Raw genomic sequence first — 144,179 nt, 5'->3', positions numbered from 1 at the left:
TGTACAAACAAAACCACGTGCGAAAAGTATACATAGAAATACGCGTATTCTTATGTTATGCTCATCCGCGTGTTTATTTGTGTCGCTATCTCGCGACTATTTCAGAGTTTACTGTTCATAGAAGAACACTGCAATAGTTTGCGTACTGCATTTTATTCAAGAGAACCCTTAATTACACGTAGACCTGCACTGTAAAAATAGCGGACGCTAGACGCGTCTTTACGCGTTCAAAATGTACATGTCGGTGTTCAAATTTGAACGGCTAGTGTTCATATTGTTAACACCAGTGTTCATAATATTAACATTGATGTTCTAAATCTGAACACTATGTGTTAACAACAATCTCCTTCAAGTGTTCAAAAACTCTACATCACAGAAATTTTACAATACTGTGAAACAATTGACAGTCTTTGTGCTTTTTACTTTACAGTGGCTATATGAAATTTACTATTGCTTCACTGTCCGGTAAACGTACACGGATTTTGGTGTAACGAATTTCACACTAAGTGAAAATATTTCCGGCCTACAATTGCTGAAAGCATGTTTTTTTCTAAAAAAGGAAGTATACAAAATAATTTTACACGTTTATTACGGGTTGCAAGTTCAAAAATTAGAAAAGAAAATCAGAAATCCACCATGAACGTTTTAATTTTAACATCGGCGTGCAAGAGGCGTTCTACTTCTAAACACTTGGTGTTGAAGTTTGATGCCTTTTCTTATCCCATGATGCATCAAAACGGAATTTGCGACATTTTTCTTGTAAGCGCACCCTGAAGTCGTGATCGTGCGAAGCAAGACCAGAAAGGGTAAGTTTCCGCTCCAAAATAGTAAAAGGTATTAGATTTTTGAAGCATCTATATTATCGTCCTTTGAAATTAATTGTATTGTACCTTGAAATAGCTTAACTACGTGAGGAAACCTTTTTTTCTTTCATGGCTGCTATACCAACAATTAGCTGTGACTACGCAGTGGTACTTTTGGCCATAGCCTATCGATCGATCTCACTCGGGTCAAGGGTCATCAAAACACATCTGTAGCGATAACCCTTGACCTGAGCGCGATCGATACGCCTTGCATAGTACTGCTGCGTAATCACTGCTAACACATGTCTTTTAGTAGACACAATCGCATGTAAAGATCAGTTGAACATCGTAGAGTATACAATGTATGTTTCAGCATATGGGAGTTTGGCTTTTTATTTTAATCAGTTGATGACAAGAACAGCAAATATTTTGTAACAGTATTGAAGAGAGGCACTGTATATGAAAGTCTCCCCTTTTCCTTAACCTAATCAGCCCCTTGTCTTTCATTTAAAGTTTCATCTCGCCATATTACCTATTGTTGCATTTTTTCAGAATGTAAAAAGTTGGATTTAACTGAAAATCGAAGAGTTGTTATAGAAGCTGGTGGTACAGATAACGAAGAAGATGAGTGTACATGTAGCTGTCTGGAAACAAGCTTGAGAACCTCAGTTCATCTCTAATGGCGATTTAAACTTCCAAGGGTCAGTAACTGAATTTTGATAAATTTCTGTATTTTTGTTCTGAGTTAATACAAGCTTTTGTAGCATGCTATGATCAACTAAATGTTGTCGGAGAATAAGCTTTCACAGACGTGTAGTCTCCCTTATTTAAATTAAAGCTGAAAGCGACAGACCATTCAGAGTAAAAATGTCCACTCTGAATTACTGATTTTTCTGAAATTTTCACTCTGAATTTTCTGTCACTTTCTGCTTCAATTTTTCATCCCCCCTTGCATCTGATGAAGGAGAATTCACGTCTTTGAAAGCTTATGCCCTTGTAACATTTAGTTAATCAAGCGTGCTACCAAACCGTAGATTATTTTGTATTGTAGCTCAACATGTCTCTCAACACTGGTTTTTAGCTTTGCTATCAGCTAAATAGGTGGATGTGCAGCAATGTCCTCAAATTTGTACATCCAAAGGTTTTTCTTCAAAACAGCCTGTACGAATCCTTTAATATTTGGATTACAGGTCCCAAGGGATTACCCTAATCAGATATGTTCAAATTGTGATGAAATATGCAAATTTATATTTTTGAGGCTAATTTTGCTATTCTTTGGCAAAAATCTTCTCCTTCTTTTCTGCCGTCTTCAATATTTGGTAAACATGTCCCTAAAAATGACCTTAGTCAAATTTGTGCTAGTTGTGATGAAATATTCAAATTTTATATTTCATGGCAATTTTTGTCATTTTTTAGTCAAAAATCTTTAAAAAATCTATTTCAAAACTGCTAATCGAATAGTTTTGATATTTAGGACATAGATCTCTACTGATAGTCTTTTTCAGATTGTTCAAATTATGCAGAAATTCGCAGCTTTGTAATTTTAGGACATTAAAGACATTTCAGACATTTTTAAGACATTAGGGATAACCAGAATGTGATATATGCAAGTTATGATAAAATGTACATTTTTTTCATTTTAGGTGTAATTTTTACCATTTTTGGTAAAAAGATTTTATAAAAATTAATAGCAGGGTAGACCAGAATTTGAAAGGTCTTTATGAATATGTTTTAAATTTCTGAGAAGTATATTTTGAATGTCACCCATTTATTTCAGGGTTTATTTAAAGATATTACAAACAAACAAACCTTTTGTTTATGAAGGACTTTGTTGAACAAGGAAATAGGTTTTACCCTTCCAAGGACCCACTTTCCCCACTTTCTGCATGTTGTGCCTTACTGTGACACTTTTACAACTTGACATGTTGTGTTTACTTTAGTGTGGACAACTATATACCATGTGCACCAGAGAAGCCTTGACTAACTTCTTTTTTCTTCAAAATTTACAATTGTCTATACAAGGGGAAATGTCTTTAAGAAATCATCTTACAAAAATGGAGTATGCATTTCATACATATACTTTTCAACACAATAAGTATGCCAAATTTTGAGCTTTTTCAGATTATTTTTGTACATTTTAAACAAGTATGAACATAAAACGTCATCCACAATATGGTGATTTTTATTGCTTATGTTTTTGATAGGAAGGTGTTAACACTGTTGGTTTTTTCCTGTGACAAACTTTACATACAAAGTTGCAATGTTTATTTGCCCATTTTACAGTAAATTATTGTACTTTACTTTAGAAATGTTTCGTGTATTTTTAGAATAAAATAATTTTACTGGATATCAATGGTCTGTAATGTTATTTCAAGGCTTGAACACCCTGTGAACGCCCAAAATTAAAGGTGTTCAACAAGCGCGCATCATGTGTTCTAGCCTTTAACACACTTATCGTTGAACGGCGTCCATGCGTTCAAAAGTGTTACAGCCCTTTGAACGCGTAAAAGCGTTCAATTTTTGGAACACATTTCCTGTGCAACGTGTGTTCAGATATGGAACACCATGGTGTTCAATATAATGTCTGATGAACACGTAGCGTTCAAAATCTGCACACGTGTGTTCAAAAATTGAACGTTCGTTGAACACGTAGTGTTAAATTTCTGAACGTCTAGAGGCGTTCAAAAAGTGTTACAAAAAGGCGTTTAATTGGTGTTCTATCCTTTAACACTTAACTTTACAGTGTGTGCAGGATACATACGTAGTTGCTATGGTTGGTTAATGGTAGTATATTTTGATATATCGCCGATTGCTCAAATAAGAAATTCAAAGGAATCGGTAACACTGTAAAGTTGTGGCCATTTGCTTTGCTGTAGACTAGACATGGACATATAGCTCCATGGACTAGGCAAACTGTAACAAACACACTGTGACTGATACTGGATAGTGTTAATTGGGTCAATCAATAGTCATTAAATTGTCTGTTTACTATTTGGGTGATTTGCAGGTTGCTTCAATCGACGTCATATGCAAAGCAGGCTGTCAAAGATATTGACAGCCAGCTAAAGGCTACCATGAATGCGTAATGAGCCATCGCTACGCAGACATTGTGTTCTGAAGGCCCTCTTATCCGGTCAAAACGTCTTGAGGTAACCTGGTGATATTTTTTTCTTTCAGAAAAGAAAAGTGTCTAGTATTTCGAGTGCATGTTCTAACAAAAAAAAACTTATCAGGTCGAGGAAAAAAAATTGTGTTTCTGGTAACCCAACCTACCCGTACTAACCGTACATTTTTTATACAATGCAATTTCTTTTCTGGCAGAAAAGAAATTCCATTGTGCCTAGTTTTCACTTTTTCTAGGCTCTATATACAGTTGATTAGGTCTTCTATTCACGTCATCAATTACTAAATTGTAGTACGTTAAATATACAGAACCAAGCAAGGGCGAGTTCACCGTTTGGCATGGTCCAGAGTGCAGCATGCAGCGCGGCCACGAGGGGTCCTACGAGACAACCGGCAATTTTCAGTCAACGTTTCGATGGACTGCATCCTGACGCCTTCAGGGTAGGAAACCTCTTCAGTTGGGTAAACAAGAAAAAGCCTCATAGGCTCAAATCATGCTCTAAAATGTCTTCTACAATTAGAAATGTCAACTTAAGCCTTGGGATTAGCCAAATTATCGGCAAATATCAAAACATGGGTTGACGGCCATATTCGATGCGAACATTTGTGTTGGTGTCTGACTAGACTTGCCCCAATAAAATCAATCGACTGTCACGTTTGTGGTAAGGTGACATTGAAGCAATTTACTCTGCTAGGGTCATGTTTCGATCGGAGGGTGTCAACGAGATGGTTTTTGCCACCTGTAACTGGTGCCGCGCACCGACACTAAAAAGCCAAGCGAGCGGGGTCCGCCTGGCATCTCAGGTGTTTTTATTTGCGTACTGCAGGAAAGCACAGGATAAATTCAACAGGCGGTAAGGCCTGATAAAAGTAATATGCTTGTCTAATAACTTTTGCAAAGAACAGGGCAGGTAGATAAAGATTTCTTGTGAAGCTGTGGACTGTTTATGTGGACGTACTCGACGAGCAGCCGGCTGGTCAAGGAAGTCATTCACATTCAGTGAACTGAGGAACAAAATCTACGCTCACAATATTTCCGATGCTATCATTTTCAACAGTAACACTAGACGCTTCATCACTGGCTACCCTCTGAATCAATCATTCCACACAACATTTCGTTGTAGGAATGATTTTCACATTCCAAATTATAGACAGAACTTGAGACAAATGCAAGTTTGCAATTGTGTGTATACCTTCTCCGTTCTACACTCATGAATGCCACTTATGACATCACAGGGATGCGGAGGTATTTTTCATTAAAGGGACATTAGCTGTAACTGTTGATTAATTTTTTAGCCCTCTGTTTCAATGTATCAACTACAGAATTTAACTATAATCCAATCATCATGATCAATGCCCGGTGTCCTGCTTGCAACACAGCCTGTACATGTGAAATGACCATTGTTATTATTGATAAATGTATTCTAGTCTGGTCCTTAATACAAAATTTAAACAATAACAATGCAGATTATACTCTTGTAGTGTTTATTGATGAGCTAAATATTAGGAATTTCTCCATGGTTCAGGGATTCAAACCAGAAACTTCAGATGATACACAAAACAAACACAATGAAAAAAAAATGATTAAAGTTTCAGCTAATGGATCTTTAAATGACGTCGACGTTGGAAACATTGGGCCATGCCAAACCAAGCTGGCACAAACGTTTTAGGTTCATATCTCGCCTAATCCCAAAACGGCGTTGAAAAAACACCATTAGCCGGACAACAGCCAAGGTGAGAACGAGTTGATCAACACAACGAACTTCCCGGAGAAAACTTTTGTCACGTACACCCTAATAACGTAACAAAAGATGGTCACACATGACGATGGCTATGTTATTAACACCTTGTCAACATGTCTTTTTGCTAGAACATTATTTTAGCAAATTTAGCTAGGTGTCTAAATTCGCTAATTTAAGATGCACTCAAATCAAACTTTTCTCTACATTTACCATGCCAGCTGCTTCTGAGAAATTGTGTAACCTCGTACGCAAGATATAAACAACAACCTTACATCGCATCGCAAATCAACTGTATCTTACGAGAGCTGTGCCTTTTCCGAAGTGTGTATATATATATATATATATATATATATATATATATATATATATATATATATATATATATATATATATATATATATATATATATATATATATATATATATATATATATATATATATATATATATATATATATATATATATATATATATATATATATATAATCGAGGTCACAGGTCATGATGCCGGAGTAGACAGCGTGATTGCGTCGTTTGCCAAAGGCTTGTTCCATTTATTGCGTGTAGGACCCTCCTAGATGAGATACTCGTCGTTACGAACTGCTCTTTAAAGTGACCAGCAACCTCTGTTTCGAGGTTTTCACGATTGGTGTGGCAGCGGACATCGTAATAAATCCAAAAAGGTTGGCGCTGACAGCCAGGAAATTTCAACGTACTTTCAAGATTTCGACAGCACACCTTTACCGTTACCTGAGGTGAGCGAAGAGAGCAGCATGTCTCCCGCTTTGCTGAAATCCATAGTGAAAGAATGTCTGCATGATCTATAACAAACGGTTGAGACGATTTCAGAAAGCGTATTGACTATTATATCAGAACAACGACAGCTGTCAATTAGAATGAAGTCGTAGGAGCGAAATATGCTGAGCTCGATAAAGCCATGCGATTTGCCGACGACGACATAGAACAAGTGAAAGTCAAGAACCAAAATTTCTGAAAGAAGTGGATAATTTGCGAGCTGAATTATAAGCTTCCACAAAAAGAATGGAATTGGTCGAGAAATCTGCCTTAAATTTGGAAAGATATTCGCGCAACTATAATCTCCGCATTGGGGGAATACCTGAAGGAAAAGGTGAATATTGCATTGATGTTGTGAAGAAGCTCGCTGCCGTGAAATTCAAAATGGAGGACATATTGATTGACAATGCCCACCGTGCTCCTAGCAAGTACTCGGAGAACGCAGACACCAGCAGGAAACTGCGGCACATAATTGCTAAACTCCCTCTTTGGGTACAAAGAAGTGTTATATTGAGCAACTGGCGTAAATCTCTCGAAGATACGGAGATTTTTATTAAAACAGACCTTTGCCAAGCGGATTACAAAGTCAAGCAGAGTCTTCGGAAGGTAATGGATAAAGCATACAACGAGAAGGAGACCAGTTATATTCATAAATGGTCAGCTCTTCACTAGCATCATTTTGTACAAATCTCCATCGCAAAAATAACAATATAGCTGGCCATAGAGTTCACAGTTTGACGGAATATATTCTGTTTATGTGTTTGAGCTGGTACTTTGGAGATCTTATCTCCTCCTCCACATTCATACGCATCTACTGTCATGTGAGAATTTTTTTCTAGTTCGAGCGTAAGTTAAACGTGTCTCTGTTAGGTAGTATATTGTGTTTCTTAGCATAACCAGTTTTTGGCAACTGACAACTGCCACTGTTTTTACATATGTTTTTTTGTTTGCTTGGTTAGGCCATGACGTCGATACATCTCTGTGTAACATGTGCCTTTAAGCCATGTTTATGCCTCATTTTTTGCCTTCTGCAGTTGTTTTTGTCGTTGCTATTCCTTTTTTGTTCTCGTTTTTCTTGATTTCGTTGTAGAATTCAGGGTTTGTTGTTTCTTTTTCGTTTGTCTTTTTATAAAATTCGGGAGCCATACAAGTTTTGAACAAGTCTTAGAGATTTATGCATTGTAGGGTTACATTTCTAATTAGTTATGATTACTGAGAATTTCAATGTTATTTCCTTAAATGTTCGTGGTATAGCTAATTATAAGAAGAGAAAAGGGTTTTTCAGTGGTTAAGTAAGAAAAATCCCAATATTATTTTTTGCGAGAGACTCAAAGTGTCTAAAAAGACGAGTTGATGTGGCCTAGCTTACTTCCGGGCCACTTCATTTTCTCGCATGGTTCCTCAAATAGCCGAGGCACAACCACTATTCTTAGTAATATGTATTTGATTAAGAAGGTTAATACTGACGATGAGGGCAGAACTATTATTATTTCAGTGTGACATATTTGACAGGCCATTTTTGTTGATCAATTGCTAATGAAAAAAGAGCATCCCTTTTGCACATCAGTGAAATGATTCGTGATATGGATATAGAACAGGAGAGAGAGGTAATATGGGGAGGGGACCACAGTATGGCAATATATGTAAATTTAGATAGACAAAGGGACAATCCCATGATATGGAAAAGGTCAGCTTTGTCCCTGACCGATATCTGTTCCAAGCATGATCTCAACGATATTTGGAGAGTTCGAAATCCATCTATGAAGCGTTTTACTTTGTGGAGACTGCGTCCCGAGTTAATGCAGAGTCGCTTGGATTACTTCCTTGTAAGTAAGTTCTTTTCAACTGGCTGTTATAGACACAGATATCATTTCTTGTAGTTATAGTGATCATTCTGCAATTACACTTTCCATAGGAGATAGTCGTACAAACCTTGGACGTTCTTACTGGAAGTGTTATAATAGTTTCCTTCAGGACAAGAAAATTATAAATCTCATTTAAAGTAATTTTGAAAGGTGGGTTGAAGTGTATCATTCACAAGACCCAATTCAAATATGGGAACTTATAAAATACAAAGTTAAGACTGTTTCCTGTACTTATGACCGAAAAAGGCGAAAGCCAGAAAGGACAATATAGAAGAGCTTGAGTCTAAGCTCACGCATTAGGAGGGTGCGTTAGCTTCAGATTATTCTAACTATTTAAGTTATGAAATTGAAGGCGTTAGAAAAGAATTACGGATGGAATTGGCTCAAAGAATTGAAGGTAATAAAATCCGTTCGAGGTCAAACTGGTACGAGTTGGGAGAAAAGAACACAAAGTACTTTTTAGGTTTCGAAATGGCAAACTCTAGAAAATCACATATTACGCAGATTGTAAACAATTATGGCCGGCAAATTACAAATTTCCCCGACATTTTAGTTGAGCTCAAGCTCTTTTATTCCACAATTTACAGAAACAGACAAAATAAGAATGACCCAAACTCTATTACTCACTCTTTTAACAGAGTCAGTCTTCCCAAATTAAGTGATTTTGAGAAGACAGCGTCTGATGGCCCTATCACTGTCAACGAAGCCCTTCAAGCCCTGAACAGCATGCCCACAAATAAAACACCCTAATGATGGCCTTTCTGTAGAGTTCTATGTTAGATTTTGGCCCCTGATCAGCCCGTACGTTGTCAGTGCTCTAAATATGGCTCCTGAAAAAGGTGACCTTGGCAGTATCCAGAAAAAAGGGAGTAATTACTCTTATTGAAAAGAAAGGAAAAGATAAGCGTTACATTAAAAGTTGGAGGCCCATCACACTTTTAAATGTAGATTACAAGATTGCTGCTGAATGTATTTCAAGACGTATAGACAAGATTCAAAATTATTAATCCCAAGTCAGCCTTCATCAAGGGGCGTCAAATAGGTTCTTGTGTTCGAATTATTGAGGGCATAATGGATTGCACACAGAGGGAGAACTTACTTGGTATTCTAATGGCAATATACTTCGAGAAGGCTTTCGATAGATTAGAGTGGTCCTTTTTGTATAAAGCTCCCGAAGTCTTCAATTTTGGATTCGCACTTTCTATTCACACCCTTCAATTTGCGTCCTTAACCGCGGGCTATCTACAGTTTACTTTGAACTCGAACGGGGTGTTCGCCAAGGGGACCCTCTTTCTGCGCTTTTTATTATTGGAATAAAGGTGCTTTAAGCAACAATTCAAGAAGATGACTCTATTCGAGGAATTGACATTCTTAACAGTGTTATCAAAAACTGCATTTGCAGCTGATTTGACGTGTTTCCTGACAGGTGAAGTGTCAGCTTCAAATATCCTTTCTCTTCTTAACAGTTTTCATTCAGTGTCTGGTCTATCTATAAATTGTAGCAAAACTGAAGCTTTATGGTTGGGGAAGTGGAGGTTCAGAAGGACAAGCCTTTGGGTATTAATTGGGCCAACTTTCCTATTAAGATTGTTGGTGTCTATTTTTTGTATAACTCCGAGTGTGACTACCATTTCATCACTTAACTTTTGAATCAAAACTACAATGGCAAGTTTTGAGCTAATTTTTTCTCTTAACCCATATTGATGGTGATACAACAAAGAAAAGCTATTTAAGTTAAAGGTGATCTGCATATTTATTATTTTCTCAAAAACTTTGCTTAACTGCGGTAATTCAGAAATTGGGCGATAATTTCCAGGGTCTGTGGGCGCCCCCTTTTTATAGGTAGGGGTGACTTTGCAATTTTTAAAGTGGCACTCCCACTTGGTAACATTTTTAAAGCACATTTTTTAATGCCAACGGTCGATATTTGACGTGGCGACTGCGCATGGATCACGAGATATCGATAAAAACAAGTCCTTAAAAAGTAAAAGTTTGAATTCCGGTGGCCCACCAAAATTCAGCTTCCGAACATCGAACGTTCGTCACTGGGGCCATTGTCAACTAAGCTATGGAGTACGAGTCTACGCTTACGCTGCTGTATCGCGTCGGTGATCGGTCATGCCCCCTGGGGGAAAGCCGAATCGTACTGACACTGAGAAAAAACGGAAAACAAAGTTTGATTCCACCAGAATTCGCATAGGTGACTAGCATAGTTACGTGCGGTTGATACATAGCGGCCGCCGAGTGGTATGCAGAGACGCATACCACGCGCGCGGCGTACTGTGTGGCAGACGACAAAATGTAGTCATCGGAGGGGGCTAATATTTGACACGTAAAAACTGATGTTTATGTGGTATTGCTTAAAACATATAGTACAACTGATTAAGAATAATAAAAACGACAAAAACTAAGGAGAAGTTTTACAAAACTTACCCTAGGTAATGGCATAATGCTGCATATAAAGTCTTTGCAGTGGGAAGTAAATTAATTGCGTCGTTCGAACTTATTGTAGACTCCCTAGAATATCGTCAATCAGCACAACAACAAACCTTCGGGGGATTTCGGGTCAAAATCAGAAACTATCGTAAACTTCGGGATGTGAAAAATACGCTCGGGAAATGACATGTTTTTATCGATATCTCGCGATCCGCGTGCAGTCGCCAAGTCAAATATCGACCCTTGATATATGTTTTAAAAATGTTTAAAAATGTTACCAAGTGGGAGTGCCTCTTTAATTGATTTTGAAAAACTCCATAGGAAAAAAGATAAATTAATTAAATAACATAGGGGCCTTGAGATATAGCACACAAACTATTAATTTCGGGCTGATGTCATTGAAGTCAACAGCCTTATATTCATCTAGCCCATTTAACGTATCTAGAAATTCTTCATTAGTTACACCACGAAGAAAAAAGAACTCTTTTGTGCATTCTCTAAGCGTGCACTATTATTACTGATGTCATTAATTTCACGTGCATGGTTTTCACCCACTGAAACAAAAATGTTGTTAAATTCGTTAATTATGGCATGTTTATCAGACTTTCATCAAAAGCCCGCTATTAGGTGATGTAGCCTCAAAGTAATTGGGTAAGCCCATTTGTTTTTTGTGCCTGCCTAATATATCATTAACAATCTCCCATGTTTTATTCATATTTTCACAGTGATGTGAAAATTGATCAAAATAAAACCTTTGCTTGATTGCCATTTTAAGTATATTTGTGAGAATATTACGGTGTCTTCGATATTTTAGCCAAGACCTCAAGATAGTAATTGCTTTTAATGACTTTTGAAAATAATCTATGCTTTCGTCTTATTGATTTTTAAAGTCCGTTTGTTGTCCAAGGGTTTTGTACACTTGTCCTAAGATTATTTAGTTTTAGTAATAAGGGAAGCATGTTTGTTACATACAAGTAGGAATGTTTTGGAGAAATACTCGTACGCAGCATTTACTTCATTACTATTGTAAACTCCAGACCAGTTGTTTCACGAAGTTCGTGTTGAAACTCCTGAACATTCAGCCTTGAATAATCTCTGAATGTAATTTGATCTGTCGACTTTTAATGATTTTCAAGCTGTTCAAAGATTCCAGAAATGGGCAAATGGTCCGAGATATCTACCTCTATGGTCCCAGAAGTAACGAAACATTAGTTTACATTGGTATACAAATGATCCAGAAGTGTTCTAGAAGTGTCTGTTACACGTGTAGGAACAGTGATAAATTGTTTGAAATTGTAACAAGAAAGACTATTTTTAAGATTACTGCTTTCATTATTGTGTTCGATGAAAGCGTTAATGTTAAAGTCGCAAGTGTTTCGCAAGTGTTTCGTCTTGATGACAATATCTCATGGAAGTTTCATAAACTCTTTACAAGAGGTAAAACGTCAAATAGTTACCAGGATCAGACGATTTTTCGTAAATCCTCTTCTGTATTAATGACAATCGATTGTGATCCATGTTGTTTACGTACGTAGATTCGCCCGTTATAAGTCCATAAGAATTTGTACCTGACAGTTTGACGTCTCTCATTTGCTTTGCCCATCAGACTCCGTCGCTTGTTAGTGAGGTTTTCGTTGATGTATATATATACTTTCTTCCCGTGTATCCTAAGTTGTCAGTTGTCATGTTTCTTATCTTCTTATTTTGTCACGTGCCTTCCTGCTGTTAAATTTAATGATAATGGGTCTATCTTCTCTTTCTATTCGCGAATTCTATGCGCGATTTCTATATCCTTCTCATTAATATCAGTGTCAATCACCTTTAGGACTTTTAGGGCGATGTGATAAGTGTTTTCATTTGGCATCAGAGGTATTCCTTGTATTTCTAAGTTCACCAGCCTGCTATATTGATTGTGTTCATCCATTTTCTTTTCCATCTTACTCATTCTTCTCATCAGATCTTCATTTAACTTTTTCAGCTCTCTGTTTTCTTCTTCAATCTCGTTCATTCGATCCCGGGTTTCTGAAAAAGTTGCGTTGACATACCAACCATTTAACACCTGATTAAGTGCACTCTTGTTGTCATTGTAAAGTTACTCTGTTACCCCCCCCCCTGTCCAAGTTTGTAAACACGCTTATTTATTTACGAAAACACAGGGTGTTTATTTTATAGCAAACATTGTCTACACTTCTTTATTGTCATTGTAATGAGTGTCTAGCAACAGAGTTTGGGGTTTTCTCATGCAATAGATTAAATTCACAGACAACTGCATTATTGACTGAAACATGTGAGCATTTTCAGTCCATATCTGTTGATCTATTAATGACGTCAAACATAACAGTGAACGCACTACAATATGCCAATAAGCAACATTTGGATGACTGGTTTTAGTGGTGTTAATTTGATTGCTTATTTTATCGCACACAAAAAAATCAAATGAAAATAACATGTAACCTGCGTGTATAACACTTTCCACGTAAAAATGAAACTATCAGTATTTGGCACGAAAAAGACAAATTTACAAAGCAATGAAAATAATGCGGAGATTCTGATATTGACACGATTGCGAATGCATATAACAGACGTTAATCTCTTAATTAACGAGGTAGTATATGACCGCGAGGCGGCCTAGTCTCGCATGCCAGACCTCGAACCTGCATGTGCAGAGCGAGCAGTGAAGCCGCGAGCTGCGAGTAGCCGCAGGTTACCCTGCGGCTACTCGCACTCCGCACTCGCCGCTCGAACCGCACGCAGGTTCGAGGTCTGGCATGCGAGACCAGAGGCGCCCTTAATATATTGTTTCCTTTTTTCACATCTACAGTAAAATACTTAGACATATGTCGAGACATCACTTACTGTGATCAGCCAGGAGATGATAGTCTTTCCAACAATCTCGTCCGACAGTCCACCTCATTCACGTGGCTACAAAAAGCCATGGGAGAAAGCGCCCTCACATCAACACATTTTTTTACATATCAAATATGGGCAATGAACTACTAGTACATCGATTCTTGTTACTACGCGCGTTGCTATCCGCAAACTTTCCATTCGTACACAACGCCAGCGCGAGATTAGGAAAACGTCTGCTCGCTCAGATCGTAGATGCGCGTGGCGACAGAAGAACCGCGGGGTGACATCGGCTTATATTTCTAAATTCTGGCGAAATCCTGTGTATGCTTAGTGCGTTCCTGTTCAGTACTGTATATTTAATAATAAACATAAATTGACTTCACGCTTTTGTCCTTCTTACACCTCGATTTCAGCCTGGATCTCTGTTGGTCGCGCATTGTACGCATCTTGCTTTGCGCGTTCAAGAATTCTGCAGGTAAACAAATGACGTCAGTATGTATGTCAATCCGCGACGGGAAGCGGCCATCGAAATTCTGAAAAATGACACAAATGGCGATGAAGTTTTGAAAAAAAGTTTTAGAAGTTTAGAAGTTCTAGAAAAAATATTTGAAAACTCTGATAACACACAAATTTAAAGTACCAGTGCGGTGAAAATAGCACCAATAAATTTTCTTTCAAATCACCCTATTCAGCAAGAAACATATTGATATTGTTCTCATTCAAAGCACAAAATAAAACTTTAATTGACATTTCCATTTCGTATTTTTCCCACTCCCATTCGCCATTTTAGATCTCTCAATCTTTTCTGGGATAAACCAGATTTGCAGCTGTACTAATAAATTTTTGACTGCGTAAAGTAATTCATAGATTTATCAGTCAATACTATTCTTGCCCGGCCCTGTGGCCTTTGATGTAAACTTTGGCGCAGAGTTACAAATGACGTAAAATACTACATATGCACAAGAGTTTACTAGCATCGGAAAGTGCGCGTACTACTGGTACTTGCATTACAGTACAAATGTATGCAATAACCCTTATGTTAATTAGCACTATTAACCGGAATCATTTTGTCGGAGAACTATTTGTATTATGTTTAAAAAATGATCGTCTGCAATAAAACCTACCTCGCACAAGAAGTAACATTTCGAAATTAAAGATTTTGCAGACAAGATCCAGAGCTTCAAAAATGTACACTGTAATGGGTTTTGGATGAAAACAAAGACTATTTTGCTCCGTGCTTACTCATGATTTTTAGCGAAAGGCGTGAGCAAAAGGTGTTGCTAATATACATTATAGAAATAATGTGCGTCTCCCCGACTATTAACTTGTACTTGTGGAAAAGGGGCATTAATTTTTGGCTTTCCTCTTGCCCGCGCCCATAAACAAACGTTAACGGTCAGGGTAGAGACTGTTATTTCCATTATATTATCACCAAACTCAAGAAAACCGTCAAATTTTACGAAAATCCCCACCCCATTCGAAAGTCAACGGTGCCCAAGAACTTGAATTACATAATACAAATATTATATTCTCTGAACAGTGACGTGCTGCGCTGAATGCGAGCTAAGGCCAAACCAAAAATTGTGCTGTTCCGGTAGCCCGACCTACCATATTTTTACCTGCCGACCGTAAATTTTTTTAGTGTTACTTAAACAGGGAGGTAAAAAAAGAAAGAAAAAAAAATTGTTAAATCACGCGTTCGTTACTTGGCATTCGATTTATGTTTTGTTTTTCTTTCATATGTATGATACATTTTTGGAAATGTTGTGGACGGTGTTTGACCACCCTGAGCTCCTGAAAAATGCATATTTAAAAATAAAAAAATATTTTGAAAAAAAATTCCTGCCGATCTACCCTATTTTTTAACTCCATGTTATCTGAACAGCACAATTTATTGTTTTGGCCTAAGCGCTTTTTGCCAGTGAGTAGTGCATGCGCCGCATTGTTACGCATGCTGTAAAATGTTTGGGAAAAAGTGTCAAAAATCAGCCAACAAGAGCTCCATTTTATTTTGTGACTGATTATGATCCTTGTGCAAATCACAGTGTACGTTTTAGCCGTAAAGTTACAAGTTTTACGTTACCGTGAACTGCCAATATTGCTATTTATATTCACGGGCATGTAAACAAACCATTACTGTACCATCGCTATGCATTTGTGGTGTCACGTTTTTCAGCTCGACCACTAAAAATGCGATTGACATGGAATGGTAATATAATAGCCTATTATGTAACCAGCACTTTACCCAATCATAATCGAGGATGTGGCGTCATTAGCCAGTAGGAATTCAATAATACAATCTTAAACGAAGCCTGGTTACAAAAATTGTAACTTGATGCACATTATTCCGACAAACTTGAAATGTCGAGACGGATCATACCATGCATGCTTTAGGACACTATGCTATCTAACGTTTGTAACAGTGTAATGACGACAGAGTGCAAGCTCGCCATATTCACTTCATTTGCACGAGTGACAGTATAGCAATATACATAGTACACCGAAGCAGAATGTTGACAGAAATAAATACTTTCTTTGAAAAGAGATATCAAAAGATTTACAAATGTCTATGACATAAGAACGTATGATAATAATCTATCCTACTGTTAGTTTTCTCTATATTCTTAAAATTTGATACTATCATGATATAATTTATGTTCTATTTTTCGGGTTTTTTTTCAGTGAACATTTTTATACTTAAAAAATTATCTATTACAGCAACCCCCATCCCCCCCAAGTGAGATCATTGTCATAATCACCATCGTTATCTTTACTTGACTTTTACAGGGGTTACATCTTGGTCGAGCATAGAATGTATTGGAAGTCCACATGCGACAGCAGGATCTACAACAGAAGGTATAGAAAGTTGGTGGCTTACATGACTTATTGAGAGAGAGAGAGAGAGAGAGAGAGAGAGAGAGAGAGAGAGAGAGAGACAGAGAGAGAGTGTGTTGTAATGGTGTAGTGAGTTGAAATTTTTTACACTTAGGGGGGTTGCCAGATTTGACCATGCAGTGAATGGTTTTCGGTCGAGATTATTCCCAGACTACGTCTAGCTATTTACTGACATGGCCACGCCACTCATCGGGATACCTATTGTGTTCAATCCATCAGTCAATCTGAATCTTTAAAATGTAGTGACAGAGAGGATTGCTCAGATGGTACAGGCTCTTGCTATAACAAGTCAAACAGATATATGTAACAAATCAGACAGCAGCTTTGCCCTGTACCAGAGACTGTCCCATGAAAAAATTCCATTGTTAATTATTCAGATTGTGCTTATATTTTCACACTGCAAGGGCACAATTGATTATTTTTATTACAAATTGTAATATATTTTACAACTGTACATGATTGAGATGTGCACAACTGGACGAACTCAGCTTCAAAAATACAGTACCTGAAATATAGTAAATGTATGGGGCCTTGCCCCTGACACACGCTTGAACAACAACAATCACAGAAGAATAGAGGTACTCTTTCAACTCCAACTTACTCTTGAACCACCTCAATCGGCATATGAGAAATTTCACAGTACTGAAATGGCTCTTGTCATTCAAGGTTCACAACGGTATAACACTATCGCTTGATTCAGGACATGATGTCATCTTAGTTTTACTGGATTTATCTGCTGCTTTCGACACCGTTGACTATAGTATTCTGATCTTACGTCTAACTGATCTGCGCCTACAGGGCACTAGTCTACACGTCTGGTTTTCGTCATATCTATCTACCAGATTCCAATCAGTAGTCATTGAAAGTCATCATTCATCTTCTCACCCACTACGATTTGGTGTACCCAAGGTCCTGGACTTGGACTACTACTTTTAACACTCTACATAGCACCCTTTGGTCAACTTATATGACGTCATAAGTTAAATTCCCATCAATATGCGAACGACAACCAACTCTACCTGGCATTCGCTAAAAGAGAAACATCGGATACAAGATTTAGGATTGCCTTGTTGGCATCAAGGGTTGGATGAATTCTATCAACCGAATGAGGACGAGACTGAATTATAACATCGCGTTTTAGCAGCGTCTAGAATTCCATTCAGGCTATTAGTGGAGACAGTACCATACACCCAGTGGAATGCGTTCGGAATACCGGATTCATGTCTGACAGCTCACATAAGTTCAGGCTTCATATCATACTATTCTTCTCAATAATAATATCTATTATATCTAATAACTAATAACTACACTTATCGAACCAAGTAACCCTTCCAGATCTCTCCGTTCAGGAGATGGATTATCTCTCAAAATTCTGCGGACACGACTCAAGTCTTATGGTGATCGTTCATTTTCATATGCTGCTGCCATGTTGTGGAATGGCCAGCCCGATCATATTTATTCTGCATCAAGTACAGAAGTTTCAAATCCCGACTCTACTGCTTTGAGAAAGCTTACCCTTGTGACACTGTGTACTGTGAACATTTTGATATACCAGGCGCTATATGAAAAGTTATTATCGTATCGTATTATATTGTATCTTCCATCCTTTTTTAACCAATCAATCAATCAATCAATCAATCAATCAATCAATCAATCAATCAATCAATCAATCAGTCAGTCAGTCAGTCAGTCAGTCAGTCAGTCTGTCTGTCTGTCCGTCCGTCCGTCCGTCCGTCCGTCCGTCCGTCCGTCCGTCCATCCATCCATCCATCCATCCATCCATCCATCCATCCACCCATCCATCCATCCATCTACCTATCTATCTATCTATCTATCTATCAACATGATGACAATAAAAAGATACAATTGAAAATATGTTTTAAAAATTGAGTTTTTCGTATCAATACCTTAACATATAAATGTTTACTGGCAAACAACATATTCGGGTGACTTTTTGTAGACTTGTTCATGTATACCAAAATAACATTATTATTATACCTGCTAGTAACCTTAATGATGCAAGTTTTACACCTTTTGCATCACCTACTTCTTGAAAGGTTTGTGAAGTAGAAGCTATCACTATAAATAATAAAAATATATTTTCCCTGGTAAATGTATATTTGCTAAGCAACTCAAGGTTCAGAAAATATTTTTTTTTCTCAATGGATAATACTCATGAAATCTGAAGAGAGTTATTTCCCGTGGTATTATGACAGAACCCCATGACCTGTGAGTGTATGCGCACCGTATAAGCGGTATTTACACGGGTGCTGCGGTGTATTCGGCGGCAGTCCTTTCACGAGCGAAGTGAGTGAATGGGCTGCATATGAAGTGCATACTACCTTAAAGAGGAAAATTTTGATATGTTGTATTTCCATACGGATACTGAACCTGAGCCCCACAAGGATGTAGTTTCGGTAGCCTACTCAGAAGTTAGTCATACGTCAGTGGCTATGAAATGCTAAACACAGAAACTAACATAATTTTCAACAAAAAAATGGCTATTCATCTGAAAATGTGAGCTGCCAGAAAATCTACAAGACCTTTGACCAAAACCTGTTCTGTTCCAAAGCAAGACATTTCCTTAAACTCATACACAAATGTTTTACATTTTAAGCCAAAGTACACATGATATTTTGATGTTTTAACCATTGAGCTAGGTTGTTGAACAACATTTTTTGATATTTGGTGATGAAGCCGCAAGTGGTTTTGGCAGTGATGTCTTTGCTAGATGAGCGGGTGTTGTATGTCACTCTCTCAAATTCTTTTAATGTATTAATTGTAAATTTGGCCTTCATAAAACTTATGAATAGTCATTGCAAATCTTATTTGTAAATATCTTACTACATTTAAATTGTTTGTGCTATTACACCGTACCTTTACAAGCAGTATCTTACTTGCCTTAAGTATTTCTGACTTTTCAGTTATCCATAAATCAACAGAAATGAGGAATTAGTTAGTTCTTGTTCCATACTATTAGACATACTTAACCAAATACACCTTCTGCATGCCATCATAGTTTCAGTGTCACCTTTTAAAGCGTCCATGTAAATCGACCTGTAAAAGTGACATGAAAACTATTTCAACAAATTTCTGACTTGAACCCATGTCATAGATCTCCGTAGCTGTGGGTCCATAGCGGTGGCGGAGGCTTTCTTATGGGTTTTCTGTGTTTTACGTGCTTCATTTAGACTTCGACGACTTTTCAAGGTGCCTTCGCAGCTATGGTAGTTTCTATAAATGAGTAACCGAATCTGTGCAAGCAGATAGTTGCGTACAATTTTCGGCCAAGTTGCATACAATTATCATCTATAGCTTTGTTATTGGAGACGTACTATAACCAGGAATTCCGACAGAGTTCAACTAGGGAATTTGCCATAGCTGTGGAGGCGGTGTTGATGACCGGTCAGAAAACCACTACAGCTATGGACCTGCTAAAATCCCTGTAGATCACGTATTGCCAAGCTGCCGCTAATGGTTCTCGACCGTTCATGATGAATCGTTAACTTTAACATATTGACGTTCAAATTTTTGTCCTGTTAGCGATGCTTACATTCGAGACAAATCGATGTAATAATGATGAATTCGAGGTCAAAAGCACTGACACTATTTGTACTACTGAACACATTTTTTTCTTTTTCTCTCAGTTTCAGCCGCCATTTTTCTCGTGAGTCCAGATCATAGGCTGTCATTAGGATATTATCAATATCAATTAAACGAATTACATTGGAATATTATTTTACAAGACTGGGAACCAATTATAGATATTGAAGTAGTGAGAAATAGGTTATTCCTTGCTATTGACCAGACAGGCAAGGTGAAACTTCAGGTGAATGGTCAGTGGTTCGATAGTATACAATCATCCTGTTGTGTGATCGGCATCGCTGTTGGGAAAAACGATGCATTACTGGGATTTGGAAGTGATGGTATGGTACACATCTGGTCGGATAACACTTCATCCTGGAGTGCAGGGCTTCATAACAGTGGTGGTGTTTCGAAAATAACATTTAATGTTGAAAAAACAAAATTGTTCGGCTTGATAAAAGAGGGTCATGAAATTGCTATTGCAACCATGGACGAACAATTCTGGTCTAAACCCGTCGTTTACAGTAAAACGACTGTACTAGACATAATATGCTTGCCTTCAAATACAATAGCTATTCTGAATAATGCTAGATGGATTGCGATGGCGCTTGCTACAGTTTGTGGAGAAATACGGGACTCGCGAGGTATGTATACATCGTATTATAATTTTAACTGCATTTATTTATTTATTTATTTATTCATTACATGCATGCCAATGTGGCATAGATGTAAAACATGACAACTTGTTCATACTTAAGCTATGATAAAGAAATCGGCATGTTCAATAAACTAGGTTCTGAGAAAGTAAAAACGCAGGTCATTCAAAAGTAAAACTTAGGAATAAATCAAAAAACGCAAAATCCCCCTAAAAAACTCAAAAATCCCGAATGATCTTAACGTACAATTACGTTTGCAGCACAAACCTTACAACTATTTCAAGTAATGTTTGACATTATGAAATTGCACTAGCATAGGTTTTGACACTGCACAGCTTTATAGCGAATTCAAGTCGAGTGGTTTTACTTTTGTGCACTGGTTATCACAGGCTCTACGGAAACAGCCATCAACAGGGTGAATTGTAAGTTAGGCCTTAATAAATCTCACAATTGGTTGTTGCAAACATAATTTGAGAATATTATAGTACATTATAATTATCGTACGTTTTACATTTACCAGAAGTATCTGATTTGTCTTAGATCCTGTTTTCCTTCAACCTAAGATCCATCCACGAGATGAAATCTTTAGAAACAATTAGGCGTACTGAACCAGATAATTAGAGGTTATTACTCAATATCGCCTGTTCCTTGTGTCGTATCAGCATGAGTGTCATTTGTGCTGCGTCAGACACTCGACTTCGTCTCGTGTCTGACGCAGCACAAATGACACTCATGCTGATACGACACAAGGAACAGGCGATATTGGGTAATAACCGATTTATCATATACCCATGCCCATAATTTTAGGGAATTTTTACTAATAGAACGAAAAACCTTAAATTTTGAGGCTTTACTTTATTACGACTTGCGCATAAATATCAGAATGTTTATGTGAACAGGCTTCATTCATAAAGTATACGACGAAGATGTCAACATCACGCGCGACATCGCTGCAAGTCCCGGGGGGGGGGGGGTAACTCCGAAAGATGGCTATACGGGGAGGGTCCGCGCGAAAGGGGTCGTTTTTTTGCACTGTTTGGTATCAGAAAGGGTATACTTTTCACGAGGTGTTGGTATGAGAAAGGGTCCGGTTTTAAACACAAACTAACATTTGTTAAAAAATCATGCTGTCAACACTGGAAACCCATGTATCTACATCACAGATCTATCATCAATATTTCCGATCTGTCGGTTTGACTGTTGGTACCCCTGGTACGCAAGGCGAGTGAGTCGTATCTGTATACGTATGGTATTGTATGGTATCAGATAGCTTTGGAAACGCAGCTATCTGTTGGCGGGGCCGGGTAGCGTGAGTTGCTATGCGGGTCAAAGGTCAACCCGCCACTCACATAGCAACTCACGCTACCCCGCCAAGAGATAGCTGCGTTTCCACAACTAGGTATCAGAAGGGTAGGGTTTTTTTTTGCTCAAAACTGTATCACAACAGTTTTGGGTTTCCATGTTCGTGCGGAGCCCCCCCCCCCGTACTATTAGCCTTGGAGTTACCCCCCCCCCCGGGCTGCAAGTCGTCCATATCTGAATGAAACCCAAGAAGAAAGACACCGGGATACAAAAATCGTCATACAGAAGAAACATTTTAATGTGCAATATGCTATTTCAACTGTAACCGATCAAAAACTGCTCAGCTTTAAATCTATCCTGATTTCGATCGTCGTACGGCACAGAGCTTGCGCGGAGAGGACGCCATTTGGTTAGTTTACTTTAGAGTTGCCATGTCAACAGTCGTCGCGCTGTCACGCCACGCGCTCACTACCTGTTCGGTGGAGACCGTGCACAGTGCCGGCGCCATGCTAATGGCAGGATGTTTGCTAGAAGTTGACCCAAAAAATACCATCGGAAAAAAATTTCAAGACTGAACATGATATTTCCGTATTTTGCTACCAGAAATACCCATGTTCCTCGATCGCTTCGCAGGCGGGGAGCGGCAGCCATTTCGTTGTTTACGTTGTTTACCAACAAACTGCTAAGGGATGGACACAAATTACAGGGGGGGTGGGCCGGTGTTTTTGGGGGTGGGTCGCCATTTTTCGCGCAAGCATTTTTGAAGGGTCATAAAATTTTGTGCAAGCCTATGGGGAGGGTCACCTTTTTCATGCATCAAAGCTGAAATTGCATGTGCACGTTATGGAATACTGAAAAAAGAAAAAATACCTCCTGGCACTTTCATTTTCTGCCATTACCATTTTCGGCGCGCCCTTCGTTCGCAAATTTCAGGTATAATAAACAATGTATTAATGATCCAAGCAGCCACATTGATTTAAGTTGTCATGATTTCTACTTATTCAACACTATTGTGCATAACTGTCCCCTATAATAACTCTTTCAATAACATTTGGGAGATTACTTATTTGACATCATTCTCCCATTGACAATACATTGGGTATAGGTCGGTGTCAAACGTTCATGTCGCTGTATGTACATTTTTTAATTTTTTGAGGACATTGACAGAATACAAACTGTTCAGAATAGTGCATAGTGTCATCAATAACAACTGGAAGCTTCAGGTCGAACAACTTTTGAATAACAATTTAGGATCAGATAACCTATGAGTTATTTGTAGTTTCCTCATAGCCTACAATGTATAGTGAATCAACATTTTGGTGAAATTCCAAAATCAAATTTCTTGCACAACCATTGACTTGAAACCACTCTAGTCTAATCATGAATATTAATACTAATAATTAGGTGTACATAAATGCACAGGTTTACCAAGTTTTGTATTGGAAAAAAATTATTCATAGTTTCATCATAGACTGCCATGTATAGTGAATGGACATTTCAGTGAATTCCAAAATCAATTTCTTGCACACCCATTGACTTGAAACTACTCTAGTCTAATCATGAACATTAATACCAATAATCAAGTGTACATAAATGCACAGATTTTCCTATTTTTTTATTGGAAAAAAATTATTCATAGTTTCATCATAGACTGCCATGTATAGTGAATCGACATTTAAGTGATATGCCAAAATCAAATTTCTTGCACAACCATTGACTTGAAACCACTCTAGTCTATCATGAACATTAGTACCAATAATTCAGTGTACATAAATGCACAGATTTACCTATTTTTGTATTGGAAAAAAAAATTATTCATAGGTTTCACCATAGACTGCCATGTATAGTGAATCAACATTTCGGTGAAATTCCAAAATCAAATTTCTTACACACACATGGACTTGTAACCACTCTAGTCTAATCAAGAACATAAATATCAATAATCAAGCATACATAAATACACAGATTTGCCAAGTTTTGTATTTAAAAAAAATTATTCATAGTTTCTTCATAGACTACAATGTATAATGGATCCACATTTCATGCGAAATTCCAAAAACAAAGTTATTGTACACAGATGCACGTGTTACCACCCTCTTCTAATCAAGCACAATTATGTCAATTATTCAGGGTCATATATACACAAATAGTGCATATTTTTAATTCTGAAAATTTTTTTTACAGTTTTGTCATAGACTCCCATGTATAGTGGATCAACATTTTATGCGAAATTCAAAAACAAAGTTATTGTACACAGATGCACATTTACCACCCTCTTCTAATCAAGCACAATTATGTCAATTATTGAGGGTCCATATATGCACAAATAGTGCAAATTTTAATTCTGAAAATTTTTTGACAGTGTTGTCATAGACTCCCATGTATAGTTTTGTCATAGACTCCCATGTATAGTGGATCAACATTTTGACAGAAATTCCAAAATCAAATATCTTGTTCACATGTGCACTTGTAAACAACCCATGCTAATCAAGTATATCTATATCAGTTATTAAACATCTGTATATGAACAGATATAGCTAGTTTTATACTGGAAAATACACGTTCGTAGTTTTCTTATAGTCGACTACATGTATAGTGAATCAACATTATCGATAAAATCTAAAAATTACATTTTTTGTACAGGCATGCACTTTTTACCTGCCACTTCAAGCAAAGTACATTTACATGAATTATCACACACATATGATTTGATATTTCTTGGACAACACGTTATATCGGCCACATTTTGCCTTCCTTTCGGGAGGGCGACTTAAAAAGTATAGCAAGTCAGAAGGGGTCTTTAACACATTGGGGGTTTTTTTTGGGGGGGTATTGAGTAACAGGGGAGGGTCACTTATTTTCATGCACGGATAAGGGGGAGGGTCACTAATTTTTGTGCATGAACTTTTGAAGGGTCACTATTTTTTACGCAGCGGTTTTTTCGAAAAAACACGGCCCACCCCACCCCCCTGTAATTATGTCCAGTCCCTAGTAGTTCGTGAAAACTCTAAAACTGATGAAGTTCATCGTGCATATCTCGACGTTTACCGTGAAATATAACAGCTGATATTTTACGGTGTGGGTATATGATAAACATTTGGTATGTTATCGCATGTTATCACTTTTGAATGCCTCGGTGCAAAGTTACCTGTAAATGCGACACGTTATAAAATGTTTAAAACTGATGATTCTGACGGTACAAAATTTGATGAAACCTGCTACAGATATTGATCTGATATAAATATCTAATTGTGCTATGAAACAATGAGCGGGGTCAAGTTGATTAAGGGTTCATTTGCATAATTAGTGATATAACTCAAGTGCAGTATTAAATTTGAGGAAACGTTCTACAGATGTTGATCTGATAGATATCTAATTGTACTGAGAAGCAATGGGTTTGTCAAGTTAATAATTAGCTCATTTACATATTAAATGAGGTTATGTAATTAGTGATTTAGCTCTGATAGTACTGCGCGGAAGTTGATGAAATCTGTTACATATAATAATATAACAGATATCTGATTGTTCTTTTACACGCCTCACACGGGTGTCGATTATATTGGTATGAATTGTGTTTATTGACAGGAATATTTAAAAATATTATACAATAAATCCTCGTCAGAGATAGTTAATCTGCCAGTACACCGTATACACGTCTAGTCTTTTCAGTAGTCTGTCTTCCACTCCGCGTCGTGTGCTCTGACTGCTGTCAGAATATACAATGTCTGCGTTTGTTCTTGTGTTTTGGTAAGTGATTATCCTTGGTCTGCAAATGTTGCGTAACATCTCCTTGCTCGTTGTTTTGTCACTTTAAAATGAGACAGGTCAAAGGTACAATTGTTTTACACAATTTCGTTAGAGTAAAAAAGTATGCAGTAATTCATGTCATACAGTATTATGTCATGCGTTCAGTATTGTCTGATAAATGTCAATGCATGTCGAATCTTTAGCAGTCAATTTCAGTGCTTGATAACTGAGTTTGTAATTTTGTCAAACTCAAAATCTGTACATGTCATTTGCATATAACACGTCATTTCTTCCATTCAGGGGTCACATTAGCATGTCAAGTTGTTCTGTTGAGTAAATGTTAACATTTTCTATTTACTGGATACCCAGCATTCTGTGAAGCGTACTACTATTAATGAACCTGTTGCACAACACGTGAGCACATTCAGTTCACATCTTGTTCTAATTTCAAGTAGCCCTGGTTTTTGCCGCCCAATCACGGTCATACCAACTGAACTCTCGCGTAGACATATTATTTTACCAGTACATGTAGGTGTATGTATTTGTTCTTTCAACATATAGTAACCATGCATTTAAATTGAAACTACATTTCCCTTGCGTAAATAAACACGATTGGAACTAATTCGGAACAATTGAATCTTCATTTTTTTCAAATTTCGCAAAAATGTTAGGTGCCCTAAAGCTGAATGTTGCATTATTACGAATTACTCATAAAAAAAACAAGTGTATAACTTAAAAAGAAAAGCAGATGAGCTTATATTTGCAGATTAACCCGACATTACTTCACTATCCATTTATCCCAAATTAGTTCAAATCATGTTAATAGAGCACTTTCATCACAATCTAAGTTGATTCTGTACATTAACAATATGCTAAGCCAGTAACTTATGTAAATGACATTAATTCTACGCATCAATGGTGTTGCCCTGCATCACTGTGTCAAATTGGCTCAGTCAGCCCACTAATACCAGGTTAGTGTTTGGCAGTGTAGAACATTTTGCCGAGTATGTACCTAGAGAGGGTGTGCCAGTTGTTAACCAAATTGGCTGGCATTGAAATGTGATAATAAATAAGTGGCACATTTTCCACAAGTTAAAATATTTTTTGCTATACCGTTAATGACTATGCAAAGCACATAGTATCATTTGAAGAGAATTTTATTTATTATGGCGTACATTTTTACCTTAGAAACAGGTGATCATAGAATAGATCCATTGCAATCAAAAACATCAAAATGCTCTAAGAATGATGGAAATGCAACATTTTTTATTATCTTTAATATAAGAAAAAAGTCAGTTTGGTGGCAAAAACACACTTGTCATGCTGCAAATTTAATGAATTATCCAGGTGCCTATATCATGATTGTAAGAAAAGTGTAATTTTTACTGCCAAAACAGCTGCCATGGTAACATTTGCCCTCTAAACAGATGGCGTTTTGGTTTCAGCGCACCCAATATTGCGCTATACTGCAAGCTCATATGTAAATCGGAACTAATATTATTGGCAATAATTTATTTCCCTATAAAAGTTTAATCTATTATTATTGACTATATTATCAACATGATATTTTCTGCAACAGGTCACTCATTTTTAGGGGTGGAAATTGATTTAGCGTCACAAGGAATTGATAGTGGGGATGACCCTTTACCTGGATTTCAAGACCGGGCAACAGGTATATATCTATATCATAAATATTTATTTCCTTATAACGACGAGGATAACAAAAAGAGTTATTAGCGGAAGGGCTTGTTATCGCTTTTGAAAACAGACTAGTTTTTGGCGACTCACAAAGCCAAAGGGAAACAAAGGTTCACGGATACCAATTATGGACAGTCATTTCTTCATCTTCTTCACTTTCACTCCGAAGATCACACATTCACATTACTTATTAAATCTAAGGTTCTATGATATCACACATTTGGTTTGGTATTCACATTTAATAAATTATTTTACAATGGTCATAAATCAAATTATAATGCATTGAATTTCATCTTACCTCTAAGCTGTGTTGGTCATGCGTAGTTTAAGTAGAACTGAAAGTTGATAATTGTTACATATTGATTTTTGCTAATTTGCATATTTTATGAAATATTCTAATTAAGCAAAAGTCTGCAAGCTCTGATGTCGACCACACCTCACTTATTCAACGATCATACTTCGGTCTACTTGTGCTGTAAGGTTGAACAGCACAATGTTATGATTGCTAACCATTCAATCTTTTGTAAATTTGATGAATTACTCCGACCGAGCCATATATTTTTGCTGAATATACAGAAGTTTCCCAAACATGTCATAGCTTTGAGTCATTTATAATACTTAGGTCTACGTATTTAACAAGTGTAATGCGCATTTCATGCTTATTATTGACTATCTATATTTAACGACGTGCTTTAACTAGGCAATGAAATATATCAAAACTGAATATAGTTGATTTGTTATTCTACTATAAACTATATTCTGACAGTTTGGTGAATATTATATCCTATCATTAGCTCATTTGCGTAGTTAATGACTTTCTGTTACTAGGCTAGATATCAAAGTCAATATACTAATCTACACTAGTAATACCTCAATCAAGTCATACTAAAAAGTCTGATACTGTGATATGTCATAATTTGCTCCTTTGCATACTTAATAAATTCATGAATGTAGACCATACATCAACCAATCTTCTGCTATGTCTAGACATGTTACAAATATTTGTTGAGCATATGTCATTGGGAATGTGTTGGGATATCTTCACCGAACCAGTAACTCTGAAACTTACTCACAATATGTCAATTATATTAAGCACCATGTCTAACTAACAAGAGGGCAGTGTATTGATGTTCTAGGTGAAGGTTCTCATTTTACCCTTTTGTCAGGACATACAGCTGTACATAACTTTGTTTTATGATCTAATATCTTAAAGTGGTCTTTCTCTAAATTGTGTCTGCCCAGAGTTATGCCCAGAAATGTTGGTCTGATTTCAATAAAACTTGGTACAAGAGTACAGGGTACAGGTACAGGGCAGTACAAATGTACATCAATAATTTCATTTGATTATCCAATATGGTCACCTAGAGGTAGTCTTGTTTTAATTTTTGTTGGGTTGAAGCCTTTCTCGGATATGCAACGACAAATTACAAATAAATTTTGCAAGACAAGATAAAATGAAATGTGACATAGCAACAACACTATATATGTCCATTCCTGCCGGTCACACATGATTCTGATTTAATTTACACGTACTACAAATCACCAAATCACGGGCGGGGACAGTGTCATGGTCAATGACTTGTTTCTGATGTCATTGTTCCATAGCATATGTCATTAAATTATTAGTAAATTCCTTTTGAAATACTTTTTTCGAAATGGTCTGTTTTCGCAGATAACATCACTGGACAAAATGCCTGATATTCATATATATCTTGACATTCTTTAAACAGCTGGAAACTACCTGCCGTCCTCCCGTCCGCGCGCGTCCCCGTCCCGAGACGGGTAACTTTTCAGTCGGACGGGAGGAAAATTGTACTTCCACGTCCGTGTGTCGGGCTCTCGATAGTAGCCCATACGGCATACCTAGTAATCTCATCGATCAGCTTTCCTTTATATCTTTATATTTATAGCACTGGCTGATATCGCGCAAATCTCGCTTAGTGTGAGATTTACTAGTATGAGCGACTTCCTGTTTACCCGTGTTTACATGTCTCGCTTGCATTACGTTCCGGCGTCACACAGTTGCACAGTTTCAGTAGCATAAGCGCGTCGAAGTCGGACGTATTGGTATACTACATTTCGTTTATTTTACACAACATCTAGAAGCAGCTATAAAGATATAAAGGAAAATGAGGGCAACTCCACACATCGGCTCTACCAAGATTGTTTAGTATTACGATATGGTGAATAAAAGGATCATTGCATTTATTTTGTGCGGAACACATGGCGAGACACCGGTGAATCGATAGTGCTTTGACCCTAGTCATGTGATTTGGGTCCCCGGTAAACCGGTTTGTTGATTGAGTGATTCGTCTTAACGGTGTTGGTTCCTTCATCAGTCGCTCTCCTCTTGTTTTGTATCCCATCCGCTTGGTTGTGTGATGAAGTCATCTTCGTACTCGAGGAAGAGAAGCCAGATTCGTTGTTGAGAGAGTTAGCCACTATTGACTGACTCTATAGTGAGCGATCCGGTGTGTGGTGTCATATTATAATTAAGATGTTAAATAGAATGATGACCTGAGAGTGAGACTTGTTTATTTTTACACAGCTTGCCATGTAGCGCAGCACGTCACTGTTCAGTGAATACAACATTTTTTGTAATTCAAGTTCTGGGTCCCGTTGTCTTTCGTGTGGGAAATTTTCGCAAATTGTGACGATTTTCTTGGATTCGTTGGTAATATAATGGAAATAACAGACTCCGCGCTGACCATTAACATTTATTTGAGGGCGCGGGCTCGAGGAAAGCCAAAATTAACGGGCTCGGAAGCCTCGCCCGTTAATTTTTGGCTTTCCTCTCGCCCTTGCCCACAAATAAACGTTAATGGTCAGCGCGTCGCCCATTATTTATATATTAAACACTTTAACACTGCAAGTTTGATGAATATCCCAGTAACTATATCATCTGAGTTTTTTTTGTAAATTTGCAATTTTAATGCCAACACTGCTGCCATGGTAATATTTTCCCTCTAAATTGATAGCATTTTGATATCAGCTCACTAAAATTACGCTATATTGCAAGTTTAATCTAAATCGGAAGTTATATTATTCGCAAGAATTTATTTCTATATCACTGTTTTTTAAGTATTATTACTTACTATAATAACAACATGATGTTTTTTGAAACAGTGCACTCATTTTTAGGGGTAGAAACGTATTCAGCGTCACAAGGAAGTGGTAGCGGGGATAACCCTATACATGGATTTGAAGACCGAGCTACAGGTATATCTATATCATAAATACACATTTAATGAAGACTAGAATAACAACAAATAGGTATGACCACTAGGGCTGGTTCTCGCTGTTTAAGACAGACAAGTTTAGGCGACTTACAAAGCCAAGAGGCAACAAACGTACACGGTTACCCTTTGTGGACAGACATTCTGTTACTTTACCTCAGCTGTGCCGAAGATCACCCATCTGCGTTACTATATCAAATTCTTAACTAACACGATGACCTTTTCCTGTTTTTTCCACAATGCATTACTGTGGTTGTATCAAACACTGTATACACACTCAAAACAACAACAAAAACCGATTTTTTTGTTGTACAATCGATTGTCAAGCAAGAATGACATGATTTGCAATGCCAAACATTGCCATATTTGTTATGTATCCAACGCTGATGAAAATAAGAGTCAGGAATGTACCTTGCCTTACTGTTCTATGAATAACATATCCGGCGTTTATCTCATGGCATTTAAGCGATGTGCGTAACGTACGTTTTGTATACCCTAGCGTGCAATGCATCATTGAACCGGTAATAAAACGATCGTAGACCTCGGCAATTCGTTTGATTAGTGGCCATAACTGGTATAATTCTACAGTCTACGGCAAGTGTAAAGATGAATAGAAGCAAACTTACTGTTTCGAAGACATTCGGTGTGCAATAGAATTAAAGAGGAAATACATGTTGGCATGTGCAGTGGACTTGCCCGTAATAAGAAGAGTTTGAGAGAAGACATTATAAAACTGCATTTCGAAATTCGACTAAGATCATTATCACCTACTAAAAACCTCTTAGAGAGAAAGTTTCATGGCAGCAAACCATATTTTTGCACCGATTATTGTCGTGTTTTAGTCTTGTCAATGTTCTTAGTCGCCGCCGGGTAATGTTAAACGTGCGTGCTTTTGTAAATCCGAAACTGTTTCTAAATCATGACTGAATCGTTGTGTTGCAAACTGGTATGAGGACATACATATACAAATTGAGTTATTCGGTGATCCATAAAAATATCTTCGCCAGGCCGTCATTTTGTGCGTAAAGCGATACTTTACTGGAAAATTAAAACCCCTGTTCAAATCATCTTGCATAACGGTACAAATATTAACATAATAATGGTCTGAGATTAATCCTATTAGATTGCAGTTGTTTTGCTTTGCATAATAAAGGTCAATTTTATGGTTAAAAATGTACAATTAGCTATATCCCAAAAATGACTTCTAAATATGATGTAATACTGCCGGCAGTCAAACTGTTCTATGGCTCTATGATATCACACATTTCGTTTGCATGGCTTAAAAATTATAAATCCATTTGCATATTTTAACAATCTTTTACAACGGTCATTATAATCATATTCCTCAGCTGTGTTGGTCATGCGTAGTTTAAGTAGAACTTGAACTTGATAATTGTTAGATATTGATTTTTTTAAATTCTCTTATTAAACCTACGTGCTAACAAAACTCTAGCAACATATTTATATAATGATTGCAATTTTAAAAGAAGACAAAAGACAGAAGCGCCTCATAATCTTCGTAACAATGACAATGCTTAGGTCTACCTATTCAGACAGTTTAATTGGCATTTCATTCGTATTGTTAACTAACTGTATATTTAACGACGTGCTTTAACGAGGCCATGAAATATATCAAAACTGAATACAGTTGATGTTGTACTATACTAGAAACTATTATATTCTATCATTAGCTCATTTGCATAGTTAATGACTTTCTGTTATAAGGCTATATATCAAAGTGAATATTCTAATCTACACTAGTAATACCCAAATTAAGGCATACTTAAAAGTTTGATTTGTGTAATGTTTCATATTTTGACCTTTTGCATATTTAATAAATTTATGTACGTAGGCAATAAATCAACCAATCCCCTAACATATCTAGACATTTTTTGAGTCATTTGATGAGAATATATGTTATTGGGAATGTGGGTTGTGATATCAATCTTGAACGAATCAGTAACTCTGAAACTTACTCACACTTTTTCAGTTATATTAAGCACCACATCTCACTAACAAGATGGCAGTGTATTGATGTTCTAGGTGAAGGTTCCCATTTTTAGCTCACGTGTGTAAACACGTGGGCTATTGTCATAGCGATGTCTGTCTGTCTGTCCGTGTGTGTGTGTGTGTGTGTGTGTGTGTCTGTCTGTCTGTCTGTTTACACGATAACTCAAAAACGCCTGAACGAATTCAAGTCACATTTGGTGCACAGGTACCATGTGCTACTTGCAAGAACTGATTAGATTTTGGTCAGTGTTGCTTGCATATTAATGAAGTTATGCAATATCGTTTTTTTCCATACAATGGTTTCCCTATGGAGACGGTAATGACAGTGTAGACATATATCAAGAAATACTGCACAAAATTTCATGAAACTTTTCACAGATGACAATCTAAGAACATTATGATGAAACTGTGAGTGTCATGTCAATTATCTTCTCATTTGCATATTAAATGAACTTTTGTTATTAGTGAGATAACTCTGAAATTCCTGCACCAAACTTGATGATACTTGCAACAAATATTGATCTAATATATATCTAATTATACTTAGAAGCATTAGACAGTGTCAAGTTAATAAATAGCTCATTTGCATATTTTATGAAGGTTTGTAATTAGTCATATAACTCTGATATAACTTCACCAAATGTGATGAAATCTGCTGCAGATACTGATCCGACTGATATCTAACTGTAGTGTAAAGCATTTAGTAGTGTGAAATTAATTAAGGGTCATTTGCATATTTAATGAACTTTGTAATTAGGTATAACTCTGAAATTACAGCACCCAAGTCAGTGAAATTGGGTACAGATATTGTTTTGATAAATATCTAATTGTACTGAGAAGCATTCGGCAGTGTCCAGTTAACAAATAGGTCATTTGCATATTTTATGAAGTTTAGTAATTAGTGATATAACTCCAAAATAACTGCACCAAATGCGCTGAAATCTGCTGCAGATACTGATCCGACAGATATCTAATTGTGGTGTAGAGCGTTTAGTTGTGTGAAGTTAATTAAGGGTTCATTTGCATATTTAATGAACTTTGTAATTAGTGATTTTACTCCAAAATTAAAGCATTAAATTTAATAAACTTGCTACAGATGTTGATCTGATAAATATCCAATTGTACTGAGAAGCATTGAGCAGTGTCAAGTTAATAATTAGCTCATTTGCATATTCCATGAAGTCGTATAATTAGTCATATAACGCCGAAATAACTACATCAAATGTGATGAACACTGCTGCACAAACTGATACGACAGATATCTAACTGTGTTGTAAAGCATTTAGTAGTATAAAGTTAATTAAGGGTTCATTTGCATATCTAATAAACTTTGTAATTAGGTATATAACTCTGAAATTTCGGCACTAAAATTTGGTGAAACGTGCTACAGATATTGACTTGATAAATATTTAATTGTGCTATGAATCATTGAACAGAGTCAAGTTAATGTAGGGTTTATTTGCATATTTAATGAACTTTGTAAAAAGTGACATTACTCTAAAATTACAGCATTAAATTAAATAAAACTTGCTACAAATGTTGATCTGATGGATATCTAATTGTCCCATAAAGCATTGAGCAGTTTCAAGTTAATTGACAGCTCATTCGCATATTAAATAAAGTTTTGTAATTAGTGATTAAACTCTTAGAGTACTGTGCGAAGTTTAAAAAAAACCTGCTACATATAATGATAACATATATCTTATTGTTCTGTGAAGCGTACTACTATTAATGAACCTGTTGTAAAACACGTGAGCATATTCAGTTCATATCTGGTACCCTATTGTCAGAACATACAACTCTACATCTCTTTGTTTTATGATCTAATACGCCAATCTAGTGGTCCTTTTCCATATTTTGTCTGCCCAGAGTTATGCTTAGAAAAGTAGATCTGGTTTCAATAAAACTTGGCACAATGGCATTGTACCGGACAGTACACATGTAAAGCCATACTTCGAAGCATTTGCCCATGCTTGGGACCCTGTTGGTTTTATGTGAGTTTAATATTCTTCTTTCTCTGGAACAAAAACATTGGCTTCTTATTCAGCCAGAACTGAACTACCGTTCGACATAAATGTCTCAAACTTGCAGGACCTAAAGGTGCATATGAGTAGTCGTAGCATATGACCAAGGCATTTCAATTTGTCATATGACCTGGCGGCCATATGGGATTTTCCAAAAACCAAAGATTGCTTAATTGAATTACCTAGTTGTCTAGTCGATTCGAATATTTTGTACAGCAAGTATGACCTATGGTCTTTTGATTTGCAAATAAGATTGCGTGCGTTCACGTGACCTTGGCCGCCATATTGGATTTTCGAAAAATACCAATTTAATCTTCTTCTCACGAACCAACACACCGACTGAAATGAATTTTTTTGTCATATTATCCTTAGTGAAAACGCTTTAAGTTTGTTAAAGGCATTGGTGTCAGTCACATGGTTTGGCCACTATATCGCATGTTACGAAAATCTTAATTTAAGCTTTATAAATCTTCTAATTAACATTCATAAATTTGTCATGTGGTAATTTTAGAAAATATATGTAATTATACTATTAATTTTATTAAACACCATTACAATATTTCAAGCGGTCAACGTGTTCTATGTTCCGTTGGTGATAATGAGAATCATAATCTTCCTGTAAAGTTTTGAAACACACAAAAACGATTAATAAAACAACCATTGACTAATCAGTTAGAACGTGTGTTACATGTACATATTGAACGATGGCTATGACACTGACTTACATGCAATAAAAGGTCCATGTCCGGCATATGCTATAAGTTAGAAATTTTGTCAAAAACGTACAAGAAACAGTCGCATGTCCTCCGATGCATTATTTATCTCCCTGCGCTAGGTAATTGCAATATTGTTTTCAACGACTTCGACCAATTTCGCTAAGACAATACACAACTCTCTTATAAAATATATAAACCCATGGTCATCGGGTGAGCTTAGTTTTCACGTCTGTATCCATCGTACTCTCATATCTTGACATTCTTACAACGACGCTCTATAAATGGGGAGAATAACGATAGCGTTGAATTAAGCCATCAAAATTCAAAATTCAACAGATTCTCTGACGAGAAGTTATTGACGAATAAAAACAGTGGTACATAGATTTAACTTATCGACAAAAGCCAGAAAAAATAATTGCTCCGTCCCTTTGTTGCCGAAAAAGTAGTCACACAAATTGCACAGCATTAATCACGGTAACACCTTAATTTATGCCATGGTGTTAATTTGTTGATTATTCGTTGATTTAATCATTATTTTCTATCCACTTGCAATCATTTATGCATTAGGTACAATCAAAATGGATTTCCCTAAACAAGAGAAGGAAAATCCAGAAGTAAGTGTCACCAAACACTCTTATTTAACCAGCGAAAATGGTCATGACGATATGGATTTGTGGACGCAAATAGATAAAGATAAAACCGACATTGGTGAGTGTTGCTTTGTGCTTTGGATTCAAAGGACACGTCTCTTTTCATACAAACGCTTTTTATAGTTTTATTTTCTGCATAAGAGTACCGCATCTTGCAATAAAACTATAACGCTTTGTTTTAGGTTGTGTTCAAGACAGATTCTATGTGGTAGATGTAGATGGCAACATCGTCTCAGTAAGAATTTTACGGGCCAGTAAGTATACGAAGAGAAAGTTAAAAAAACGAAAGAAAGACGTCGTTAATTTACATTCTTGCCGACGTATACTTAAAAGGCGTTTCTTTTGCTTTGCGATCTTTAAACTAGGTTTTACTGGCTAACAGAAGTCGGGCAAGGCCGCAGACTTTTGATGACGAAGCGACTGAGTCCTCTGTTAACAATAATACCAGACAGGTTTTGCGCTTTTATCATACATGTTTAATGATTTAGTTCAAAATACTTTAATAGAAGTATTCGTTGCAGTATATTTGATGCCATGGCAAATGTTTTACTCAATGGTATTTGTTGCTAATCAGTTACTAAATACAATCATAGAAGACGGCATTACTTTAAAATTAAATGATTGATTGCGATAATGATAAAGTGCCAACTTTCTGTGTATCAGCAAATATGTTTATTAGAAAGGAAAGGTGTTCTTTCAAAGTGGAAAAGCATTTTCGCTCTATTTGATCAAGCTGACATTGCACATCAAGTTCACCACACAAGCTATTTATTTTTCAGATGACGTCATCACAAAGTGATCGGAATAGGTATTACATGTTAAATCTCTTACCCTCGAACAGGGGTAATGAATAATACAAAAAACGTCATTTTATCAATATTATTAGATTATATTAATGTTACTTTTCATAAAGTAGCATTTATCATAGCATATATGGGAAGTGTCTAAAATATGTGATGTATTTGTACAGATAAAGATTCAGTGCAACTAGTTTTCTTAATTAAAATAAATGAAAACCAGATGTGAACTGAATATGCTCACGTGTTTTACAACATTAATAGTAGTACGCTTTACAGAACAATAAGATATCTGTTATATCACTATATGTAGCAGGTTTTCTCAACTTTGCACAGTACTCTCAGAGTTTAATCACTAATTACAGAATTGTATTTAATATGCAAATGAGCTGTTAATTAACTTGACACTACTCAATGCTTCATGGGGCAATTACGTATCCATCAGATCAACATTTGTAGCACGTTTAATTAATATAATGCTGTAATTTTAGAGTAATATCACTAATTACAAAGTTCATTAAATATGCAAATGAGCCCTAAATTAACTTGACACTGTTCAATGTTTCATAGCACGATTAAATATTTATCAAATCAATATCTGTAGCACGTTTCACCAAATTTGGTGCTGTAATTTCAGAGTTATATACCTAATAACAAAATTTATTAATATGCAAATGAACCCTTAATTAACTTCACACTACTAAATGTTTTACAAGTCGGATCAGTATATGCAGTAGTTTTCATCACATTCGATGCACTTATTTCGGAGTTATATGACTAATTACAAAACTTCATGAAATATGCAAATGTGCTATTTATTAACTTGACACTGCTCAATGCTTCTCAGTACAATTGGATATTTATCAGATCAACATCTGTAGCAAGTTCTATCAAATTTAATGCTGTAAATTCGGAGTATTATCACTAATTACAAAGTTCATTAAAATTGCAAATCAACCCATAATTAACTCCACCCAATTAAATGCTTTACACCACAGTTAGTTATCTGTCGGATCAGTATCTGCAGCAGATTTCATCACATTTGTTGCAGTTATTTTGGAGTCATATGACTAATTATAAAACTTCATAAAATATGCAAATGACTTATTTGTTAACTTGACACTGCCAAATGCTTCTCAGTAAATTAGATATTTATCAGAACAATATCTGTACCCGATTTCACTGACTTGGGTGCCGTAATTTCAGAGTTATATACCTAATTACAAAGTTTATTAAATATGCAAATGACCCATAATTAACTTTACACTACTAAATGCTTTACACCACAGTTAGATATCAGTCGGATCAGTATCTGCAGCAGATTTCATCACATTTGGTGCAGTTATATCGGAGGCAGACTATACAGAGCAAGGGAACCGCCGGCGCACTGCGAGCGCTTGTCTACTTGTGAGATGTAATGGATGTGTTGGCGGTCCCTTGGCATTTTTATGCAAACTATTACACGTGTAACACTGTACGTCAAAACGTATAAGTGTGTGACTTTTCCCCAAATCATTGCAAACTGTCTATAGTGTGTGTGTGTTGTCGACTTTTCAATTCTGATTTTCTCTCTGCTTTCACAGTCAAAGCGAATGTAGTTCACATTATACTTTTTGTCGTAGTTTATTCCCTAAGTGGTAGTAGTTTTCTTGTGTAAAATACTTTTCACATATATTGTAAGATAAATGCTATTTTATGAAAATTTATATTAATATAATATGGAGAAAACGCATTTTTCTGTATTACCCATACTCATTTAAGGATTTATTAGAAAATAAACTTAACATTTGTACAGTCGTATAAAGAACATCAACCCTATACCATCTGATTATTGTACTTCACATGCTTGTCTTGTTTAGTTTTTGCATATGTTCACAAAACCCTAGAAATCTTGGTATTTATCTGAACATAGTTGCTACTAAGCTATACAATCCAGATAAATTATAAATTACTGTCCTCACGTCAACCATAGTCATCTTTGCCAGCATTACATTGATTTTGTTCAAAAAGTATCTTCCTTTGTTGTATAAAAATGATCGTGCCAATTGAAAAAATGACCACATCAACGGTATGATTTATTTTATTCTACGTGTTTACTAATTCAATCGTTTACTATATATTTTATTTATTTATTTATTTATTTATTTATTTATTTATTTATTTGTTTATTTATTTATTTATTTATTTTTCGTAGGCAACATTGAGATGACTTCTCCGGAGCAGCAGAATGAAAATCGAGATTTTCATTTGAACACCAAGATTAGTCATGATGACTCACTAACATCAGAAGATAAACCCTACCTCGGTGAGTTTTCCTGACTTAGGTTCAACTGGAACATCTACTGTGTTGCAAATGGTTTTGCGATAAAATAATCAGAACGTTTTATTTTGGACAGCTTTTTAGACGTCATGAACATGTCGCGCTAAAGTTAGATGGTAGTATTTTGCCAGTTAACACAGTTCAGTTCTGCAAATTTATCTTAACAGTCAGAAGAATTTCACAAAGGTATAAAGAATATAGTGACCGTTTGTGTTGCAGTCTTGCTGATGAAACCTGCGTATCTCCTGCTTTGCATTTGTTTACTCGAAGATTGTCTATCTGATAAACAGATACAATCCCATAGAATCGATTACGAAGTGAGTTTGTTCTCTGTAAAGAAAAATGTCAGATAAATTTTGATGCTTTCACTATACTTTGCAAACATTTAAGCTGATCATTATTTCATTATCTCCATAATACCAACAGTTTCTTTGTTGTACATGTTAAAACTATGGTAAAGAATAAGATAAATTTTACAATGCTCAGAAAACGTACTTTGTTTTGTTCGATCCACAAGAATTTCGGTTTCTGAAATGCCAACAAATATGCTCAAAAACTTTTATGTCTATTTGAACACACTGACTGTAATCATTGAATTCAACTAACGAGAAAATAGTTTCGACAGACGCCGTGATCATAAAGCGGTTGTGGATGTAGTCGTTGAACGTTTAACCACTTAACGTCGAACATGCTCTTCTCCGACCTTACAAAAATCTTCCATTGTTTCATTTTCACTTAGTCACCAGGCCTTGTATGAACGTATCGACAATTTTATTTGTAACAAAGTTTTTGTTTCTCACACATTACGATAACATTAGTTACATTTCCTTGCCTCCTTTTATAACTTTTCTGTGCTACAAGAACATTCAAGAACATTATTGCGTGGTGCAGTTCGTTCTGGTTCGATTTTATACAGGAGTAATTTGATGCATTTTAATATAATTTTCTAAACCTCCAAACTTGTAATCATCACTAAGAAGGAAGAATATCTAGGCAATATTCTAAATTCTCATAATTTGAAACAGTATGTACACGTGATAGTTGGAAGTTAAACAATGAAACAAACTTTATTTGTTGCATTTTCTATCGCCTGAAATATTTTTCTTATCATCCAAGCACGTTGTAATTCCAAGCTATTTTGAAATTCACTAAATGTTGCCATAATGGTCACAAAGAACGCACATCGGCCAAGTTGAATCATGGTAGATCAAAGTTTTTGTCCATTCCTGGCCTGTGTTTATCGTACATGTACTTCTGTTTCCCACGGTTATTTTTGCAAATGTGTCGGGCACGTGATCGAGTCAGGATGCTGCTTATATAAAAATGGTTGCCTTTGGCTGCCACCAATTGAATGCCTTTAACCCAGCTCTTTTTCGCGATTGCACTGACGATATTGAGAACATCTGTTCATATTCGGAGGACATTTTGGTGGCATGACAATTTCAACGATATGACTTCAGCGATGATTGGCAAATTGACGTCAAATGAAGTTTATAATGCGCAACGATTTGAACTGGTAATCGAGTAGATACAATCACGGCTTTGTACTGAGATGTGAAGTGGTAATCGCTCTGTCATTTTCGGAAGTTTTATCCGATGTTACTTTCATTATGAAATGAATATTAACACCATTTTATAACAGCTAATGAGGCATTATTTTGCTCACTTCAATGCTCTAATATATGAGCGAGGTTACATTTACAATCCTTTACGAGAGTTCGAGTCCCCCCCCCCCTTTAAAGTCAAAACACAGCACTGTATCTTTTTAACAGGAACGATTGGTTTCGCCACTCATAATTTATTTAAAAAAAACTGCAAATAAATTACCGACAAATATTTTGTCGCTCCTCTGGTCTTATTTCAACAGAAAAGATTAATTTTGCAAGGCCATGTTGGCCTACCAAAAAACTGTTTGGGGTTACCGATGTGCATTACTTATAGCTAGCATTTATACTTAGCCATCGTGCTGCATTCATGGTATCTTTGCGCGATATCATCGATCTATAGCTACAACTGTAGCTCCATGCCATAACCAACCGACCCCAACGCAGTAAATAGTGGCAAAATCTGTAATATAAGGGAAGACATTTGTGTACAAAACGCCGTCCTTATACTAAATGTTTCTGAGCCGCTTTTTGATTTTAGCACAGTGACTGTAATTAAACCATCTACCACTAAAATTATTGTTGATCTTAACATAACACTTCTAGGTCTACGTACTACAGGTAAGTACATAGTACAATTGTCCGTGGCGTAAGTCAATTAAAGAGGCGTCCATACTGCCTATACTTGGTTAGTTCACTGTTGCAAAGGTCTCACTTGTTATGTGAGATAGGTACATCAAGTAAGATTGGCCACGTTACACGTACAGTTTTACAGTCAGCATTAGCACGCACCTTAAAATTATTCTTTTTTTATGTATCAACTATGTCACTGTTGCGATGTTGTAGCTTTTCGGTGACATAGGGACAAACCGTATATAACTCAAGCATGCAAAGGAAAGCTTTTCTTGACAGCCACTATTGTCTACTTCTCTGTCCAGGTTCACAGTTCCGTTGTCGCCTGAATTTGATTTGACCACTGTCGGGGTGTTGTTGAATAGTTGGAATAGCTGAGACAGATTCCTTTTTCCCGTTTTATTTCAAATGTTCGTTCGTTCATCTGTCAATAACAGTGGGCGCTATACTAAACAAGGGCAAAACCGTATGACGCCAATATAAAGCTATGATGACAACCCTCAAATCTATAGAAAATTGTGATGAAATTATCAGATATGAATTACATATTCCCTAGGCCATCGCGGGTCGTTGTTTGCTCGTCTGTCCATGTCCGTTGCAAGGTATTCATAAATCCTACCAAATTTTATAATTAACTTGGTACTGTTGATTACAAAGCTCCATAATAAAGTTCACTAACACTGATTGCTGACTTCAAACTAGTAAGTTCACAAACACTAATTTGAACTCAGCAATCATCTTTAAAAATGAATTTTTGCTCTTTGAAAACTCTCCATATTTATCCACATTTCATGTTTATCCATTTATCGATGACTTCCGGATAAATAACCCGTCTCTCGCATCGTGGACAATAATGATCACGCTTTGTCCATCTCTTTAACCTAACGAACAGCCATTGTACTTGGCTTTACCCTACAGTGTTCATTTATTTATAACACGACGAAAAACATTTTCAAATTTCCGAAAAAGTTAGATTTCATGATATTTTTACAGAAAAATTATAAAAGGGTACTAAATTTCTCTTTAAATTCATAAATTTCTGAGAAAATAACAGCATGAGGCATTTGCAAATCACTTCCTTCTATTTGTACCACAAGAAAAATGACTTACATCATTTTCTGGTTGCAAAATGTAGTAAATTTGTACCATGGAAATAATCGAGATTTTATCTTACTCATTTACACAGCAGTACCTTTCACTTTGAAATTCAGATTATTTTTCTGTCTCTCTAATCCAGGTTATAATTCTACGGAATATTTCAGAATGCGATAAATGATCAAGAATTTACAACTGAAAAAATGAAACTGCCATAGTTGCATTGTCAAACCTTCATTTTTTCAAAGTATTTTCCTTTCTATGTCTTTTTGCCATGTAATGCAGTAATATTTAAAGAAATAATAGCATTCAACCAGTTCAATCCCAAGTCTAGAAAGAAATTGACAAATTGCTTTAGAAATTAATAAATTGTTAAACATTTTGGAATTTTGATGAAGTAGTTGCAGGACATGTCTTGCAACTGAGATGGATGTCAGTTGCAGGACATGTCTTGCAACTGAGGTGGGTGTGTCAGTTGCAGGACATGTCTTGCAACTGAGGTGGGTGTGTGTCAGTTGCAGGACATGTCTTACAACTGAGGTGGGTATGTCAGTTGCAGGACATGTCTTGCAACTGAGGTGGGTGTGTCAGTTGCAGGACATGTCTTGCAACTGAGGTGGGTGTGTCAGTTGCAGGACATGTCTTGCAACTGAGGTGGGTGTGTCAGTTGCAGGACATGTCTTACAACTGAGGTGGGTGTGTCAGTTGCAGGACATGTCTTGCAACTGAGGTGGGTGTGTCAGTTGCAGGACATGTCTTGCAACTGAGGTGGGTGTGTCAGTTGCAGGACATGTCTTGCAACTGAGGTGGGTGTGTCAGTTGCAGGCCATGTCTTGTACCTGAGGTGGGTGTGTCAGTTGCAGGACATGTCTTGCAACTGAGGTGCAAGATTTGGTACAGCAAGTGTTGGTTCAAGCGAGGTGAATGAAAACTCAATGATGTTTACCATTGGAAAATTTACATGAATTAGGAACATTAAAGTTTTTTTCTTTGAAAAAAAGTCATGTTTAATACCTTGTGTTTAATACTTATTATGATTTGGTTTATGGTTTAGCATATGGAAATCCTGTGGCAGACCTCGTAGTGGACAAATTTATTTATGCTACAACAGCGAAAAAGACATACAGGAATTCATGTAATCGAGCAATGAATAGCAAGATTAATGGCTTTTCTCGTTTGCTTAACTCACTGTATACTTGTCGTAGTTTAAGGAAATTTTGGAATTGCATTCGTATGACAAAAATGATACATCTCAAAATAACGATGCCAGTATTAATATTACGAAGTTCTACGATCACTTCACCAGTAAATTTAGTATGACTAGTTGTACTAGTGAGGCTATGTCGACTGCCAAACTTAAGGTTCGAGATAAATGCACCAGCCTAATGGATGTTACCTTTTCTGACTTTGTTATGTCTGAATCTATGCTCGTTACGTACATAAAGAAGCTGAGATCTGGCTGTGCACCCGGAGCAGACGGTATAATGTCTGAACATTTGAAATATTCCATTAACTCTAAGGTTATTTATCATATGAGTGTAATGTATTCTGTCTGTTTTAAATTTGGTATTGTTCCTTTGTCATTTACTAAAGGTTTACTTATCCCTTTGTTAAAGAAATCGACACTTGATCCTGCAGTACCAAAACATTATAGACCTTTGACCTTATCCTGTACATTTTCGAAAATTATTGAACTTTATATTCTCGATGTTTCCGGTCAACATGAATTTAGTGATTTACAGTTTGGTTTTGTTACTGGTAGAGGAACTGCCACTGCTGCAGCCTTAGCAAATGATGTAATTTCATACTGTAACAAACGAGGATCGACAGTTTATACTTGCTCTCTAGATGCAGAGGGAGCCTTTGATGCTGTACCTCATGATGTTTTGTTTTATAAAGCAATGGATGTACTTCCTAATCATTGCTGGAAGATTTTAGTGTATTGGTATAGGCATCTAAGCGTACAAATTAAGTGGGGTTCTAGTTTGAGTGAACCAGTTATTTTGTCTGTAGGTACCCGTCAATTTGTTTTATCAAGATTTAGTGGATGAATTATCGTCATGTATTGGAGGTATCAGGATTAATAATTTGTCTTTTAATGTTTTTTGCTATGCTGACGACTTATTGTTAGCTAGCCTTTATGTTACTGGTCTTCAAAATATGATCGAGATTGCAAACAAATATATTACAAATCATGGCCTATGTTTCAATCCTAAAAAGACAAGCTGTGTAATTTTCGGTAAGTGTACACTTACACCGCATCCATATTGGTCACTGAGTGGTGTAAGACTGGATGAATGTGAAAGTGTGAACTATTTAGGTGTTACACTTTTATCGTCTAATCCTAATGATCACATCAGAAATAGAATAAATGCATGTAGGAAAGCTTTTTATGGACTTCAAGGCGCTGGATTCAGTAATGGCCATATTGACTGTAATGTACTAGCTTATGTATGGAATGTTGCCAAAAGACCAGTTTTATTGTATGGTATTAACTGTGTACACATGTCTAAATCATCAATTAATGAGGCCGAAAAATCCAGTCAAAATTATTAAAAGCTTGGTTTGGCATTCATAAATATTGTAGAAGTACTTCTTTCCTGAAGGCAATTAATGTTATGAAAATTGATACGTCTCTTGAAATCAGTTCTCTTGATTTGATAAAATCCATCTTCAGTAATAAATCTCGTGCACGTTGTTTTTACCTGCATCTTTTGAATATGCATTTATGTGGTAGACTGCATGGTCACACTGATTTAGTATCACGTGTTAATAGAATTTGTGTCAGAAATGGTATTTCACTTTTGCGGTATATTTTTGACAAGCATATTCTCAGTCGATCCTTAAAAATATGAAAACATGTTCAAGGCCAGATGGGCTGACTGACAGCATTCGCCAGTTGTTACTTGCAAAAGATTTACACAGTCGTCATCTTCTTAATATGTTATTAAGACCATTTTAAACTTGGGATTTTTTTTTGTCTTGTACCGAGTGTTTTCATTTAATACCTGATTTTTAAATTGTCATTGTATTAGTTTTTGTATTTCTCTTCTTTTGAAGGCTTTATAATAAAATAATAATAATAATAATAATATAATAATAAATCTTAACTGTATTACAAGTATTGGCTGTGCAAGAACATATTGCACTCATGCAACGTGTCAATGAATAACATTTGTACTTTTCAATGAGAAATTTCAAATAAAAAAGGTTGACAGAGCATTTCCAGAAAACTCCAAGACAGGCTACATTGCAATGGTCATCATGAAAAAAGCTATGTACATACATATATAAACAATATAAAACAATAATGATAGCAGAGAACATTATTGTCAACCTTATCAGTAGTCTACATACCAACATCAATATTCTCGGTTAATCTATTTCAGGTGGCAAGAAAGGCTATTTTTAATAAAAAACATGCATTTTTTAAGCAAGTTACCATGATACAGACTTCAAACTCTCAGTGTAGCTGTGGTACATATTAACTGTCATTAGAAAAATGCATAGGTGTATAATCACTGAAATTTGATACCTTGAAAAATACTCAGCTTTTTTTTCAAATTTAAATTTTTATCTCAGGTTCTTTCCTTGATTTTAAATTAAAATTACCAAAGTATGAGTATAATCCAGACTGTTTATGGCATATTTGTAGTTTGGATGACCCCATTATGATAATATCCATCTGTAAAATATTGATGTTTGTGTAACACAGTTATCAAAAAGTAACAACTGGTTGCATACCAACCACACTCAACAGGAGAAAAACTGCTGTGCATTTATTTAAAATAACCCTTTAAAATGCATTGGAAAAAGATCAGTAGTGTGTGTTGTTTGGTTTGCAAGAAAACTCCAATCTAAAAAAAAAACATAAAAAAGGCCAAAATGTTGAAATTTCTGAATTTAGGCTATTTTCAGGCATGTCTCTAGAGGTCATTAAGCTATATTTTCTCAAAAAACTCAGCTCTTTTGAACTCTCAGCAACATTATGAACTGAAAAAGATTATATTTACATTTCCTTGAAAGGCCCTAAGTAGGTGTTCTTTTTATGTTTCAAGATGTGATTTGACATGACAAAGTTTGGTTGTAATTAGTTATCTTGTTAACAATACAATCATTTCAACAGTGAATAAAAGTCCTGTTTAAACTTATATATCTTCAGCTGGTTTTGTGATTGAAACCTCAGTTACAAGACATGGCCTGCAACTGACACACCCACCTCAGTTACAAGACATGGATTGCAACTGACACACCCACCTCAGGTACAAGACATAGCCTGCAACTGACACACTCACCTCAGTTGCAAGACGTGGCCTGCAACTGACATACCCACCTCAGTTGCAAGACATGTCCTGCAACTGACACACCCACCTCAGTTGCAAGACATGTCCTGCAACTGACACACCCACCTCAGTTGCAAGACATGTCCTGCAACTGACACACCCACCTCAGTTGCAAGACATGTCTTGCAACTGACACACCCACCTCAGTTGCAAGACATGTCTTGATACTGCGGTGGGTGTATCAGTTTCAAGACATGTCCTGCAACTGACACCTCACACCCCCTTCATCAGTACAGTTGCAGTTATTTTAGTCCCAGTTAGAATGTTGGTATTTTTTCAAACTTTTTCCAAGCACAAGCCAAATTTTTATATATTTTTTTTAATCTGCTTCATTTTTTTGGAAATATATGAAATTAACATTTCTGAACTTATACCCCAATTATTTTCCCATCAATTTTGAATTCTGACAGAAGCTGATAGAAATGGTGCACGAATCTAAGGAATTAACTATAAAAATTAAAAAGAATACTGTTTTGAAAAATATAAATACTTATCAAGGAAAAAGAAGAAGAAAAGCTACTTTTCGGAAATTGGAAAATACTTTTCGGGCTGTTTTATCAGTTATCCATTTATTCTTTCGTTCCTTTATGCATCCATCCCTTCATTCAGTCATTCACTATCTTGCTCATCCCTTCATTTGTTCGTTAAGTCATTCTTTCATTCATTCATCCATCAATTTAGGTAAAATGGAGGTGCCTTCTGCTGGGCAAAAGGAGCAAAGGCGAATGTTAAATGTAACCAAAATCGTTCAAGTCGACATACACAAGTGGAGGCGACTACGTAAAGATAAACCTTGCATGGGTGAGAGTCGCGTTGTTCTTTGCTTTTCGTTAATTTGTTGTCTGATATGTTTAAACGTCAGTGTTGTGACTGATATTTACATTGGTCAAGCAAATTTAAACTGAATAATCGCATGAAATTCAACTAATTATAAGACATGATGATTGACTGTGGCACAGTGAACGTTGCAAAATTTACCGAAGGAGAACGTTTGTAATGAATGCAGTCGGCGTCATTGCAAGATTGCAAGAAACGTTTTCCTCATCATCCAAGCATGTTGTAATTCCAAGCTATTTTGAAATTATATGTGAGTTTTGATATGGAGCATAATTAAACGAGATCATAACATATGCAAATGAGTTAATTTTCATAGATCGAACTTATCACACTTTTAGCAAAAGTGGTGTTATACTTAGTCTCCCCACACTTGAGTACACACTGCACTGACACGCAGATTACAACTGTGTCTCGCTGTGGCTAATCAGTTCCATACACAAAACAGCGAAATATAAAATACACAGTTTTACCACCAAATAAAAACAACCAAGATAGGAACGATTTGTGGAGTTGTTTTCCCTTTATTGTAAATGACTCTAGCTTATTCTGTATCGTAGTTACAGTATATATGGCATGGATTATTGACTGTGTTTTAGCTGATAGTGTATATACAGATGTATACAGTCAACAATTCATTGTTTGTATTCGGCGAGCTTGTATTTATGAAGACTCGTGTGAATTTCCTGTACATATTTTATAATAAAGGAAACAGTTAGTGTCAATTTGTCTGTATTATTGACTTCCTTTGATGCAGTGTATATTTCAATCTTGTAAATACAATACGAACACTGCCTTGAACACATACAGTAGAACAGAATTGGACATCCTAGCTTTCCGAGTGAAAGGACAAACTTCAAGAGGAACAACATACAATTTATCAATTATTCAACACAATGTATCCACTGAAGATGAATTTAGACGAGTAATGGAGAAAGTATGGCAGGCTTTCGTAATATAGCATTGAAGGATCGTAATGTTATGCGAAGTCTCTCCACTCTGGAGTATAGACTGCACTAACAATCAGACTGCAGCTGTGTCTCGCCGTGACTGATCAGTTCTATACACAAAACAGCGAAACATAAAATACACTTACAAAATACACCAACGCAAACAACGAAGATATGAATGATGTGTGTAGGCGCTTTCCCTTTCTCGGCTTAGAACAGTCACTCATATCATTCCCATGCTGGTTAAAAATACAAAAGCTGTCTAGGACTCTTATACAGGCCAGAATACGATATGGCAATAGTTTAGCTGCAGATGTATAGGGTAGGTCAGAGGTCATAGACAATTCTGAAAAATGTTTTTTCTTAAACATTCCTCTCAAATCGACATTACCGACGACTTGGAAATTTGACAGATAGGAACTTGGCCCTAAGGTCTAGTCGGCAAGCCTCGCCCCTTAATGTGTGGCTTTCCTCTCGCCTTTGCCTGTAAATAAACTTTAATGGCGTCAGGGCGTCGCACTTTTATCAGATCACTTTATATTTTCTCTGCCACTAAATTTGTAATCATCATCATCATTATCATCAGCAGCATCATCCTCATCATCAGCATCATCATCATCATCATCCTTTTTTTGTTTTCACAGTTACCAAGTTGGAATGGTCCATAATCTTTGGAACATATCTGTCAGTGATTAGTGATTGTTTGTAGTGACCTTCTTCGTACAGAAATGTTGCATCTCGAGAGTTAACGGGGGAATGGGGAAAAGGGCAAGAAATGGAGATGGCCACTAAATTACGGTCGTCCTACCTGTCAATAACCAATTATTTGGATAAAACATGGTCTTGCCATCATGGCAATTTGGAACTGATTTCTTGCAGATGGTCATGTTTATTTAATAACTGTGAAATGTAATTTTCTTGGCCTGGGCTAAGGGCAGAGTTGACATATGTCTCTTAATTTTGATGTTGACACCGCATATTGATCTAAAATATGATTTTCTTATTTTCAATACTTAGAATATCCAATGATAAAGAACATGATTTATATGGTTTCACCGATAGATATTGAGCAATCTTTTGATAGCAAATATTCACTAACAATCTTTTTTCAATAAAAAAACCCCCAAATTTTCTTTGGTTCCTTTGTTCTAAAACGATTGTTATATTTTCATCGTTAAGAATGTTAATGTTCACTACTAAGCAAGCATCAACATTATTTAATTTATTTATAATTGATATAGATATAACTTAAGTAACCGGCGTGCGCCCTATATCAACATGTTTAATCATTAATTAGTCTTTGCAGAGAACTTGAGTGGATAAGTGTTCCCTTATTTTCTAGTGACCTTTAAAATTTACAAAACTTTATTCCTTTGTATTTCAATCTGTTCATATTGTTGAGTAATATAAATCGATGGCATCAAGCCAACCATATTTCACATGGAAATCAAAGGAACAAATGTCAAAATGGTGTTCTATTTAAATTTTCTTACAGCTTTCATAGTTAAAGTTTCAATACAGCCGTGTTGATCTTGACTAAATCTTGTGAATATTGTTGAGGGTAGCACACTGTAGATCAACTTTTATAGTATGACATTAGCTTTCGGAGACAAGAGTCTCCTTCATCAGATGTACTAGTGGAATAGACAAAGAAGCAAAAGGCCAAATGCATAGTGGGTAATGGACAATGCCTAAAGGAGGTGTCAATGTGAAACAAAGCTTTCTGGAGATATAAACCTGGTGTTTAGCGGTATTTTTAAATAAACCACTGTGATTTGTGAACACAATCGAACATTAAAATTACACGGAATCCGCAATACATTTTTGAAGTCAGGTAAAACATCAGTGTACATCACTTTTAAATTGGTTTTGACGATAATGGAACGTCAATATTGCAAATGCGGTATTGCCTTTTGTGCAACTTGTTCTGTATAATATACTCAACAAAATAAAATATTTAAATAATGCGAGCATCCTTTATGACCATATGCTATTTCAATTTTGTTTTTTCCGAGTCTCAAATCTTTTGACAGAGGTTTCTATGTTGGCACGCAAAATAAAACGCGCTAGGAAAAGAAATCATTAATCAGTGCTTGCCTATAGCCTTTCATTATAAATAAATAAATATAAACCTTTTCCCTTAAAAACCCCGTTGAATTATATTGGAACCTCCTATATATTGATCATCAATCTTGACATGTCATAATCTCGTGGTGTGATTTTAATACAGCTTTTCTAGAATTATAGATCGCACATCAACTATTACAGAAAGCCACCCCATTGAACGTCTGTCACTGTTCCACTCCCTGGCAAGGATAAATCCAGTCTGTGACACTCTGATACATACAAAACTCAAAACTCAAAACTGCATGCTATCTTTTCTGATGACCCAGTAATTATATTTGTACACATTTACACAGTATTTATAAAGATAACAACTGCATAACACATCAAGTATTGACATATAATCTCTACGTGCAAGCACATTGAAAAGTGGCCGGTGGTAAAATAGTAGTTGTGTCTGAAGTTCAATTTTTAGAACATGTTTGGAGACTGTGTTGGTTAATATGTTTCAAAACTGCAATTTCATTTTAAGAAAAGCTCTCGTTATATTATAAAATCGGGTCATTGGTATTTTTAACGCTAAATGTCAGTTCAGCATGATTTGGCATTGTGGTATATATAAATAAATACATGAACAAATCTGTGACTCTAGAAACGACTTTTGTTTTATAATTTTCACCAAAGACTTTGAAATTTTAGGAGTCACTTTATATTGTACAGGTAATGTCATGGTTGCCATAACTTCAAGATTACATTTCAGGTTAGTAGTTAACTCAACAATGCAAGTTTGACCCCCTAGTTTAGTGTTATATGCATTCCAAGTAACAGGTAAAAAGGCGGAATGTCGGTTTGAAAGTTGACACATGTGACCATTAGTCTACAAAAAGTTACATTTTCTGAACGTAGAACGGCGCAGAATTCTTGTACGAAGCTCGTGTTTAAGATGCTTTGATGGTCATTAAATTTGTTCTGATTTTCGTTCGCAACGTTGCACTATTCGCTATCCCACGATTTAGCTAGCTCTTAATGACAGGGAAGTCTTTCAGTACAGTCATTGTCGTGACCTTGAGTACGCTTGTACAAAATCACACAAAAATCCACACGCTGGGTACGTTAAGATTTAGAATAAGGCCAACTATTCAAGGGAAGGTTTGGTGTTGCTTCAAGTCAATATTTCAGTCCGTTTGGTTCTTGCAATTGCCTCAGTCTCTAAAGCTGTGACGACGAATCATTTCGAGTCATAAATTTATTTTTTTTGAATACATTTAGTGCTCATGAATATTTTATTCTTTCTTGCCAGCTTACTTTCTCTCTTGTTTTTTCCGTACAATTATGCAAAAATGACTGGCTGTACACGACAATTGTGATTGTACAATTTATGAAAACTGCAGAAAGTGAATTTTCTCCAGTTTTATTATCACGGATAGTTAGCATTAACATTTAGCTCAATCATTCATTGAAATGGTTCTAGTATTCGATTTAATCATTATTTTTACTTTTATTCGTACATGTGGTCGATGACTGTGACACTGAAAAAAACTGCAAACTCAAACAAAACAGAGTTGTTCTATTCTAAAAATTTGTCACTCAACGATGAAGTAGCTTTTCGCTTGCTCTTAATGAATGTAACGAATACCTTACAATTTTGTGGTATTTTAGAGCATGTTGGCCTGATCTTCTGCGATGCCGTTGTAAAATTGCTAGACTACGTTACCACGAATTTTTGCATCAAAGCGTCGTAGCAGTTTGTCACGAATCGAACCGCCGGCGTAACGGACTCAATGTCGGAACGAGTGATTTCCAAAGGCACGGTGCTGTTCAATCGAGCAAGGCACTTTACTCACTGGACAAAATACTTGATGTGCGCTCAGCAAATTTACGTATACTGACGTATATGGAACACAATATTAATTGTATACGCAACGTATATCTTAGTAAGAACATTCCAATACGTTGTTATGCGTACCGTATATCTTTGTAGATCATGAGTATTCGTAATGCAGATCTTTGCACACTAAGTGTACACTGTAGTTTTGCATTTTATTAGTATACGTACGCGTATACGTAATGTATTTGACACAGGTACAGAGTCAGTATATGTGTATATATATTGTTGTATATCAAGCATTTTGCCAAGTGACTTCTTATCATTACACGTTAATCATTTAATAATATAGGCAGTGATTACCATATCCTCGGTGATTGGACGATAGCCGGATCTTTGGTGATGAATTGAATAAAAGAAAATTGAACATACTGAGATTTCCGAAGAAATGCTGAGAAATATAATCTGGGTTTTATCGAAGGCATCAGAAACGCTGTGATGCTTGAATCAGAAAATAGAATCATGGGAGATGAAAAATGTTGGTCCAATTTAGAGTACAATGCGCGGTGACATAATCTTTGATTTTCCCTCAATATATATCTAGTTACACTGTAAAGTTAAGTGTTCAAGGATAGAACGCAAATTAAACGCCTTTTTGTAACACTTTTTGAACGCGTCTAGACGTTTAGAAAGTTAACACTGCGTGTTCAATCAGCGTTCGATTTTTGAACACAAGTGTGCAGATTTTGAACGCTACGTGTTCATCAGACATTATATTGAACACCATGGTGTTCCATATCTGAACACACGTTGCACATGAAATGTGTTCAAAAATTTGAACGCATTTACGCGTTCAAAGGGCTGTAACACTTTTTGAACGCCGTTCAACGATAAGTGTGTTAAAAGCTAGAACACATGATGCGCGATTGTTGAACACCTTTAATTTTGGGCGTTCACAGGGTGTTCAAGCCTTAAAATAACATTACAGACCACTGATATAAGTAAAATTATTTTATTCTAAAAATAAACAAAGCATTTCTAGAGTAATATATAATAATTTACAGTAAAATGGGCAAATAAACATTGCCGCTTTGTATGTAACGTTTGTCATAGGAAAATACCAACGGTGTTAACACCCTCCTATCAAAACATGAGCAATAAAAATCCCCATAAACACTGTAAATCGTTTTAAAATTATGAACACAGTAATGATAAAACAGGTTTTACTTAAATATTGTGGATTACGTTTTATGTTCATACTTGTTTAAAACTTACAAAAAATCATCTGAGAAAACTCAAACTTGGCTTACTTATTGTGTTGAAAACACGTATATGTATGAAATGCATACTCCATTTTTGTAAGGTTGTTTCTTAAAGACATTTCCTCTTGTATAGACAATTGTAAATTTTGAAGAAAAAAAACGTTAGTCAAGGTTTCTCTAGTGCACATGGTACATAGTTGTCCACACTAAAGTAAACACAACATGTCAAGATGTCAAAGTGTCACAGTAAGGCACAACATGCAGAAAGTGGGGAAAGTAGGTCCTTGGTAGGGTAAAACTTATTTCCTTTTCCAATAAAGTCCTTTATAAACAAAAAGGTCTGTTTGTTTGTAATATCTTTAAATAAACTCTGAAATAAATCGGTGACATTTCAAAAATTTACTTCTCAGAAATTAAAAACATTCGTAAAGACCTTCAAATTCTGGTGTAACCTGCTATTAATTTTTATACATTTTTTTTACAAAAAATGGTAAAAATCACCCTTAAAATAAAAAAATGCAGATTTCATTATAACTTTTAATATATCACATTCTGGTCATTCCTAATATCTTTAAAATGTCAGAAATGTCTTTAATGTCTTGAAAATACAAAGTTGCAAATTTCTGCATAATTTAAACAATCTGAAAAAGGCTATCAGTAGAGATCTATGTGAGTAATATCAAAGCTGTTCAATTAGCATTTTTGAAGAAGATTTTTTAAAGATTTTTTGACCCAAAATGACAAAAATTGCCATGAAATATAAAAATTTGAATATTTCATCACAACTAGCACAAATTTGACTATATTTGACTAAGGTCATTCTTAGCCGGGGACATGTTTACCAAATATTGAAGATGTCAGTAAAAGAGAAGAAGATTTATGTCCAAAAATAGCAAAATTACCCTCAAAAATATAAATTTGACCTTTTGCACCATTTTTCGATTGGTATAGTCACAAACTGGTGATGTCAAAATCGCCGTATACAAAACACATACGCCTTGTGATTGCAGCACTAACTTACCAATAAGTTAACAAAATATAAATTTTCACTTTGAATTATTCCAATCACTTTAACGATTTCCGACTTAGATGAAGAACAGTGGGGACAGGAATTGGTGTTAGCTGACCAAATTGTTGGAACTTCTGAAATACTTGTACTAATCTCAGTTTGTCACTGTGCCTCGACCAAACGAAACTTTTCGATCGATTTACAGTTAAGTCAGTCACGGTCATTTAAAATGTGCCCTGACTCAATTGAGTGTCTCTGACGCACTAAATTCACGAAAAAGTCAGGGACATTTCAAAAGTTTCGTCAATTAGAGAATGTTATATATTTTGTCTTGTTTCTTAATATAACATCTACACAAAAATAAACTTTTTTTCATAAAAATGAATGCCATGAAAGAAGTATGCAATAATCGTTGCATTTTCGTTGATTTATTCGATTTAAACAAAATTTCAATTTTTACACTTTTCTATCATTTTGCTACTTTTCTGCTGTAAAAATTTCGATTTCGTTACACTTTCCTAATAATTACTCTCATTCAATTTTCCCAATTTAGTTCCGATTGTTCTAATATCACCTATCTCACATTTCATTCATCAAATAAAATATATACGGTATATATACGGTATATATATATATATATATATATATATATATATATATATATATATATATATATATATATATATATATATATTATATATATATATATATATATATATGTGGTATATGTGTCCCAAGGCTCCAAATCCGTATAAGCCACGCGTCGGCAGACTACTAGCTTTGAGCAGACCTTTTGCGGTTGGTAGCCCAATTTGTCTACAGTTAGTTGAGATTACATACGCTATCGTAACTTAGCTTTTCCTTTGAAGCATGCCATAAAGATAAATGTGTATGTGGTACATTTTGGTAAAAAGTAACAAAACTCCAATTTTCTGACATTACCGTGTATCAAAGATGACGAATGTAAGGAAAACGTTTCACGTAACAAACTGCTGTACGTACCTATGCTGAACATAGTTGCCGATTGCGCAAATGGCGGCCAGGTGATGCGATTCAGCCCTAGGATTGTTACCATAGTACTGAATATTTATTCCTGTCCGAAAATGACTTGTTTTTTTCATAAAAGCTAGTCTAAAGTCAACTTAGAAAAGCTTTTTATATTCCAACTGTGATAGCGGTGGACTCTATACCAGACATGCGGTCAAACATTTCACTCACATTTGCATGAACATGGCGGTAAAGAAAAGACCGGCCTCAATGTCATCGACGATGTTTTCTCTGATCATTCTTGCATATTATGATCTGATTTGTCATATTTTATCTGTTAAATTGGAGATAAAAATAATTTTAAAAAGTTTGGTATATATTCCCATTGAAAGTAACTTTTGGAGAACTTCGTATCATCAGTTGGTGGCGTACTAGCATGGTCAAAATTTCAATGTCACTATCGGCGTACTTTAATCAGCAATATCGCTTGTCTAGCAGTTTCGCCCAAGTGTACAGTCCCCCACACCGTGCCATGTCTTTTTTCATGTATATTTGTTTATTTATCGAGTTTTTATGTAAGGCCGTGCTGTAAATACGTGGATGATTCCAAACTTTCAATAGACGCTCTCACACAATCGGCTAACAGTTGTTTTCCCTGGGCTACCAATCTTCTTAGATTGTGCACGTGGTACCTGAGAAACTTCAGTTACCAGAGAAAAAAAAAGAATTTCTAACCTATGTACGAATGCATTGCGGTAGCTCAAGAAGCACATTTACATGTGAAGGGGGAAAGTTGGTCTTTTGCGGGCCATTACAAGGTCAACGCATAGACAGTAGAGGGGTCTTCCCCTCTTACTGTCGATGGTCAACGTTACAAGCAGCCGCTGGTTTGACCTTTTGTTGACCCGCATAGACGTATACTTCCGTTTCACAAGTAGCTGCGCTTCTACCACTGCAGAGCTAGCTTTGTGTTGTGGTGTTCGCCAGGCTAGGCCGTCTCCAATTCATCGATCGAGCCTTGCTACAGCCGCGAACACTCACGACATAAATAAATGTAGAGCACTCGAGCAGTATGACTGGTACTGCGATATCGCCCTGGTGTTGTGGCGTCTATCGATCGAGCTCGGGTCAAGGATCATCGCAACAGAACCAGTGCTGTGGCGACGACCCTTGACCCGCGCTAGCACCGCTGCGATATCACAGCTATATGATGAGGTACAATACAATAATTGTGAATAAGTGTAATAAGTGTGAATAACGCAAACGCATTGAGACTTGAAGACATGAAGACACCAGGAATTTTACTGGGGTTGCAAACTCGCTAGAAACAACGTCCTCTGCTGACAACTGAACAGCCCAAAGAAACGCATGCTCCTTGCGCCGACTTCACTCTGTAAAGCTGTCACACTAAGAGAAAGGTGCTTCCTTCATTACGCATGTCCAAGCAAAAGCAAAAAAAAAATGTAAAATCATAAATATTTTCAGTGAATAGTACATTTCCAAGGTTCTCTGCTAGATGACTTCAAATCACTAAATTGGTCCTTCAAAGCGCGTCATAAGACGAAAATGGTCGCCCCAGGAGGGTATAAACGAGTGGCCTTGAGTTATCACCCGGTCCGATAAAAAGTCAAAATTATGTGAAATAAAAAAAATTACAGGTAAATGAAAAAAAAAGTGAAATTGAAACTAAAATTACAAATTAAAATGAAAAAGTAAATTCAAAGTAAAACGAAAATAAAAGTAAATTCAAAGTAAAAGGAAAACGAAATGAAATGTATTGCGACAATGGCCGACAGTTGTCATAGTAGACGATTTTTGTTTCCAATTTGTTAAGTTTGATTTTTTTTCTTTTCAAAAAACAAATAAAATATTTTTTCAAATTTAGTTTATCTTATTTGCAAAAGTTTTTCCTTTTTGTGTTTAACACCTATTATTTTGTTAAAAAATCACTTTTAAATAACATCAAACATAAAAAAGTACATTACTAATTTCTACGTATTTTTATCGGTGACAACTCCAGGCAACCATGCTACTCAATAGCACAGCGGTCATCACCGTATATCGGACCACAAAAGACTGTCGTTTGAATTTAGTAAATTGTCGATGGGATTCGAACTCACAACGCAACGTACAGCACCCAGCAGTCACCTAGCGAAAACGTCACAGTCGACAAAGGTCTGTCGGCCAGACCACAAGTCCACAAACCCTGGCTATGATCATGAGCTTGGCTCGAATCGTACGCGTGTGAACCCTGCACACTTCCATAATATTCAGGTAAAGGTGATAATCGGTAGCTCCTGGTGTAACAGATAGTTTATGTTCTCTGATAAGCAACGACTAGGGCAGTGTTTAACCGTCCCAACCCAGTGCCAGGCGGTTTGCCGACGACCAACGTCACTCTGACGTTAACGTTGCCTATTGTGCGCCCATTGCGTTTGGCCTCGATAAGCTTGATCCAGGGTCTCGCCTCATGCTACTCCGACCGAGCGAAGTCGAGTGGACCGGACTTGTTTTCGACATAGGAAAACGTGTCTCTTCGGAAAAATAAAAGTCACTTCGTCGTCTAATGAAGTCAACAGTGGTAAGTGGCAGTTTGATTTTACCACCTTTCGGGTTTCGTTTGATTTGTTCAGTACAGTAAAATATATGCAGGACAGAAACGCGAAGAGGAGAACAGAACAAGGTCCCACAGTACTTGAAAAGACAGAAAAGACTGTGATGAAATGTATCTCGACCATGAAGTTATTAGCTCACGTGTGTAAACACGTGGGCTAATGTCATAGCGATGTCTGTCTGTCTGTCCGTGTGTGTGTGTGCGTGTGTGTGTGTGTGTGTTGTGTGTGTTAGTGTGTGTCTGTCTGTCTGTCTGTCTGTCTGTTTACACGATAACTAAAAACCGCCTGAACGGATTCAAATCAGATTTGGTACACAGGTACCATATGCTACTTGCAAGAACTGATTAGATTCTGGTGTGGCTTGCATATTAATGAAGTCATGCAATATCGTTTTTTTTCCGTACAATGGTTTCCCTATGGAGACGGTAATGACAGTGTAGACATATATCAAGAAATACTGCACAAAATTTCATGAAACTTTTCCACAGATGACAATCTAAGAACATTATGATGATACTGTGAGTGTCATGTCAATTATCTTCTCATTTGCATATTTAATGAACTTTTGTTATTAGTGAGATAACTCTGAAATTCCTGCACCAAACTTGATGATACTTGCAACAAATATTGATCTGATATATATCTAATTATACTTAGAAGCATTAGTCAGTGTCAAGTTAATAAATAGCTCATTTGCATATTTTATGAAGGTTTGTAATTAGTCATATAACTCCGATATAACTTCACCAAATGTGATGAAATCTGCTGCAGATACTGATCCGACAGATATCTAACTGTAGTGTAAAGCATTTAGTTGTGTGAAGTTAATTAAGGGTTCATTTGCATATTTAATGAACTTTGTAATTAGTGATATTACTCCAAAATTACAGCGTTAAATTTGATGAAACTTGCTACAGATAAAATAATCGCAATTAAGGGTTCATTTGAATATTTAATAAACTGTGCAATTAGGTATATAACTCTAAAATTACGGCGCCCAAGTCAGTGAAATTGGGTACGAGATTTTGTTTTGATAAATATCTAATTGTACTGAGAAGCAATAGGCAGTGTCAAATTAACAAATAGGTCATTTGCATAGTTTATGAAGTTTTGTAATTAGTGATATAACTCCAAAATAACTGCACCAAATGTGATGAAATCTGCTGCAAATACTGATCCGACAGATATTTAATTGTGGTGTAGAGCATTTAGTTGTGTGAAGTTAATTAAGGGTTCATTTGCATATTTAATGAACTTTGTAATTAGTGATATTACTCCAAAATTACAGCGTTAAATTTGATGAAACTTGCTACAGAAAAAATAATCGCAATCATACAAATCCATAATCCAATAACACTAGGTCAAAATTTGTAAGACAGTAGTTGTAAACATAGACACAAAACAGCACAGAACAGACAGTAAATAGACGGTACACAAAGTCAAATTCATGAAAGAAAAATATATGGACCTCTGGCCAAAAGACCAATAAGTGATGTCAGGTGTTTCGAAAATAGTAAGCGCATCCTGCCCCACATGTGGCACCCGCCATATATCAATCTGTAAGTCAGATAGGTAGTGGTCACTAACTAAGGCCCCATGTCAACGATGTCATCAGTGATCATTTGTCGAAGAGAGATATTGTATTTATCTACCAGCTTGCGATACCTGCCAAAAAAGCGTTTGAATGTAGAGACAAGTCTTGCTCTGGTGTAACCTTGATTTAACAGTTTGTAAGAGAGATGGCCATGTCTCTCTACAAAATCACCATATGAACTGCATGCTCTTGCATATCGAATAAGCTGGGAAATGTATACCCCGTAAGCAGGTGAGAGTGGAATATTACTGATGAGGTGTGGAAAATTGATTATACTAAAGTTGAAATCATCTCTCTTGTCATATAGCCTAGAAGAAAGGTGACCATTAGAGTCAAATTCAAGTAAAATGTTCAGATATGAAGCAGAAGAGGCCGTTTCTGTAGTTTCTTTAATCTCCAATTCTGGAGGATAAATCATAGCGAGATATTTGCTGAATTCAGAGTTATTCAATGAAATAACATCGTCTATGTATCTAAATGTATGATTGAAAGTACGAGCTGCAGAGACCTGTTTCTGCTTGATAAGGTTCTGGATAAATTCTGCCTCGTATGAGAACAGAAATAAGTCGGCAAGTAAGGGAGCACAGTTAGTGCCCATGGGAATTCCTATACACTGTTGGTAAATGTGTCCTCCAAATTCAACAAATATGTTGTCAATGAGGAAATCAAGCATACTGATAATGTCTTTCTCGGTATAAAACGCTTTAGCGTTAGTAATATTTTTAACAGAATATGTAGAACTATACCCTAATACCTCATATTTGTAACGGCGTGAACCGTTTTTGTAGAAAAATGCTTGGTTGATGAGGTTTTTCAAGCGTTCTTTCAATTTATCATGTGGTATTGTGGTATACAATGTGGAAAAATCGAAAGTTTTAATAGATGTTATTTTTGAAACAGATCTTGATTTCAAATTTTCCATTTGATTTATACCACTCCGAGAAAAGACAACATCACAGTATGCTTGAAGTCCTCGTTTAACAGTACAAAGAACAGAAGTCAGTATCTTCGATAACTCTGTTGTTGAACATTTTGAGGATCCTGCGATAAACCTAGCTTTGTAAGGTGTTTTGTGGAGCTTTGGTATCCAGTATAAGCTAGGCAACTTATTATGGTCATCCTTTGTTGTAATATTAAAATTATCAATGAATCACTTATGGTTTGATCTGATAAATATCCACTTGCACTGAGAAGCATTGAGCAGTGTCAAGTAAATAATTAGCTCATTTGCATATTTAATGAGTCTTATAATTACTCATATAACTCCGAAATAACTGCATCAAATGTGATGAAAACTGCTGCACATACTGATACGACAGATATCTAACTGTGTTGTAAAGCATTTAGTAGTGTAAAGTTAATTCAAGGTTCATTTGCATATTTAAAAACTTTGTAATTGGGTATATAACTCTGAAATTTCGGCACCAAAATTTGTGAAACGTGCTACAGATATTGATTTGATAAATATTTAATTGTGCTATGAATCATAGAACAGTGTCAAGTTAATTTAGGGTTTATTTGCATATTTAATGAACTTGTAATTAGTGACAATACTCTACAATTACAGCATTAACTTAAATAAAACGTGCTACAAATGTTGATCTGATGGATATCTAATTGTCCCATAAAGCATTAAGCAGTATCAAGTTAATGATAAGCTCATTTGCATATTAAATAAAGTTTTGTAATTAGTGATTCAACTCTGAGAATACTGTGCGAAGTTGAAAAAACCTGCTACATATAGTGATAACATATATCTCATTGTTCTGTGAAGCGCACTACTATTAATGAACCTGTTGTAAAACACGTAAGCATATTCAGTTCATATCTGGTTTTAATGATGGTTATTTTGTCCGCCTTTCCGATTTACTGTCAGACATCGGTAGCAGGCAATCGTTCTTCCAGAATTAGATTTGTAGAGAGACAGCAAGTGATAGTTACTTTAAATGTACTAGAATATGGGCTTCGACGAACCATTGGCGTCATCCATGCCCGTGTAGAAGTTCATGTAAGTACTTGTGACTCACGCCCGGTGACTCTCTGAATTGTGAGTGGGGTGCGGGATTGCTGGATAGCTGAATAGCCCCCTAAATAGCTAGGTAGCTAATAACTACGTTAGCCATAAGAATAGCTTATATTTAGGCGTTTGTGGCTAGTTAAGCTATTATTACTTTCCACAGGACACTTTTAGCTGCTAATGAACGTAGTAGCTAGCTTTTTACCTAAAATAAAATGATTGTAGGGCAGGTTATAGAGCTATTCAAGCTATTAGCCGTTTTTAGCCGCTAATAGCCACACTTAGCTTACTATTAGCTGGCTACCAACTACAAATTCCTGATGCCAAAATGGGCTGGCTATTGAGCTATTCAAGCTATTAGCCGTTTTTAGCCGCTATTAGCTGTTATTAGCGAGCTATTAGCTGGCTGCCGGCTAAAACCTCCAGCAGTGGGAATGGGCTGGCTATTGAGCTATTCAAGCTATTAACTGTTTTTAGCCGCTAATAGTCACTCTTATCTAGCTATTAGCTGGCTACCAGCTAAGAACTCCCGAGGTCGGAATGGGCTGGCTCCCCAGGTCGGAATGTGCTGGCTATTGAGCTATTCAAGCTATTAGCTGTTTTTAGCCGTTATTAGCCACTCTTAGCTATAGCTATTAGCTTGCTACCAGCTAAAACCTCCCGCGGACTGAATGGGCTGGCAATTGAGCTACTCAAGCTATTAGCCGTTTTTAGGTGCTATTAGCTGTTATGCCAGCTAAGCAGTGGACACGTCTGAAAAAGCCTGACAACTACTTATTACAAAGGAAGTTACGAGCGTGACTTTCACTTAGGTGTACAAAGAATTAGACATCTCATAAATATATTGAATAAATATTGTAGAACCAAGAACGTAGTACTAGTATTGAGTTCTTTTATGGAAGATATTTTCTTTCATGCCAGTGTAATTTTCTACTAACCACAGCACATGGCATTTTTTCTGTATTGAGCGCTAAAGAAATCACTAATTGTACATATTGAGGATTTTATTCACTGTTATGAAAAATTGTGTTGTAAAGCGAAATGATCGTGGAATCTTTCGATTTGTAGAACCAAGAAAATATATTAAGTCACATGGCTGGTTGAGCGGTAGAGTAGTTATGATCAGTTAGTCTCTGTTTGAAAAGGTTTCGTGTGATTGCTTGTGTCTGAAAAAGTTTCAGGGCACTGATTAATTGTACCGACATTCACGCAGAGGCTAATCAAATACCTGTGACGGGTTTTGCATTGTCTTTTGTTCAAAGACTTGTTAAATATGCATGTCAGTTTGCAGCTGAACACAAAAATTGTTTGTAGAAGACTTCACACAACTGACAATAGGAAGATACACAAGCATTTGGACAATAAGCTGTTGTTTTGGCTTGGCCTCTGTATCAAATGAAAGTTGTGCGAGAATATGGGTAGAACCAAGACAGTAATATCAAATGTCCAGTTACTTTAGAAATATCTAATTGCATTGTGCATTTCTTGTCGAGCGGGGCTCTACGGAGGAAATGGTGAACGTGGCAATTATTTTGTTCATTGTCTTTAAGTTATAAGCGAAGGGTAGAATCACGTCAAAGCTAGAGTCAGTCCTTGGAAGTCGGGTTTGGCCAGAACTGTAAGGTGGTGAAATCTCCGATATATATCGGATATTTACTTGCGATTTGACTGAATCTAGTATCGTCTAGTATCGATATTAGAGTCCCGAAATCACCGAAAAATATCGGGTAAGTATCGGAGATTTCACAGATCCGGCGTGCTGAGACACAAGGCAAGTAATTCTAGTATCGTCTAATATCGATATTAGAGTCCTTAAATCGCCGAATCGAACATATCGGGTAAATATCGGATATTTCATAGATCCGGCGTGCCTAGGCACAGGGCAAGTAATTCTAGTATAGTCTAGTATCGATATTAGAGTCCCCAAATCGCCGAAAAATATAGGGTAAATATCGTCGATTTCACAGACGCGGCTTTCCATGGGACAACTGCAGTTCATTCTATTATCGTCTTGTATCGATACTAGTCCTGAAATCGTCGATACTAGTCTTGAAATCTTCGATACTACATTGTAAATATCCGATATTTAAAAATTGTGCAAAGTCGCGCCTTCATGCCTTTTCCCTATATAGAACGCTAGCGCTCACAAACAGACGAAGTTGGTCAGTTTTTGTTTTATTGTTACGTCCCATTACCTGAAATGTTATGCACCTGTAAATGCCGGACCCTTGTCCATAACAACGGAGAAAACATCAGTTTTGTAGTCATCAAGTCAATTGAACTGGACCATTGATACATGTCACGTCCGTCGTACTGATCGACATGATCGCAAGCGCAGCACTCGTCGCTGACGCATACAATACAATGTCAGCTTAGAGCGTACGGACATAAGCGAGGTGTTCATGTATGGCCGTGGTTTGAGGGACTGTGGGGCTTAAAATACTCGAAATAATCGTGTGTCGCAACTCATTTCTTTTCATTTTCCACCAAAATTGGTGACTTTGGTATTTTACAACATAACATGCACTTTAATAGTTTGCTAGTATCCGTTTCAACTCACATCGTTTCGTGTCACCGTTCTCAACTATCGACAATCAAGTCGTTGTGGACTGACCTGGTGGGAGTGCAGAGAAATACTTAGAAGAGCCAAGAGTAGAATTATTGATAAAGTCGAGATAATTTGTTTGCGTTCCCGCCAGCCTTATCCGAAGCATTCTTTGTAGTTTTATCGCCCTCGTTCACTCTGACCATAGACGTGGGCACTATCCGGTTCTCTTGGCCTCAGTGGACCGGATAGTGCCCATGTCAAAATTTGTATGGCCAAAAGCTGGAATGGTGGAGTTCAATTGAATAAGGATTCTGAAGGAACTTCTCTATTTTTATCTAGTAGGCTAAGGAAACATAAAAGTTATTTTCAGTCTGTCTCCACTAGCGCTGAAGTCTACAAAGTGTGGCAAAATGTATATGTAACATTCCGTCGCAGCTATGCATGTGTTCCCGTTGCCACATACCCTTGATACGTTCTAGTTTTTTGATAGCGTGCCTTGACTCATTAACAATGAGGATAGTGTTCACAACTCGTCCGAAGGTCAAATATTTGTAAACATTATATGTAGTACAGTAAAATCATTCCCCGACCTACACACCCTAATTTTTAAAGGCATGCTACCGGAAACACATATTTTCATTGGCCTTAGTAGTACTTGACTCCGGTCAAATTGTGTTCGTTTTTGACATTGGCCTTGGACTCCCCGTGTGTCAACGTACTAATGTATTTACTTTAACAACAAGAACCTTAACAACAGCTCATTACAGCTTTTGCTCATACAAATTTTGACGTGGTGGCTATCCGATTCAGGCCCGAAGAACCGAATTACCACAACGACTTTGAATATTCAGCGTGAACAAGGGCGATAAAGCTTCAAAGAGTGCATCGGATAAGGCTCCCAGGAACGCAAACAAATTCTCTCCACTTTGCCCCAAATTCTACACTTGGCTATTCTGCACTCCCACCTGGTCAGTCCATAACGACTGGATTTTCGGTAGTTTGAGAACGGCGACACCTAGCGATATGTCAATTGTCCATTGAGTTGAAACGGATACTGACAAACTGGTAAACATGCATGTCATGTTGTAAAATACACAAGTCACCATTTTGGTCGAAAATGAAAAGAAATGCGGTACGACACATTGATAATTTCGAGTATTTAAGTCCCACAGTCCCTCAAACCACGGTCATACGAACGCGCTAGTGTATGTCCATAACCTCTAAAATCCAACATTGTATGGTATGTACTAAACATCAGCGACGAGTGTTAAACTTGAGATTGTGCCGATCGGTATGAAGATACGACATGTATCAATGATCCAGTTCAAGTTACTTGAATGACAACAAAACTGATGTTTTCTCCGTTGTTATGGACAAGGGTCCGGCATTCACAGGTGCAGAACATTTCGGCCAATGGGACATAGCACTAACAAAAAATGACCGACTTCGCCTGTTTGTAAGCGCTAGCGTTTCCGGGGATTCGCTCCGCCCGTACCCCGGCCCGTACCTTGATCCTAGCGGAAATGAGCTAAATATTAGCAAATGCAGCAACGGTTTGGTAGAATGTAAGGCCTATAGTAATAGTTTGACTACTGGAAAGAAGATTAAAGAAACAAAAAATGAAATAAATATAAAGGGCAATGAAGTTCAGCAGGAAATTGATACAATGTGATGTATTGAAAGGTGGAAACTGTAATTCCTACATTAACCAGAAAAAAAAGACATGTACAAGTCTGTGGAACGTGTTGCGTAATACCGTATTGTATGGAATCAACTGTGCACGCGCGCGCTTCTGAAACATTCTTTTCAGAGTTTGTGTTGAGGCTAGACTCCTGAAACCTCGTTCAAACTTCACTCCCAAAATAACAACATTGTCCCCTTGCATTTAACATTAACATATTATAATGAGGTGATAAGCGGTGCACTCGGGTATTAATTTGTTGCGGATATAAAACATCTGAGGTGTAAATTAGCATAATTAGGTGATTATTAAAACTCTCGGTGATTATTTCCCTCCGAATATGCTAATTTTGACCTCAAAGGTCTTATTTCCGCAAGCAAATACCATCGCTTGCCGTTTATAACCTTTATAAATTAAACTTACGTAGCGATCCGTTCAGTTTGAATGTGTAAACCGTTTTCATGGGAATATCATAGCTTGGCAGAACTTGATTTAGTAGTTTGGCTTTTGTAAAATATAACCTTCGACTCGGCGATCTGTAGTAGCGTGAGTTTCGAAAATCAAATGTTGGTCGTCACCTATTTCAATGCTACTATATGTTGGTTTGATGCATGACAAGACTTATTCTTCCAGCATTGGGACTAATATAGTAGGGCAGTCAACCAAGATGTCCGTGTAAAAAGGTGTTTTAGCTTTGGGAAGAGGGGAGATTGGAAGACTAGTGAGAAGGTTAGGGAAGTTTGTCATGTGTTGTTGGGAGGCAAGCTACGGATTTCAAGTTTCTTTGCAATTTCCTAAATTAGTACATGTGTATGTAAAACGCCCTTGGTCGCAATTTTTCAACGTCGGGTGCTTGGCTGCAAAAGATGATAATGTGTTTCTGACGATATTTCTGTGAATGCAAGGGAGCGTTCACTTATTACGGCCGGGGATGGGTCGGCAAATCCAGGGGTGGTCACCTTAAATTTGAAAACTGCAAAGGGGGCGGGGGTCATGTATCTTTCAAACAGCTCAGAGGGGTCACTTAATTTTCATAAGTATCCGTCCCGTCAAAATGCAGTTTCAGTGTTCAGAAATATACTGAGAGATGAAAATGATTCGCTACATGATTTCATTTTCTGAGTCATTTAACTAAATCTGAACAAAAATATAATTATCTGTCACATGAACATCTTGACTTGGCAAATAAGAGGCTTGTCTTGTTGTAAATTGAGCTTACCGAGGGCAATGAACAAACGATGTTGACTGGGGCAAAGTGAACGTCGTATGGGGTTAAATTGTTGCAAACTTTATCGAGCAGACCGTTTGTAATGGATGTAGGTGGCGTCATTTTCTATCATCAGAAACGTTTTCTTGTCGCCCTAGCAAGTTGTAATTCGAAGCTATTTTGAAATTCAATGTACATATTAGAGATATAGCAGGTTTTGTCAGGGAAACTATTTAACAGTTACCTATAGAGTACTAGTACCATGAAAAGTGAAATTATATTTTTAGGTGAAATTACAATATCATAATTGTTGTTAACATCTGAACTTTCAAGTACCCTATTTGAATCAAGTACATCTGTATCAGTTATCAGACACCTATAAGAGCATAAATTAATTTAGTCTTGCATTGTACAAACATTATTCATAATTTTCTCATGACTCCAATGTATAGTGAATCAACATTTTGATGGAATTCCAAAATGCAGTTTCTTGCACACATATCAACCTTTAAACATCTTAGTCTAACTATAGTAAGTACTTTAAAATGAATTATCAAACGTCGATAAATACACAGATTTAGATAGTTTTCAATTGGAAAAAAAATATTCATAGATTCCTCATAGACTACCATGTATGGTGAATCAACATTTCGGTGAAATCCGAAAATCCAATTTCTTGCACACATATCCATATGTAACCACCCTAGTCTAATCAAGTACATTAATACTAATAATCGAGAGTACATAAATACACAGATTTACCTATTTTTGTATTTGAAAAATAATCATTCATAGTTACCTCATAAACTCCCATGTATAGTGGATGGACATTTTCAGTGAAATCCCAAAATCAAATTTCTTGTACACATAATAAGTACCTTTAACAATCATATTCTAATCAAGTACAACTATGATAATTATTCAGCGTCTGTATATGCACACGTATAGCAAGTTTTTCATTGGAAAAAAAATTATTCACAATTTTATCATAGACTCCCATGTATAGTGGATGAACAATTATAGTGAAATTCTTAAGTCAATTTGTTTGTCCACATACCAGTTGTAGCAACCCTATTCCAATTAAGCACTTTTATGTCAATTATCGAATATCTATAAATGCACAGATATAGTTTTGTATTTAAAAAGTATTACATAGTTTTCTCATAGACTACCATGTATAGTAAATCATAGACTACCATGTATAGAGAATCAACATTATCAACAGCTGATTTGTACACACCCGTAATTTCTGTCAAATCGATATCCCTTTGCGGGGTAATTTCAAAATTAAAGCAAGTCAGAAGGGGAAATTTGAACATTAACACCTTGTGAGTTTGTAAGGAGGGTCATTTGAAAAAATCTGAGAATCTGTTTGGGGGATTCTATCGCCTCTCGCCCTCTACAGGTGTATGCGTGTGCAGCTTTACTCAAGCAACGTGAATTGGGGTGGCATGACATTTTTGTCATCTTAAAAGGGGGGTCATCAATTTTTCGGTGCAATGGGTAGGGGGTTCACTTATTTTGACTGATGCGCAGGAATAATTTGCCGGCCCATCCCCGGCCATAATAACTGAACACTCCCTAAGTTCAGCGGGTCTGGTTGTTTCTCCGTCACGGTGGTGTTTAGTTTAAGCCGTTTGCATGGATGTTTCAAAGACTTTTTTGTTTCCTCTATATGCTACATTTGTATTTCAGGTTTGTCCGTAAGTATGGAATATATTTGTCTATTATTTTAATGGCTTTAAGTAAAAAAAGGACAAATGATGTAAAGCGGTCATTGTAAGATTACGTCATACTGACAGAAACCTACTGCGTGGTTTTGTAGAGTTAACGGTACGAAACTCATAACATTTCGTGTAATTCCTAATGAAAATGAATATTCATATTTACAAAGATCCCAATTTACAGTGAATTTCAAAATAGCTTGGAATTACAACGTGCTAGGTGATTAGAAAAACGTTTCTGGCGACAGGAAATAACGCCCACTGCATCAGTTGCAAACGTTCCACTTTGATAGATTTTGCAACAATTAAATTCAATACGGTGTCCGCTGTTCTCACTTACAGAACACGTTCAGGGTAGGAAATACAATCGTTGTACCGACCCGTACACACTGCACCGAGAAAAACCTAACGTTAGCATTCTGTGCAGTTTCATCAACGGGAAATGTGATAAAAGCAATATACGAATGTTCAAATAGTCCGTGTGCGGGTGAGCTTTTCAATTGGAGCGCGGCAACACTGACGGTGTTGACTGTGGTACAGAGAACGTCGTATTTGGTTGAATTGTTGCAAAATTTATCGAAGGGACGTTTGTATATGTATGCAGGTGGTGTCATTTTCTATCGCTAGAACCGTTTTTCTTATCACCCAAGAACGTTGTAATTTCGAGTTATTTTGACACGATTGGAATTAAATCAAAGTTAAATTAAAGTGTAATTGTTAGGAAAGCGTAACGAAATCGAAATTTCTACAGCTAGAATTTTACAAAATGATAGAATAGTGTAAAGTTTGAAATATTGTTCTCATTGAACAAAACAACGAATGCACAGCGATTATTGCGTATCTCTTTCATCGGATTCATTTTTATGAAAAAAAAAAGTTTATTTTTGTTTAAATTTTACAAAGAAACCGTACGAAACATAATGTATCAAATTTCTCTAATTCACGACTTTTGAGTCAGGGCACTCTTGAAATGTCCCTGCCTTTGAGTGAATTTAGGGCTTCATAAACACTAAATTGAGTCAGGGTTCATTGTTAAAGGAAACAAAATCTTTTATTTGACACTGTTTCGGTGCATTCTTTTATCGTTTAGAAACGGACATTTTTCTTCATATGGAAATATATTAATAGAAAAGTACACAATGCATGATCACCCTTGATCCCAAGTGCACATTTAACCAAGGGACAAAACGACAAGATGGAAAGTACGCAAAATAAGATAACTTTTGCTCCGAGAAAAAAATACACGCACTCTATAAAAGGAGTTGAACTCCAGTAACTCAAAGTCCAGTATTTTTTAGCGTTTTAGATCTGCGAGAAACGAATATTTTTCTTCATATTGAAATATATTGACAGAATGGTGCACAATGTCAGGGATAACGACAAGATGATGCTTGCTCTGAAACAAACAAACAAAAAAGCAAACACACAAAAACTTAATTATCGTAAAATACAAAGAATGTTTTGCGACGGATTCGCATCGTTTTATCAAACGAGAATAAGTTTTCTTTGTTTCTTTGGTTTTTTTTTTGTCTCAGAGCAAACGTTGTCGTATTTTGCATACTTCTGACCACACTAATGTTGTCCATCCTTTATTTGATTTAAAATGTTGTTCCCTCATAGCGAATGACAAAATAGCTTGGAATTACAACGTGCTTCGATGATTAGAGAAATACTTTCTAGTGATAGATAATGCCACATGCATTCTTTAGAAACGTTCCCCTTTGATACATTTTTCGACAATTTAACCCAATACGACGTTCACTGTGCCACAGTCAATATCGTCAGTGCCATACATACATACATACATACATACATACATACATACATACATACATACATACATACATACATACATACATACATACATACCGTCGTTGCTCATTCTTCTCAGTAACTCATCTGCTATGGAACTCTCTACCTTTAGGCATAAAACGTTCATCTTTAAGAGAGCATTTTAATTATCACTCAGATGGTTACGAGCGTTGTGGAAATTTTGATACTTGGCGCTATATAAATTTGTTTAAAAGATAGACGATATCGTACACCCTCAATGTAGGCTTAATAATCTACCTGGTGACATTTCCCCCGAACAGTGGATAGGAGTATTAAATATTACATCAAATGTAAAGATTGTTTGACCTTCGGGTTCTTAAGCCTTGAAGATGAAAGTTTGTACGATTCTTATTTAATTGCCGATATTAAGGCAGTGTGGATGAGTAGATACACGTTGAAAGGTTTATAACAATTGAAATTCGATATTTAAGGAAGTGAAAAGTTATGATAAGCAGGTTTCAAAAAAAATGAAGGCGACGGACAGAAAGAAAGGTGATTTGTATCCTAACGTAAAGAAAGCAAAATGCAAAGTATTATTGGTTGTGAAAAACCGATAACCTGGTAAATTTCTGAAACAGTATAATAACCTGCTGTCTGGAGATGGTAGTCAGTCAATGGAAATATCATCCTAAACTAACCTTTATAATTTGTCTATTACTTTCTTTAGCTTGTTTATCACTTGACCAACACTCACTTATTCCCTCATAAAAATATTTTTATTCCTCTTTCAGATAGCACTCACTACTGGGGACATGCGTCGCACCATATCGACCAGATCTTCGACCACATTTTTACTCGTCTTTGTGGGATTTACCAATTGCATTGTTCTTTTTGTGATGGTCGGCATTTATACAGATCATACAGGATATTATGTGGAAGTAAGAAGAACACGTGACAGCAATATGCCTTTGATGATCGCTGAAACTGGCGGTAGAGAAACGTTTCGTGCTAATGCCATCAACGTTGAGCGAACTCAAGGTGTACCTGTGGCAGTGAATGTAACGACATATCGGAAAAAACAATCGCCTATAAAGAATTCTACGAAGTCAATTGATTCTCAGGTTGAAGTTGATGTTAACGAGATAGTTACTTCAAATTTTGGGCAAGATGTGAAGAAGCGCAATAATCAAACTTTCGATAGTTCCGATATTTTGATCGGCAGAAATAAAACCCTGTCATTAAATAACGTGGAAACACCAAAGAACGATGGTGAAAAAGAGGCTTTGCTTATTGATATTTTTCAAAGCATCCGAAAAAATTGGACTTTCAACGAGAAGGAAGCAACAAATCTCAGGTAATCTAAGCTATCTTCACTTATCAATTTTATTAGCTCTCATTTGGTATACGAAAAAGAGCTTATCGTATAAGGTGAATCATTTCATTTGCATCTCGTGTACATATCGTCTGTATGTCTGTATGTCTGTATGTATGTAAACATGCATGCATGCATGCATGCATGCATGAATGTATGTATGTATCACTGCATAAAAACCCTATAATACTTACTGTATTAACATGGATTATTGCCTGTATTTTAGCTGAAGAGTGCATATACAGATGAATACAGTCAAGAATCCATTTTTTGTATTCAGCAAGCCTGTATTCATGTGGATTCATGTGAATTCACGTGTATTATACTATAATACAGGCAACTCATTAATGTGAATTTATCTGAATTATTGGGTTTTCATGCAGTGTATGTATGTATGTATGTATGTATGTATGTATGTATGTATGTATGTATGTATGTATGTATGTATGTATGTATGTATGTATGTATGTATGTATACAAGCACGCACGCACGCACGCACGCACGTACGTATGTATGTATGTATATATGTATGTATCTATATGCCTGTTGGTCCGTCCAGATCAAAACACTCCTAAACCGCACCAGCTACCATCTCAGTATTTGGTGCACAGATGCACAGAGGGATGAAGATGTGAATTAGTTGAAATAAACATGTCAGTGTCAAAATATGCAAATGAAGGGAAAAAGGAAGAATCCTGCAAATTGGTAAAACTCAGTAACAATTGATCAGATTTGGTTGAAACTTGGTATGTATGTTTCTTTAGGTATTCTTAATTAGATGTGTGCAACTATGGATGAAATTTGTATATTTGTATTTTTGCGATAATTTTTTATTAGTTTTTAGTCAAAAAATCTTCTTCTTCAAACGGCTTTCCTGATTTCTTTCAAAGTTGGTATCCACATTCCTGCGGATGATATCAGTCAAGTTTGTAAAAATTTTGGTGAATTTTTTGTATTTGTAATTTTGGGACAATTTTCCCAATTTTCGGTCAAAAAAAATGTTCTCGAAAAAAAAATCATCTGGTGGCTTTGGTATTTGGTATTCAGGTTCATAAGGTTGATCAAAATATAATGTGTTCAAATTCTTATGAAATTTTCAGTTTTGTATTTTTAGGCAATTTTTGTCATTTTCGGTCAAATAATGTACTACTCAAAAACTGCTCGTTTGATAGCTTTGATATTTGGTATACAGGTGTCTAGTGTTTATCTTAGTATGATTGAAATCAGGATGAAATCTTCAATTCTCTATTTTAAAGGCAATTTTTGCCATTTTTGGTCACAAAATTGGTTCACAAAATCTGCTTTTCTTATAGTTTTGATATTGAGTTGAGATATTTCCATGGATGATCTTAATTGAATGTGTTCGAATTATATCTTCTTCAATTACGTATTTTTACAGCTATTTTCGCAATTTTGGTCAGGCTAACCTGAAGTGGACTATCAAAGATTTCTTCTTTCACCAGCACATGTCACAAAAAGTCATTCTCTACATTAGGCAAATGAGCTCTATCAGCTGCCAGGTCGCTTGTTTTAAATTTTGAGAGAAATATCTTCAATTTCCTATTTTTTGAAGCTTCTTTCTTTTGATGGAAAAAATTACAGAAATAGTCAGCTTAATTGATTCTATAACTTATTCATTTTGTATTGATATGAACAAAATTAATGAATATTATTTTGTGAAAACATTTTCTGATTTTTGGCAATTTTATACTCACAGGAACTAAGGATACATAATGTCGTGAATTAGTAAGCATTTCATATGGTAGATTGTATTTGGTGTTGAAATGTGGTAAAAGAATCATAAGAAAGCACTACAAAAGGTAATTTTAGCAGGTTTGGTTTCCAACAAATATATTCCAATGTGTAAGAGTATAAACATTATAAATAGTTCACACACTTTCCATCTGTCATTGTATCCTTTATGTAAACAAATAACATGGTCAATACTAAGGGGTGGACCATTTGGTATCCTGATGGGGGATCTAGAAGATTTTCGAAAAAAAAAGATTCCCAGCAAATGTCAGAATCCGCCAGAAAAAGCTTTACAAAAAGAAAAGGTTGGAGAGTTGAAAAAACTGTACAATGGATCAGGGGAAAAATAATGCTACCTCATCAGTCTTCCAGACCCCGCCTCCCCCAGGATATCAAATGATTCACAGTGAAGAATATCTCACTTGAAGATTCCAAGTCAGGTCAGGATTTGAAAGGAATAGTCAAGTTCACTACTGTTGTGACATGTTGGTTTTGTAAGTTATTCCAAAAGTGAATGCTCCAGTTGCACTGGAAGAAAGCAATGTTTACTTTTCTTGATAGGGTTTGTGTGTTAATGGTTGTATGTTGAAATATATCCACGTATCGAGTGTACAAGCAAAATGTAAACATTGGTTGCATGTTATGCTTTTTAGTCAAGGTCGTCTCTTGTTCATGAAAATCAAGAAAAGGTAGCTGTTTGCCTGCATTTGTCAACACATAACTGCCTTACAAGTTCATTGTCTTAAGAATTATCACATATGCAGAAAGAAAACAAGAAACTAATCAAATTGATGTGTAATATTAACCCTGAGTGACTGTATATATAACTATTTTCTCATTACATCAAACTGTTTGTTATATTTTTATCATTCTCAATGGGCAAAGTCATACTTGGGGCCAATGTCATCACTGCTAGTCTGTGTATGTCAGTCTGTCTGTATGTCCATCTATCTGCCAGGCTTTCTGTAGACCAAGTTTGTGGACCTCATAACTGAATAATTTCGATATTAAATGTGGCCAGCTTCAGAATGCTTAGATGGTTATCTATAACCGAATGGAATCTTGTAAGAGTTGATAAAATAATAAGAAAAAATATGATTTTAATAATCTGCAATTGTTATATTGATAAGAGAGATATTACTTTATTATTTGGCACATATGTTAGGAGGATCAATGTATGCGATATGTTGGTTGAAAAGCATAAAATTGGTATATATGTGTTTTTAGATTTTTCCCGACTTTTGGTCAAAAGTCTTGTTTTTAGGAATCACATGGCAGTTTGGGACTTACAATTATAATGTAGGTGTGGCAGCATCATTAAAAGTGGAGCTCTGAAGAATGCCGATTATTACATCTTACCTTAGTCTTCGATTTTGCAACAATAGACCGTAGAGAGACCAAATATTGGCTAGATTAATTTAATGCATTACAATATTATAAGGTTAACCTTTAGTTTGGTATGGCTGATTTTATCACTAGTTATGATGTACTTGGTTGAATGGTATAGTGTAAGTGTGTGTGATCAACAGTTGCAAGTTGCCAACCATTTCATACTTCAATGGTAAGTGCATCAAAATTTGTTCAAATGCACTTGACTATGAATGTCACAAGCTAAGGTTCATAGAAGCTATTAAATATCATGTATACACTCATTCTGGCTTGTCACATGTAACCAAATGTAAGCAAAGTGTCATTGACGCTATTTTTATTGTTCAATCGTTTTTGTAGACCACTGCCTGCGTAGGTATGTAATATATTTAATTAAATGTTTCATATTCCACTGAAAGGTAATAGTGTTACGTATAGATGTGCCAGTGCATTTATCATTTGATTGGTATCAGTTATATTTAATTAAATAACTAATATACGACCGAAAGGTGATAATTTTATGTATAGATGTGCCAGTGCATTAATCCTTTAGGGACGTCATTGATCTATCTTAAGTGATTAAACATTAAACTCCGACAAAACATCGGAAAAAACATAAATACCATTTGTATACTTATGTGAAAAAGATATCACGATGGGTCAGCCATCGCTGTAAACTTGGAATCGAAGATGGTCAACAAACGTCAAAAGGCTACAAAATCCCACTCTGTTACGACTGAAGTTCATCTTACAATAAAATACATGCCACCTCCTCCTATTAACTGTAATCACTAAGAGAAAGCGTGTACGTGAAGGGGTTACAACACGCATATGCCCCAGACAACGTTGAATGAATGCTCTAAGGGTATAAAATGAAAGTAATTAAATGTGCGTTGTGGAAAAAAAGTGGTATATTTACAGTTTGTGTTGTTCAAGCTCAGTTAGTGACAATGTTGCAGTTTTGCTCGGAGAACCTTCATGGTCTGAAGAAGATCGGCCTAAGGGATGGCATCTTGACCTCTACCACTAGTGGTGCCGTACATTTATGAATGTCAGTAATCAGAAAATATTTATTACTTTGAAATTCTTTCTTTCCTTTGAAGGGAGGGCTGGCGATATGTTGCGAACTGTGCTTTGCAACAGCAAATATACCCTTCTCATGCAGCATTTTCCCACCATGAACAGCAGATCAAGCTAAGTTGTTGTCAAAAAAGCTTTGGACTCTTAGTGTATATTTCATGGCCGATTGAAGCTTTAAGCGTATCATACTATAAACTTTCTTAGTCTTGCCATCAATAAACATACAAAGACCGAACAAATTTGATAGAAGTTTGATAGCATTGCACCCAATAGTAGCATGAGACACCGTCTGTGTTATAAGATTGTCCCCTCAATGCTATACTTCAATCGGAATAATTTAATATAAATAGTAAATTGCTTATTGTCAAATGACCTTGGGTGAACTAGCATCGTTGTAGTTCATTACCTTTTGTCCTTCTATATGGACCGGTCAACCATTTTTTATTATAAATCTAAGTGCTTCATCCACAGCTTCGAATTTATTTAAATTATAATTGAACTTGAACAAATCAAAGGATCTGGCATTTTTCATTGATTCCTCTATACTTAGCTATAAACTATACGCTGAGCTATAGCTGATTTCAGTTGATGTCACTTAATGTAATGGTGCATATGGCATGCGTTTCGTGACTAATTATCATTTTTTGTTAAACTTTCCCTAAAGAAACCTTCAAAACTTATCATACCAAGGCAAAAATAAAATCATAGTTCATCAAGAAAATTTTGGTGCCAAACATATACTGATACTAAGAATTCAAAATGGCAACAACTAATCCGTGCTTTTGTTTTTATCATTTTTAAAAAACTAAGATGGCAAAAACTTAACGTACTCCAATAGCTTAAACATCAGCTCGAACAAGCCGTAAATCAGAAAGGTTTTACAAAAATTTGAGATTCTGATTAAGTATCCCGAGGTGTATTCTACCTTAAGTTGAGTATGAAGAGAAAAATCTACTACATACTCTATTCGAGTAGTTTTTATTATTTTTTTCTTTATTCTTCGGTAATGCATAGCCTGGTTTACTTAGCATAAGTTTAAGTTTTAAGTGATTCATCGTGTGTTGCCCTGTGTAAATGATGCAAACAATAGAACAGATCAAAAAGAGGGCCAATAAACTTTGAACCCAAAGTATACCGGGACGCTACTTAAGCTTTAAATGGGGAAGAAGTTACATGAGGTATAACTTTCTGAAATGACGTACATTTACCTTAAACGTTAACCAGTTCAGACTTTCTCGTTACTTTGTGTATATTTTGACCGAAACACCGATCTTCATTTTTGCCGGGTTTGGACTTCTGGCTGATGAGGTGTAAGCTGATAAAGATACAGCAGTACTATGTTTATGTTGTTTAGGTTTTGTTTCTCTTTCCTACTCGTGCAATAGCAGTTTATATTTCCGTCATTATATTCAAGAAATTGAAGGAGTATGGCCTGTTTTAATTGTCTTTTTTACAAAGGTCAGCCGTGAACTATCTTTCGTTTCACAACGTCTAGCTTAACTTACACCTGTAAGCAAACAGCTGCCGTTGCATTGAATTAAGTACGAGAGAAAAACTCACACTTTCTCAGAGTAACAAACAACAACGCTGAAATTCCTACACGGATGAGGGCGTCTAGTCTTGAATGTCGCCAGCTCATGTTGAACACACAATTAATCACCATTTACGTTTCATGTTTAAAAAATCTATGTATCTTTCTGCAAAGTCAAATGATCTTACATTTACAAAGTCGTTCCTTTACACGTAGCCTTTTACAAACCAGGATCGGTGTTCGTTTTACAGGCAGTCTTGTCTGTCACCCGAGTCTAAATGGTAGTCCACCCAAGCCCTGTGATCGTTTTACCGTGTATTATTTAAGTGAAACAGTATTCTTCGGTCGTAATTGAAAGGAACGTCGAAATGTCTTTTTTCAAGAGATGGCCCCTATCCTATAATTGGTATTGGGGAATAACCAGTCGGGGTAAACATGTTTCTGGGGATCTTACAGTTGAATGCCGGTGTATACTAATAGTGGCAAGTTTTTAATTCGTGATTGAATTATCTGACTGTCTGCGAGAGCGATTTGTCAAGCAAATCCCAAATAGATGTTATAATCATTTACCGTAAAGTCTAATCGTAAATAGCTTCGATCAGTGAACACAACTTTGGTCTAGATTCATCGTCATCGCAGGTCATCAACACTTAAGATAAGCTTATGGGGTAACGGATTCACTATTTTCCTTACAGTCAGTCGTATATTGCGACCATCACTCATTTAATTGCGTGTAGTTTTACTCTCAGTAATTTTTATTACTCTTGACTTCCCACTGTACGTTTTATTGCCACCGTCATAATAATCTTTTATGATGTCTTGTCCACCAAATACTGCAGATCACTTCTGGAGGAAAAATGTCAAACGAAGGAAATGTTCCTCACAACACAACAGAATACACCGCTTAACTCAAGTCTGAAATATGAAGCCGAAAGGACAACTAAAATTGAAGTGACTGCAGCGGTGCACAAACGGTTTCCAAAAGTATGTTCGAGAATGTTTTATAATTCATTAATATATAATATACATCTATGTATTTCTACTGCGAGTCTTATAGTGATCAATCTGCGTTCATCTAAGGGGAATATTGGTCTTATGAAAAGGGCTGTACGAGCTGTACTCGAAATATCGATAAGTAGAAGAAACCTTTTTAAAACAATTCCACACGTGTGTATCTATTGATCTATCTCTCTTCATTTCAATATATCTTTTAAAGGTTTGTGTAGATCTGCGTTCGGCATGCGGTTTCTGTTTGTATTGATCGGTTTAAAGAAAACGAATGATACCATGCCAGAAAGTCCCAAGAGAGTTTGACCGGTTGACCTCGCTGTTAATTTTATGCAGGAAATTACAATAACAATGCTTGGTCGAATGACGCAGTGCCTTGAGGGTGGGATCGCCAGTGGTATAGGGGGAGGAGTACCTTCCCGATGGTGATAAGTGGTGCAGATTACCGTCGCCTAGGTGACTGGCGTATACGCATGCCAAAAGACACCTATGGTTGATTTCCTGTTGACCAGTCGAATGGCAGAGTTGCAAATACCTGGACTGAACCATTTGTTTTTTTGTGGGTGTCGGTGGTATTTTGACAATAAAAGTAAAGATGCACAGATATTGAGTTTATTGTCTTGTTTATGAGCGGCCAGTATTTCCAACAGCATGAATTACGTGCATTTGCCCTAGAAGAAATAAATAATTTCGAATGAAACATCGCGAATCTAACCACATTCCCTAAGCTTGACGTACACTTAAGTGCCCCAAAGAACCATGGAATCACCAGACTTTCGATCGAAGAGATGAGTTTTGCCAAACCGCGTATACAGAAAAAGTGGCAGATGACTTTATTTTTAGAATCATGGACAGTATAGCGAGATGTAAAAAATGTGAAAGAGGCTCTCCACGTAACTATCCTAAATGTTTTTGTGTCGAGTTTGTGTTTGATTCGTTTCGAAAATGTGTTCCTACATTCTTATCCGATTGTGTATGTTAATAAAAAAATGTTTGTTTCGCTTGGGATATTTGTAGAGAAGTTTGGATTAGTGTGTACGGTAATGTTTTGTTTGTGTGGGGAAAGCTTATGGCGAGACACAGCCGGACCTATGTTGTTACAAAAGTTGATAAAGTCGCCCTTTGACGCTCGCGTTTCGAAACCCGAGTGTGGTTTCTCATCAGTCGCAGTGTTGATTCATTCCTTAGTTTGTGTATGTGAAAATTTATTTTAATGCATTTTAGTGGTCTTGGTTTTCGATAAGCGAGGCAAGTATTTGGTCACGTTGTGAGTCCGTTTGGTGGTTCGGTTTGTTTGTTCTATGTTTCTTTACTTCGGTAAATTTTGTTTTGACTGGTGTGTCTTTTAGATTTTTGCGGAGGTTTGTGAATTTTTAGGCAATAAGTACCACTGCGGGGTACGGATTTTATGTTTATTGGATCAAGATACTTACAATTATACTGGTTGATGTGCTTGTTCTCGTACATTTTGATTAAAAGTTCGTTTACTTTGTTTACTGTTTGTTCTGGCTTGTTGTGTATAATACTGAGTGTTGCGTAATTGCCTTTCGCATTCGAGTACGTAATCGTTTGTGTTGACAATGACGAAAACCCGACCCTTGTCGAAGGTTTTTTTTCCGAAATTTGTCTATTGTTTTCAAGCTGGTTTATCGCGATTCTTTTAGCGCGCGACATGTTTTGTTTCCTTGTTTGAAATGGTATCTCTAGAAGTGCGAGTTTAGCAGCTTCAGATAGCTTTCAAGGTTTTGTTTTTTGTTGTTCGTGGAGCCCAATTTGACTTTTCTTTGAATTGGTGTTGTTGCGATTGTTTGTGTCTCACGACGTAGCGTGGTCATATTTTACGACTTTATTTGTTGGAATCCTGAGGGGGTTTTATTCTGTTTGGTTTTGTTGGTGTCCGAATTAATTTTAAGGCTTTTGCCTAGTACTATTTTACGGAGTTTCATAGTTTGAGCGATGATAGGTTGTTGTTGAATTTCATGTTGCTGTCGACTTTTCTTTGGAAATAGCTGATTTTTTTCCACTGCCATTTTTTCTGTTACGTTACGGTGATTGTTTATTTTGTATTGAATGTTGTGTTACAGTTGTTTGTTATGTGTACGATTTTTGTTTGTGTGTTCTATGTAATTTTATTTTTTTTTTTTTTAGTAGTTCTCTTTTTGGAGTATTTGGTGGCCCTGAAAAGGGCCGCATGGTATGGGTTTTTGTTAGCGCTTGGCGCGTTTGTGTTGGCGATAAGCCTAGCTTTTTATGCTTCTTTTCGCCGATTCGATGTGCTTGGTGAGTAGGTGTTTGCCGCCGTCTTGTCACTGTGTGTGCGTACATGGACGGTCTGCATAGCCCTTGAATGTGGTCTCGATTTTACAATCAAACTTACAATTTAGGAGTATATATCAAAACTGATAAATGATTTATGTTTTCACATGGGTTCACAAAATTTTACGGCTCGGACTATGATTTTACAAGTTTCTATAAAAAGTATTATATATTGACTGATTACTGTAGCTATGATAGGCTACATTCAGGACGGGCAGTAATTAGTAGGCAAAACAGGTGGTTTTCACCGTGGGCAGAACTCGGTGCAATGATACTGAGCATTAATAGTAAGCCTGTCACCTTGAAGGTAATGCTGTAGGTGAAACAAGGACTTCAAACGCACGATGGTACAAACAACACCACAAGTGAAACGTACACATAGAAATACAAGCGTTCCTACGTTGTGCCCACCCGGGCCACGCGATTAAAATATGACTGATAATGCTGGATAGTGTTAATTGGGTCGGTAAACAGTTAATTGACTACCTGGGTGATTGGCAGGTCGTGTTTAATGACGCATATGCAAAGCAGGCCAAAAGACAAAAGCCCCCAAAGATATTGACAGCTGGCCAGGGGTCACCATGAATACGTAATGACGCTTCACTACGCAGAAACTGCGTAGTCAAGCCCTTCTTAACCGGTCAAACTCTCTTGGCATTTTCCCTCATGCATTGCTGGCATTTAATATAGTCGAGGTTGTGTTGAAAAGCATTGCAGATAACTTCTGCATTCTACACTTCTGCCTAAAGATGAATTAATCGTCTTTGTTTCCTTAATTTGTACTATCTGGTTTTCTCAGACAATGCCGTATATCAGTGAATCGTTCAATAAATGCAGCTTTGTTGGCAGCAGTGGGATACTTTTGAATTCGACATGTGGCCAGTCAATAGACTCATCAGACTTTGTGGTGAGGTGAGTCTTTATTCTCAAAAGTTCCGCATCTTTAAAAGAAATACCGAGTTTTAAGAATATTCAAATGAATAGGTCTTCATTTGAGACTGAGTATCAAGTTTGCAGACAGCTTTTGTGATTTAGTCACAAATGAAAATCTGATTTGTGTATTTGATTGCAGATTTAATCTTGCTCACGTACAAAAGTTTGCCAAAGACGTCGGCTCCAGGACGGACCTCATCACCTGTAATCCCTGGATATTAAAATCAAAGTAAGTGATCGTCTGTTAAGAGTATCTAGTAATTAAATTTTGTTTTAACAGTTTTAGAGTCACCATTTTTGTCCGCTTGCATTACTTATACAAGTAAATCATGAAAAGATCAAGAACGTTTAATTACGTTCGTAAGCACACCGTGCAAACAGTAGTATAATTCAGGAAAGTAAACACGCTGGTGTTCTTGATCATTTGTAGACAATGTTAGCGCTCTAGCTACTAGTGCATCGAGGTCTCCTATACATTTATTCATTACCAATTAGACAATATCATGCGGCAGCCACCAATGTATCACGCCAATGTTCAAGAATACATAAATACATTTAATAATTCTTTGTAGGTATGGTAGTGTATCAAGGAAAGGAAGTGGACGCTTCACAGCTTTCATGACGAGAGAGTATCCAAACGCAACATTGCTTTTGCCAGCTTTTACGTATCACTTCACCTCGAAACTCTCCTTTCGGGCACAGGACGCTCTGAAAGGCCAACATCTCAACGTCGTCTATTTACATCCCCTTCACCACACGATGGTAAAAAGGTTTTGGAAAAGTCAGAAAGTTAATGAAGTAAGAGTAAGTTCAGGTAAGATTCGCTATTGCAGGACCAAGACGACTCAACGGCGGCATTGTGTCACACGTACGTGCCAGCAGTGCTGGGTGCCGATTATCACTTGACTTGGTGATACTCCTTTGTCACATCTCCAGAAGCAAAACATGACTGCGTTAGTTAACAGTGGACTTTCCTTTGGATACTTGAACATCTCCGAAATAATTACTAAACATTTCTGTTTAATTAAGCAAGTTTATGCCTTTTCCACTGGGGTTCCGAAGAAGTGTCGATACTGTCTCCGTTTTGAAGAAACTGACTGTTGGCTGCTTGCTCATTTTAGATTTCTAGAGATTTACACGACAAAATTTTAAATAAACTGTCCATCTCTCCGTACCACGTACATTCGAGTCTGTTTGCAAAGTCTGGTCATGGTTATGTGCAAGCTGAGGGCCATTCGACATTATATATATATAGCCCCTGAGACAAGTATCAAGAATGATGCAAGCGAAATTAAAAACCCGCTGACATTTTCCAATATTTTTTCCAAAACCATTAGTGTAATTTAATTGACCACACTAATTAAAAAAAAAATTTCGATCTCTTTTTAGGATTGCTACTCTTTACTTCTATGATGAGTTTTTGTAAAGAGGTTCATCTCTATGGTTACTGGCCTTTCGCGGAAGATCCGGACGGCAATCCTCTGCTTTATCATTACTTCGATGAAAATGCGATCATGCTATCAGACAGGAAGTTAAAGAGACGAATGCATAATATGCCTGAAGAGTTCGATAAATACCGTACTTGGCATAACAAAGGCGCCATACGATTGCATGTGGGACAGTGTACCTCGCCGCCTTAAACATAATCAACGAGCTACTGTTCTGCCGTTACACGTTTTAGTAGATAAGTTATTATTTGAAAACTAAAAGGAGACATTTGGAGTCCTTATCCACAAATATTCCCTTTTTCTGAACAATTTTGAAGAGGGTCGTGATTATCAAACACCGGTGTACACAGATAAGTGTCCTTCCACCACCGTGCACGCAAATGTTCAACAATAAAAGTAGGGTACTATTTTACTGCTGAGCGATATATTTTAGCTCATCTGAAAGGAACACAAATGTCGCGCCAGTCGATCTGCTGACACTTTACTAAACATTTGAAAGTTTTAAATTCGTGCAATTGAAATATACGGCAAAATTTTCCATGATAGTTTCCTTGCCGATTAAGTCAATAATTGCATCAAAGTTTCCTAATCAACCTAACACCATTAAGAGATAATACTCATGTTTATACGGTGCACTTTGTCAACAGTAATGTTTATATGACATCACCTTCATTTTCCCAGATTATTGATTTTATTTTAGATATTGAAGTGGCAGACAACCTTTTTAGCATTGTGTAATATTTCCACTACGGCTAAAATAACTTACTAAAATCAACTGTGAACTGATACATTGCACTTCTATGCTCTAGCGTTTCTTTAAGATGGAGTGCGAGTCATTATGATTTGTAAACCACTATCTTCACTACACTCTATCGAACTTGGCATATTTATTTGCTATAGTGACGTTAAATTATTGTGCAGGTTTTTTGAAGTCATGTAGCGATCATATCTGATGAATATTATTTCTGTAATCCTACATGAAAATAACATGCAATAAATTTGTTCTTACGCAGACATACATTGCATATGATGAAGCTTATGTTTGCTAAAGTTCCTTTTTACGGGCGTTGCACACAGATCACGACTTCTCATTCCAAGTACATCACCTATCTCACATTTTATTCATCAAATTTGTTATTATACACAAACTGACCCAGTCGGTAATTGCCATATTGACTCCCTTTTCAATACAGCGAGTGGTGGCCTGGAGTTGCACTGATAAAATACGTCAAAATTATAAGAGTGTGTTTTGCTTTATGATAAATATTATTGTAAAGTGATTTTTTAAACAAACGAATTCGTGTTAAATAAATTAATATCGAAACAAAAACAAAAACAAATATTGCAAATGAGACAAAATAAGTTTGAATAATATTATTTTATAAATGGAAAAAAATATAGACATTGGAGACAAAACGGTCGTTTGATGATTTTATTTTGAGTAAAATGCAGGAATATTTCATTTGAACAATTTTTGAAACAAAAAAATTAAAGCATAATTGAAATTGAAATATAATCAAGTGAAATTAAAATGAAAATCGTTTCAAGTAAAATAAAAATATTAAAGGTAAATGAAAAAAAATAAAAATTTGAAAATAAAAATTCAAAGTAAGGAATGGAAATAAAAGTAAATTCAAAGTGAGAAAAATATTAAAGTAAATTAAAAATAAAATAAAACGAAATGAAATGTATTGCGACTATGACCGACACTTGCCATAGTAGACCAGCATCCTTTTCCGTTCCCATCACAGGGTTACAAGCAATCGAATGACAATCCTCTGTCGGGTCACAAGGAAAAAATATTCCAAAGAAAAAATCACAATTTGGCGAAGGTCGAGAATTGTCATAGTATACCATCATGGTTTTCGGGGAAGGAGATCCAAAATGGGCGGGGTATACGATCGCTTCCCTTACATATCGGAGAAAAGTGGGCTTTGCGTATTATATAAGTTTACAAGCGCAGCTTCGCACATAATGATGTACCTAGGTCTGTGTGCTCGAAAACGAATATCAAAGTAAATTGTGGATTTTGATTTTTTTTTTTTTTAATTTTATTTTTTTAATATACTTGAAATCATTTTCCATTTTAATTTCACTTTATTATTTTTCATTTCAAAATGATTTTTTGTCTCTTGAAAATGTTTCAAACGAAATGTTCCTGCTTTTAAATCAAAATAAAATCATAAACAAACGATTTTTGTTTAATCTCTAAAGTTTGATTTTTCCCTTTTCAAAAAACAAAAAAAATATCTTTTCAAATTTATTTTGTCATATTTGCTATAGTTTTTACGCATAGCCCACTTTCTCTCGATATGCAAGAGAAACGTTAGTCCGCCGCCATTGTGGATCGCCTTCCTCGAAAAGCATGATGGTATACAATGACAATTCTCGGCCATCGCCAAGATTTTTTTCTTTTTGATTTTTTTCCCTTATGACATGGCGGCAGGGCGTTGTCATTCGACTGCTTGTAATTCTTTGGGAACCGAAAAGGATGCTGGTCTACTATGACAACTGTCGGCAATAGTTGAATGCATTTCATTTCGTTTTCATTTAACTTTGACTTTACTTTTATTTTCATTTAAATTTGAATTTTTATTTTCAATTTTATCTTTATTTTTTACATTTAACTTTTTATATTTTATTTCACTTTAAATGATTCTTATATTAGTTTCACTTTATTATATTTTCATTTCGATAGTGATTTTATTTTTTTATTTCTTGAAAAATGTTTCAAATGAAATGGTCCTTGTGTTTTTAAGAAAAATCATGAAACAAACGATTTTTGTTCCCCATCTCTAAAGTTTGTGTTTTTTTTCTTTTCAAACAACAAAAAATTATTATTTCAAATTTATTTTGTCGAACTTGCATCTGTTTTTTAAATTCTGTTTCAATACTACTTTATTTAACCCCAATTCTTTTGTTGTCAATCACTTTTGAAATAACATTTAACATAGAACATGATGCATTGAATTTTCCAATTACAACGTATTTCTATCTGTAACAACTCCAGGCCACTATTGCATACCATAGCGGCCGTTGCCGTGCGTCGAACCACAAAAGACTATGGTTTGAATTCAGTTAATTTTAGACTGGATTCGAACTCACAACGCAACGTACGACACCCAGTCACCTAGGGAAGACATCACAGTCGAGAAAGGTCTGTCAGACAGACCAGACCCCCGAGACCAGTCCATTAACCCTGGTTATGAGCAAGGCTCGAATCGTGTGAAGCCTGTACACGTCCATAATATTCAGGCAAAAGTGATAATCGGTAGCTCCTGATGTAGACTCTCTCACAGCCCCTTCGTTTGCTACGCAGTTATGCTCCCTCAACGGTCTTTCTAACAAGCGACGCTAACCGAACCAAAGGGTCCTCAGGCTCCGATGATGATGATTACACATTAAAAAATGAAGAAAAATAAAAATATATTTGGACTCAGTAAAGTTGTTGTTGTTGTTGTTGTTGTTGTTGTTGTTGTTGATAGTATTTGCAGAAAAGGACAAATTATGCGCTGCAAAATTCAATACAGCCTCACTGTACACATGGAGGTAAGCTACCTCCATGCTATACACATGCGCTGCAAAATTCAATACAGCGATATTGATGATGATGATGATGATGAAATATTTAAAAATGGAGAAAAATAAAAATATATTGGACTCTGTAAATTTGTTGTTGTTGTTGTTGTTTTTATTATTATTGTTGTTGTTGTTGATAGTATTTGCAGAAAAGAACAAAGTATGCGCTGCAAAATTCAATACAGCCTAACTATACATGTGCGTTGCAGCCTAACTATACTATGCGTTGCAAATTCGATACAACTATACATGTGCGTTGCAAATTCAATACAGCCTAACATTACCCAAGGGATGTCACTTCATTGCACATACTCTTTTTTTCAATCGCCAAAAATGCACCTAGCATGCATCGAAATCGGTAAAATTCGACGTAGGGTCAAAGCACTGTAGTCTTTCTCAATAATACTCCAACATTTTTACCCCTTACCGATGAAAAGTCGACAAATCGGCAGGTTTTTCGATGCATCTCGTCGTCTCTTACATTCCAGATTTAAAAAAAACGGCGGCCGATTAAGTCACGTGGGCGCATTTCAAATCTAACCAATAGCAGAGCCCGTACTGAATGAATGGGCCCGACTTGAAACCCGGCAGTAACGTAAGTTTCTCACGTCTTTGGAAAGAACGTTCTCTTGCTATGGGTGAACTGGAACTGTTAAAGTTACCAGAATTTCATACGCAGACGCACGCAGACAGTGTCACCCATAGTCTTCAAACGACGTAAGAAACTTACGTTACTTCCGGTTTTCACGCTGGACCCATCCTGCTCTGCTATTGGTTTGATTTGAAATGCGCCCACGTGACTTAATCGGCCGCTGTTTTTTTTTTAAATCTGGAATGTAAGAGACGACGAGATGCATTGAAAACCTGCCGATTTGTCGACTTTTCATCGGTAAGAGGTAAAAATGTGGAGTATTATTTAGAAATACTAATGTGCTTTGACCCTACGTCGAATTTTACCGATTTCGATGCATGCTAGGTGCAATTTTGGCGATTGAAAAAAGTGTGTGACAATGAAGTAACATCCCTTTAGTTAGGCTGTATTGAAATATCAACACACATGTTTAGTTAGGCTGCAACGCACATGTATAGTTAGGCTGTATTGAATTTCGCAGCGCATACTTTGTTCTTTTCTGCAAATACTATCAACAACAACAACAACAACAACAATAATAAAAACAACAACAAAAACTAATTTACAGAGTCCAATATATTTTCATTTTTCTCCATTTTTAAATATTTAATCATCATCATCATCATCATCAATATCGCTGTATTGAATTTTGCAGCGCATGTGTATAGCATGGAGGTAGCTTACCTCCATGTGTACAGTGAGGCTGTATTGAATTTTGCAGCGCATAATTTGTCCTTTTCTGCAAATACTATCAACTACAACAACAACAACAACAATAACAACAACAAAACAACAACTTTACTGAGTCCAAATATATTTTTATTTTTCTTCATTTTTAAATGTTTAATCATCATCATCATCAGAGCCTGAGGACCCTTTGACCGAACCAGCCGTGCTGTAGAGTAGCGGAACTTGGGGCCCCTCGCAGGCTTCGCCGGCTCGCTGACACAGATGTAACAGATAGTCTAGGTTTCTCTCTTACAAGCCAATGACTAATCATCCCGCCTAGTGTTTGCCAACAACAACATCACTATGACGTTGCCTATTGTGCGGCCACGTCCCTGGAACTTTCTCTTTAAGCCGGATCCCGGGCTCCGCGACTCTACACATGCTACGCCGACTGAACGAAGTCATGAACGAAGTCGAGCGGACTGGACGATGTAGGAGCAACTCTTTCCTTATATTTGACTTGCGTTCGACATAGGAAAACGTGTCTCTTCGAAAAAATTAAGTCACTTCGTCGTGAGATGAAGTTAATAGTGGTAAGTGGTATTTTGATTTGACCATTTGGGGTTTCGTTCGATTTATTTAGTACAGTAAACCTATATGCAAGACAGAAACGCCAAGAGGAGAATAGAACAAGGTCCCACAGTACTTGCAGTATGTGAAACTGAAAGGACTTAGAAATATATCTCAACCATGAAGTTTTTAATAATGAGCATTCTGCCCGCCTTTCCGATTTACTGTCAGACATCAGTAGCAGGCCGTCGTTCTACGAATATTTAAGCTACATCTGTAGAGAGACGGCAAATGATAGTTACTTCAACTGTACGAGAATCGGGCTTCGACGAACCATTGACTTCATCCACACCCTTGCATACTTTTAAGCACACGTAAGTACTTGTGACTCGTGCCAGATGATTCCCAGAACTGTGCCTTGCAAAGGAAGTTCCCTTTAGTCGTCTTGAGTTTCCAAAATCGAAAATATTGTAGAATTAAATTGAAAACGGATCCTGAAGGAACTTTTCTATTTCTATGTGGTTAAACAACTTAAAACTTATTGTCAATCTGTGTCCAAAAGCGATGAAGTCTACAAAGTGTAGCCAAATATACATGTAACATTCCGTCGCGGCTATGTATTATGTCTGTTGCCACGTACCCGGATGATACAGCGTGTTTCGACTCACTTCACAGGAGGATAGTGTTCACCATTGGTATGCGATGTCCTTAGGTCAGATATCGCTAGACACTCTATGTACACTAAAAATAGTTCACGTTTAAAATCTTCCGGCAAGCTTGTTCTTAATAATATCATGTCCAAGTAATGACGTAAAATATAACACCACTCGCACAACGTATGTTGAGCAAAATTAAAATATATAAAGGTTGGTGGCCCATACACAACTGTTTGCTGTGGTGTTTTTGTCTTTGTCCTCGTGACGTGGAGCCCCTGTGAGTCTTTTGATCCGTTTGTTGCTTTCTCCACCATGAATGGCTTTCAGAGAACATTTAGTACCCTCAGGAAAGTTGCGGACAAAACGACAAGATACAAGAACCATGTCCGATTTCTACAATCTTGTAAACAGTCGAACACTTTTCCTCGGTCTTTGTTATGGAAACATAAATCACCTTTCACCGTTGTAAACTTTGGAAAACGATGGACGGACATTTTAGAATCAACAGCGTCACAACTACAAAATTGTCTCATCGAATATTATCAGTCTAATATTGAACATAATTTACCGCAGAGAATGCAATATTCCAAGCCAACTACAAAGACAAACCGATTGCCGTCTGTATAGACGTCTAAATCGACAACTCCAAGAACAGATCATTAAAACTGATTCGATGATGAAACAACGTCATAATTTGAAACTAGAACAACTGCTGCCAGTATGTAAAGAACGCAATCTTACTGTTCAGAAGGGGATAAATGTCAAGTTCGTCACCCGACGGCGTTTTGATAAAAAGATCTGAATACAAAATGCTCACTGGTGGTGTCACAATAATCTTAAAAGTGCTCGTACTACAAGCTCAGGTGGGTTAGTGGTCAACCTCAGCGACAAGCAGCTTGATAATAACTCTTTACACCTATCAGGTAGAGGCCTTGGATTCTGTCCTAAGCCCAGTCTCTTGACAAGAAACGCGTTGTTTACGATTGTGCTTGGTTTACAAGAAAAGTACGACTTCTTCATCATTTTTCTACGAAAGACGAATCTGATCAAGAAAGTGCAACCAGTCCGGATTTTCTTAAGGAATATAAACCGAAGAAGAAGTGGACACCAAAATCCGGCACCGACAAATTTGTTGACATGTATTGTTCTACCTTATTAAATGAAGCATATTACCATGAATCAAAGCATGCTGATCAAATCATCGATAACATTACTTCAGACGAACAGAAATCACTGAATGAACTGTGGAAAGATAAGTCAGTTGTAATCACCAAAGCGGATAAAGGAGGCTCAGTAGTAATACTGAATAGAATTGATTATGAGAAAGAATGTCTTCGACAACTCAGTGACACCAACTTTTATGAGGAGGAACATTCTGATTGCACTCCATCCGTCATTAGTAAATTGAAGGAATACTCGAACTTATTCCTACGTTATCATTGGCCAGGATATTCACGATGCTCTCTGTAATATTGATGATACTAAGGAGGCTTACTTCTATATCCTTCCAAATATACACAAATTAACAAAAGATGAACACAACAACCATGTAATACCACCTGGAAGACCAATTTGCCGTCACATAAACAGCCCTGTAGGCCTGCTGCCTTATGGTTGGATCATATTTTAACACCCGTGGAGGCGAAATATTGTGGAGTTGATCTGGTGAAAGACACAACTGAATTTCTTGCCCATCTTGAAGAGTTCAACAGTATTCATGCCCCTCTACCAGACAATTGAACTACCATTTACCAGAAGCGAGCAGACAGCCTGTAGGGTCATCACACCATTGAGTGCATTGAGTGCAATATGCCTAGAGTACTGCAGAGCAGCAAAAAACCTCAAACTGCATGAATCCAACAACTTGAAGCAGCATTAGATCATGTTGACTTCACCTGTGGTTCAACCCTGAGTGCCTTTATTCCTGAAGGACAGGAAAACCACATCTTTGCCAGAGTGTTTGTTCGAGCTGACCTGCAGTGCAATAATCCTGTGGAAATCCCATACTATTCTTCAGCGATTTTTCCAGCAATATGCTGCCACTGTGCCAGTCCAGATATAGTATCAGGGAAAAAAGCTGAAGAAATATATCCAACATGTAATACCTGTTTTGAGACTCGTCTAAAGAAAAGTACTTCCTCTGATAAAAAACTATTTTCGAAAATTAAATACTATAACCTAAATGATAACATTTGCCAAATTCACACAGTTGTAGCACATACCCAAGAAAATATGGTCTCAATATAGTGAAAGCTTTAAGCAATACACAGTTACCTGGTGTGCGGTCAAAGTACTGCCTCGGCAGAAACTTTAAATAAACCATCATCAAGATAACCTATCTGTTCATAACTTAATGAGCAAATGATTATTTAAATTATATCGAATAAAAATTCTGATTATTTAAATTATATCGAATTAAAAATTCTGAAAGAAATAATAACATTTGACTTTCTTAATGTTTAAGTCTTTGCTCAGTAAATTTGGAAGCGGTTAAAACGGTAAGATACCAAAGTGACTTTTAGCATAGTATTTAAAAGAAAAGTTTTAAAAATAGTATTTTTCAGCGAAAATAACAACGTTCTTTTATGCCATAATTTATACCTTATCAGTCTTGTATGGCTCGTCAGGTCAACCAGCTAAAAAAAAGGACTTTGCGTCTTGAAGTTCAAGCATCCGTAAAACAACAACAAAACTGATTGAATATTTTGAATTAATTTGTCCAATATCCAAAAAAAACACCTATGTGATATGGTCAAGCAAAGACCCATTGAGATGTGAAATCGTTGCCTGTTCTCCGTAACTAGCGACACAGAGTAACATGGACAGAGTGGCAACGGCTATTGTTTAAGGCGTGAAGCGGTTACGTAAGCAATCAATGTTTGCCTCGCCTCACGAAACTCTTGGCTCTCTTTTCCGAAGAGTGCTGACCATGCACCCTTCGGTAATTTTCGGATTTTCACCAATTGTTAATAATAAGCGAAAGTATGTTCGACAAAGTTTGTGTTGTTATTGTCGTGTGGTACTGATCGGCATTGATGTGCTGTTAAAAGCGGGAGTGTTTTGAGCTTCAGGAAAGTGGGTTTTACCATTTTAATAATTCCTCTCATATTTTTATGAATATATAACGAGTGTATTTGAACCAAATTTGAAAGTCTTTTATCGATACTGTCTGGTTTTAATCAATGGTTTACGGTCAGTCATACCATCTTTTACACATGCGTCAAAAAGGACATGTTTATGAAACTGCTGGCGTGTTATGTTTTGATTGGCGTGAAGCAGTGTCTCTGGCCTGAGAGCTCACAAAGAAATTATGATTGCTACGCGACTGGCAGTACGATGCCATCTCGTCGTATGTTTCGCATAATCTCGTGTAATTATCAACCACAAACAAAGCCTCCAAAAAGTTTAACACCTCTGAAGCTTATTTTAATATAAAAAGCCAATAGTCTACCGAGACGACCATGGAACAAAAGGCATGCAAGCGTTGCCACTCTTCCAATGTTACTCTTTGTTAGCGAAAACCTTTTAATCATAACTGTGTTGTTTATACTTACTTTACTGTTAAGATTGAAGGATTACACGTAACAAGATTTGTTTTGGTGCCAGTATCTTTAGAATAATTCCGCAACCTTGCCAAGTTGAATCTGAAAAGAAAGATAGAATTGTTCGATTCAGTCCTTCTCTTAATAGATAAAATCTTAATCTAGTATTCAGTGAACATTGCAGGACACAAATCTTTTAATTCGAATTAAAACAGTATTCCTCAGAAATTGCCGTCCCCAACACTTTACATTTTAGCTCACGCGTTCACACACGTGGGCTAATGTTCTAGCGATGTATGTCTGTCTATCTGTCTGTCCGTGTGTGTATGTGTGTGTGTTAACACGATAACTCCAAACCGCCTGAACAGATTCAAGTCAAATTTGGTGGACAAACACCATTTGCTACTTGCAAGAACTGATTAGATTTTGGTTAGTGTGGCTTGAATGTTAATGAAGTTATGCAATATCATTTTTTTTCATATTATTTACCTATGGAGACAGTAATGACAGTGTCGACATATATCAAGAAATACTGCACAAAATTTCATGAAACTTTTCACAGATGACAATCTCAGAACATTATGATGGTATTGTGAGTGTCATGTCAATTATCTGCTCATTTGCATATTAATGAACTTTTGTAATTAGTGACATAACTCTGAAATTCCTGCACCAAATTTGATGATACATGCAACAAATATTGATCTGATTTATATCTAATTGTACTGAGAAGCATTGGGCAGTGTCAAGTTAATAAATAGCTCATTTGCATATTTTATGAAGTTTTGTAGTTAGTCATATAACTCTGAAATTACTGCCACAAATTCGTTGGAAGGATGATGCAGATACTGATCCGACAGATATCTAATTGTGGAATAAATCATTCAGAAGTGTGAAGTTAAAAAAGGGTTCATTTGCATATTTAATGAACTTTCTAATTAGGTATATAACTCTGAAATTACGGCACCGAATTCAGTAAACCCAGCTACAGATATTGATCTTATAAATTCCTGATTGTACTGACATGCATCTTACAGTGTCAAGCAAATAAATAACTCATTGCATATTTATGAAATTTTGTAATTAGTCATATAACTCCGAAATAACTGCACCAAATTTGATGGAATCTAATGCAGATACTGATGCGACAGATATCTAACTGAGGTGTAAAGCATCCAGAAGTGCAAAGATACTTAAGTATTCATTTACATATTTTATTAACTTTGTACACAGGTTGATTGATATGCGCTTAGCATATTTACGTATACGGAACACAATATCAATTGCATACGCAACGTATATCTTTGTATATGGAACATTTCAATACGTTTATATGCGTAGCGTATTTCAATGCAGATCATGAGTATACGTACTACAGATCTTTGCATACTAAGTGTACACTGTGATTTTGCATTTTATTAGTATACGTAAGTGTATACTTAACCTATGTGACACGTGTACAGAATCAGTATATCTGTGTATATTGTTGTGTATCGAGCTTTTTGTCCAGTGGTAATTAGGTTTTTAACTCTGAAATTACGGCACCGAATTCGGTGAAAGTTGCTACAGATTTTGATCTGATAAATATCTAATTGTGCTTTGAAACATTGCGCAATGTCAAGTTAATTAAGGATTCATTTGCTTATTTAATGAACTTTTCATATAGTGATACTACTCCAAAATTACAGCATTAAATTTGCTTAAAGGTGTTACAGATTTTGATCTGGTATATATCTCATTGTACGGAGAAGCATTGTGCAGTGTCGGGTTCATAAATAGCTCATTAACATGTTTTATGAAGTTTTGTAATTAGTCATAAATTCCGAAATAAATGCAAGAAATGTGATTACAGCAATCAATGTAAGGAAACGTGCTAAAAATGTTGATCTGATAGATATGTAAAGGTCCCATGAAGTATTGAACAGTGTCATATTAATAAAGAGCTTATTTGCATATTGAATACATTTCCTCAATTAAGTGATTTAACTCTAGGAGTACTGTACGAAAGTTTATTAAACTGCTACATACAGTGATAAAACCGGTATCTTATTGTTCTATGAAGCGTACTACTATTAAAGAAACTGTTGTAAACACGTGAGCACATTCAGTTTACATCTTGTCTATTTTCTGCATTCTTTTGTTAATTTCAAAGAACAATTAATAATTATATATTATAATTACAATAATAATTATTAATTATTATAAAGCCTTCTTGCAAAGTCTTTTGAGAAATTGGCGCATATGGACTTAATTCTCCAAGACCCCAACATTGAAGAATTAAAAAGGGGCACAATTCTCTAAAAGAGGTGCTATATTTTCCCATAGACCATGAGTCTGCTGAAAATAATATGGTAGAGCTTTAAGATGAATGACATCAATGACCCTCCATATGATTTTATCATTATATTATGATTTTACAGAAAAGACCTTAGATCTGGCCTTGCATATTAGTATTCGATAAGAATCAGACATTAAGCGCAGTGTGCCCACTCTCTTAGTTATGACGCTCATGGTCAATTCAATTCTGACCTCTCTAAACCGTAAAATTAACCTATAAATCGGCCGGTCAACTTAAGTATGCCGTTTTGAAAATGTGAGTTACCATGAAAGTAAGGATAAATTTGCATTACCTTAAGAACAGAACTATGATACATGAACAGCAATTTTGATTAAAAACCAAACCCAAGAATGAATTCACAGAAAAATAAAAGAAGTTACAAAAGTAAAGAATTTTATCTCCTGCAAACGTTCATACAGCGCCACCTGTGGTGGGGGTCAAGAGGTCATCGTGTAGGCTTGTCCTATCCTCTTTTGCCCTGAGACGGCCCTCAAAGCAAGACTGCAATTTCGGCCAGCTGGAGCTCATCTGAACTTTAACAACGATAGCGGTATTTAAATAATCCTTTCTTCACAAGACATCATGCCCCTATCCGTATAGCAATTTCTAAGATTTTAGAGAATAACATACATCGTAATTTGTATAATTTTTTGACCGAATAAGAGTCTACTGCATACGACACAGTCTGGTTTCAGAAAGCACCATTCCTGTCAAACAGCCCTTTTTCGAATGTGCGACGAATTATTACAAATATTGACAGTGGTCATCTTTCTTGAGTTCTTTTTCGCGACCTATCTAAGGCGTTTGATATTGTTGACCAAGAGTTACTCTTAAAGAAAATTTCTCTGTATGGAATGAATAATGAAAACCTAAATTGGTTTAAATCATACCTTTCTGAACGTTCAAAGATTGTTTGTCATATGGGTAAGACTTCTGAAAGACAGAAAGTATCAGTTGGAGTACCGCAAGGGTCGATACTTGGGCCTTTGCTTTTTTATCATCTTTATCAATGATTTGCCATTATCTGTAACTTCTAACTCTTCTAGACATGTACGCCGATAACCAGACTCTTCTATCATCTGACTTAACGATTTCCCAAGTCAACAATCTACGTCAAAATGACGCTATTGCTGTTAACAATTGGATAACTAGCAACGGTATGTTAATTAATGCAAACAAACCAAGGCTATGTTTGTTGGGTGGCGGCAAAGCTCCACAATTTGACCGTCGTTGCGACAAAATTGATGTTGTCATAAATGATATAAGTATTTCTTGTGTTAATTTTGAGAGGATCCCTGGTGTGACTATTGATGATGTGGTTTCTTGGAATAAGCATATTGACAATATGTGCACCACACTGAGTCAGAGAATAGGTCTACTAAGACTCTTACATAAATTAATTCCTTTTCACCTTAGAAAAATTCTATTTATGGTTTAATTCAATCAACTCTTGACTATTGTAGTGTGGTTTTGGGAAATACCATTAAGAACAACATGGACAGGGTGTATAAAATGCAGAAAAGAGCATTGAGGATTCTACTTAACGCAGATTTTGATATGCCGAGTAATGATCTTTTCAAAGCCGCTGATGTTCTTTCCGTTAAGCAACGTACTTTCTATTTCACTTGTATCTTAGTCTTTAAATATTTTGAGAACTCTATTCCGATGTACATTGTAGACATGTTTATGCCTTAAAGGGGAAATTTACCCAGACTTTCTTAGGTAATCAGGCCGTTATTTAGTGAAAAATTAACAAAATAGCGTTGGTTTCATTCACTTTCACTTGCGCGTATTAGCGCAGTGGCCACAAGCTGAACGCACGGAAACCGGAAGTGACGTATCAAACTTGCTGGTCACAGCGGGTTCAAAGCGAGGTCACTTATAACAAGCTCTTCTACGCCAAGTGGAGTACGCGTACGCGGTACGCAAACCTCAGCGCTCGACTGAAAATCATAATGGCGAAGATAATCGGTAATAACTTCAAACCTGAACGAGCAATCGATGATCAAAGACTGACATCGTCAGAAAGTTACAGCGACTCGAGTTCGGAAAGTGACTATTCTAGCTCCGATGACGAAGTTCAAATTACTCTCGGCGATCAATCATGCCTGTCATTGTCAACCCAATCGCTGTGGAATCATGCCGACACTGAAGTAATGCCAATGCTCTAAAGAGATCGACATTAATTCTAAAAGTGCAAGGATTTTAATGTGTTACAGAACACACTGATGTAGCCATGATTAGTCTAGAACCAGCGGTCCTGTCTACAGCATTCCGTTTCCAGTGCCTGAGCGTACGCACAGTCTAATATGTACAAGTAAAGCACTTGAGGCTGGATATGCCCCGGGCAGTTTCCTTCTAGGCTTGTAGTTCAGTAATTGGACTTGCAACTTTCGCTTAAAACAGCCTTCTCAAAGTTGTACTCGCAGAAAACTTTATTTCTGCTCGACTTAAACATCGACACCGAGTGCTTGGCCCCTATATTCTGTAGCCATTCTATACACTGTAAGTGGAAAAGCTTACAGTTGCAGATGTCGACTGCTTCAATGACCAAGTTTACGACGTCACTTCCGGTATTTTAGTACACCGCTGTTCGTTAGCCAGTGAGTGAAAGTGAATAAAATCGACTCGAAAGCCTTTCAATGACCATATCAGTTTAATATTCCAAAATTAATTTTCAGGGTAAATTTCCCCTTTAAATTAATGTTCATGATAAGCCCACACGCGCAGCAATCTCACGTAACTTCCTTCTTCCTCGAACGGAATCATGTCAGAGAACTTTTGTAATGCGTGCATCCAGAATTTGGAATTCCCTCCCAGAAATCTTCGATGTAGCCCTAGTTTCAGTATCTTAAAATACAATTGAAACTTTTTATAAAAGATAACATTGACTTGTAATTTTTTTCTGAATACGGTCACTTTGTTTATTTCTTAATTACTTTAACTACTCCTGTGTTTATTTTGCTGTACTTTTATTCGAATTTTTTATTGTATTTAGTGTTTTTAGGACCCCAAGGAAGATTACGGCCCTGTTGGGAGCTTTTACCAAAACGGTTTCTGTAAATAGGTTATCCTTTAATGTGAATAAATAAAAAATAAGTAAATATAACAACACTAATATAGTCTATCTTTGACTTCTTCTACCTTAAAAATTCACGTTGCGACTGTTACGTAGGTCATTTTCCCCCACACTCATCATGACCTGAGTTCAATTAGTCTAGAACATTCTCAAGGTCACTGCCCTTAATGACCTCACAACCTTGAATTCAATTAGTCATGTTTGGAATGTTCTAGAAATTTAGTTAGCTGTGTCAGAGAGATAATTTTAGAACAGTAATTAGCATGTCAATAAAAGTTCTAGACTGTTCTTATATGCTCTTATGTAAGCACATGTGTATAAAAAGGGACGTGCACAGCTTCCAGTCAGACTTTTGGGATCGTGTCTCTTGTGTGTTACTAAACTCCAGCAGTAGTCATTCTCAAGACTTTTCAAGACCTTCACTGCCAACGCTGGATTTATACCGTGGACTTTGTGCAGCTTCAAGCCTGCAAGGACTGTTCATTCATCCGACTGACTGTTACAACTCTGAGACTGGAGCTTTGCTGTCCCAGCTGAGATAAGTAGTCTGTACACTTTTAAAGCTTGTACGCTATCCCTGACTTAGCAATTAGCTTTATTTTCGTAATAATTTTTTTTTAAATGTTAACTGCTGAGTTCACCCTTTTGTTTGTTTTCTCTGCACGTAACAAAATTAGGGCTTGTCCGGGATACGAGCATTTTCAGCCGTTTGACAACATTTTGCCAGCCTTTTCAAAAACTACTGTATACTGTGAACTCAGCGAAATTTAATCATGGCGGAATTTAAACCAGAGGAAATGGATGACCTTGATCAGGACACATTTGATTCCCTCAGAAAAGACGACCTCATAACACTGGCCAATTATGTCAAAAGCTCTATGCGCAAGAGGGAAATACAGTACCGTATTGCCAAACATCTAGTTGATTTAGGCCAATTTGAGGAATCCACCCTGAAAGATTATGAGCCTGAGTCTACCTCTGAGCTCAGAAAATTAGAATTAGAAATGCAGACAAATTCGGAGATCACGAAACTAGAATTACAAATGGAAAAAGAAGACAGGCATTAGAAAAAGGAAAAAAAAAACAAATGCAGTTAGAAATGGAAGAAAGACAGAGAGAGAAAGATAGGCAGGAAAGATTAGAAATGAAACGTTTAGAGCTTGGACAGTCAGGAAAATTCTTCCCTACAGGCAATTTTGACATCACTAAGCATTTCAGGTTAGTTCCCCCTTTCCAAGAAAAGGATGTTGATAAATATTTCCTTCATTTTGAAAAGATTGCTCAGAGTCTGAATTGGCCTAACGAGTCCTGGTCTATGCTTTTGCAGAGTGCTTTGGTGGGTTAAGCCAGAGAAATTTACATTCAGTTGTCAGTAGAGCAGGCTTCAAATTATGATTCTGTGATGGAATTAAGTCTCAAGGGCTATGAGTTGGTGCCTGAAGCTTACCATCAGAAATTTAGGGATTGCGAGAAGGTGAAGGATAATTCTTATGAACACGATTGGAAATATTTTGGGATAATAGGATATTGTAGTAATATTGGTTTATTCAGTAAATTTAAGCTCATCTACTCTTCTGTTTTTGTAATTCACATGTTTTTAAGGTAATCTGTAATATTGTAACTTTCAGCTATAGGGTACCCGACACTTTTGATAAATTTGCACAATAAATTGATTTCTACCATTTCATAATGACAGATCCTATTGTTTTCTTTGAAATTGTCATTATTGTTTTGTCCATTCCCCAAGTTTTGGTAATTTGAGAAAATAGAGGGTCATGTCCAAGGTGGCCCTGAAAAATAGAGGGTCATGTCCAAGGTGGCCTTGAAAAATAGAGGGTCATGTTCAAGGTGGCCTTGAAAAATAGAGGGTCATGTCCAAGGTGGCCCTGAAAAATAGAGGGTCATGTCCAAGGTGGCCTTGAAAAATAGAGGGTCATGTCCAAGGTGGCCTTGAAAAATAGAGGGTCATGTCCAAGGTGGCCCTGAAAAATAGAGGGTCATGTCCAAGATGGCCTTGAAAAATAGAGGGTCATGTTCAAGGTGGCCTTGAAAATATAAGGTAGTGTTGTCATGTACAATTTTTAGACATTTTCAACTTTCAAATTCAAAATATCTTTTTAATACAAATATTTCACCAGTTACTTGAACTCCTTGTATTTCTTAAGTAGATAAAATAAAAAATACAATTTTAACTATTTTACTTTGCCTTATTGAGGTACTAACTTCAAAAGTATGAAATACCTTAGTTTCCTGAACATCTACCACACAATGAAAATGACAGTTTAGCAAATAGGAGAGTTTACAATGTACTATCAGCAGTCAAACAAAGTAGTGGTTATAACTGTTCGAAAAATCGCAATTTGACAACCGTGATATATCAAAAAGAGGTAAAGGATCAAAATTTGTAAGATGCAAAACATTCAGCAGAATTGTCTGATAAGTACAGTTTGCAAATTTTTTGTTTATTTCACTGTATTTACATTTGCAAAAAAAAGCAAATTTGACTAGATTTAGTAAAAAGCAGTTAACTTAACTTTGTTGTTAAGTAGATTGAACAAAATTAAGAAATTTACCTTAGTCTGTAGCAACAAATTATGGTCTGGTGCCTTATTTTTCAATAATTTTTGACAGACTTTTCAAAATCCTATAAACCCAAAATATTTCCAATCGTGTTTATGTTGAATTTGCTCGAACAAAAGAAAAACTGTTTGATCGTTGGTGTTCTTCTGAAAAGGTCAGTCAGAATATTGACAAATTACGACAACTTGTTTTGATTGAGGAATTTAAAAGGTGCATCCGGAGTGACATCAAGTCATTTATCAATGAACAAAAGGCAGATACATCGGAGGTTGCTGCACGTTTGGCCGATGATTATTCATTGACCCACAAATCTTCATTTCTCAGCAAACCATCCCAGTCCTTTTCCTACAGAAACAATGCAGGTAAATTTAACTCCTCCTTTTCATCCAAGAATTTTTCAAAGGACAATAGGAAATCAAATGACAACAGTTCACAAAATCAAAGTAACACTCCCACATCATCAGATCCCAAATCTCAATCTCCTTCTGACAAACAGTTTGGTACACTTTCTTGCAGTTATTGTAAGAAAGACGGCCATTTAATGTCAGATTGTTTCAAATTGAAAAGAAAACGTGAAGGTCAAAGTGGTCAAAGTGGATCTAAGCCAACCGGCTTTATTTCTTCATCAACTCAATTAGAGTCTAATAATGTGTGTAACACATTTTCTGAGGTTAAACCCCTCTTATCCCCAATTAATGAGGTCAAGGTCAATTCTTCTCAAGATAGCATTATGGGTATTTTCGAACCATTTATTCATGATGGTTTTATATCATTTTCTAGTGATTTTTCTTCCGCTACCCCTGTCAAACTTCTAAGAGAAACCGGGGCTTCCCAGTCTCTTTTGTTGGCAGATACCCTGCCGTTTTCTGAAAAGTCATTTTCAGGTTCTAAAGTTCTTATTAAGGGTGTAGATTGCAATGACTTTATTCCTGTTTCTCTCCATAATGTCTATTTGTCTTCGGACTTTGTTTCTGGACCTGTTACTTTAGGTATTAGGCCTTTTTTGCCTTTTGAAGGGATTCACCTTCTCCTTGGAAACGACCTTGCTGGGGACAAGGTCATTACTAATCCACTTGTGACTGATAATCCTAGTTTAGATCAGGATCCAGAGCCAATTGAACAAGAGATACCTGATTTATTTCCTTCATGTGCTTTTACTCGAGCCATGTCAAAGAAAACTTCTGTGAACCAAAATACTCTCAAAAATAATGTCACAGATGTTGACTTAAATGACACCTTTCTCAGTCAGGTGTTTGACACGGATCATTCCGTTATCCCTCGTGGATTTGAAACTTCCAGTAAAATTCTACTGACAAAGGTCAGACATTTTCTAGATCAAATCTCATTGCAGAACAACACAAAGACCCAGATATTTTGTCTTTGTTTGACAGGGTAGATGATGAAGGTAAAACTTCAGATAGCTCTGTTTCCTATTATACAAAATCTGGTATTCTCATGCTTAAATGGAGACCTCCAGACGTTTTGGTTGATGACGATTGGGCTATAAAACATCAAATTGTGGTTCCAAAGCCCTACCGTTCTGAAATATTGCTCCTGGCCCATGAAACGCCCTGGCTGGTCATTTAGGTGTAAGGAAAACTTATCATAAAATTCTCAGTTACTTTTATTGGCCTAATCTCAGGCAGGATGTAACACATTTCTGTAAAACTTGTCACACATATCAAATGGTAGGAAAGCCGAATCAGACCATTCCAAAGGTCCCTTTACAGCCAATTCCTGCATTTCAAGAACCATTTAGTAGGATACTAATAGACTGTGTTGGGCCCCTACCAAAAACAAGATCAGGAAATGAGTACATGTTGACAATTATGTGTACATCTACTCGGTTCCCAGAAGCCATACCACTGAGAAACATAAAGACAAAGACTATAGTGAGAGCTTTAGTCAAATTTTTCACTTTATTCGGCTTCCCTAAATGTGTCCAGTCCGATCAAGGCTCCAACTTTATGTCTTGTATTTTTGAACAAGTAATGGATCAGCTGGCATTAAACAGTATAGGTCATCCGCCTATCATCCAGAAAGTCAGGGTGCTCTTGAGCGATTTCATCAAACTTTGAAAAACATGATTAGGACCTACTGTTTTGACACAGAGAAGCAGTGGGATGAAGGAATTCATTTCTGCTCTTTGCTGTTAGAGAGTCAATTCAAGAGTCTCTTGGTTTTAGCCCATTTGAGCTTGTATTTGGACATACAGTCCGTGGCCCACTTAAGCTCGTTAAAGAGAAATTCCTATCAGATGATGATGATTGTCTGAATATTTTGCAATATGTGTCAGATTTTCGTACAAAACTCTCTAAAGCATGTGAATTAGCCAGAGAAAATCTTGAGTCATCTCAGCAGTCAATGAAAATCAAATATGACAAAACACCTCAAAACGGAAGTTTGAACCAGGTCAAAAAGTTCTTGTTCTACTTCCGGTTCCTGGCAAACCACTCCATGCTTGTTACTTTGGCCATACCTAATTATAAAAAATTGAGCGATTTAAATTACATCATAATAACACCTGACAGGCGACTACAAAAACAGCTATGTCACATAAATATGCTTAAGCCATAATTGGATAGGGATAATTTTACTAAAACAAAGCCTGTCAGTGCAGTCACTTCAAACCATTATGAAGATAGTGATACTGATACTGACTTGAGTGAAAATACTCTCAACTCAAAGCTGGGCTCGGTCAAGCTTCAGAACCCAGAAATCCTGGAGAAGCTGGAGTCTACAAAGTTGGCACACCTCCAGCCAGAACAAACAACAGGTGAAAGAACTGCTCCATGAATATAAACACCCGTTTCAAGATGTCCCAATGAGGACAAACATCATCTATCACGACGTTGATGTTGGGGACAGTAAGCCTGTTAAACAACATCCATACAGACTGAAGCCAACAAAAGCGAAGTATCTCCAGGAAGAAGTCAAATACCTGCTGGACAATGACTTTATTGAACCCAGTAAAAGTAACTGGAGTTCGCCGTGCATACTTGTTCCCAAATCAGATCACAGTTATCGTATGTGCACGGACGTTAGGAAAGTCAACACTTTAACAAAGACAGACACTTTCCCAATCCCGAGGATTGACGACTGCATCGACTGAGTGGGAAAAGCCAAGTATGTGACGAAATTTGACCTACTGAAGGGATGTTGGCAAGTCCCTCTGACGGATCGTGCTCATGAAATATCGCCTTTGTTACACCAAACAGATTGTTCCAGTACAAGGTGATGCGATTCGGAATGAAGAACTCTCCGGCAACGTTCCAACGGATGATCAACGACGTCATATCCGGGCCAGAAGGATGTGGAGCTTACGTCGACGATGTCGGCCTGTATAGTGACACCTTGGAGAACACATCAAACTCAAGCGGAAGTTCTTCGAGGGACTGAGCAAAGCAATATTGACTGTAAACCTTGCCAAAATCTGAGTTTTGTTGGGCGAGGGTGACTTACCTTGGACATACTGTAGTACAGAGTGAGGTAAAACCTTTTGATGCTTAAATCAGTGCCATTTCAAGTTTTCCGATACCAAATTGCAAGAGACAACTGATGCGCATTCTCGGTATTGCTGGTTACTACAGAAAATTCTGTCCAAATTTCCCTATAATTACTTAGCCTTTGACTAACTTACTTAAAAAGAAAGTAAAGTTTGTTTGGCCAGAGCAATGCCAACAGGCATTTGATACACTTAAAGCCATACTGCAATGTGCTCCAGTGTTATCTGCACCAGATTTCACTTTGCCATTCAAATTTGCTGTAGATGCTAGTGATACGGCTGCTGGTGCTGTTTTATTGCAAGAGGATACTCATGGTGTAGATCATCCTGTTTGCTATTTTTCATGCAGATTTAACAAATCCAAGAGAAACTACTCTACAATTGAAAAAGAGTGTTTATCTTTGATATTAGCTTTACAGCATTTTGAAGTTTATGTTACTTCTTCAAATCAGCCAATAGTGGTTTATATTGATCACAACCCTCTTGTTTTTCTGCAGAAATTTAAAGGCAAAAATCAGAGATTGCTAAGATGAAGTTTAATGTTACAGGAGTTTAATCTTGACATTAGACATATCAAAGGCAGAGACAATTTAATTGCAGACTGTCTCTCTCGTATTTAGAGTTTATTGTTGTTCACACTTTTAAGATTACATTTGTAAAGAAAATTTTTTCTTTGAAAAATTTTCCTTTTTGAAGACGGGGTGTGTTATGTAGGTCATTTCCCTCACACTCATCATGACCTGAGTTCAGTTAGTCTAGAACATTCTCAAGGTCACTGCCCTAATGACCTCACAACCTTGAATTCAATTAGTCATGTTTGGAATGTTCTAGAAATTTAGTAAGCTGTATCAGAGAGATAATTTTAGAACAGTAATTAGCATGTCAATAAAAGTTCTAGACTGATCTTATATGCTCTTATGTAAGCACATACTGTGTATAAAAAGGGACGTGCACAGCTTCCAGTCAGACTTTTGGGATCGTGTCTCTTGTGTGTTACTAAACTCCAGCAGTAGTCATTCTCAAGACTTTTCAAGATCTTCACTGCCAACACTGGATTTATACTGTGGACTTTGTGCAGCTTCAAGCCTGCAAGCCAAAGGACTGTTCATTCATCCGACTGGCTGTTACAACTCTGAGACTGGAGCTTCGCCGTCCCAGCTGAGATAAGTAGTCTGTACACTTTTAAAGCTTGTACTCTATCCCTGACTTAGCAATTAGTTTATTTTCGTAATAAATTTTGTTTAAACGTTAACTGCTGAGTTCACCCTTTTGTTCGTTTTCTCTGCACGTAACAGCGACCCCCTAATTGTTTAGCCTTATTTTTATACAAATATCCCCTCTAATTTATTCTGAAAGTTTCAATTAAAGTTTATATCTGGAGATGGCAAAAATAGTAAACGGTTTAAAACGTGCCAATTATACAAAATTACGTAATTCAGCATTGAAAAGGACACAAAATGATGATAGTATGCATCGACTTTGGTAAAAGTGATTTGTTCATGATGGGTTATTCTATAATGACCTGAAAACATGACAGCACAACCAAAACAGTTATATTTAAAGTCGTTCTGAAAGCGTATTGGGAAATTTGAGATGTGCAGTGATGTCTCGAGTACACAATTCAAGGGCTGTTAGCGATCCATGGCATTCACTTGCTTTTCCGGAAGCAATACCGACATCACAACCCACAGCTGTGACAGAGATATCCATTTCATGACAACAGGTAGATTTGAAATTATTGTGAATTGAGAATAAAACAAAATTATGTTCCTAATGATTATTTGCTTGATGTACCTCTCTCAGACACTTGTACACATTTGCCTAATTAGAATTATGAACGGCTAAGCTCTCATACGCGGCATTTGATAATGTGATGCGACTGTAGGTCTAATCATTCGACACTCAGTGCATTGCTAGCCAGGGTTTCTCCTACTGGCTCCATGTTTCCAGGTAAAGTGATCGCTGACAATGTCACAGCAATTCAAGATAGCAGTACATTGCTAGGATTCATCAAGTCACCAAGCTGAAATATGACATTGACTGACACTGACTCATACTTTGATAAATAAACGTGAAGTCAACACACCGGGATCGCTATCACCAATTTGAAATTACCACTGTTTCAACCGATGCAGGTTGCCTGGATTTTATCACTGAATGTCAATTCCGATGTTTGTAAAACTAAAGAAACAATATATATATATATATATATATATATATATATATATATATATATATATATATATATATATATATATATATATAATATATATATATTATATATATATATATATATATATATATATATATATATATATATATATATATATATATATATATATATACATATATTTATCACATACATATGTACATTTATCACACACATAGACCCAGTTATACCTATAGTATGACATCACACTATAGGTATAGTCACACTATAGGTCACACTATAGGTATTGATTTGTACACCGCTAACATTTTAACGGTATGTTAGCGGCATTTTGTGTTGTCTACCTCGTCAAAATTGCCCTTCTCGATGTCCATCAAACAACGTAATAAGCATAGCCGATAACCCAAGACACGTACCAATCATCCCTACAGCAGTAAGAATGTTTTCTGAAGCAACATGGAGGGGTTTCAAGTTCAACATCACGATCATTGCTGCCGCGGCAGTCAACCAGTCAAGCGTCCGGGGCCAGCCGATGACGCAAAGAGCGTACAATATTTCTGACAGCAATGACGATACTCCGGACTTAGAACTCATCAGAAGAAACGCTATTATATTTTTCAAGAGCGACGAGTTCACAATGTTATCAGTGCATTTAAAGGTGCAAGCTATTGTTTTGTCCATGCATATTGTGCATCACGTTTCCTGTATTGTACCTTGTTGTTGAACTTCCGTCGTCTCGCGTCTGAGCTAAGAAAGGCTCGTTGCTTGTATGTTGTCTTACCGATTGAGTCAGAGCCGAACACTGTTCTTCATTATATTTAAACACGCTCATTTTATTCGTAAAATATTAAACATACAATTGACAATTTCGTAAAACATAATAATTGTTAATTTTGAAAATTTCATACAAACTTCGCAAAGAAGAATTATTTGAATGATGTTCGAATATTGACAAAAATAACCTGTTCTCGCCAGCCGCGACCGAGTGTATGGATGAATTTTCACTAAAATTGATGTTATAGTAAGTACCAAATAAATACCTTGCATTAAAAATCCATAGTCTTTCCTATTTCCGCTTGATTCGCACAGAAAAAGCCCTACGAGAGACGCTAATTATCCATAGGAGCAGCCCCGACATGTTGAGCTGACCGGGCAGTCAAGTCAGCTGTGACCCAGCCACGACCGCATAACACAAGCGTATGAATTCTTGTAAAATACTCCCTCTCGTTTTCCCAGTAATTATCATTCCTGGAGGTTTATTCACGGACAACTGGGTCTATGCATGTGATAATATATAAGCCCCCGTATTCCGACGAGTGTGTCTGCGTGGTGGACGAGTGATTCCCCGTGTAGCGTCCGTATCCCCCCTCGCCGTATAAATATATATAAATATATATATATATATATATATATATATATATATATATATATATATATATATATATGTATATGTATATGTGTGTATGTGTGTGTGTGTGTGTGTGTGGGTGTGGGTGTGTATGTGGTGATGTGTATGATTGTGTGTAGGTGTGTGGGGGGTGTATGTGTTTGTGTGAAATCAAGATACAGGTAAAATATCTTGCCATTGTTATAACGAAAAACCTTGGCACTTTAGAGATGAAATAGAAAACATGGGGGTAAGGCCAAAAAGAATCCAAATCGCGTCTTCCACTCTGTCCGATTTGGAATTTTTTTTGATTTCGGCAAATTCATACCTCTGCTTTGCAAATACTTCAGTACTACCGCTGGTGGCGCCCTACACTTCGTCGGGTTTTCGCGGGCATGTGGGATTTTGAATGAGACTTCCGACATTACTGCACTGAGCTCTGTCAACATGCGACGTCTGAATTTTGCAAATCACGACACAAACTGGTTCAATTTTTGGCTGAATTTTCTCCTCATTGTATAAGTTTAGTACACCATGACTATTAATTAGATTGCTAGCATTCGACGTGATGTCCAACAGTTAGTTCCAAAGACGCTGTTCAGTGTTTTTCCTGATACGAGGTTTGGCGATCTGTTTACCAAGATTCTGACAGCAAATGATGGGCGGTGCATGATGTGAATGAAAATTGCAGAGAAAGTATAAAAATTTAGGACAATGAAAAACCACATGGATGCGTTAATGTTAAAGTTCGATCTGAGTTATTGTTATTGTGTTTACTGCTATTGTTATTTTGAGAAATATAGTGATGAATTCAATAACAGTATCAGTGTATCTTGTCTGACATATTTCTGGTTAGCTTAAAAGGAGAACAGATTTATTTGCCAGGCAAAAAAAGTCCGAGGGACCGTAGTTACCTTTGGCCACAATAAAAAAAAAATCGCTCGCCGCTCCTGAACCTTGGTCCAAAACTCCGATGAACAGGAGTTTGTTTATTTTTTATCTGGCTTTATTCAAGTTTTTCCATGGTAACATGCATGATTAATTAAACAAAGGCTCTAAAGAAAAAGCTAATGATCTATCACAGAGAACCTTTCCATTTTTTCAATGATGATTTTGTATAGGTACTCGTGAGCAAACTTGCCAACTGTGAAAGATAGGTATGCTATAGTGACTATACTAAAGAAAGAAAGCTTATGGAAGCTTGGGTGGTCACATAACCAAATTAGGTGCACTTACCGGTAGTTAATGTCCTGTTATTAATTATATTCTATCATGTGTGAAGGGTGGTCTACAGTTAGAGAAACATTGTGACAGTTATGAAATAATTAGATTTTTAGAACTTGGTGAATATCATGAGATCGATAACTTTCAAGAAAGGATTGTAATCATTCATAATGACCTTGAATAGCAGTTCCGTCGTAACATCAGAATGGACCAGAGGATGACAATAAAGCTATTATTACATTAAGTATTACATTAAAAACGTTGATTCGCTATACATGGTAAGCCTGGAGTATGAGAAAACTGAACATTTTTTCCAATATAAAGCTAGCAATATCTGTGCATGAATAGACGTTTAGTAATCGAAATGTACTTAGTAAGAATAGGGTGGTTAAAAATACATATTGGTACAAGAAATTTGAAATTTGGAATTTCATCTTGACCAAATGTGTTGATACACTATACATATAAGCCTATGAGTAAACTATGAATGGTTTTTTTTCAATACAAAACTATCTAAATAAGTGCGTTTATAGACGACTATTGATATTAATGTACGTGATTAGATTAGGGTTGAGACTAGTGAATGTGTGTGCAAGATATTTGATTTGGAATTTCACCAAAATATTCGTTCACTAATTGAACATTAGGAAACTATGAATATTTTTTTCGATATAAACCTAACTAAATCTATGCATTTGTGGGTGCAAGAAATATGATCTGGAATTTCACCGAAATGTTGATTCACCATACATTGTAGTATATGAAGAAACTACGAATATGTTTTACACTACAAATGAGTTGAATCTGTGCTTTTACAAATGTTTGTCTATTGATATAAATGTACGTGGTGAGGATGGGATGTTTGAAAGAGCAGATGTGAACAAAAAACATGATATTGGAATTTCACCAAAGTGATTATATGTAAAGGTTAAAAATTATTCTTTGAACATTCAAAGGTCAAATAAGAAATTATATGTCAATTAAAATATTATCGATGCGGACTGTGACACGCAGGGGTAGGGTCACTGTATTTTGCACATAACATCGGGGAGGGTCACTCTTTTTCTTGCAAACGCAATATATAATGCCCTCCTCCCCTGTAATTTCTGTCCCGTCCCGTATCGGAAGGGAATAGCTTGCGTGTCTGGTTCGAAATGCGCGGCCGTGTTGAAAATTACCCATGCTGCTTTGCGACGAGACACATACCGCCTGGGATCGGGTACGGCCAGTAGTACCGGCAAGTTTGTTAGTCAATGGTGTTTACTCAGACTTAAAGGAGTCTACACACACTACGCAGACCCAAAGAAGTCGAGCGGACCGGAACATTTAATAGGGGCAACTGTTTGCTCAATCGTTGAGTTTAATGACGTGCATATACAGTACATTGCGTTCGCCATAGGGAAACGTCTCGCTCCGAAATGTTTAAATCACCACCTCGTCGTCAAATGAAGTTAACAGTGGTAAGCGGTAGTTTTCTTTGACCATCTTTGGGGTTCGTTTGATTTATTTAGGACAGTAAACAGATATGCTGAACAGAAACGCAAACGGGATGGGCATTCTGTCCGCCTGTCATTAACTGGTAGACATTGGTATCAGGCAAACTTTCTACCTGAGTTGTATTTGTAGAGAGACAGGGAGTGATAGTTACAATTCAAGTGCACAAGAATCAGGCTTAGACAAATGCAAACCATTGTCGTTATCCACGCCCCTTGCATACTTTTCACGTCAGGTTTGTGTAGAAGTGTTTATTACTGGTGCCAGTTATTCACTAAACTGTGCGCAATGGAAACTCTGTGTCTTGAGTTTCCCAAATCGAAAATATACGTACTTCAGAGTTAAAAAAAAGGAGGAACTTCTCTATTTCTATCTGGTCAGGAAACATATCAGTTATTGTCAATAGTATGACAAGATGTAATAGAGAAAATATTCCCTGGCGGTTATTTATGTGTTCCTGTCGCCACGTACCCATTATGCGTTAGTTTTTGACAGCGTGTCTCGACTCATTTACCATGGGGATGCTACTCACCAATCGTATGCGGCGTCCTTAGGTCAAATATGACCCAACATTATATGTCACGGTACAATAATTAGAGCGAACTTGTCATTAATATTACCAGTCTACACTTAAGTTCGAATCTCTTTTAAAGATAACACCAGTAGCACAACGTATGTTGGGCAAAATCGAAATAAATACGTACCATACTTTATGCGTTAGCCAACCAAAACTACCTACCCTAATTTTCGGAGGCATGCTGCCGACCTTTTTTTATTTGGCCTTAGCAGTACTTGGCTCCTATCGAGGAGAAATTCTTACAGAAAATGTTGGGAGCAGTTTCTTAGTTCTTCTTGTTTTCAATCGCCATGAATACTCGGCGTATCAAAGTATCCTAAGCCTTGTCATTCTTTGACGTCATGAACCTGCCGTTTGAGTGCAGAAGTTACAGAAATTTGAGGAAGTTACGAAATAACCAAGAATGCGGATATCACAGAATAGCCATTAGCTGAATGAATCGGAGACAATCGAGACATCGTCATACTCTATGAAAGAACGTATGTGAAATTTGATACCCTACAGTGGGTTCAATTTGGTGCCACAACTCCGTGTATGAGACAGAAATATTGTACAGTACAGGTCTTTAAGCTGGGCTATGAACAACTGCGTGTTCATCGCACACGTTTTCTTCTAACGTACTTACAGAATGTGTTGATAAAGCAGACATAAAAGTTGCCTTCTCATTTAAGTCTGTCTTGTCTTAGGAAAGACATATTCCGTATTTGTAAGAAAACACAGCAGGGGTTCTGGTCTTGGCAGAGAGTATTTACTCTCATGGCAAAGGAGAGGTTTGCTTCTTTTTAAATGTGGGATTTTATATAAAACTTTTTAAGTATAATTTATTGACCATATTGTAAACACACAAATAAACAAAAAGAAATAAACAAACAAACACAATTCTTTATTGACAAAAGTGAACGTAAGTACAACTCTGTAGCGGTTCTTTATTGTATATGGAAATGACCATGCGTAGCAAATAAGCAAACACGCATACAAAAACAAAAAAGCAAACATGGAGCCAGAGTTCCCTGTTGTTTCAGTGAACCAGCTCTGTCTGGATCATTACCTCAGCAGTTGGATGCACTTAGCTGTTTTAGTAACAAATACAGCTGAATGTTAAGCCGTGTCTTTTCAGCTAAAAGTTTCCCACGCACATGGCTGTGGCACCGAATTGACAACCACTGTAAGTATGAACTTCACCTGTGATAAATCGTTAGTATCGAGGGAGAATGTGTCTCAGTTTCAATACCGGTTATTTGTTCTTCTCCTATATCGTGCCGAAATGCCTTGAGTTTAGCTAGTCAAGCCAGATTCCACTTATGATGTCCATTGTCATTGTCGTCTTTTTACATTTTATATCTATCGATCAATAATATATAGCTGCACCATGTATAAATAAAATCGTGTTGGACTGTTTAATAATTTTTCATTTCAATATACCGCAGGCTGACCTGATAGGAGTTTCATTATTACACGACAATGCATAAATGTTATCAAATATTAAACCTCTTTGACCTTTACAGTGTGGTAACTGACGACATATGAACTGTTTTTTGAGATTTCTTGTTCAAATATAAAATATCACGCAATTATGCATGTCAAGTTGGTTCGGACGAAATTAATTTGTCAGTCCATAGTACTTGAATGATTATTTTATGCAAATCATCTCTCTATCATCCATACAAGTTATCCAATTGTTTTTTTTTTTCAAAGTATTTTAAAGTAAGTGCATTCTTGTTGCACGCAAGATGCATTTTACCCTCTCAAAATGTCCTTTGATCTGTCCGAAATTCTCGATCCGTCCTGCCCGACCCAAAGAACATGACCGTTCCTATCACTGACTGGCAATTATCTGCTGCGCTGCATTCGGTAACTATTACACTGTTCATAATTATGGATATTGAGACTGACAAAACATATACCAAGACCATAACTAAACGTTTATATTGTATATGGTTGTGGAAATTTGTGATGAAGCCTTGTCATAAAAGAATATTTGGATTTGAGATCAATTATTTTGACTTTTATGAGTTTATTTGACTGTATTTCTCCACCGAGACAGTGGTTTCTCTGATGAAAGCTTGGGGCAGATTTCTGGAAGAGTCCAGTCCCTAAAAAAATTCATACATGAATATGTTAATGCTAACTTTACGTTTAGTAGATTTTTTATATTTTTGTATCGCAAAAGTAAAAGCGTGCATGTACTAGAAATATTTTCACTCACTTGACGGGATCTAAATTTTATCGGTACCTGGATTTCATGACTGTGTACACGGCTTAGACTGCCGACAACAGCCTGTGGTGTGCCGCATCAGTGTAAAAGTTTTGTTCTTGCCCAAAAGGTAGTTGGTAATATTCTGCATGTATTCCCGGTCTACGACCTCTGGCCACTAACAGCAGTGACTAGTTAAATAATACATAATTGTAAATAGTTTTGTACCAACAGCTTTGGTGCAGGTTTGTTAATACAGCTCTGAAATACAACTGAAATTGATAGCCCCACGACAGAAACTTTTACTGAAATTTACCTCGAGTACATCCTGTTGCCTATGCAATTCTGGCCTCGCATAGAGTTGTCAGGCTAGGAGCTTTTGCACAATTTGACCCCAACTATTGAGGCGAGGCATGCGGATATGTTTGCTGAAACCTGAGCTTTCAAGTTTCGTATCACCTTGTCAGGTCACTCTATGCAGCAATGGGTTCTGTTTGCATGAACTACTCTTTCACTGCTCTACCATGAAGATTTGTTCACCGGAAATTAGCTTAATGCATGTTCTTCGCTTTTCAATAGTTAATCAATCATAGAAAAAGCATGCAAGCAAACAAATGAATCATAATCAATGGAGAATGAAGACTTGGGAGCCTTTAGGACAGACATCACAGAGGCGCGCCACGCCGTCAACGCTCTGGTATCTCGTCTAACGAATGTTTTCAGTGGATAATCTTCGATTCTGCTTAAGCTAGTGAAAGAAGTGATCTAGACGTTGAAAAGGAAACTTAGGTTACTAGACATGTAAATAAGTACTAAAACTTGCTCTCTTGTTGGCAGCATGATTCCACGATTTCTTCGAGTTCGAGTTTTTTGAGTCACAAAAAAAATAATAAAAGCAAACAGTTGCCGCCCTTTCAGCAAAAGAGTAGTCCAAATTTAATCATGACAAACGGATTAGGGTCAAACGCGTAGTTGATACGCAGAAGCAGAATACTGAAAAACTGGCCACAAGTTACACTTATATACGTGTCAACACAAAATTATAAATCGCGTCCCAAGTACTAAACCCAAACTCGACTTGGCCGACTTCAACTTATATACGTGTCAACATGAGTATCATGAATTACTTCCGAGGGGAAAAAACTCTTCATTCATACATGGGCGACTGGTCCTTGTCACTGGGCTACCAACTTCAGAAAATGGTAGCCCAATGGGACTACCAGAGGAAAAAGTTAATTTCGAGCCCTGGAGCTACCTCTGCAAGCTGACATTTTTACGGGATTTTATGTGCTGTTTCAATGTTCCTGAGATCAGTTTCATCTTAAAACATATTATTGTTACGAATCTTCAAATATGTGTATGAAATCGCTCTATATTATGCCTAGGTCACGCTACGAACGCCAGGTCAACACTGTGGTTGAAAATGGGGCGAACTGAAGTGACCGAGCGGTAGAGCGCACATTTCTTGTTGTTGCTCTTTAACCTTTTCCCTTTTGACCTTTGTGTGTGATTGTCTGTGAGATCGTGAGAAAATCCTGAGAACCGGTTCTCATTCAGATGACTGAGAACGGGCAGAGGGAGTGTAGCTTCAGGCACGGTGAATCATTCTTTTTAGTATCTAAGTACTGGTCGGCCGTCGGATTGTCAGAGGTGGACATCTTGCACCTGGCCCGTAAATAATTCCTTTTTTACAAAGTACTAAGTATTACAACGCACTTTCAAGTTGCATACACAGGTTATCAAGTCGTCTCACCAAACTGCATAAGTGGTGGAAAGGGAAGGTATTTTTGCACATCGGGTCGGTAATTTTCATTAAACGTATATCATGAACGGTTCAATTTGTGTCAACTATTTTAATTGGAATATAATCGCTTTCAACACTTGATTTATAGTTTAGAGTTTGATCTCGATAGTCTTCAGTTTTGTTTTTGTCAAATAGAACCTTCCAGTCCGCGATCTTTAGTACCTTGCGTTTCGAAAAACAAAATGTGGGATTTTATCAGATTGCCCTATTTCAATGTTACTACATTCTAGTTTGGTGTTAGATAAGACCGTTTTCTCCCAGTATATAGACTAAAATTGCAGGGCTGTCACCCAAGTTGTTCGTGTAGAATGGAGTTTCTTGTTTGGAAGAGGGGAGCTTGGAAGACTAGTGAGAGGGCTAGGGAAGTTTGTCAAATCGTATCGGGAGACAAGGTACGGATTTAAGCTTTCTTAAAAATATCCTACAACACTATAATGTTTACGTAAAACACCCTTGGTCGCAATTTCTTGATGTCGGGCGCTTGGCTGCAGCTGATGGAATGTAGTTTTTCGATAGTTGTGTGATTGTAATATATATTATTGCCTGAATACATGGCTTTAGGTGCCCCAAATCAGGTGACAATTTGCCCGACGGCAGGAGGGCAAATGTCTCCTGCTGCGAGGGCACATAAACCCATGTATCCAGGCAATAATATTTTTATTACATGACTCTTCACAGTTAATGCTATATAACATTTTGTAACATGCAAGGCATTTTCAAACAATTTTACCATTATCGACGAGCATCAAACATATTTTTTTAAAGTCAAAATAGCAGTGCGTGCATGGATAATTTACATCTAGCGTTCGGCGTCTACTTTGACGTCGAAAACATCGAAAGTCTTCACAGGCCCGGGTAACCATGGACACCGGTCAGTACATCATTCAACGGCCCGCTAACATCCCGGATGTTCCTATTCAAGTAAATGCACTGATTTATATTCACCTTGAGGCATGTAATAAGATCTCCCAGGTCTGTTGTTTCCCCCTGGTGTTTAATTTTAACTCTCTGCGTAGGTACCTAGACATTGTCAGTCCCACTATGTGCTACATTTGTATTTCTGGATTGTTCGTAAGTATGGATTATAGCTGTCTATTATTTTGTTAGTTTCAGGTAAACTGGGCTCTGGGTATGAATACAAGGACACGTATGTAAGATGGCAATTATATATTTTGTTAGAATATCATACTACTGACAAAAACTTACTGCATGTTTATATGCAATTTGTATTTTTACATAAATATTTATATTTACGAAGATTCCAATTGTTTGAATTACATTGTAATATGCAAAATAAAACAAACCTTAGTATATAAAAGAGTTGAACACTGCTACAGGATAGATTCCATTATTTTGACACCCTTTTAGTGCATCCTGTAATCATTTACAGACAGACGTTTTTTTATATTGAAATATATATTGACAGAATATCACACAATGTATTATTCCTTTTGATCCCAAGTACAGATTTAACCATAGATACTAATCTTTTTAGGGTCTATGATTTAACCACGGGAGACAACGACAAGATAACTGCCTACGGAAGTATGCAAAATACGATATGTTTTGCTCTGAAACAAACACAGTGTCACGCACTCGATAAAACAGTTGAACTCTGTTTGAGGACAAAGTTTGTTATTTTACACCGTTTTATTTGCAATATTTGTTATGCAGGAGACACCGACAGAAAGGGAAAAAATTAAAAAGAAATTTTTAAAATTAAATAAATGTCGGAGATAATGACAAAACGATAGCCGTAAGTAGTTAGGAAAAAAAGATAACGATTGCTCTGTAACAAAAAAAAAACTTAATTCTTAAAAAAGTAAAATGTGTTTTTGTGGATTATTATCCCTTCTTATCAACCCACCCTTTATTTGAGCTCCTCTTTGTTTTGACTTGAGTTCAGCTTTACTTCTCTTATTTTCCTTGGCTAGTTTATACCTCATAATTTGCGATGCAATTGCAATTTTTGTAATTATGGTAATGAACGAATTAACGGATGAATAAACATGAATACAGAATCTAACCTACTTAAAAAAATAGAGTGTGTCCTCATTCCGTCAAACATATTACTTCCGCATCTCACTTTCTTGCATTAGGTTGAGCAAATCTTGAAATTTAGCACTGAATGAACAGAAATGGTTTTAAGTTCTACAATACAGGCCAATTGTCGTTCTGGCCAATGTGGGAAGCATAGATATCGATGACTTCAATTAGAAATGGCAATTGGCTTTTATCGTTCAGGATTATTATTAAGCAAATTGACTTGACCTTTTGAGTCTGTCCCTCTATGACCTCTGGCATAATGAGGAGAGTTCATCTGAGCACACACTCCATGGTTTATAAGTAAGTTGTCCTGTTGGTATTTTCCTCATATCCGTGAATATGCATCAAAGCTAGCTGGGTCCAGTGTCACCTCCTCTCCATTTAAGTGTGTTATCCAACTGCTGTGCTATGACATCTATTCGTTTCTTGTTTGAGTTGCTTTTTTGACAATTTTCTGTCTCCTATGGGTACAAGTCAATCTTTTGATTCTCTCGACATGCTGACACTGTCGTCTAGACAATTGTCGTTTGAGTGCCCTTTCCCGATACCTTTCGGAATTGAAAGGTCAATAACATGGAGAGGGGATGCATCTGGTACATAAAACATTGTATCTATTTGTAAGGTGTTTCTACATTCGTCTGGCAGTATTTCGGTGTTTTGTTTCGTTTCTATTATGTTTAGTGTTCTCCCTGAAACAGGGGCGCAGCGCCCTCTTGTAAATTGCGAGCACCCCTTGCCAAAAATAAAAATATTTTTTTTTTGAAAAATGATTATATAAAACAATGAAATTTACAAATAAGGTGAAAGTGATTTACCAGCAGATTGCATGAGAGTCGATCCTGCAGGCTGCAAACGTAATCATCGTTCTTGTAAATTTCGCGAGTTTGTGATGTCATCAAAGATCGTAAGCCGACGTACAACTCATCGATGGCAGTCATATTTGCAATGCACAGTCCGTAACGTTAGCCACGGTCCCTCCACAGGGACTGTGCGTTGCCTTACCGACTTAGCTGAGTGAACATACAAAGGACAGCAGAGCACATTGAACGTTTCACTAGAAGGTCATAATTTCGCTTATGTTTTTCTTCCCAAAGATAAACAACTTATTTTAAGCTCGGCCCAGGCGTGTATTAGGCTGAGAACACGTGAGTGATTATGATATATGTATTTGGACATCGATAAATATGTCTGTTGCTTTTTTTTCGTTTTCAAAAAATGCAATAATCATTGAAATCATTAAACTGGAATAAAAGTTTTGGAATTCTGTCTCAGATTTCGTTTCCTTTAAGTTTTTGCTTCCCATGTCCCACCAAATAACACTATTTGATTCTCTGTTTTCCAAAAGCTCTCAGGCACCCCCTCCTGACCTCCCCTCGCGAGCGCTTGCGCGGTCGCTTGTGGTGCTTCGACCACAATTTCACCCTTTCACAAAACGTTATGAATGACACTAATAAAGTGTACTCGGCCAACGTCATCGGTTTTATCTTCTTTATCAAATTTAGCATACAAATGCCATTCAAATTTACAGTTGAATGATTACCTCAATTCTGTTCCAACGTTAATCCTTAATTCATAATTATACAGGGTTTATTTGGACTTTAATGTAATTTCCGCAGTAAATTCTAGAGGTGCTGTATTTCTATTTTTATGACGAAAGCCATATAAGGATGGCGTAGACTTATTACATCTTTTCATGTCGTCTACGCTACTGAACCGCTGTACGTTCTGCTTTAAATTTACGCCTCGCTCATCTGGATATTCAAGGTCCTGCCCCTCAAATGGCTTTTTTCATATCCCACCAATCGTTACCAGTCCGTTGCAATTAATGGTCATTCATCACATCATCAAGTCCTCCTCAATACTATGCTCAACAAGGATCAGTTCTGGACCGCTTTTATTCACTCTCTATACTACAGCCCTTTGACAGATAATCCAAAATCATAATCTTAAATTTCAGCAATATTTGATGAAAACAAACTGTATATAATTTTCACAAAATCAATATACAACAGTCTTTAAATCTAAGGCTGTGTGGTTGACATTAAGTGTTGGATAATATCAAACAAATTTCAATTCATTGATGGTGAAACAGAAATTCTCCTTATTCGTTAATAGTATGTTCACTCCCCAACCAACATTAACAGCATTTAAGTTGGATCAAGCTTCATTCAATTATTTATTTATTTATTTATTTATTTATTTTTATTTATTTATTTATTTATTTATTTATTTATTTATTTACCATTGAAACGGTTTTTAAAAACCAAAAAGTGCAGAAAAAGCAGTTTCATTAAGTACAAAACAAACATACAAAAACAAACAAGAAACTAATAGACACAGCGCAGTATTGAATTCCTGTTTAACAGTAGTCACGATTTCAAGAAACACATAGCTCAGACCTGTCAGATCATCTCTCTACTTATCTGCCGTATTGGATTCATCAGAAAATATCTCCTTAAACAGACTTGTCTGATGTTCATGTATTCAACTCTTTCTGCCGAGCTAGACTACAGCAACGCCCTACTCTATGCTTTACCGGACTCATAAATCAGATTAATACAAAGAGTACAAAACTCGGCGGATCGTATCATCACAAATACAAATATAAGGGATCACATTACATCAATCTTGAAGGAGCTTCACTGGCTCCCTCTACCTTACAGAATTCAGTTCAAAATCCTACTTCTCATATACAGATCAGTACATGGACTCGCTCCTTCAAACCTGACTGAACCCATTTACGTAAATACCTCTATCAGATCTCTTCGATCAATTCTAAAAACACACTTAAAGTTTCTCGAACCCGGTTACAATCATACGGTGACAGATCCCTTCTCCCATTTTTCATACATTCTACGGAACAAACTACCAGCGCATACTCGATCAGCTCCCGACATTCGCACCTTCGGATCTCAGCTTCAGACTCATTTATTCAAAAGAGTTTACCTGTGACCTGGTGTAAAGCGCAGGAGAACACTGCTAATGGATAGCAGACACTATATAAATTATTCATCTTATCTTATATATCTTATCTTATCTTATTTTACGAGTTTTATTTATATATATTGAATAACATTGAACGTAGCCTTTACTCTGCCGAAAAATCACCCCCGAGTACACCACCAAAATAACACAACAGAAAAGTGCATATATCATATACTAACGATCCGCATTATGGCTAGGGATTCAAAATTTCACGCAGCTCTGTTCAAATCATATTGAGCTTTATAATTTTTGCATTATTTTATTTCCTGAGTGTGTTGTTGTGCTGTAAAAGTGCAGTGAATGTTAAAAGTTTAATTTGTACTGATACAGAGTCCGGCTACAAGTATGAGCTACTCCAAATAAAGTTTATTTTGATACTTTAGTGTAGATAATGTGACCAAATTTATCTTGTTAAAGCAAGCTGGTAACGAAAAAATACCACGACCGTGTAAATACTTCAAAAATATTTCATTCCTAATGCAACATAGTGTACACTAAATTCAAGTTACGACACTGTGCTTACTTCATATAACTAGTTTTTCCCTACTTCACTCAGAATTCCTTCCTAACATATATACATACATAGACATTCATACATACATTTTGTCTACTCAATTAAAGCCTTTGTATTTTGGAGGGTTTTTTTTGTCATTCGATTTCGCAGTTCTCCTCTTTCTCTTTTCTTGATGTCACGCTGACATATTTTTCATCAACAACTTTTCATTGCAGATCCAGGGGTCAAACATCCGTATTAAAAGGAGCTCCGTTTCACGTCAAAGAATTTTATTACTGATGGGATTTACAGGATTTAGCAGTTGTATGACATTAATGCTGATGTTGTATTCAACTGTTCCTATAACAAAATATTATTCAGTGTCCCGGATGGATATTTACAGTGTATTATCGTTTTCGGAATTTGACAAAGTTAAGAAACCGCAGATGAATTTCCAAGTGTTCATAAACAATACCAGTAAATTTATTTCAATCGATAGCACTAATAAATTGATATCAGTCAATGAAACTTTCAAATCAAAGTCAATTAATAAGACTGCAAAAGCATTACCAGTCAATGAAACTATTAAATTCAAGTCAGTCAATAAGGCTGCAAAACCAATGTCACTTAATGAAACAAGTAAACTAGAGTCATTCAAAATGCTGGAAAGTCAGTGTTAGTCAATGAAACGATGAAATTAGTAAATGACACTGCCAAATCGATGTTGGTCGATGATAAGGGTAAAGTTTTACCACCCAAGGTGACTATTAAGCCGTCAATATCTCCAATGGCTGTATTCAAGTCAATTAGAACGAAATGGAAATTCAACGTTAAAGAGGCAAAAAAGTTGAGGTTAGTATTACCTTTTCGCTATATACTGCTTATTGTCGTAGTTCTATGTTTCAATGCGTTTAGAAAATACCTTGAATACATTTGACCACCATAGACAGCCAGTTTGCTAGATAAATGATATACATGTAATACAACAACCATCGGAAGTGCATTTTAGGGGCAGTCAGTTATTTCATCTAAATAATCAACCCTTAGAACTTTAGAGTGAGTTCTGTCCTTCAAATTCACTTCAGTTTATGGTCATAAGTAATAATAATTTATTCACGACTTATTACAGTCAATTTCAAAATAGCTTGGAATTACAACGTGCTTGGGTGATAAGAAAAACGTTTCTGGCGATAGAAAATGACGGCACCTGCTTTCATTACAAACGTTCTGCTTCGACAAAGTTTGCAACAATGTAACCAATTACGACGTTCAGTGTGCAGCACTCAACATCTTCAGCGCTGTGGTGCTTCAATTGAAAAACTCACCTACAATAACTGTTTGAACATTCTTGTATTGCCTTTATCACATTTCCCGTCGATGAAACTGCACAGAACGCTCATGAAAGGTTTTTTTCTTGGTACAGTGTGTACGGGTTGGTACAACGATTGGTATTTCCTGCACTCAACGAATTCTGTGAGTGTAAACAGTGGACACCGTTTTGGGTTAAATTGTTTCAAAATCTATCAAAGAACGTTTGCAAAAGGTTTTTTCTATTGCTAGAAACGTTTTTCTGGTCACCCCAGGATGTTATAATTCCAAGCTATTTTGATCATCATATCTATTCAGGATTACGATTGCCTTGTTTTTTATTACAGTAAGACGGGGAGCATATTAAAACAGCATATAAATATGGATATAATATTATTCAAAACCGTAATATACAATAATAAGCTGGTAAGCAGTACTGGGCAACGAATTAATTAAAGCATTTTTATTCAAAACTAGGTTTATCCATGAGGCATACACACTCGTATCTAAATAACAAGCAAAAAAAACAAAAAAACAAAACACAGAATACTTTGAATTGGCACACAGTTTTTCAGACCCTTCGCTGGAAGAAGTTTTTACTCTCGTAAAAAGGCAAAAATAGAAAGCATACGTCCAATCGCCAACATGGTAACAGACAACAGTTGTCAGTTACAGCTTGTTTTAAAGCTTATCATCCATAACAAATAATCGACAGAAATTCACCCAGTTGCTTCGCAATGTTTATTCAAGCCAATTCTATGGTAGATATAAGGATGATTGGACTGCCTTACACACGTTTTGCAGCATACACCATTATAAATTTTGTATATTAACAGGGACCTTCTTGAAAAAGAATGCAAAATGACCGAAATGTTCACAGTCACGCAGAAGAACGTTGAACTAAACGGCACAATAAAGTTTGATGCTGAAAGAAGGTCCCAGCTAAATGTAACACAGGAGGTGTACAAAAGATTTCCCAAGGTATGTTCAAATAAAATATTGTTTTTATTTTTCGAATGTATTTCTTATATTGTCACAGACAAATACTACAATGATCACCATATGTGTAATCGTTATACTCAAATCATTTGTATTAGCTCTCAGCGCAGAGGTATTTTATTTCTGTACGATAACATCACAATGTCATGTGGTTTATCTTCTATCCTCTCTGTAGGCAAATTACACAAAGGATATTTTTACTATTGTTTATTTTCTTATGAACAGGAAATGCCTTTCAAGAAAGCTTCATTCAAGAAATGCAGTTTGGTTGGAAATAGTGGTATTTTGCTTGGCAGTCAATGCGGAAAATCAATAGACTCGTCGGACTTTGTTATAAGGTCAGTCTTTTATTTATTTATTTATTTATTTATTTATTTATTTATTTATTTATTTATTTATTTATTTATTTATTTTAATTATTATTTTTTATAATCGTTCTTGTAAGATTCGCCTTCACTGCATTGTAAGTAATTCAATATCTTTATCTCATGATAAGATTTGTGATTTACGTAAATAAACCTGCCCAAAAAAGAAAGGTAGATAAGAATTGTAACCAAGTGTACATGCTCACCCAAGGACAATAACAAGTCTTGATAACATATGCTAAAAAGTATCAAGGGCAAAACTAGCACATGGAAATCAAGACTTATTGACAATGAAAGATTTGAGGGCATGCTTGAACTGTGTTCTATGTGAAATGTTTCTAACAGAAAATGGAAACCTATTCGAGAATTTCGCGCCGTGATAACTGAAAGCGAATTAGCCGAGACGAAGATTGCATTTTGGTATAGAAAGGACGAGTTAGAAACTGATTTAGAAGTAAGGAAAAATAGTCATTGATGCTATTGGGTAGGTTACTGAGCAAAAGGTCATGACTGAAAACCCGAATGTGATATTCAACTGATTACAGATGTTCAAAATATTAAATTCCTGAAAGATCTGTTCACTTGGAGTAGTAGGTGACTTGAATGTAACATTTCTAACGACCTTTTTCAAAGGTAGACTCTTCATGTAATCTCCATACGTACGTCTATTATCAGCCCCAGAGACACAATTATGCTTTGCTATTCGTATCTTAAGATTGAGAATTTGTTGTTTTCAGTAAAAGAAGGTAGTGGCATCGCCGAATTACTTACTTACTTACTTAATTAATTACTTATTTACTTACTTAATAAGATAATAAATAATAAATAATTAATTAATTAATTAATTAATTAATCAATTATTCAATTAAGTAATGGTATTAATCATTTTTATTTTTATAATACTTAGTTAATATTGTACAAGTTGTTCTTCTGTGAGTTTATCTTTGTGTTTGTTTGATAATTTAAGCTGATGTTCATGTATCGTATTTTTGATTTTAAAGTGAAGACACGCATTAACTGCTCTTATTGTTTTGCTATATCTCCTACTATTCTCATCAACTTTAGTTTAATGTAAATAAATTCTTACTTTCACCATATCTCACTTTTTCAAAACGAAAAACTTAAGTTGAGTAGCTGATTTATTGGTTGGTTAAACGGTTCAGGGAAGTTAGAAATGAAACAACGGTGACAATCGTACCGAAGAGAGCTGGCTCACCACGCCATATATATCCAATTCTTATCAAATACGAATATGCAAGGTCAGGATCTAAGGTCTTTACTGTAGAGAATAATGCAATCAACAGGAGGGTCATTTACCTGAAAGCTCTATCATATTGTCCGTAAACCCATGGTCAGTGCAAAAATATTGCACCGCGCACACAATGAATGGGGTCGATGTATTTTATTCTTCAAAGTTAGGGTCTTGTTAGTTTAAAGGCCTGTACCGACGTCAGATTGTCTCATAGGGAAATCTACTTATTACATTACAATTTCAATGGAAAACATTATTAAACAAAAGGCTTTGACACTGCATAATTCTCTTTTAGGCTAAAACAACTTTGATCCCGGGGATCAAGTCCCAGGCCTTTGAGTCCACACGCGCTTATGTGTAGAAAGACTTCGCAAGAAGGCTTAATAATAATGAATCAGATTGCTCTTTTAAGCTTGACGTTTTCAAAAGAGTGATGAAAATAGAAAACTTACAGTATTGCGGATTGATATTACTAAAGAATACAGTATCAGTTCGAATTCAAAGGTTTGTGTCCTGTAAGTTTCAATGGTGCCTTTTCAATGGTGAAGTTTGTTTAGTATAAAGGGAAGGATTGAAGTGAGCGATTTTATCTTTCATTTCAGATTCAACTTGGCAAGAATACAGAATTATGCAAATGATACTGGCACAAAAACAAATCTTATTACTTGTAACCCTTCAATCTTAACAGTAAAGTAAGTATAAACAACTTATTAATGATGAAATATTCGATAAAATATTTGTTATAGATTAAATAAGTCATTCGCTTATATAGCCGTGAACCGACGGTTTGCCTGAAGGCCCTGTTATTCTTTGAGGATTTAGCCAGCGTATGTCGACGTATCAAAATTTCTGTAAAACGATGGCATACGCTGAACTTCACGATGTACTTTTCAATTGTTGGTGTAACATAGCGTATTCATGACGATTTGGACGTATACGTAACGTATTAGTGACCTGTATAGAACGTTTCAACAACTTATAGAAAACTTTCACCAACGAATGTTTAGCGTGTTGCCGGCGGAGCCAGCTTCATGCCAGGCCATAGGTGGCTGCACAAAATGTCCGTCCCCAGGGGTAGGGGCGGGGGTAGGGTGTCTTGGGCTCAGCACAGGTTCTTCTTGCTATGGTTTATTTATTTTAATATGATTTACTATGATATGTATGCCAGTAAAGAATACTGCAAGTGTTTGGTGTCCTTCTCTTATGTAAGCACTTGGGATGGGTAGGTGTTTTGTTTGTATTTCTAATAAAGATTTATTCTACCAACCTTTGTGTTTAGTCTTAACTTAGCACTGCCCTTGACAATCTCTGTAAATGTTTTATGACCATGCTATGTCTATTATCTGAAGAGTTAAATCGCCTAATGCGCCAAAGCAAGCAAAGATAAATTACTAATCTATGGACCCTGTCACCAGATTATCACTGGATTAACTTTGACAGAGTCAACAATGAGCGCATCAGCTATGTATAACAGAAGACCACAGATTTGTAACTTACCCTTGCTTGCTTTGGAGCATTAGGCAATCAGACGCATCAGTTAACGACGCAACACAGTGTCAAGACTTCGCGTAAGATTGTCAAAGGACAAATACGTGACATGAAGGAGAAAAAGAAATTGTTACAAAACCATTGCTAGCATAAGACCAATACACAACAGGTTGGCAGTATTCTTTATTGGCGATAAATATCATAGTCAAACGTAATTTTATATAGGGCTCAGCCCTTGGTGTCGCGCAAGGGGTAGATTGGCAATGTTATTAGTATTGATTCATGATAAAGTAGAATTAATTGTTACTTGATATACGTTTCTATGACAACTATGCCCAGTTTCGCTCTGATGAACGTAAAGATTCATTAGGGTAGACACATTAGATATGTATTATACAGTAATAACACTGTCTTAGTATTGCAGCCTCATCTCAAACGAAGAAAGCTGACATATTCTCAAAGGCTGTAATACGTCTCCTTAGGAATAGGTTTCTAATGAGCAGGAGCGATGACACTTTTGCTTGAGTTTCACATCTCACATAATGCATTTACACAATGATGAAGCACTGCATTAATGACCCATATATTAGAAATAGTAACATTGTTTCTTTTGTAATATAGTTATTCAAGTGTTGGGGAGACTGGAACTGCAGCAAACTTTACCAACTACGTGAAGCAAGAGTATGGTAATACAACAGTCTACTCGGCCGCCTTCTCCTACCGTCGATTTGCCGAACCAGTGTTTAAAGCCCAAGACGCCCTTGAAGATGCAAACATCAAATTATATTACACTCATACAGATTACATCAAATCCGTGAAACGGTTTTTCAGCAGAAGGAAGAAAATCAAAGAAACGAGAATATCATCAGGTGAGATCAGACAACGCAATATGAGATTATTTGTTCGCCCTTTTTGCGTATCTTTAAAAGTAGAATTCTTAGTTTCCCCATCTAGAAACTTTGAAATATACATTGTTAGCATTTTAAACACGTCGCCTCATTCATAATTTGCGATGGCATTGTTGACAAAGTAATTAAATCAGAGATAGAATTCTATTGTCAAAAATAACATGGGACATGACGTAGGCACTAATTCTGTTGACCGGTTGAACAAAGACGCCAATGTGCGACATCTCGAACAAAGGCATTTCGATACAATGTTTGGTGTGGAACAGAAGGTTGCACTTTAATTTCTTTTTATGTTGGAGAACAATACTAACAAACAGGGACAGGTATTCCTGCGATTACATTTTGTAAATAATTTTGGTCCAACAATTGTTGGGCCCATTTAAATCTCTTGACGCAAGAAAGCAATTATCATGCTTACTTATTCAAATAATCGAAAACTATTTTATCAGCCATTCTGAATTTGATATATCGGTAAATGTAAGGTAGTTAGTTTCTCTTTTACAAATAAAATATCATATATATATCATACATAGTATGGCTTGGAGTATCATAGGGGACGAAAGTTGTTGAAGAAGAACTTAAGCATGGTATTAAAAGGTTTGAAAGACATGTAAGTTTGCATAATAGATTTGCAAAAGGAATGGTCATGAATTTTTCACTCATATAATTTTTTCTATAAGGAAGATCGAAGTCTTCCGGCCACTCTTGACATAATCCTATATACCCTATAATACCAAGTGTAACCTGAATTTTGTACTTTCTGCATAATGTATTTCAGGATTGTTACTTTTAGCTGGTGCATTTAGTTTTTGTCAAGAGATACATCTCTATGGATACTGGCCATTCTCAACTGATCCGCAAGGAAAGCCATTGAACTACCATTACTATGACAAGTACGCATGGATGACCAAAAAACACGACATGCCATTGGAATTCAAGATGCTTACAGATTTGCATAACAAAGGTATAATCCGGCTGCATGTAGGAAAATGCTAAGCAATAAATGTTCACGAGTATTTTTGCTGAAAGAAGTTCAGCTGATTCTCGCATGACTGTCGCTTCAAAATGACGAGGCACTCCTTTACAAGTTCACACGAAAAATGTAAGAATTTTTGGTATTTAAGCATCACAGTAGGCTTGTCAAATAAATATGATTAGATTTTAGAGGAAGGTAACGTGAACAATACATGAGAACCAAGAGCACATTTCAATATTTTGCTTAGGTAATAACGTTATGGACTAACAATATTAACGTATTGAAGAAAATTATAAAATGCATTATTTAATAAATTTAATGACATAACAACCGTATTGAATAATGTTGATCACGATAAATGGCGTGATATCATGAAAGGGATATCACAATCGCAGAAGGAAAAATATCAATTTGGCGGTAAATCGTTTTTAACACAGCTACTACCAGAACTGTTAGGACAGTAAGCTGTTTTCAATAAAATGGAATAAACGAGGACGCAAGGTAAAAATTGTAAGATGCATCGAGAGGCCATTAAAATGCACCTTATTCAGTTGATCTGATTTTCGAGTACTTGAAAGGGTTGGTTACACTACGCCAATGTTTATTAATGCGCAGGAATGTCATAGACAGGTGAAATAAAGAAAAAAAATGTACAATTTATTAAACTGAATTAATCAGATATATTTGCACTGTGAAATACAGTGTGTATGTATGTATGTATGTGCGATTGATATCTTATATCAAAGTTACATTTATTTGGGATAAAAAACGATATGACGTTTATGTTTTAAAAGGTAACTGCCATTAGGATTTGATCCTAAATTATGTGAGATGACATTGGCTTTATTTTATTGTTAAGATCCTCTTACTAACCTATGCTCATATAATATTATTGTCTTACAATTCTAAACTCTCAAAAACCATGATGCTAATGGCAATGTAAGACATGATTTATGAATAAAAAAATGAATGGGCTATTGACGTCATTTATTGTACGCTCTTGAATTTGATTGCAATACCAATGTATGAACGGACAATAACGTTTTACAACTGTTCATCGAGTGTGAGGTCAGTAATATTCTATGAAAATTAATTAAAGAAAAAAGCACCACTATTTAGCTTAGAGAAAGTATAATTATTTTTAGACAAAATATTTGTCAAAAAGTTTTCTGTGTGAGATATACCTTTTACGCAACGAAGATGCAAAAATCGGCGACTTCATCTTTGACTTATAAAGAAAGAGAGAACTCTGATGTACATTTTGTTTAAAATTGACAAAGTTTTTGTTTCTTAAGCCAAGATATTGTCCGGTGTACTTTCAGTGAGTAGGCATGCAATGTCTTATGATGATTTATTAAAAGTTTTGGTTATCAAAAATACATAATTCGTTGAGAACTCTTAACAGCTGGTATCGGCAGAAGGCACATTGCCAAAGTAAATTTAGATATTTGTTGGTGAGTGTTTTGCAACTATAAGCTAAAAGTTCCACCACTCATTCCAGCGTCCATAAGATGTGGATGAAATCTTTTGTTTTGTTTTGCTTTTCTTATAAACGCAACAGTTTTAGCTCCACACTTCGCGCAGGTACCGTTGCAATTCTCTGATATTGACTGACATGTTATGTATAGTGTTGGGATGATGTCTCAGATCTCCTGAAATCGTTTTTTTGTTCCCGGATATATTGTACTTCCATCGAATAAAAGTAAAAACGAAAAACTAACCAAAGTAACGCAAGAAATAAACACAATTTGGAACCAAATTATGAATATCAGTGTCTTCATTACCTAGCTTTATCCTATGGTTAATCTTGCTTGGTCAAGCACATCAGGGGAACCAAATACTCAACAAGCTTGGAGTTTTTGCTGACAACAGTCGTCGCCATCTTGGTAAAAACACCTTCGTGACCGCATGCAGTCGTCAGTGGCGGAATTTTGCACATTTGTTATTCTCGGTCCACAGAGTTGTTTCAATTCCAGATGCGAGTTTCTTTCACACCTCTGATTCTGTATGTAACCACTGTCTACGTAATAAAGTAGTCTTTACATTTTGTTAAATAACTTCGTCTCCCGACTGCTTTCTCAGATCTGGTCATATACCACACAAAATATGCTATAAACGTGCGGAAAACAAAAGGTGTACGGTATCCGGCCACCCCTTCTAAAGGCGTCAGTCAAAACACCATATGTAACTTCCGCTTTGTAATTTTTCAAACAAGCAATTCGATGAGCGCGCCCTCTATCCGTTCACATGAAAATACCAGACGTTACATTAAATACGGCACCGTTTTCGGATATGACAAATTCAATATACTCAAATGTAAGACTCACAAGCCTCTACACAGCATCAGCCCGAAAATGTACTCATAAATCGTACTCCAGAAAGCATTCACAGTAAGGAAAATTGTTACATTCATTTATTTAATTTCTATACCACCATAAATGATATGGACTTTGAACTTCCAAAAATGTTTCCGTTGGCAGCAGCAGAAGTTGAGCGTCATTTGTGGTGTTACAATGTTAAGGGAGTAAAAATGCTTTTTTACCAAAAGAGGGTATCATTAATCTCTCCAGTTATTGGCATATGTTGTTCTGTCGAAATCAACGAGCAAAACAATCTTTTCTTGAATATTATTTAATTGGACTTGTGTCTATTTTATTAGATAACTCTATTCAAGCAATAATATACCCCCCTCCCGGCCTGAAAAATGAATGAAAGCACACTTTGCTCGACACAATGTACGTTGCGAAGCCGAGTACATTATGGAACGAAAGGCCTGAGTTCATTATTGGTCGGAAGGTATGCATTACTGCTATTATTTTATAGTATTTGGCGATACCAGTGAAGAAACATCTTTGGCTACAATGTTGGTTAGGCAACAAAGTTAAAGTTTGGAGGATGATCCTAACTTTCACTACATCGCATCGTATCACACATGACTAGTACATTCTTATTATGTAGAACATGAGAAGGAATTTTACTACAGCAATCTCGGACAGTTGCATAAACATTCATTGGGTTTGTGGGCTTCACATTTGAGTATGTTTAATGTGGCAAATCGAGAGAGGGTAATATCCCATGTAAGCTATAGTGCTTTCATACAGGAGGCGAACGGGTGCGCTTTACAAATTGATTTCTATGCTATACTCAGAAATTTTCAAAAATGAAAGGCAGGTAATAAATTATTTTGGGGAATGGTATTGCTTGTAAAACGCTTATTCCTGTTTTTAAATAAGATCTTGATTAAAGTTTGCCTGTTGGTAGTAAACACCACATATATCGTCATGTACAAAAGTATACGTAGACCACGACAACAAGTAACTTTAATTATGTACAGTGTACTGTCAGAAAAATGAGACTTGTCGAACCTTCGGATTAGAAATTGTCGCAATTCTGTTTATTGGAATAACAAGAAATAATGATGGTTAAAAGTCACCGTTTTTCATGAACATGGTTTAAAATGAATATAACCTGTCATTCATTCCAAGTTAACGCAGTAAATAAAATGTTCCCATTCTCACCATACAATGATACAGGTAAAAATTCTTATTTTAAACGAAAAATGTGCCATTACTACACCTAAAATTTCAGAGATTTGAAGTTTTATTTATTGAATATTACAATCTTGTAGTATAGTAAATTTCTTCATTTTAAAAACAAATCTAGGTATTATCTTGTACTTTAAAGCCCCAGTATTTGTAACTTTTAACAATTTTTTTCATATTTTTGATTAAAATGACATCCTCAGTATGTGAAAGTAGACCATAATTAATACTGAATCTCATGGTTTGCATGCCCAGCCCGCCTCACGATTAACAGTAAAAGGAGTGAAAAATATCTTCTTGTCCGAACCAGAAGTAAGGCTTTGTTGACACACGAAACGAAACGTAATCACACCACCGCGCATGCTCAACCACATCTACGCAAGTTTGACTGTGGCGTCCATAGAAACTTACGCTCTTCGAAAAGGTCTGGTCTATCGAAACTTGAGACTCAACTAAAAACGCGCGAAAGTTGGATGAAATACCGGAAAGATATAAATGTGTAAGTGTTTATAGATTGTTCCGAATATAATGAGCCGTGCAAACAAACGTCTTAAACAGCTAAACTAACGACGGAGGCAGTCAATTGTAAGCTTCATGCAAGGTTTTGCACGTTGTGACCGACGGTACGGAGATCAAGCTTGCTGAATGAATTGAGAGAGAATCAGGAGAAAAACATATATGAATAAAACTTCAACACTTCACCATTGTAATCATTGAACTCTGAGTCGTTTCTTCCATTATGAAATATAATGAAAATTTTGATGAAAATAAATGACGGCACTGATTCTGCTCCGTCTACCCAAACGAAGGTTTGTGTACGGCCAGGCTACGCTGCGAGCTGCAGGCAACACAGCCTATCAACTTCGCATATCGTTGCCGTAATTGAAAACGCTCAGAAACGAAAAATTATATCTTGAATGCAGTACAAATGTCTTACTTATTAAATTTAAAAGTATTTCCAAATAACATCGAACGTAACGGGCATCTAATCCTCACAAGGACTACAGTGGTACAATTATCGGCTAGCTGCGATGCGATGGAGCTCCAGGCATGGTAGCAGTTTGAACACAGGAGATCCCGGCCTCACTGCAAAGTCGTCCCCTGCGCACCCGGCCCGACAGCAAACTAACCTCTTGGTTTGATTCTGTTGTTTACATATTTTTGTATAAAATTCATGATACATATATCTGACTTTCACAACTGTATAATTTGCTTAGGACTGTGATTTTGGCTGTAGTCTACAGACGATCGGAGGGAGCTAAGGCAGGCCCCAAATTTGCATGGACAATGCCCGGGACAATTATACACGCAGCTCGATGAGAAAGTCATTCACATAAACCTAAATGAAGTGATCAATACAAAACTTTTAAACATCACTGGTTATGAAAATTTATGATCAATGGTTCTGACCTACGGATTTTAAACTGCGTCGTTGTTGATTTTTTGCGTTTGGCTGGCTACTAGTCCTGTAAGGCTGTACTACATGGAGGTAGTAGACTGTACAAGTGCGGCGGGGCCGGGCCCAGATTGGTGTGGGGCCTGCAGCAAGGTAAAGTTGACAGCGTCATTGCAGAATGACCGCGTGTTCGCCTTTCGCGTTTGGGAGGAAATTTACCGCTGTATTCAGAATGCCTTTTTACCAGTATAAAAGCTCAAAAACTGATGCATCAAAAGCCAAGAGTCTGTAAATTTCTTAGCAGTAGCTCCACTGTTTTTTCTAAATTTTCGCTGAGATATCAGCCGTGCGTATACTGGTCCCGATCGTTCTGACTCAAGCGTTCACAGCTGTTTAGGGAGACGTCATTATTTACCACCTGGGGGTCGGAGGAATTACATTAGAAACTATGAAATTTTGAGTCACACCCCAACCAACCATGATGACTTTGAGTAACCCCCCTCTAACAGAAAATTTGGCTTACCTGAGCCCATGTAACAACATGTAGATATAAAAGCTCACCTAATAACCAGTCTCCAACCATATAGTATCGTTAAATTTTGGATGGGTAGCATGTCATTATGGTATGGTTAAATGTCCAAATGGTTGTTGAACTCAAGTCAATTAAAATTTACATTTCTATGATAAAATAAAGGACGAATTCACAACAGTTCAGTTTTGTCCTACATCCTGTGCACTTCTAGTGATATCTCCATGACCAAGCCTCTCTTTCCACCTCTGGTAACGACTGTAGAAAAATGTACTGTGTGACATCGTCATCACCACTGTCAATGTTCATCTTTACTGTCGCTGGTGCCATTAAGTACATGAACAGCGATATCATTCTCATCGTCACTATCTTCTCTCAGACTTTCATAATAAGTATTGCTAGTAGTAGCAGCTACTTGTAGTTTTTTTGCCTTGCTGATCTAGTTGATATTTATTGTTCTGTTAGAGTATTTATTTTCAATTTATTTAACATCTATCAGAGTAAAATATATATTATCAACTAATCATTATATCATTGAGCACAGAGTAAGACAAAGAAAAAACATTTTGAGCACCCTTATTAGCTTTAAATTTTACGATACCCCCAGGTCGTAAATACTGATGGTTCCCTTATTTGCTGCCAAGGCCATCGCGTTCACTGCATTCGACAGCCTACCATACATTGCCAAACTATGTTGCTTCGATTTCGCAATCACCTTGCCGCTAAAGCAACAATCAGCTGAAATTTATTACTTCAAGTTACTCAATTTTGATAGCTATTTGCCTACAGAAGTGAGCTTAGTGTATATAGTGTCGTCTTGATTTTACATCGGTACCCGGGAGTGACCAACTGCAGGGTGCGCATCGGTGCACTGCCGACTGCAGTTTGAATAATCAGTATATAACACACACGGTACCAGAACAGAATGTCAGCCTCCTCTACCAAAGTTCTGTATTCTCTGAAACACAGTAGCAGTACGTATTTGAACAGAGAAGAACAAAATAAAACCATTTGCAGGTCATTCAGCCGGCGATTACCCGGGCGGTGTGGCGTGCATGGCATGGCCCCTGGAATGTTGCAGGCTCAATGATGTCATCAGTATCGTCACGTGCACAACCTACAAGTTGTCAACAAACCCGCGCGGCAATCCAACTCGATCGGGCAATGTTTAGCGTTTGTATGTCACTACAGGAGCACAAATTTGGCTTATTTCTTCACTGAACAACATTTCACGATGGATGTAAGAGAATAAAATGTAATTTCGAACATAAAAAAGGTTAAAAGTTACAAATACTGGGGCTTTAAAAATATGATTTTTGGGTAGGTAATCATGCTCAATTTTTCGCTGTTTGGAAAACTGTATCTAGGAATTAACAAAGTGCACTCTCTCTCATGAACATCGGTTGGAGCGCTCTTTGGCGGATATCATTGTCGCCACAGGCTAGCACGTCAAAAAGGTCCACTAATGTATTTACAATGACAGAAAGGTTAAAAGTTAACAGAAAAAAATGAATAACTTGAAGAACTATTTGCGGCTCAACAAACTACCGATGACATTTCTATCACAACCGGGATATTTATTTGGTTATCCGTCACTAGGTTTTTGTAGTGGCCATTTTTCTCGACCATACCTGAAGTTAAATCAAGCAACATTGCACCATTGCCGTTGAAAGACATCTCGACTTAACGTGATGTTAAACGATAGGTAGGATTCAGGTGGTTGCTGAGATCATTGGCAACAAGTCTAGCTTAGTAGCAGGCGATACGCAAGGCCTCAAATTTTGAGGAAGTAATAATTTGTCCTTTATCTGGATTAACGGATTGTTAGCAGTGGAAATAGGTGTGTGGAGACGGGCAGGCAACGGAAGAGTTGGAACCTGTTGTGAAGGTTGGCAAGTAAAGAGATAGGAGACCGTTGGCGGATATGAATATGTTATCTTGGATATCATAGACTGATGAAGAAGAATAAACCTTGTCCATTTCCACAGGTACGTTACTCCTCACATTGTGATTCTTGAAGTTAGAATGTGCCTGACCAAAGATATACGGACTCTCAATTCACTTTACCGTATGGTAGTGTTTTGGTCTACCACTTAAAGGGGTTTCATTTTTGATCCGGGATTAGAAACTCATGGAGTAATTAAGCTCATAAAAGAATTGCGGCTACTTTGAATTTTAAGTGTTAGCGATTTCGAAATTTCGAAATAGAATGGTTTAAGGTTTCCTTGTGGAAAGTTTTAGCAGACGCTGAAGGCTTATAAAACCCTTTCGAGATTTGTACAACCTTGTTTGGCTTCTATTAAGTTGAGTATTGTCGTGGCAGAGCGTGGTTCACCAATGGTGGGCTCCAAAAATGTTTATAAGTGTATCGTTATGGGTACCTAACAAAGTTCTGTGTAGCTTTTGAATAAAATTGACAACCTTAGGCCAAAAAAAAAATGAAATGTTTCTGGTCAGCGCGCGCGTCACTTGAACAACAGCGCGTCACCCTTTTTTTTTCCTGGTTTGTGGCCGGCGGCTGTGGCAAACTACATACTGATTACTATAACACCAACCAAAACGGCTGAAGAGAAAGAGAAAATTCTTTGGGGCACATGATCATTGACTGCATGAACAATTTAAATGTTACTATATTGATAAACTGTAAAACTCAGTGTTCTCCCCAGACCATAGCGGTCCCGCTACGCTTTCGCCTCTGCCCGTACGCTTTGATTCTCCCCGTTACGCTTTCAAATATAGTCCCGCCATCCTTAAATTCACACGCTCTGCATAGCTACCAGCTGATGCATGTATTGTCTACACAGTAGCGCTCACTGCAACTTTCAACCTGGTGGAAGGTTAATACTCAGTATACATCGCGGACAAGTGTTCACAGAGGTAGGCGGTGTAGCACTAGCAGGGCCTTTGATCACATTCCCATGCTTTGATCAACGAAATGGATCGCAAAGAAACAAGAGTTAACTGGTGAGGTTGATTATGATTGTACAACGATGAGTTTTGTCCTGGTACGATCACGATCGCGATCGAGTTCACATTGCTAAATTTCAATATGGCGGCGGCCATGTTGGTCGACGGGTTTATAACGTGTTGACATTGATACTGGCGTCGCGTGTGGTGCCACTCTGACACGTCCTCTGAAAGATTTTACACCTGATTTTCGAGGAATTATAGTCGTACTTAGTTCATGTCTTGTGATCATCTTGTTGGTATTTTAAAAATCAAGAATCGAACGACGATGTCCAGTGGCAGTAGAAGTTATGGGGGGGGGGGGGGGGGGGGGGGGGGGGCGCGCTGTTGAAATCTATCCCCGTGATGAAAAATTATTCGCGGTGTTTGTCGTTCAAAATGATATAAAACTCAATTACATTTGAATTGTGTAAAGCTTAAACTTGTGAATTTTCCTCTTTGTGGCAAGTTTTGACAATTTATCAGCAATATATGTATTAATGAAACTCCAATCAGAAGAACCATTTCTTGCTCTCAAAGTTTCAATCTGAATCTTCTGTTTTAATTGCAATTGTAATTACAATACTGTGATGATTTATTTAAGTGTAATAAAGAGTTTCCATGATGTTCAAACTGCACACTTGTGTGTTACCATTGCATTTTGTTGTGAGTGCACATGTATGTGTGGATGCATGTGCAAGCTTACATCCATATGCAAATATTAATTAATGATATGCAAATGATTATGCAAATTAGCCGCTACGCTACGCTGACCCTCCTCTCTCCCTTGAGGAGGAGGGGAAAAAAAAATCCGCGTCGCCGCACCATTTTTTAAGAAAGGCCTGACCAGAAACATTTCTTTTTTTTTTTTTGGCCTTAGATGACCAAGCTTACAGATTCCATTTCAGCAGCTATCATTTCCCTATCCAAGCTATCCTGCACGGTGTCAAAGCTGTTATTTTCATTCAAAAGGTACACTTTCTTAGGTACCCATGGTCGCGCTGACTCCGAGATCAAACGTCAAGAGCAAGTAGCTGTAACTTATGTTCGTTTTAGTGTCCACTACGGTTACGCATTCTACTATACTCTGCAAAGTGTGTAAAGACGAACAGTATTGAGCTTGTTAACTTAGTCTGTGCATGCGAAGACCGTATTAATGGTTGTCAATTCAAACGTGTACAATTACAACAGTGTATTTCAAATGTATAAGAAGCGGTGCTGTCAAGCTCGATAATTAGTATTCCAACACACTTTGAGTAGTTAACTTTTACCTCGTAATTAACACAACGAGCAAAGATAGTCCCAGAAACAAACCGTGAACTATATGGCAGTACGCGCCTTTAAAAAAACCCTCAAGGCTCACTATGCTAAGTTTGGCACTACAGAATCAAATTACCAGACAATTACCGATACATAAAAATCAATTTGGCTGCCATCTCGATATTTACTGAATGGGGACAAATCTAATTTTCATATTTTCGAAATATTAAGATCATCGTAGTAAAGCTTTTTTCTTACTCAATAGCCTTACAAAAGAATCCACCCGAGTGGCGATGAGAAACGAATTGTAAAATATTTGAGAGTATACTACGAATATCTGTAACCAAGGTGAACTCTACCTTTAAAGTGTTCAGGTAGCTCTACAGGAAATTTATGAACCGTTATATTTTGTCGACTTTGTGCTTACTTAAACGATATCTCATATTCTGTTTACGTGTTCTAAGCTCCCATGTGATGCTAGGCCAGCCGATAAAAAACATAGCATTTTCAAATACTTGTTCTAAGCTCCAGGCCGGCGGACCTATCAGCTGTTACACGAAAGCTATGCAAGACAGAATTTTATAGCCTAAGCATTTTGGCAACACCTATGCAATCCGGCAATTCCGGCCATTTCTCATAAATTTGTATTTTAGGAATTGCGGCCACTCTGAATTCAAAGTGTTGGTAGACATTCGTTCGTCTTGTGACATATTTTGCATGTGAACCTTGATTTTGACATTTCGAAATAGAATGGCTTAGTTTCCCTTTGGAAAGTTTGAACAGACGTTGCAGTGTTATCGATTTCATAAGCTTGTTCGGCTTCTATAAAGTTGAATAGTGTGTGACAGGGCATGGGTTCACCAATTTTGCGTACTATAAATGTTTATGACAGCGTCGTGAAGATCAAACATAAAGGGCCAGTAGCTGTAATGACGATCATTTTACTATGTTTGTTTTAGTGTCTACTAAGGATACGCTTTCTACTATACTTCGCAAAACATGTAGGGATAAACAGTATTGAGCTTGCTAGCTTAGTCTGTACATGTGTAGACCGCATCGTTATTGATTAATTGTTACCAATTAAAACGTAAGCAATTAGAACAGTGTTTCAAATATATAAGAAGTGGTGCTATGATTGTATTTCAACAGTTTGAGTAGTAAATTTTTACCTCGTAATTAAGACATCAAGCAAAGATAGTGCCTGAATCAAACCTACAGCTAATGGACTTTATGGCAGTACGCGCCTTTAAGAATAAAATTCAAGGCTCACTATGCTAAGTTTGGCACTACAGAATCAAATTACCAGACAATTACCGATATATAAAATTCAATTTGGCTGCCATCCCTATGTTTACTCTATGAGGACCAATTCAATTTTCATATTTTCAAAATTGTAGGCAGATAACGATTTTTCTTACTCCATTGGCTTAGAAATGAGTCCCCACGAGTGGCAGATCAGAAAAGAATTGTAAAATATTTGAGAGTACAAATATCTGTACCCGAGGTGCACTCTACCTTTAAAGTGTTCAGGTAACTCTATAGGAAAATTTACTAAAGTGATATTCTACGAACTGTTATATTTTGTCGACCTTGTCCATACTTAAAGGGAAATAAGTTGTAAATTGTGGAAAGTTTTTCAGTACTCTGCTTCTGTATATCAACTACCTTGTCTGACCTTAATCCGTTTGGCATGCTTAAAGTTCGAGTATTCTCCTTGTCAACACACCTTTTATGTGTGTAGTGATCATTGTTTACTGTTTACATATGAATTCTTGTCCGGATTTGAATCAATTTTTAACAATAACAATAGAGATTATACTCATATTGGTTATGTTGATATGCTAAATACTTGGCATTAAATTGCAGTTTAGGGATTCAATTCAGAAGTGTAGGAAAACAAAAAAACAAAAGTTCTGAACAAAACAGCCAAAGATACAGCTTATGGAGCTTTAAACAATATGTCACATCCTGTTTACATGTTGCAAGCTCACATGATGCCAGAGCAGTCGATAAAAACATAAGTATTTTCCGAAACTTGTTCAATGTGACACAGACTTTCGCCCCGATAGACGTGTAGACGACCTTCTTTTGATGACACTCGGGTGATGTACAGAATATTATCAGGTAAAGAACCAGATGCAACGTGACAGTCATGCTAGAATAAGCGCAAAAAGAGCTTTGGTCGGTGATCAACATTTCCCTTCACTCTGACAGCATGATGCGCGAACGATCACAATGGAAAAACAGATATGAGTAAGAGTACAGCCCGAGCGCATTTCCGTCTCCACTGGAGAGAGTGATTCTCACCACTATTTTGTGAGAACATCTTTTCCTCACAAACCGATGGTGAGAACTGCACCCCTTCTGGAGAAACAAGAATTTCCGACAAATTATCAGCGGTGAGACTAAACACTGTGTTCTTAAAGGTCAAATATTTATTGTATCCTGTCCTTCATGTATACCCGCATAAATCAGTGTTTTCGGCCGGGCTTCAACAAGATAGTTTCGGAATTTGCATTCGAGTCGGTCTCAGGCTGGCGGATCAATCAGCGGTTACGCGACAACCATGATTTTTAGAATTATAGCCCTAGCATGTTTGCCACCCTAATTCATTCCAGCAGTCCCCGCCATTTCTCATAAATTTTGTAATAATTACATAGATAGAAACGGTATTTAGTACATCACCAGCACGTACTTTCTGCGTCACCCTTACACTTACACGAGCAACAAACTTAAACTTGAAGTTTTAACTTATAAACATTTGAGGAACTCGAATTTTTCCTCGTCGGTGATGATTAAAATCATGTGTATGGCTAAACCTGTCAGTGGAAGCATTTTACGACTCATTATAGAGGATAAGTAGTTAGTCAAAGTAAGGGTCTTTACGGTGGCCTTTGTTCAATCGTACGGCTATGTTTATTGAGAGTCTCGACTTTTGTACATTCGGATTTCATTTGATTAGAGTGTAAATTAAAGAGATATTTAATAGGGGTGACTAAGGAAGGGGTACTTACAACGGTTTGGACAGTCAAATTGGCCAAGCATATGAAAGACTTTTGGAAAGAAAACCATGCTCAACTGTTAGTTTAAAGTATGTACAGGTAAAACATTTCAAGCAGACGGCTCCTAAAGATGGTGAAAGTATGCTAGGTAAAACATGACGAACAGATGGCTCGTAAAGACTCTGATGCGGTGCTGTGTCGTCGAGCAACGCTGTTTTCTCCTCATCACTCCATTGGGTAATGGGCAGTTGGTACCTCATCATCGGTAATTGAATTATCGGTGCTTCTTTGGGGATGGATTGAATAACACAAAATTTAACATATTAACATTTCCGAAGCGATGTCGAAAAATGTAGTGTCGGTTTTATCGAAAGCTGCATAACACCTTATGATGCTGGAATATATATTGAAATAATATTTCGATTGGCGTTGCCGTAGTGGTCAGTAATGTTGGGGATCATACAATCGTTGATTTTCCCAACAAGGAATAACATAGCTGATCGCCATTCAAATGGTTAATTTTTTGTGTTTACACAGCTGTTTAGCAAGCTCATTCTGAATTTCTGAAGGATATTACGTTAACCAGCCAAACATAAATTTCTGATAAGACCTAACTGTCCAGCTATCCAGCCGCGAATACTGTCAAGTGTTTTCCGGTCATTAACTGGTTTACAGCTAAGCAGGGTTGAGTGAAAATAAGGCCTGAATAATATAACTACTTACATACGCAGTATTGAGTGCGACTTTAATTCCCATAGAAATGAAAAGCGGCCTCCAAAAGAACAGATCGTAGAACAGAAATTAGGAAAAAACGTGACGCATCAAGATCCACGAGGGGATTTTTTGAGGTAAGATCAAACACTGTAGAACAGAGGAAGTCAAATCGAGCTCCACAAGTTTTTTCCTTTATTCTTTTTTTCATTTATCTCCATTTTAGGTAGGTGTTGCGGGTGCACATGTGGTCTAGTCATGATCAAACCTTCCTATCATGAAAAAGAACGAAAAAATAAATTTATTCGAAAGACATGAAAAACCATAGAAAGAAGAAGACAGTATTTTATAGACTTTAACTTAGATCTTTGAATAGTTAAAATATATTAAGCCCCGGCCGAACAGTGGATCAGCCGTCCAGTACATGGATCGGGTATGTTTTTTGTAAAGTGATTATGGTCACGGGCGGCATGCTCTTGATATTTGTTTACTCAATCAGTGAGGTAACGAGTCATTTTAAACATCATATACAAACAAACATACGGTTTTAACATACATTATTCGAGGGTTTTAACATTCACTTATCGAGGGAAGAGTTGCCTTTCTCTTGCCCAACTGTGTTTCTAGGTCAAAAGCCCGACGTGTGGCGTCGACTTGTTAATCTCACCCGGACACTTGGGGGATGACGTTGAAAGTATAGCATTTATTGCTGCATTGGATTAGATTGATGGGTATAGTATTGATGGGTATAGTGATCAACATTCACATACAGGCATAGAATTGTTCGTTGCTTGACCAATGAATAGTAAGAATGTCTGTTCTGACTATTGGCTAGCGGAAATCTTTGGTCTCACGAACCGCTTTTGAAAATTCCGTGCCACTTCGAATCGGATGGTACCCAATACGACGACTACTGTTCTCACCTATAGAACACGTTCAGTGAACAGAATACCAAAATCGTTGTATCGACCCGTATACACTGCATTGAGGAAAAACTTATCGCTAGTGTTCTATGAAGTTTCATAGACATGAAATTGGATAAAGGCAACACATGAGAGTGTTCAAGCAGTCAGTGTACGTGAGAGTTTTTCAATTGGAGCGCGGCTACACGTGACTTACGATGTTGACTCTGGATAGTGAACAAAATGTATTGGAGGAGAACGTTTGTAATGAATGCAGGTGGCGTCATTTTGTATCGCCAGAAACGCTTTTATTAACACTCAAGCACGTTGTAATTCCAATCTGTTTTGAAATTCACTGTAATTATGTTTCATTCTTACCCAGAGAAGCAGTTCTAGGTATTTGGTGACAACTTGACCCTAGTGTATTAAACAGCTTCGCATCCTAAGAGAAGGAGATCTGGGTGATGCGAATTCTAAAATATGATCTAAGGCTTTCTTGATGTGCAAGGACAAAGTTCTTAACATATATCCCATGTGTATTAGAGTTACTACGAAACCTGATTAGAACTTTCCTTCCAGACGGCTTGAGTACATGTGAGTGTATTACAGTGAATTGCAATATAGCTTGGAATTACAACGTGCTCGGGTGATTAGAAAAACGTTTCTGGCGATAGAAAATAACTCCAACTGTTTTCATTGCAAACGTTCTCTTTTGATGGATTTTGCAACAATTTAACCCAATACGACGTCCACTGTTCTCACTTACAGAACACGTTGAGTGAGGAAACACCAATCATTGTACCGACCCGTACACACTCTACCGAGAAAAACCTATCGTTAGTGTTCTGTGCAGTTTCATCGACAGGAAATGTGATAAAAGCAATACAAAATGTTCAAACAGTCAGTGTACGAATGAGCTTTTCAATTTAAGGTAGAACGCACCTCGGGGACAGACATTCGGACTCTCAAACTTTTACAATTCTCTTCTGATATACCACATGTGGGGGTTCATTTTAAAGCTCTTGGTGAAAGAAAACTTTTCACCGGCTTAGTTTTTGAAGTTCGAAAATTTTTATTTTTCGCCATAGAGTTAACTCAGGGATGGCGGCCATTTTGACTTTGTAATATCGGTAAATCTTGGGTTATTTGTTTCTCTAGTACCAAAATTTGCACGGTGACCCCCTATTTTTATTATTGATTTGAAAAGAGAATGATTGACAGATTCCTTGAAAAAAAGTTAGAGCAAAAG

At 36.6% G+C, this 144,179-nt stretch overlaps 2 protein-coding genes across 3 annotated transcripts; both read left to right on the top strand.

Annotated features, from left to right (window-relative positions):
• Positions 1-58,338: 58,338 nt before the first annotated feature.
• LOC139116495 (alpha-2,8-sialyltransferase 8E-like) lies at positions 58,339-84,193 on the top strand. The gene is made up of 7 exons (XM_070679114.1): positions 58,339-58,436; positions 71,806-72,368; positions 78,958-79,102; positions 82,242-82,354; positions 82,515-82,604; positions 82,948-83,189; positions 83,765-84,193. The coding sequence occupies exons 1-7, from the start codon at positions 58,422-58,424 to the stop codon at positions 84,013-84,015; spliced, it is 1,419 nt and encodes a 472-aa protein (XP_070535215.1). The 5' UTR covers positions 58,339-58,421; the 3' UTR covers positions 84,016-84,193.
• A 4,744-nt stretch (positions 84,194-88,937) lies between these two features.
• LOC139115828 (alpha-2,8-sialyltransferase 8E-like) lies at positions 88,938-129,346 on the top strand. Of its 2 annotated transcripts, none has more exons than XM_070678207.1 (7): positions 88,938-89,295; positions 121,583-122,198; positions 123,491-123,635; positions 123,879-123,991; positions 125,873-125,962; positions 127,380-127,627; positions 128,445-129,346. In XM_070678207.1, exons 2-7 carry the CDS (start codon positions 122,038-122,040, stop codon positions 128,660-128,662), a joined length of 975 nt encoding a protein of 324 aa, XP_070534308.1. In that variant the 5' UTR covers positions 88,938-89,295; positions 121,583-122,037; the 3' UTR covers positions 128,663-129,346. The 2 variants fall into 2 exon arrangements, with proteins under 2 accessions (XP_070534308.1, XP_070534307.1); XM_070678206.1 differs by lacking the exon at positions 88,938-89,295 and adding an exon at positions 110,944-111,213.
• The last annotated feature ends 14,833 nt before the right edge of the window (positions 129,347-144,179 follow it).

The sequence above is a fragment of the Ptychodera flava genome, chromosome 17 (genome assembly GCF_041260155.1).
Source record: "Ptychodera flava strain L36383 chromosome 17, AS_Pfla_20210202, whole genome shotgun sequence".
In the NCBI taxonomy this organism is placed as follows: Eukaryota; Metazoa; Hemichordata; class Enteropneusta; family Ptychoderidae; genus Ptychodera; species Ptychodera flava.
Note: the sequence above shows the minus strand (reverse complement) of the source record. Positions and strands in the feature narration are given on the sequence as shown.

What these genes read in the sequence shown, in the direction of transcription:
- LOC139116495 (XM_070679114.1), top strand. An exon ending in TCATCAGACTTTGTGGTGAG is followed by an intron (nt 82,355 to 82,514) that starts GTGAGTCTTTAT and finishes ATTTGATTGCAG; the next exon opens with ATTTAATCTTGCTCACGTAC. An exon ending in TGAAGTAAGAGTAAGTTCAG is followed by an intron (nt 83,190 to 83,764) that starts GTAAGATTCGCT and finishes ATCTCTTTTTAG; the next exon opens with GATTGCTACTCTTTACTTCT.
- LOC139115828 (XM_070678207.1), top strand. Translation starts at nt 122,038, where the DNA reads ATGAAATTAGTAAATGACACTGCCAAATCGATGTTGGTCGATGATAAG. An exon ending in AAAGAGGCAAAAAAGTTGAG is followed by an intron (nt 122,199 to 123,490) that starts GTTAGTATTACC and finishes GTATATTAACAG; the next exon opens with GGACCTTCTTGAAAAAGAAT. An exon ending in CCTTCAATCTTAACAGTAAA is followed by an intron (nt 125,963 to 127,379) that starts GTAAGTATAAAC and finishes TTTGTAATATAG; the next exon opens with TTATTCAAGTGTTGGGGAGA.